Source organism: Mya arenaria, chromosome 7, assembly GCF_026914265.1.
Source record: "Mya arenaria isolate MELC-2E11 chromosome 7, ASM2691426v1".
Taxonomy (NCBI): Eukaryota; Metazoa; Mollusca; class Bivalvia; order Myida; family Myidae; genus Mya; species Mya arenaria.
Genome location: NC_069128.1, coordinates 23,194,897 through 23,339,075, shown reverse-complemented (window position 1 = coordinate 23,339,075; position 144,179 = coordinate 23,194,897). Strand labels below are relative to the sequence as shown.

At 35.1% G+C, this 144,179-nt stretch overlaps 1 protein-coding gene and 1 long non-coding RNA gene across 5 annotated transcripts; both read left to right on the top strand.

Moving 5' to 3' along the window:
• Window positions 1-12,465: 12,465 nt before the first annotated feature.
• LOC128241597 (uncharacterized) lies at window positions 12,466-15,174 on the top strand. Of its 3 annotated transcripts, none has more exons than XR_008262412.1 (4): window positions 12,466-12,548; window positions 13,090-13,191; window positions 13,431-13,562; window positions 13,739-15,174. It is a non-coding gene; the product is annotated as an uncharacterized LOC128241597 (long non-coding RNA). The 3 variants fall into 3 exon arrangements; XR_008262410.1 differs by having other exon boundaries at window positions 12,479-12,548; window positions 12,775-13,191; XR_008262411.1 differs by having other exon boundaries at window positions 12,499-12,544.
• Window positions 15,175-53,089: 37,915 nt separating this feature from the next.
• Window positions 53,090-72,019, top strand: LOC128240090 (uncharacterized). 2 transcript variants are annotated; one of them, XM_052956582.1, is made up of 10 exons: window positions 53,090-53,138; window positions 54,321-54,398; window positions 55,756-55,788; window positions 62,134-62,203; window positions 62,420-62,470; window positions 63,085-64,597; window positions 64,819-64,897; window positions 65,160-65,574; window positions 65,960-66,141; window positions 67,228-72,019. In XM_052956582.1, exons 4-10 carry the CDS (start codon window positions 62,143-62,145, stop codon window positions 68,581-68,583), a joined length of 3,657 nt encoding a protein of 1,218 aa, XP_052812542.1. In that variant the 5' UTR covers window positions 53,090-53,138; window positions 54,321-54,398; window positions 55,756-55,788; window positions 62,134-62,142; the 3' UTR covers window positions 68,584-72,019. The 2 variants fall into 2 exon arrangements, with proteins under 2 accessions (XP_052812542.1, XP_052812543.1); XM_052956583.1 differs by lacking the exon at window positions 62,420-62,470.
• The last annotated feature ends 72,160 nt before the right edge of the window (window positions 72,020-144,179 follow it).

Genomic DNA, 144,179 nt, shown 5'->3' with positions numbered 1-144,179 from the left:
TAACGTTGTTGTCTATAATGTAATCACCTTGTACATTCAAGTCGTACGTTGTTGTCTTCAATGTAATCACCGTGTATATTTAAGTCTGACGTTGCCGGCAATAATTTAAACACCTTGTATATTCAAGTATAATGTTGTTGTCTATAATGTAATAACCTTGTACATTCAAGACTTACGTTGTTGTCTATAATGTAATCACCTAGTACATTAAGTCTAACGCTGTTGTTTATAATGTAATCACTGTGTACATTCAAGTCTTGCGTTGCTGTCTATAATGTAATCACCGTGTACATTCAAGTCTTGCGTTGCTGTCTATAATGTAATCACCTTGTATATGCAAGTATTACGTTGCTGTCTATAATGTAAACACCTTGTACATTCAAGACTTACGTTGTTGTCTATAACGTAATCACCTAGTACATTAATTCTAACGCTGTGGTTTATATTGTTATCAGTGTGTACATTCAAGTCTTACGTTGTTTTCTATAAGATAGAAAACAGGAAACAAAACATGACTTGATTTTTACATCCTGGTCACCATAATAAGAACATTAGTGTACAAACCATCAAATTAAGATATGCATTGAAAGTTCTATCCAGGAAGATTTTGTCAATATTTATCATCAGAAAAATCCAAAACGAAAAAGCAAACGATATGCGTATTCTAAACCTTTTGAAAATTAAGACAAACAAGTTTAGACCCTTTTGAAAATGTAATAGCTAGCAAGAAAGAATAGCCTTTTCAATTACTTATTATACATTGAGGAATAATAATACCGACGTTTAAACATGCATATGTAGTGTTAGTTTTCTTCCTTTTAGTGTTATTACTTTTTATTATTTTTTAGTTATACGTAAACAACGCAATGTACTCAACTGAAGAACAATTCAACTCGCATCTTGAAAATGTCCTTAACTTCTCCAAATATAGAACAGAACAGAACAGATCATTTATTTACCAGAAGAGCATAGACCCATTGTCCGAATATCATACAAAAATGGCGACAAGTACAAACATTTGTAAGTATTCATACACATATGTGCACTTTCGTGCACTACAGACAACATATAACATATATATATACGTAAACACATGCAAATACACATATACACGCATATAGATATGTGTAAAAACCCAACGGGATCCCACCAACTTTGAGTTTTAGAAAATGTATAAACCTTTATTACCGTATAGAAATGTATATAATCTGAGACAGATAAATAACATACTCTAAGCTATAGTGAAATAATCAATACATTTATTTGTGTTATACACTCTATAAGAGTATTTTTGTTTAATGCGCAGGTTGTGTGTAACTTCAATGAGATTCCTAGCTATTTTATCAGTATTGGTGTTTATCACGAATCAAGTTGATGTCAGTTGGATCCGAATATCATTCTTTAAACTGTGTTGTAATACTCAGGTTTCTTTATTTTAGGCGTTTTTGAATCTAGCTATTGATTTAAACTAAAACTGTTCACACTACATGTATATCCAACAAAATTGATAAACTAAGATACCTAAGATTAGAAACGTCATTGCGTTTTGATCTTTTCCTATTCATGGTTCCAAAAGTTAAGAATCAACTATATTTAAAAAACACAACAGTCACAATGGAGAAAATATTAAGCTTATTTAAAATAAGGAGCTATCAAAAAGCTATTCTATGTATTGCCTAAATGTGGTATCATGTGTTGATAAGCGAGGTTATAAGAGTTTATGTGCATTTGTATGGGTTTAAGTAGTCCAAACCGTGCATTGTGGTGAATTGAAAATGTTAGTGCATATTTTGGTAGAGTATACCCTCTAATACGAGGACCCAATGGCCTCGTGTAATGTTTGGTGATTTTGTTTCATGATTGCGTCCAAGATGGCCACTGCTAGGTTCAATGAACAGTATGTGTGCACATATGTGCATGAGCCTCAACATTCAATGATATGTCAGATCTTTTATAGTTTACGGATATGTGAAATTGTGTACCAATCTTTCTTCTATAAGTGAATAATATTCAAAATCGAGTCCAGTTATGCTACCAACTGCACGAAAACGTTAAGTATCTTATCAGCTTGTTCATTTCACGGCCACAAAACGCCAGCTCAGCCACTTAACGGTGGAGCGAGGAAAATGTGCTTTCGACACTTCCGTGGTGTGGATGTGCCGTGTGTTTATTTCTACCAACTTGAATGTGATTTATAGTTTATTTGATAATTTTGTCAAACGGACATATTTCGAAAATCGGAGAATGTGGTAACATGTTAGAACCAATTAATTACAGGCTGGCTAAGACATCCTGACATGCCTTTAAAGACGAGTGCACGCTCTTGAAGTATAGTATGGGTAGCTATATAAGGAAACAAGTTTATCTTAATATATTTGGAGGAATACCACAAATGCTCCGGGCATAAATCGGTGCATGACTTTCACTAATATTATACAGCTCCAGTGAACAATATTTTCGAAAATTACGAAATATTATATAAGTTAAAACATTTATGTAAGTTCGGTCGCAAAACGTTCTGGACAATGCCACCAGTTGAGCAACAGCGCAAGCTGTTTTATTATTACGTGCATATAAAAGGAGTCATTTAGGAAACACCAACTCTAATATGTTTCTGGCATATTATTATTGTAAGTTACCATCGATACTAAGTTCATTATGTTACTTATTGTATTTATTAATGTACTGTGCCAATTATTCTTTAGTATCGTTTCCATTATCGTATGTTAATTATCGGGACAACATATTATTTGGTAAATATCTGAGTATGTCTCATTCATGTATTTTCAGACTGTGTTCATTGTTTTTCTAAATAAAGATATACAAAAAGACTACGTTCTTATAGTAGGTATCAACTGGTTTCATAATGCATATTATATTAACATAATTATACCTAAGGGTACAGACACTATGATTCAAATCTTCCAGACTGTGACAGAGTTTACTTGCAATCTTCAGAAGAGATTTCAGAAGTAAAAAACTTAATTAAGTTTAAAAGTATTAAATAATAGTAATCACGCTTTAAAACTATTCCTATTTTTACCGTATTGCTAAAAAACCGGTTTGGATTACGTCAGGAAATGTTTAAGGCGGGATTTTCTCGTGCTCGGTGTTTTAAGCTCCATATTTAAGGAGCTTACGAGGCGTGGACCGCAACTCGAGTTGATTTCTTATTTCTTCGAAGTTGCCAACATGTATTCTAACAATATTTTTCAATTATCTTTTCAGAATCACGTACGTGTATTGTTTAAGATGGTAACAAACTTAAATGCAGAACGTGTTTTATTTGCGCAATTTTTAAATTTGAAAAATAATTATGTTGAATCTGTGGCTTCTTGGTTTGTCGTCTTGATAAGACCTTTTGCAAGTTGAGCCGGCACCTGTTATATCCGGTCCCTTTAGAACCCGATATGGAGATAAATCTGACCTCTTCCGACACCGCTACGGTGTTGTATGGTGTTATTCCGATACTTGATTATCGTATATAATTATTCCTAGTTTTGTGTTGGTTGTGTTTAGGCGTTGGATAGACTTGATAAGTGAATAATTGTTTTACTCGCGAAAACGTAAGGAATAAAACTCACGCAAACAAGAGTAATTTATAACATTTACAGAAGAATCAAGCAATCTGCAAGCGTGCACTATAAGGACATATATATATATAAGCAAGTGATTGAAGTTTTAATAGGGGTTAATATTGTTAGACCAGAACTTTTTCTTTTTCTATTTCCTCACTTGTCAAGAACAGATATTTAACATGATGACGGTAAACGAGTTACTTACGAGATGCTTACAGATACCTCTGTTCGGTTGAAAGGAACGGACATAGTTTCTGAATGATAATGTGATATAGCATTGCCCATTAAACTAGATGTATTCATGCAACCATCACTTCAGCATTTAATACAATCTCATCTGCAGAGGGTTGTTTTCTCTGCCTTTAAGCACATTGATTCTCATCCATTCATTCGCATAGACATTTATGTCTTACATAATCTGATAGAAATGTTAACCAACATGAACATTGAATTTAACCAAAAAAAAAATCTAATTCTAAGAATGTTTCTTTGTAAAAATAAGGATCTGTAAATTGTTATGTTATTTTTTAAAGCTGTTGGGAAAACGATGACGCAAGTTGACCGAACACTGTAGTTCATGGCCAATGCGTGAACAATTACGTCTTGAACTGTATATTAGATATATATATACTTACATGAATGTTGATCATAAATTCGTAAGCATGTTACGATTCATACCATTTCATTTTATTTTTTTAAATAATTAAGAATTAATCAATATCATCAATATTACCAACCGATCAAAGCTGTAGGTATAAGCAAAATGAATTACAAGTAACTTGAAACAGCGTGTAAGTATCTTGCTTGGCTGCATGGTTGTAAGGTTTAGAACACCACACTACATGAAGATGTAAAACCAAAGTCAAAGGAAAGGATAAATTGGACAGGTTTATCAATGACAATGTTTTCCTGAATCTCATATAAATGGCAATGACGATATGACTTGAACATCCAATATCACTAACAGGCAGTTACCATTTTCTAAAACTGATGATTCTTAATTACCAGCTGCAGTGTACAAAAGTGTCAGTGAAATACAAGCTGCAGAGGTAATAGAGTTAAGAAATGAAAATGCTGCACTCGAAAAAGTAGTTGTGATTGATATGGATGTACTCATTGAAGAGCTAGATATTAAATTAGGAAAGGAAGTTATAAAAAGAAATATTAATAGAGAAAGTATACTGTATATAGTATAGAACGTATATCAAGAAAACAATGAAACTAGATGGACATACTTTTAATGAGCAAATAAATTATATGCAAACTGAAATAAATGAATTAAACCAAAGGTTAAAACAGAAAGAGAATGATGTAAAGCATTTACAATAAGCAGTTAATAATCTGATATGAAACAAAATTTGTTAGAGCATGAATTGTCATGGGCGGAGAAGATAATGTCCATAATTAAAACTGGCTGGAACTCCGGTAAGTGATTGTTGGATGATGGTCTAGTGCCAGTAACCTTCTGTGCCTCTAAACTATGTGGTGTAGGTACATTTTCTCTCTCGTCTGTAATTTGGGCAGCCTGAAAAGCAACATGTGCATGCACTTTACATAAAACTTGCATTTTCTGTGTATGTCAGCTGCATCCAAATGACCCAAGACTGTGTTTACTAAACCTTACGCATTTATATGATTTATAATTAAAAAAAAATCAACGAATTTTGTAAATCTCTTCGTTTGTCACAATATTATAAATTAAACAAATGTGTGTTGGATTTTCTTTTTCTTTTGTAAAAGAGTAAGAGTGTAACGCACGAATTTATAATACATGTCTGTTGATTTTAAGTCCGAGCATAAGACGTAAGAGGGCCCTCAGTGTGCGGAAGATGGTGCTTATTTCCCTTCGGTTCCTCGCAACAGGGGCGCTTTTTAATGTTGCATGAGGCAGCCTGGGTTACCACTAATCAACAGTCTCTCGTGTGTAACCCACGTGACAGATGTGATTTGTAAGAGAATGAGACGGTCCATTGAACGCCTTCCGGCGATAAGAAGAATAGAGTGAAGATCGGATCCTTCACATCGGCAGGCTTTCCTCATGTAGTGGGCTGCGTTGACTGAACGCATATACGTATTCAGGCCCCTTCTGTTGACGAGCCGGCTTATGTCAATCGGAAAGGTTATCACAATATAAACATGCTTGCAGTTTGCGACCATGAAAGTAAAAATTATCGATATGTTATGGGCATGCTCGTTTTTTTCAGAATGAGAAATTAATTATGCATTGTTTTACAACTTGTCCACCTCAGTGTTTTGCATTTAACCTAACAAAGCTCTCCAATAGAACCTTACCATAATCAGGATCCCGGAGTTGATGTTAGAGGGGTTTTAGTTTGGGACATACAGATCGTAGTGGTCCCCCTCTCTCCCGACACCGACACAAAAAACTGTACCGTCCCGATGATAAAAAATTGCTAATGGTGTTTATAATCATGTCATAAAATTGTAAAACTGAACGTGCTGGTAAGCTAATTGATAAATATGTAAGTAAATATTTCCCCAGGATTTTTCACAAGTGTCAACGCAAGTTGGCCGGGCTCGTGCCATGATGCACACGTATTCAGGACATCGGGGCTCTGTAACGGGCTACAAGGGATGAATCGGTGTGCTGCTTTGAGAAAGTGGATAAGTAGCATATCTTATTTTATATAAAGCATGATGTCATCAGATGAAATCAGTTGCGATCTGGAACTTTGCATTACAGGATTGTATCCTTGGGACGTTAGTTTTGTCAATTCTTTTATTGATATTGTTTTTATAGAGACCGGGTATGCATTGAAAGGGCCCTTGGAAGGCTCATGCGGCGCTTCCACGTGCAGCACAGTGAGGTAATTATTTTGTAAATGTTATTCGAACAATGCGACTAAGTTTATTCGGTCAATATTTTTTAAGTGTATAAAGTGACTGCTCTCCCATTTAATGTTATTTTTATCCTTTCTTTATGTCATACTATGAAAACTTGGCTATGATTACTATTCTTATAAAAACAATCAGATCAGACTTAGTCCTGACAAGGCCTGTCGCATAGATACAGCCTGTGCTATTCAGCATAATATAGCAGTCACGTTTAACATGCCAGAGGTAGAGGATGGAAATGTGATGCAGAATGATGTTGGTACTTGAACAGCGAAACGGTATTTCATTGTGAACAATTACTTTTCATCATCATTATCATCATGCTGTGGTAAAGAATATATTTTACTGTTTGTTCTGTTTGTTATCACTTTGACATATCTATTTACAATACAATTTCGAAGAGAACACTAAGAATTGGCTTTCGATGAAGGAGTCAACTTTCCCGTTGTCCAGCCGCCTTTCGTTTTCCTCGAGAGGAGTACACGTTGTTGTGTCTCGACCAGCTTTTGGTTAAAAAGATTATTAATTTTATCATTTATAATAATAATAATACTGCTAATACTACTACAACTACTACTACTTCAACCATCACAACCACCACCACTTAATAATAATAGTATTACATTTCATTCCATTTTTCTATTCCAGAATCTGCCGTAAACTTAGTTCATATGCATTTCATGTCACAACTAAGTTTACACTTTGACAGTCAAACATTTGTTAATATATGATTTTGTGTGGAGTACAAATAAACGTATTAATAATAAAAGTTAAGCTTACACAGAGCTCTTCATGCAAATATTGCCCGAATTCTGGAGGTGCCGGGATCCTGATTCTCTTGAGTTGTACATGCTTTCTCGAGCGTAGAGGGCCCCTCTCCCTCCTTGATGGAATGTTAGCAATATAACTCAAACCATCTGCAACTTAATACGTTGACGTTTATTATATAAACTAAATACCATTCGTTGACGTTTATTACATAAACTAAATACCATACGTTGACGTTTATTACATAAACTTAATACCATACGTTGACGTTTACTACATAAACTAAGACGTTTATTACATATACTAAATACCATACGTTGACGTTTATTACATAAATACCATTCGTTGACGTTTATTACATAAACTTAATACCATACGTTGACGTTTATTACATAAACTAAATACCATACGTTGACGTTTATTGCAGGATAAATGTACAACATTACAACAGAGTATATTAATGAAATCGTAAAAAACTCTAATAACTGTCAAACAAAAGTGAGCTCAAGGGCGATTTCTCTCAGTATCCGTCCGATGGTTCCAGGGGGCCCCTAAACACCTTTACGTTTTAAACATTAAACTTCCCGGGTGTCAGTTTGGTTGTGTGAAGACCGTATAGAAATTCCTCTTCTACTTCTGTCGGTAACTTGTTCTAAGACAGAGTTTGAACTGCCATATACTTAGCATAAGTTGTACAATTCGAGACATACAGTGAAGTCCCAATAGCTTCGCTGAAACTTTCTTATTCAGCTGGATATGAATCATCATTCAAACGTCTGAGTGTAGACAAGACCGACGTCTTGATGTGGATATATATAGTTGTTTAGACACCAGCTTTCAAAGTTAATGAGCATGCCGCTATCAAACACTTTGTCGATCAACTTGAAGGCTGTCAATGCCCAGTCGAAATCCTTTCCAGTCATGATGTTGGCTGCCCTAGCAGGGGCAAGTGTTCCAGCATGGTTGGCAGAAGCTTTATGCCTGCTTCGTCGTACAAGAAACCTATTCCAGCGAAGAAAGGCATGCGAAGGTGCATCCAACCTTCGACGGGAATTCACCTTTCAGAGACTCGTCTTGGCTTCAAACAACTTCACAAGCTTTTGGTGGTAATTAGGGAATTCAAACTTCAACACAACTTTTTTTTATTAATGAAACAACTAATTTCTAAAAACATTCTTTTGATTTCTATATTTTAGCTTGGCTTTCCTTTATCATTATATTTTCATGCAATGTTTTTTACTTTTTCAAGAAACAGCACAAATATACACAGCCATGAGTTAACCTCGTTTCCGCAAAACACCATATGTTCGGGTTGGGATGAACTTATCTTTCACTCTCGGCCATGGAAAATACTTATTATCCTATCCCAAAACATGTTTACCACATAACTGGACCTTAAACATATATTTGTGAAAGTTGTTAAAGAAGATTAACATTAAGAGCCCAAAATCGGTTTATGTGTTAGGGCACGAACTTACATGGTTGGTCCATCGACTGGAATCACAGCCTTGTATTGGCACAATCACGGCACTTTCGTTAATTTTGCCTTATACACCAGCAATCCACTCTTCTTCGGTCCAACACATCAGCTTACTACACCCATGGTTACACATCCATACCATGACAAGACTACCAACTTGCCCAAACATCTGCAACTCCAGCTTATAAAAAAAACAGCTATTGTTTGAGGCGAACATCATAGTATAATTTCAACTGGTTTAGTCATTTTTTTAAGCCCACCTCCACTACTTCAGCTCCATCAACAATGCTTAACTGCTCGGGGCAGCACTTGCTAGTAATAGCCGTTACACGCTCTGTCTGCATACCTTCTCTCTTCTGTCCAGCTGTTTTAGTTCGCTTACACCATGCCCAAATATTCTGATTATAGTTTTTGTAACAGCATTTGCTTAAATTACTTTATCCTCTTTTTAAAACCCCTACCCCAGGCTCCGCACACCAGCCTACTGTCGTATCTCCTGCTGTAAGACAACCGCCTTCTTTTTGAAGCCCTCATTTGCATTTGAACTCCCAAGGTCCAGACACATCTTCCTTTTCACCATCAGGTATCAGACTCCCATGTTCGATCCGTATCCTGTTTTAAGTGCCTCTTGTGTAACCCACAAACCACCGGCTTAAATATCGGGCAAACGGTAAAATGTAACCTTTTAAAGTTCATGCGAAATTATTTCTCCTTTTGTGTTCCCGTGTCATTGATGACGAATAATTCTAGAGTTAATTGACGAATAATACTGTGGTAAATTATATTTATCTTGTTTATTTTGTTAGTTATTTTTTGTGATATTTGGTCTGTATCAGTCATGCTTAGCAAAGAACAAAGTTTCTGAAAATGGCAGTAGGAGGACACAACATTATTTCACAGGACAGGGCGGTATTGGAAAATTGTACATTCTGAAGAAGGCTGTTACTGCTTTGAGCACACAGGGACAGCATGTTGCGATCACAGCATGTACAGGTATTGCCGCATCTCAATATTGGAATGGGCAAACATTGTGCAGCTGGTGTGGTCTTGGTGATAGGTGGATTCAAGTTGATGAATTATTTCATCAGATTTGCACTGATGAGCGTTACAAAAAAGCTTAAGAACGAGTCCTTAAAACTGAGGTCATATGTTTTGTGTGGCGATCACGGAAAATATTGTTTCAAGTCCGTACACTTTAATGCCGCAATTCCTCCCCACATTCATTTAACAACAGTCTTTCGTAAAAAACGATACTTATTTCACTTCATGCGTTAATGAAATGGAAAAACGTTCACCGTCAAATAGAAGTGAATGACAAAACTTACTTCTTTTTGCTTCAAATTACAAAATACAATTGTTTAATCACGATCAACTTGAACAGTTCTATAGCGAAATTATCATATCAAAGGCCGAGGATGAAGGTGACAAACATATTCAAACTTTCAAAGCTCCTAATATACTAGGTGTAAAATTGGACTGCTCGGTGATGTTGATTGTTAATTTGTCTGATAAATATGTCAATGGTACTATTGGAAATATTACAAACAAAACAAATGGTATAATCACTGTCTATTTCCAAACCCTTGATCAATCATTTAAATTATAGCGCCACAAGTTTATAAAGACTGATCATGTAACTAAGAAAACACAATGAAAAAAGATATCAATTTCCCTTGAATGACCCTTGTTCTGTTGTTGTCGATTGAAAAGTTAAGATTGGCGTTGAAATTGGCTGTGCAAAAACTCCTGAAAATCTGCAATAATCAATTTTAAACCTTCATTATTAACGCATCACTCCGGGCATGTCTCAATGTTCTACCAATCAAACAAAATTCAGAGGACGACACTGCTTGATTTAAATTGCTGTTCTTGTGAATATGTATCAAACGAGTTACAGTCTGAGCTATTTGCACCGATCGACACAGATATACGAACGTTTGATGACAATGATTTGGACTGGTCAGACGCAGAGCTGCATGAAAGTCTACATGTAAATTTAAAGCAATGCTTTACCAAAACCCAAAATCACTTCCTGGTGATCTAACCGCTAAAATCATGAACGTTTCCGATGAACCAGTAGCTGTCGACATGGATTTAACCACAAATGAAGTAACAAAAATCAACTTTCAATCGGTTTTTGTTTAAGTAAACAATAACTAACTCTGAGGCAAATTGCAGATAACAATATGTAGTTGAACCTAAGTGTACCACTAATTTTGTTCAGATATATAAAACACTTACATGAAATCAAGTCAATATTTTGATTTTTGCAACACTTTATTTCCGGGTATTCTTTTCCATCATTACGTTTTGCGCAATTTGTTGTTCTGTTTGCTTTCAGCTTCAAACTTTATCTTATAAAAGAGAAATCTCAGCTTATTCAAACCCAAACTATTCTATGTACCATCTGAAAACTTCGAAAAGAGCAAAGGTGGACTGCGTTATATTAGTGGTTATTGAAGTAGTAAAATAAAATACAAATATCACAAACAAGTACAGACCTCGATATACAAGCCAAACAAAAAGAGAAACAGTTGTTTGATTCTAGAAAAAAGGTTGCGTACATAACCCAATTAATAACGACGTCCTCTGATCTAAAACTTAACACTCAAAATAAGGCAAAACATTCGTGATGGACTTGCCAATAATGAATATAACTGAGACTGCATTTAATTTCTTTGAACAGGTTCAACATAAAATGAGACACATTGGAACATTATAGGCGTTTTCGTCGAGAGATTTATTAGTGAAATAAAAATGATACTTCACCTTTTCAAAGAGTAAACTATCAGCTTGGTATTTTCAAATTGAAATCAAACATTACCGCGCCGAAGATTAGGATACATAATAAAATGACATCAAACTGGCATTCCTTTCGAATATAATTGTGCGCACTTTTCTGATCAAATAGACGAAGATGCCATTTTAAAGCCTAAAAGAATATCGTAGAAAGAAAAAAAGTGTAGTAAAAGTAATGTTTTTTTATTAAGTGTATCATACTATTGACTCGGTTGTTTGTGTCGTTATGTGCTGTGGTTATATGTTTCTGGGTTCTTATTGACTGACTGTGTGTGTTCTAAGTCTTTAGCGTTGAACCTGAGTCAATTTATGGGGTTTACACTTACGATTACTGAGCTTGCTGCTGTAGTTTTTCGTACAAACATGGCTACGAATTCCGGAGATATTTCTTCATGCGTAGCATCCATGGATGCTTAAAAGTTTTGACACTGCTTAGTATTCTCCCCTCCGTTATTTCATCAGTAACTTTATGAAATCCCATGTTGTGAACTTTTTCATAAACACAATTAATTTGTAAATCCGCTGCTTCAACATAGGTGTTAAAGACTCAAATGTTCAAAACAATCACCTTGAAATATAAAAAAATTAATATAAAGTCGGAAATTTAATAAAACAAATTGTTTTCAGGAAAAGGTTCCTGAAGCAGTATTAACTCGACCCTGATATGCTGGTGGCTATTCATTACAGTAAATAAATTACCCACTGTGTTTAAAATATGTCCTGGACAAGTACTCATATGTGACGCGTCATGAGACTTTTGGCCCGAAACCGATAGCCTCGATTTCGAGAAAAACGTGCGCAAAGTTGAGGCGTAAACAATAATAAAGAAACGAAATATTTATTGTAAAAAGAATCATTAAACATTTTGTCACCCTAGATTGTTCAGTCAAATATATTCTTTAAAATGTAATGTTCATAGAAATAGTGTTTTTTAACCACTTTCTTTCGTATTTTTTATTACTTTCGGTGTTATCTCCCGTAGTTGTCATGCGATATTTTTTAACCTAAATTAGAGGATGTAGGTCGAGCTGAACCAAAGACATTTACATCGAATTAGGAATTTGTAGGTAAGTAGAATTGTTTTCATTGTTTAAGCATATAATTTTACGAATGTGTACATCTTTTATTTAATACAATGTATTCTAAATTCGGTCAAATGGAAGGAAATTAATCGAAGGAAAAGCTTATGCTCTGCAGCGCCCTTGTTAAAATATTTTATATCACCTTAATTCAAAATTCTTACTTGAACATAAAATAATAGCTTTTCTATTTCAAAGTGTTTTTTTTTTTCAGGTTCTCAGATATTTATCTTGGTGATAAGGGTTTAGCTATTATTTGGCCAATGGTGTGGTACCTCATTTTCAACATCATCCATATGGAGAAGAATGTGCATACCTGCACGTTGACAACTTATGCACTGCATATTGACACATGAGAATATTAGAATAACAAGACAATGTAACTTTTATTATTTTTTCAATACAAGTAATCAGAATTCTCATTAGTCTTATAGAAATAGTTCTGGCTTAAATCTGTTCACTTACTTCTCTAAATGTCATGGATTAAAGGCAATCAGTTCAATAAATTGTATGTAATTCTATGTTTAAGGGTCTGATGTATTCTGAAGGGGCTACATAGAGAAATAGCATTTACTTAAATGGAAGCAGGTGAAATAAAGTTCAGTCCTGTCTGAGATTTGGTCTGTGGAAGGTAAGTTGTAAGAATGTTGTTTTGTTATTTTTTTTTTTTTTAATTTTGGTGCTTTAAATGTTGATTTAAACATTTAAAGCCATATTAAAGGATTTTGTATATATAAAAATATTGAAGTTTGGTACTTTATTTAAACACTTAAGTTGGTTATAATACCTTATTATGTAAAACTAAAAGAAAGCTTGTGTTAAAACAATAGGTATTATATCATAATATAAACAACATGTTTATTTATTTAGACCAAATGGAGGCAGCACACATCCTTTGTCGATTGATGACCTTGGCAAACTGGTTATATTCTTTGACTGGTTGGAGTACACCAAGTGACCCCTGAAGTCCATTCCAAACTTGAGGAAATATCATCACTTCAGGTATAACAAAAGTATTACAGACAGTATCACTGCCTGTTATGTAATTCTATGAACAGAAGTCAAAAATAATTTTAGTCATTATTTCCACATATTCAGATGTGAGTTTTGATGTTCAAGTTAATTTGCATAATTTATTCCAAACACTAAGTATTGTACATATGAACATTATTTTGCAGAACTTCAGCTGACAACCCAGTGAGTGAATTCATGAGAGAGCATGTCAAGGACAGTGAGATTGAAGTTAAAATTGACAAGCCTACAACAATGGCTTTTCCATGGAGAGTATCCTGAACGCATTCAACTAAAAGGACTTGATGCAAAAAGGCTCTGATCCCTTAAATAACTGAAAAAAAACTTTTCAGTATACTGATATGTGATCTTTATAAACTAAATTTAAAATTTGAGAATGATCCGTTACTGAGCTGATGAAAACGTGTATCAATTTTTATTGACAATTATTTATTCAATAGAAACATGTTTATGTGAAATAAGGCTACCAGTGATTTCGAGTGATAAACTGTGGTTTTAGCCAATGAGTGATGGAAGGGTGCTGCACCCAGTCTTTTGTTTGTAGAACTCTTATGCCATAATGGAGACCACTATATGATTATTAATTATTAATACAAACTTAAAAAAAGCTGGCAGTTGAAGCCTATAAATGCTTGAGTTAAAGACATTTATAATATTGTTTGTCAAAATTAGTTACTTCACAGCCTGTACCTTAGCAACCTTTCAGTTTTTCTGCAATATCTTCATTTTTAAAACCTTCCTGAACCCTATAAACATTTTTAACTTTTACCCTATGAATAAGCATCAAGAATACCATTTGTCATGTACTATGTGACCAATTGCACTTCTTGAAACTACATAATGATGTGTACATGTTAAGTAGTTAGTATGTTAAATTAATTGTTTTCATTTTGTAAATGTGACCATTTATTAACTGATCTTTTTATACATTAGTGTAAATTATGCAGTATTGTTATGTTTATTAAATTAAGAGTATATTAACCACCATTTCATGTTTTATGAGCAATGAATAACTATACAATGATCACATTTGAGGTAAATTGGTAAAGTTGGTGTGATTATAATCATGTTTGTGCCTGTTGCCATGGTAACCAGGATAAAAACAAACCCTTAAAGATCATTCAATTAAGATAAAGTATAGTAAATTACAGTGGTTACATCCTTTAACCTCCAGATATACATTGGTTTGTATAAGGGCAAGTTACAATCTAATGTAAATATATTGTGAAAAATTTCCAATAAACTACGGTACTTGGCGAACAGTTTTTATTAATTCTGACATTTGTCAAATACATACACCAGGTACAATAAGGTTTGAGGATATCAATTAACAAATCAATTATTACTGAATGCTTCAGATGACATTTATTGTATATTTACATGCAAATTTAACCCCAAAACGCCTTTTTTCAATAATGGTTGCCATGGTAACCAATTAATTTTAATTTATTTTCTCAATAATAATTGAGAATGGTTTTGAAAATATGTTGTTGTCGTTATAATGTGGGAATTGTGTATTTAGTAGTAATGCATATTTATTGCATCTGTGAATACAAATGTTTCAATAAATTCTTGAACTTCACCGAATTTCCAGCTGTTTCTTAAAAAAGTGCCATTCTAGTTTTTGTCATTATTTCGTTAAAAATAGGAATGTCAGAAATTACTCGTATCTCATTTTCGCCCAAAAAGTGGTTTCGGGCAAAAAATCCCGTGACTGGTCACATATTTGAAAATGTATGCATAAAAAAGGGGTGATAACTGTTATCTTATCCGTTCAACGTCATTGTCAGTTTCAGAATAGCTATTTTATAACAAATTGACCCATGCTCTTCAAAAGAGCTACCTTGTTGGTGCACACAATAAACAAAGCTACTTCGCAAACATTATTGAATAGAGCGGCTACTTAGCGGATGCATCAGTTTAAAAAGTTATTGAAATTATTTCTCTGCCATACAACCAGGTTACAACAACTTTAGTTTCTTTGTTTGATTTTCTAGCAATTACGTATATCAGTTCTTATCAAATGTTGTGTTTATTTAAATATGGTAACGCTAAATGCCCATAATCGAATGGGCAGTTATCGAACGTCACACGCAGTTTGCGTTAGCTTAAAATGTTCAGTGCTCTTATTTTTATAATAAAAACCATCATTGTACTAACACTGGGATCAAACAAAAAACGTTACAAAAAGTAAAAACACGGCATAGACTGGTTTTAAAATAAATGACTCAGTCAACTTTTGAAAGAAATTAGCAGGCCAAAAACGGTTCTAAAGATAACTCAAATCTAATTTTCACAGCACTGGAAGTTCTGTTGTATGTTACGTTGCGGATAAACTGGTACTGCAATTATGATAAATATGATAATCGCATGCTTCTATATATATTTTGTATTTACATGCCTGCCTGTAACGATCTCGATTTGTACAAAGATACATTAAATGATGTGAACGCCCTGTACGCATTCTATTCTAGAATAGGTACCGTCATTCTAGCAGGCGATTGAAACGGGCAAATAGCTCAAGGTGTTATGTCACCTAAATCTGTATTGCTAAAACGGTTTATGCATCTGAATAACCTGCAATCTGCTCAGAGTGTGAAAGAATTCAACGCTGATTTTACGTTTATTCTTAATCGTACGGTACTCGATCATGTATTTATTCAAAAGTCAACGATCAATGACGTGTGCTCATACAGAACTCTGTCACCTGATCAAATCTTAACGTCAGACCACCTGCCCATAATAACTTCTTTTAAAATGCAAGCGTCAATAACTAAATCCGATAAGGTCATTAAAGGACAGTGTCTATCATGGACGAAGTGCACGCACGCTCATTAAGTAAATTACAAAATGTATAGCCCATACCCTTATCAACATACTCTGTAATAGTACAGTAACGTGCGATGCGGACGAGTTAAACGAGAGACTCGTCAGTGCGCTTCATTCAGCCTCGGTACACCTTCCTATAAACACCTTTAACGAGCACGTAAAACCATACTGGTCTGCGGAGGTAAAGCATTCCTATGCGCATGCCCGGCGTGCAAAGAAAGAATGGTATGATCAATAAATGAGTGAAACAGAGGCGATTGATTTGTTGTACTTTAAAAATAAACAATATTTATAATTCAGTGTTTAGTTTGAAATAAAGAGATCTTTTTTACATTTTACTATTCTATTCCAGAAGGGCGTAAGACAATCCAGTACTCCCTGATGGTAGCCGGCCACACCAATTGTTTATGCGACTGGCATTTTTGTGTTTCGAAAAAAACAGATGGAGACACATGGATGCAGAGACAGTTGAGGTATTCAGAAAGTTATATATTAACTAATCAATATTAAAATTTTTTTTTAGACATAAATTATGTATTCTTATAGCATTATGTATTCATGCTATAAGATTGATCGTTTTCCTCTTTTAAATGCAGTTATAACTTATATGTATATATTGTTTCATAATATCAGGCGATATGTATTGATGTAATGTTGACCATGTTACAATTTAAATGTATTTTTTGTTGAAAGTCATTTTAATTTGCAGGGAAAACATCTACGGTGAAAAAAGAGCTTTGGGTAAATAAAAAGGATGACTTTAATGTCCAGTCGCAATACACACGGTCAAAAGCAGACCTAACAAAGAAGTGGGATAAACAACTGTATTAATGTTAATATATATGTAAACAATTGTATTAAATGTGTTAAATCTCATTTGGGAATAACAGTGCATCTTTAAACTAAGAACTGCTTAAAGAATTACGTCACTTTCGTTTTTTTATTATATAATAGACATTTAAAGATGCCCTCCTACTCGTTAATAAGATTAACCACAATTAATTCAATTGTTTAATATACCAAAGAGGATGAATACATGTCGAAAACAATTATTCTTATGAAGGATACAAAGTTTAATTTGAAAGAAATATGCATAAAACACAGTATTTCTAACGCACGGAACGATAGTAGATCATAGTACATAGTTTAGCATTCAGCAATTATTTAATATATTTGCTTTTTCAGCTTTTAAATACACGGTTACTATCTTGTTATCAGTAATTGATATTTTCCATAAAGGCATTTCCATATTTAGTAAGTAGTTAAAGGTTTATCACTCAAAATTTATATGCGTTATACATCGTAACATATTTCCTCAAACTGTATCAATTTTAAAGATACAATTGCATTTTATACAATATATTGCAAAGCCTTTTATACAATGCAAAAAGTAACGCAAATTCAAACAATTGGTGTTCAAATGTACGCACTATATTACAAAATGCAGGATTCAATGAAGTATGGTCATATCCGGAGTCGTTTAATATTGATTATGTTATTCTTAGGTCAGATAAGTATGTTCTCGCGAGAGACGGCGTTAGTTCTCGAGACATCAGACTGCAACACGTTGTTCTGAGCTAAAATCTTAATAAAATTATTAATACCATCCTTCAAACTACTTATTTAAACAGTGAGACGAGTGTGGAAGACGTGTGTTTGACTTATACCATGGGGTTGCGAGTTTATACATTCATAACTGATAAAGAAAAGACAACCTTTCATCTGTATTTGTAATAATAAATACGTGTAGAACTCGAATGCTGGTTTTCCTGATTTTGGACCCGGTTACAGTTCCCTAAAAAAGGATGTCAAGAGCCTGTGTTTTGTTGTTTACGATAATTATTCTAAAATTCTTCAGATATTTATTAACCTGAACATGATGATGATATTCTATTAACCACAAAATCCTCAAAGTGAGCTATTTTGATCTGCAATGTAAACACTTTCTTAAAACAACCTTCTATATTGCTAGGTCAATGTCAACCATACTTCACAGGAATGTTTGTTGGCATTTGTGGTGCCTTTAAAATGGCTTAAAGATATAGATATATTTTATGCAGAACTCTGGTTATCATGGCAATGATAAGAAAAAAAATGAAGAAAACCTTTGACTCTTGGGGCCAACAATCTACACTTCCCATAAAGTAGAACTAGTCATGACAAAGTCAGTGATCTGTGTAATCACTGTGATCAGTGGTTATTTAATCTAAAGTCTCTCAGTGACAAATCCAGTAACTTGTTGCTGTTACCAGCCAAATGAGCTCAAATCATTATTAAAAAATGATGATAATATCAATTTTAGCAAACAAAAGAAATATTTGTGGTCTTTCTACAAAATGCCTAGAAAAGGCATTTTTGTTGATGGAAGTTTAAACTTTAAACACCCCTTCACAACATCACACCTAGTTAAACAAGCAAGTATGAAAATCCTATCCTGTAAATCTTGCAGATAATGGCCCGACTTTGGTAAGTTAAGCTTTTTATGTTAATTAGTATCAACTCAATTATGTAAAATTTCAATTTTAGATGAACCTGGACCTTCGGACATGAATATCAAAAACAGTTATAGTAAATCCTGCTGTCCAAGTGTTTTGGATGTAGTCAAATCAATTTAGATCTGAAATGGCCTCTACTTCAAACAAATTGCAACATAAATAAATCGAGCACCAATTTGAAGACTAAGCTTTTCCGAGTATAAAATTCTTAAAATCACTTGTACATATACAGTACTACTTTTAAGAAATTCAAATATCCTGTAAACAGTGACCGAAATTGAATAAACGCCAGTTGGGATGCCCTTTTCTGGTATATTATTGAACCAACAACAACCAATAAAAGGTATGCGTGTGTTTTAAAGTTAACAAATCGAAAAGATCATATAATGTAACGTAAACTTTTCATATGAAATTTTACCAATTCTGATGTTTGTTTTCCCCACCCAGTTTATCCCATTATTACCCATGTAAATTATTTGAAGAAAATGACGTCACATGCCAAAACACGGTTTTAAAGATAACATGAATTAATCAACCAGTGCTCATACTATGTACCCACGCAATGTAGTTGTTGAAAGTGCATGTGGCGTGTTTTAAGTCACGTTTTGCGTAAATCTATACTATATGTTAGATTTGAAGCACAATTATTGACACATGTTTGACATGTTAATTCCTGAACCTATGGAAGGGAATATCCGCCCGGACATGCATGCTGCTAAATGACAATTGCATATTGCCTTGTGTTATTCGTCACAAACTAACTGTAACTTCCGTGCGTCTTTATGCTCCTTTCCATCAAGTTAGTGGCACATAGCTTGCATCTTTCGTTACTTGATATATGTGAATCACATATTCTTGCGTGTAAATGACAAATGCATCAATTTTGTGTCTTCTTAAAATGTTTATGCGAACAAGTTCGTATTGCTTTTTAAGGAATTGATTAAACATTTCCTCTATTATTTAATACTGACACATGCATTAAGTTGTTGCCCATTGTTTTTTTTTAATTTAGGTCCCTGTTATAGGTTTCATTCATAAATCTGACAAATGGAGTCTTACTATTGCTATCTTCACTTGCGTAGCTGTGATATGCTGGATGTTGATATTATATAGCGTACATTTTTATTAAACATACAGTAATGCTAGTTAAGGCATTAAATGATTAAAAGCTTTGAAAGGCAAAAACAATACTAAGTAGATCTAAGCACTAAGCAACACGAAGCTAATTAAATGAGCCATTACCATTTGTAATATGTAATTCAGATTGCTTAGAACCAGAATTTTCGGCAGTTTCCGTAAAATCGATAAACCATGCACGGTGTTTTAGCAAAAAAGTACCAGACGAATTTGTCTGATCCGCCATCTCAACCAAACCGAAAATTTGGCCAACTTCTGGTGGATAAACAACAGCGAAACACCAAACAAGATACAGTATTTAGGTAAGCTCATTGCGCAAAAAGCATGCAATTTAATTGTGACAATAATGTTAAAACCTAGTCAGGTAGAGAAATATTATCATTACCAATAACACTATCGTAAAACACAATGAACATTTTGGAATAGGACCCCAATTTGGACAATTGAGTTTAACGCTTCAATAGCGTGAACATGTAAATAAAAGCTGTGTAAATATCTCTATAATTTTGATCTTTGAATGTTTTAACGTTACAGATTTTGACTGACACAAAACAATATCAAAAATGTAATGATGAATTATTTTAACTAGATCTTGTCCAAGTCAATCTAAAATGCCGCCCGTTTTTTTAAGAATGGTGATAGAAATTTTGAAAATAAAATCCCTTATATATTAAACAACTCTTCCCTGTCATATAACAGGAAAATAACATAAGAAATTAAATCAGCATGCGAAAATACATAAACCTTCCAAGTTTCATGAAAATATCTCCTGTTAAAAAGTTACAAAAACATACAATTGTTAAAAATGAGTTGTTCGGTGCCATGAATTTGTCGCCACTCGCTGCGTAAAGGTGCCTGAATTTGACACAAATATTAATTCTATAAATGCTTTTACTTTGGTTCTAGTTGTGATATTTAGTACATGTTCTAGTCTATATTATTTTTGCAGGTATGAGCCAAAGCGGCTGCTCTGTTACGGCAGGCCGCTGACCTGTTAAATGTTAGAAACAAGCTCATCAGTCTCCGTTACAACAACGATCAGCACTAGTTCTGCCAGAGGAAGGTTTGCGCCTGCACCAACAACTACAAACACTGCTAGTGCCGCGAGGGCGTTTTTGCGCTATATAGAAGGGCAAATACAAGACTTGGTGGACGTGCTCAGGCAGAGACTGCAGTGTCTTACTTGACACACAAGTTTTCAATAATACCAAGGTGTAATGTTGAGCGACATTTGCAAATTGCGAGTGACTTTTATTCAAGCTCGCAAAATTCTGCGAGTGGCTTTTTCTAGACCACAAAATGTTAAAGGGAAAGTAGAATAAACATGAACTTAACTCCGCTGCATAGTAGAGTGTAACCAGCCCATAGGTGGCATGTTTACACTTCCAGTATAAAAAGACAGTACGGAGTAAGGCTCTAGTAAGTTTTCAAAAATAAAACATACGGAAAAGGCCGTGTTTAATCTGAAATCTTTTCAGGATGCTCCAAGGCATGCATAAAACAAAGTGAATACAAATATTGTAATTACCTAGCTCAACCATTGGCTTAATTTAGCGCATTCGCACACTATATATAAACCCCGTTGAGATTCAACCAACTTTAACCAACCTGTACTTAGATGGATCCATATGGACAAATTGCCTGCTATAAAATGGCGTTTTGACAAAAATACTCTTCTAAACAGAACCCCACAAGGGTCACAGTCCCTAACACATTTTCTAATTCCTGAACTCGATGTCCCATTGTCTGCAAAAGGCTTTGAATTGTTCTGTATCCTACATTAGGGTGCTCATGACATAGTTTTGACACTTCATGCACCAGTTCTTCATCAGATATTTGGTTATAAGGCGCCCCGCCATCGCTTAATTATCGGAGTTATCGGGATAATGTGCCTAGTTTCATCAAACACTACGACAAACATGTAAACAATACTGTTTTGAAAGTGCTCTATAGCGCAGCAATTTGTGAATCCTTAAACCATTTTTTTTAAACATTGAGAACGAGTGAATGTGGCGCAGAAGGTTTCAGAGGTGACGAAGAAACATCAGAGATGATATTCTTGGTGTGGTCGTTCGAGTGTATTACAATGGAACACAGCAATGTGTTGTAAGCAGTTTTTAACTGTAGGAATCTGTAATGTAGAGCAATTTTACCAACCATACCTCTCATCAGATACTGTTTTTTAATTGAAAATTATCCTGTGGAGAAAAATTATCTTTTTAAGATGATGCTTCTACTGTCTAAATCTGCCAATCTTTTAAGGGAATACACAAATCATTGCACAATCGCACTCAATCGAAGACATTTTATTAATACTTAAGAACTAACAAACTAATATTTGGCAAAGTTTTGCGACGAATGTTTCATCATCTAGAGTGAAAAACACGAAATTATACTACAAAATAACAATAAATGGAAATTCAACCAAACCTTTAATACCATGTATACATTGTCCGACGATCCGACGTTATAATTACGGCGGTTAACGGCAAAATGATGTTACATTTTATTTCTTCTAAAAGTATCTGCTCTGATGTGCAGTACACTTAAAGAGGTATTGTAATTTATTCTTTTTCTTGGCCAATCAGATGCCGTGGCTTCCCAGCCAGCCCATCGGGACCCTGCTCGCAGCGTCCCAACATCCCTGAGTGTGTGATACCCACGTGATCACTCCCACTCCCATTTTGTTAATTAACTTCCCTCCGAGCCCGAATGACACTATTGCGAACCCCATTAAACCCCTTAATACATATGGCCAACCAAAATCAATACCGACAAGGGTTTTTAAAGCTGTCCTTCAAATCAAAAGAAAAAAATCTTATTCAGCCTCGCGAAAACTGCCTGGACTTCCCGATAAACGCAAGGCAAAACAAAGTTAAACAAACCAATAACTTCATTGTCCTGGCCTAAACAAGGAAACAGTGGAGTAAAACATTACTCTAAAATAGTAGGCCAAAGTATAACAAGAGATGATGAAAAAGTAGTCCAAAATAATCAAGAATTTCAAATTCCTTGCGTGTTTAAAGACCCACCTACTGCCAATCATCCGATACACAAACCCTGATTCAGATTTTGTGTTGACAATATATCAGCCTATGAGGTTGTATTCTAAGTCAGTTACGCTTACTCCGCCCATTCTTAATCATAGATTTCGCTTCATGTCATCTGACAATTACTTAAAATGTTTCAAGCCGTTTGTTATGCAGAAAGATTCAAGAAATTACTTGGCTTTTAGTAAAACTGTGAATTTAATGGCAATGCTTTGAAAATACTTGTCTGATTTTTGATGAGGAATACCTCGTGGAAATATCCTTTAACTTTAAGACCTTTGAAATACCTCGTGAAAATAACCCTAAACTTTAAAGGGAATGTACAAAAGATTGGCACCAAAAAAACTGTAACGAATCTAAGGACAACTATTAAATAGAATATGTTACGCCTTGATATCATAATTGTAAAAAAGTACCCAAATGTATAAGAAAATTGTGTCTGAGACCGGGTTCGAAAATTGCCAAAATTGCAGTCCAGCGTCGTATCCACTGAATTATGACGGCTTACTCTAAAATGGTGACATAATTAAGCTATACACCTAACTCTGTAATATCACGTGATAACATCGACTAGCCAATCACGCATAAGGAAAGAGTTCTGCTAGGTAGGCATTCCCAGTAATCTTTTTTTTGGAAAAATACGAAATAACTGCTATCCCTAAATAAATTGTAAACTATGTGGTTATTAGTTAGTTAATTTCAATGCATTGTATTAATACCAGTTTAGTTTATGACAGTTTTAACATATTTCTTTTTTTCTTGCTAATTAAGCATCTGGTACAAGTTGCTTAATGACATTTGATTTAATTGATAATTTACTGATTCATGTTATCTTTAAAACCGTTTATGCTCGCAAGGAATGTTTCAGCAACACCGCTATTTTGTTCAAAATTTTACTTCAGGTAATAATTTGGAAAAAGATTTAAACAAATAAATGTTGTTTTAACTTCTTGATTCCTGTGCTTGTTGATTGAGAATTTCATAAAAAATATTGTCAAATATTTCCTTCATATACTGACATCAGTCCTGTCATATCTTGTTCGCTTCAATATAATAGCCCGGTGTGTATGAACAATCGCTTTATTAGAACGAATCGTTATAATAATAATCGTTCAAATTACCCAGTTACCGTTAATTTCCAGTCGTTGGAATGAATTTAGCGATTTTGGCTACATAAAGAAATTGATGAGATGTAGCAAAGTCGCTACCTTAGGTATTAAGAAAATAATGCGTTGATACCTAAAAGTAATTATTTTTTGTGTTATCGTGTGAAGTTTCAGCTTGAACCGGCTCAAAACGTGCCAAAAGAAGATATAAAAAGATCCAGTGTGGTAGTCTGTCCAAATCCTCTTTTGTTCGCAATAAACACCAGCCTGCCGGCAATTTAATTAAATGGAAATTGGGCCGGTTCAAAATAATAAATATATTAAATATAGAATAAGTAGGAGTTGGGTGGTAACTGTATCTTTTGAGACAGTCCAACCAAAACCTTTGTTGAAGATAAATAATGTAAATAGTCAATTTACATTTGTTCCTATTTGGATTAGAAAAAAAAATCCAAGTATGCAACCTGATTATTTAAAAGAAACAACTGGTGATGTAGACTTTGTGGTGTTGTCTGCGCCTATGTGAAAGAACTTAAATCTTGGCAAAAAAATATACAGATACTTTGATGGAACTTAAAGCATGTTGCAGAGACATTCCTCATGTATATTAGAAGGCCTAATGTGTCGTATTATTTCACTGAAAAATAAGAAGGAATTTAGAAAAAAATGCATATAAGGTGAAAAATCTTATTTTGCTTAAATTGAGGTTTGTATTTATGTAAAAAAACTACAGAAACAAGCTCAGTGTCAAATATCGGCAACAGGAAAGAACGTATATCATTTGCAGCAAATTGAAACATAAGCTTGTGAAAGTACTGATTAATAAGGGTTCAGAGTCTGCATTCTTTAAATATTTATATTTATAAGTGTCCGAGATAAAAATCTGTTTTTGACACACTGCCGTCTTTGCCTTAAAAATCATTTTCAACAATTTATCAAGCAAAAAAGATGTTTATCAATCTGTCATGGTACAATGGTGGTTAAATGTTTGCAGTTTTTTTACATCATACAAGTTTGTGATCAAGTGCTATGAACTTTTTTCAACAATTATATGTACGGTGTTTGTTTAACAGGCATTACACTAAACTTGTTATACCTGCAAAGCGTGCTTGTACAATACCTAGTTGTAGTGTAGGCTGTAGATAGATCCATCATTTGACATTTCCTGCTATTTATACCTAAACAAAGTTAAAATCACTCGAAACGTAACGTAAACAGGGCAAAACGCATGAAGTTTTCAAAAACGTCTTCGAGAATAGTCGATACATCCAAAAACGACTTTGGGCCAATTTGTTTTGACAGAAGGTTTTTAAGTAATTCCAGGCAGATGTCGACATAGGTTGTCGGTAATATGATGTATCATATAGTTGATACATTTTCGCATACAACTTTTAAACATGCATGCCAAGTAGCGCAGGAATGCATGAACTGCACAAAAAATCAAGATGTCTGACCAGCAAAAAAACAGAATTCTGCAATATGACGTCATTGATAGCTCGTTCCACGAATTGTATTATTTTTTATTCAACAATTCATCTTTATTAAAAAATAAATAAAGTAAAAACACTCTTAGAAAATAATCTTAATTCTGAATAATGATTCTTTTTATTAATATGATAATAAGGTAAAATAATGTTTGTGTTCATTTGCATAAAATCGAAATCGAAAGTAAAACTTTTTCTGAAATTGAAACCTTTTTCTGAAATTCAAAATGTTTGAAACCGCGAAAAATGATTTAAATCTCGTGTAGATGCATACACTCGGCATATTGAATCACGAAAACATTATAGAAACCATAACGACCAATTTGGTACCTTTAAACACAGAAAATATAAAAAAAACTCGCACAAGATTAGTATTGTGTATTAGTATAAAATAAAATGAATGGGTCGCCAACATTTTTCCTTGCATTATTACCAGAGCTGATCTGCTGAACGATCAATTTATAACGAAAATCGTAATTTTTTTTAGTGATTGTTATACTTTAGTTCATGTTCTATTTTGCCCAAGTATCGTCTTTTGTAGCATTTTACGACAAATTCTGTATATGTTTGTGGTTTTATGCATTGCGATTAGCACAAACATGTAGGAATATATGACCATAACTCGTATTATAACTTTGCACAAGCAGTTGTTCTTCAAGAACTGCTTGTACTAGGTAAAATAAGGATACGAACAGTGCATACATTTTTACGTCATATCAATTTACTGACCGTTCCAATCCTTTATAAACATACCTAGTTTTAATAAACACAAACACGAAATCACTAGACAAAGAATATTTAATATCCATGTTTATTTTACAATAATTGGCATTTATTCTCGCTGTCCTTGATCTTATGAATACTAGGTTCGATATGTTCGGTTTCATTGTATTTAAATGAATCGCTGCCGGAGCAATAACTATCGCATTCAGCTCTAAGGTCTTCTTCTACACAAACTTCAAGCCTTGTTCTACGCTTCGTCTTTTAATAAAACATGGACTGCAGTTAGATCAGGCATCTTGTTGTACACGCCTGGTCTTATTGTACCTTTAACGGTTCCTCCCTGTTTAAAAACGTCCTCTTAGCGCATTACCAATATACACAATGTATGTTTTAGGACACACATAGACCGTCTTACATCGATTTCATATCCACGAAAGTTACCAGTGAAAATGTTTTAGGAAAACAAAGAACAATACAACCCCTTTTATCCGAGTTATGTTGCTGTCTTTCTCGTTTGCTCGAATTGTTGATTGAGAAAGAAGATTGGGATTGTTTTGGCCATTCGGATAATTCCTCTTGCGCCGCTTTAGCAGCAGCGTCAATGTTATTTCTTCATATCTTTTTCCAATGCACACATCGTTTTTCCTTTCCATAGCCGAAAAGAAACATCCTCATATCATTGTCCATAAGCATACATCATCTTAACCCGATTTCCACCAATACAGTTTGGTCACTGGAGTTGGAACTTATTACCACAAACGCGATGCAATTTGAATTGGGAGAGAGAATGCAGAGAATTTTTTTTTTTTAGTATTGTCTAGTGAGTCTGCTTTTCATGTAAACTTGATACTTAAAGTAACAAGTTTACATGAAAAGCAGACTCAATAGACAAATAAGATGTTGGTACAATAATTTGTTAAAAATCCAATACAATTTCAACGGTACCCAAATATTGTTCAGTATGGAAAAATATAAATGTTTTCAATAAAATCCAAATAATAAGCTCAGTCTGGAAATACAAGTTAACATAAAAAATATCATAGTTGATGACTGGCTAAATCCAGTACTTACAATTATTTTGTGTGTCATGGCTTTTTTTTATCGAATTGCTTATTTAACAAATTGCAATCTTAGGAAACATTTCATACCAAGTTTGGTTAGAAGAAGTCAACTCTAACTAAAGATAAAACTAATCACGGACAAACGTTATTTAAATATTAACTAAGAGCCGACAAGTTCTGCAACAGTGTGTGTGGCTGCCAATTAGCATTTGTTTTTTGTAAATTAATATAAACATCTTTAATCTGCCAAAGGTGAATAATTCACAGTCAATGAAAATGTCTTTTTCATCTCCAAGCATCAACATGTTCAGAATAGCATGCACATGTGACAGTTTAATTTAATAGTGCAGTTCATACACTGTTTCAAAATACAGCTTGAATAAAAGGCCATGTATGAATACATAAATACAACAACTTATCAAGTTAAAACTAAGCTGTGTTTGATGCTACATGAACTTTTAAGTAGGCCTTGATCCATGGTCATGCTCTGTTGTAATGTCGAAACAAAGGAGAGAACAAAATTAATAAGTGCTGTTACTACCTGGTAGATGATATAGGATATATTGAATAAAATAGGTATATACCTAATGATATCGATCTATTTGTCCTGTAGACGTCCTATGGTGCCCGAGTTGATTGCGTGTTATACTTTTAAAACCTTTGCAATTTCCAGAGTAGTTTGGGGAAAGTAATAATATTCTCTGTGGCCCATAAATTAAGACATTTTGATCATTTGACCTAGATTCAACATTTTTGACACTGTTGCCAGTTGTTTTCTTAATGAGGTAGATGGAATTGAAGATGGATTGTTTAAGCCTGCTTCTTGGGCTTCGTTTCTTAGTGCAGCTGTTTCGCGCATTGGAAATCTTGTGTTTGGTGACTGGAAAACAAACTCTAGGTTTTCGTTTTTCAGTGACAACATGTAGTCATTTTTTCCTTTTATTTCATTGGTAAGAAGAACAATGACCTTCTGAACTTTTTCACAAGTGTTTCTATCCTGTGGTTTTCAAAAAGACTTTGCTCAAATTTGGTAAGACAACCTTTCACATTGTCATATACTGGAGTATCAGCTGAGGTTGAATTTGTGTATGAAATACAAATTAGTCTTGTGCCTCTCCAGATCTTTTACGATTGAACATTATGATATCTGCAAGGCAAAGTTTTGATAATTTGGTAAGTTTTATGTCATCTGGTTCTGCTGCCTCAATAGTCTGCTAGATTTATTTCTTTATGAATCTTAATCATTGACGTTTTTGAACGTCTGGAACAAATGATAAACGTTGGACTTTGTTGAATTTGCCTGTGATGCAAAATTCAGGCTGCCTATTTGTAAGTCTACTCATCTTCGTATATATCAAGAAAGTAATTGTTATCCCCCGCCTTGAGAAGTAATGGTAGGCACGATTCCGTGCGTCTGTGCGTGCGTGCGTGCGTCAGGCCGTCCCAAATTTATTTCTTTGCATCCCTATTACATTTCTTATGCGATTTCTACCAAACTTTCACATATTGATGATCATATAGTGAAGCAGCGCAAATTGTCGGGCTTTCCCGATTCGACCATTTTGAAAGAGTTATTGCCCTTTGCTTATTTTACATTTTTAAATTTTAAAATTGGTTTCTTCGCAACTCCTCTCACGTTTTTCATGCGATTTCTACCAAACTTTTACAGATTGATGATCATAAAGTGGAGCAGAGCTTATTTTCTGGCTTTTGCGATTCGACCATTTTTGAAAGAGTTATAGCCCTTTGTTTATTTTACATTTAAAATTGGTTTCTTCGCAACTTCTCTTACGTTTTTCATGCAATTTCTACCAAACTTTCACCGATTGATGACTATATAGTGACGCAGCGCATATTGTCGGGCTTTCGCGATTCGGCCATTTTTGAGAGAGTTATTGCCCTTTTTTACATTTAATATTGGTTTATTCGCAACTCCTCTTACGTTTTTCATGCAATTTCTACCAAACTTTCACAGATTGTTGACTATATAGTGACGCAGCGCATATTGTCGGGCTTTCGCGATTCGACCATATTAGGAAGAGTTATTGCTCTTCTCAATTTTACGCATTTCTTATGTTTCTGAGAAACTACCCTTACCATTGTTTGGCTTTCGTTACAAAAATGCCCCCATGAGGCGGGGGATATAGCTGTCTGTGACCGCTCTTGTTACTTCAGCAGCTGCAGGAAATTTATTTTCATGATCTTTGCGCATTTTAACAAATAATGAAGTTTTTTTTAGCAAGGGATGGTTTACTGAATGTTTTTGACAACTTGTCATAATTGGGAACATGCTTTATTTCATCATCAGCAGTTCCCATTTTTGTCCTGATTGTCTTTGTAAGACTGAGTAAGTAAATAACACGTCGTGTCAGGTTCGATCCTTTTACTCAACAATCATATATACTAATCAACGGAAGTGACGTCGACGTTTAGTCCATACGCCGCGACGTCACGTTACGTAAGTTCGCGCGTAATGTTATACAAATACAATTCATGACACTCCGGGGCGGCGAATGATATTAGTCTCTTGCACTGACTGTGTCACCCATCACTTCTAGAGGATACAGTTTTACGATAGGGCGGGTAGTGTGATGTCCATTTTGTGTCCAAATCCGCGCTGCACGAACCAACCCATCGTTTCCGGTAATGGTCTCCTCTACAACTGCTAGTTTCCATGAGGACCTCGGTGTCTCGTTGTGGACCTGGACAACGTCGCCAACCTTGATCATCTGCTGGTAACGGGGGCCCGAAAGTTCAATGTCTTCGGAATGAGGCAACTTTGTTAGTCGTCTTCCATACAGCAAGTGCGATGGCGTCAATGGCTCCGCCTCGACCTCTACGGAAGTGACGAAAGTTAGTGGACGGTCATTGATAACGGCCTCCACTTCTGTGATGATAGGGATAACGTCTCGAAGTCCACATACGATCGACCGAGTACCTTCTTGACGGCAGTTTTTGTCAACCCAATCAGGCGCTCCCACCATCCTCCGTACCACGGAGCACGTTTTACGATAAAGCGCCATTCTGTTCCTTTGTTGTTGAGCTTTTCCTGTACTGCATTTAATTGCATGAGTTCACGTGATTCGCTGCTCCTATATATGTAGTAGCATTGTCTGATATCATCAGACGTGGAGGGGACTTCCGGCTGCGAAACGCATAAATGTTTCTGTTGTGAGATCCGGCACGAGTTCAAGGTGTACAGCTCGAGTCGATGCACATGTAAACAAACATATGTACGCTTTCTTTTCATGTCTGTCTTTATCGCGTACATACAACGCACCAGTTAAGTCTACACCAGTTACTCTAAATGGTTCGCGTCCTCTACTCGTATTTTCGGTAACGGTGGTGGATCAGGCGCATGGTAGGAGTTGCCGTTAACTCGTCTGCATATAACGCAGGCCCGCAACACGGACTGCACGCAACGTCGGATAACCGGTATCCAGTATTTCTGTCTGAGGTATGTAATGGTTGAACTTGACCCAGAATGAAGTAACCTCTCGTGGGCATCGATTACAACCAAACGTGTGAATGGGTGTTTCTGAGGAAGTAGGTATGGAAAATTGGTGTTTTCTGATAGAGGCGGATTGTGAATACGCCCACCAAAACGAACGAAGCCGGTGGCATCAAGGAACAGTCTCAACCAATGGAAGGCGATTTTCATTTGACTTCAGATGCTTGATTTCCTCACCATACGTAATTTGTTGACAACTTCTGAGCCATAATTCTTCTGTCTCTTTAAGCTCACTCGCTGTCAGGTGTTCTAGTCTTCTGGCTGAAACTTCAAGTCTGCAGTTTTGTGCAAACCGTAATACGTAGGCGGTGACGCGTAGCAGCTTCCCGAGAGTGCTGTATCTGGTCACATCGATGATAATATGGATTCCTGCAATGGTGTTTCTCGAAGATTCTGACGATGACTGTGGCTCAGGCTCTTCACAGTGGTCTGTCCCTGTAATGCACACGGTAGTTGACTGGTAATCCCATGTCGGCCACTTGTCTGTTTCGTCTATCCATTGGGGTCCTTTAAACCACAGTGTGTTGTCACTAAACTGTACAGCCGATATACCATGTGTCAATAAGTCCGCTGGGTTTTCTTTTGTAGGACAATACCTCCACTTCCGGTTGTCCGTCAGTTGATGGATTTCTTCCACACGATTTCTCACAAAACGTGGTAATGACTTCATTGATTGTTATTTGGCTGTCTGACCACAGTTCCATCTTGTAAATGTTGAGTTGTTGTTGCACGTGTCTACCGAGTCGCGCACCGATCACTGCGGCCATTAACTTTAACCGGGGTAGGGTAAGTTTCTTCAAAGGTGCAACGCGGGACTTTGCCATTACCAGCGCTGATTAGTTGACTCTGCAGATGTACACAGCTGCGCCATATGACGTCATACTAGCGTCTGAAAACACGTGCGATATTGTTTCGTCTGCTGCGTTGACGGTGTCGTCTGCTTCAAAGTTGAATAGGCTTCTGTTGAATGAAGCGGATGAAGCACTGTTCATGTCTCGCGCTATTTCCTGCCATTTCTGTTGTAGCTCGTGTGGAAGTGGTGAGTCCCATGCATGTTTCTTCTCCCACAATTCTTGTAATATGATCTTAGCTCGAATGGTGACTGGGATGAGGAGTCCAAGCGGATCATACATTCTGGATGTGTGCTGCAAAATGGTACGCTTTGTTACAATACCAGCCACAGGAATCAGCCTCCCTGGAAACGATATAGTGTCCTTGACTGCGTCCCATCGCATACCAAGAACTTTCGAAGCTCCATCGTTGTCAAGTACATGGTCAACTTTGGCCATTTCACGCACGATACTGCTGTTGGAATTCCAGGAGCGTAGGTTGAAATTGGCGGCAGACATCAATGCACGTGTATCTCTGAAGAAGTCAACGACGTCTCGTTCCTGCGAAAAGCTAGATATTATGTTATCAACATAGATATCTCTCAGTAAGTGGTTACCCACCCAGTTGCCACTGTTGTTTTCTAGATGCTTGATGATGGTTGCGCACAGGATGAATGGAGAACACGTAGCCCCAAACAGCACGGCCTTGAACCTGTATGTGGTCAGCGGGGAGTCGGGGTCACTTGGGTCACTCAGTCATAGAAATCTCGTGACGTCCCGGTCATTCTCGTCCAGCGAAACGTGAAGAAATGCCTTCTCGATGTCTGTTGTAATCGTATATCTATTCAACCGGAAACGCATAAGTATACGTCCGGCTAAGTCGTTCAGTTCCGGCGGTGTTGATTGTAAGGCTAGGCTTATCAGCAGATTGACGACAACTGCAATCGTATACAATACGTACTGGGGTGGTGACTGAGTCCTTTTTAACTCCATGGTGGGGAATGTAGTGAATGGGATGATCGTTTTTAACGTTTGTATCCACCTCTTCAATAAATCCCCGATCAAAGTCTTTGTTCACGAATAATTTCACCGTAATATTGCAACAGGAATGGTTCTTTTTGCAACCGCTTGATCAAGTTTTCTGTACGTCTCACGCTAACGTCATAATTGGTCGGCAACGGCAGATGGTCTTCTTTCCATGGAAGCTTGGCGATGTAGCGACCCTCGTCATATGATATGTTAGATTCCATGTAAGTCTTCAGGTTACGGGAACCGGAAGTATCGTCTCCTTCCGGTGTGATTCCGATGGACTCAAGCTTCCAAAAGCGCTCCAAGTCCAGGGTCATCGGCGGAGTTGTGATGACATTCAACATGTACTGAGCGGATGGTTGTTGTGTTTTGCCTGGTAACGGACCGGAAAGCAGATATCCAATTTTCGACTTCACGGCAGTAGGTCCGTTGCCCCTGACGACATGATTTTACACTATTTTCCAGTATGAATCCGCACCAATCAGTAATGAAATGTCAAAACTTTCAGCATCAGTCACTGGGTGTGCCAACTTAAGTCCCCGGAGATAACTCATTGACTTCACTTCCTTTTGAATGTTTGATAACGGCACTGCAATAGTTGGGACTATCAAAACATCGATTTCGATTTTATCATGTCTATCATTAAGAAGATTCACTGTCGCCCTCGCCATTTGTCGCACGTTCTGTGTGCTGTCGCCGAAGGAAACTAAGTGGATTGTCTCAATTCCCGTCTGTCTTAGTTTGAGTTTGGTTGCCAATTTTTCAGTAATAAATGACCTCTGTGCCCCTTCGTCAAACAAAATGTTGGCATCTGTTGTATATTGTTCGGAACTCACGCTAGCAATGGCAGGTTTGAGAAGAACATTTGGACGGTGTTGTGTCGGTGAGTGCAGTATGGCAATGTCCGGTTGCCTGTCTGTCTTTGACTGAAACAGAGCTGCTTCGGGATTCAGTTTGCCTATTGTCCTCTGCTGTTCGCATATAGCGGTGTGATACCTTCGCTGACAATTGCGACATCTGAAATTTGACTTGCAGACGGATACTTGATGGTCGTCTGATAAGCAATTGAAACACAATCGTTTACGTTTCACGCATTCAATTCCCTCATCAACATTGCCTAGTCTTTCACAATCAGACGATTTGTGATCTCCATTGCAAAAAGCACATGTCACTCGACTAAGATAATTTGTAACTTGTTTCGATACCTTTCGTTTGTGCGTCTGCTTCCTGTTTGTTCTACCATTTCCGGCAAGGAAGGATGCTGTTGGCATGTGATGTTCCTGGAACACTGGGATTTCTCCTCCCCGTAACACGTTGATTTCCGTTCCAATGGCTCGTCTCACTTCCTGGCGGTCCACGGTCGGTCGCCATGGTCACGGGCCATATTACGTCTCAGCTCTTTCGGAAGTTTGTCTCTGATGATGGGAACCAACAAGTCGCCATATGATTCTTGAGACTGGCCTAAGGACTCGAGGCCTCTGATGTATGTTTCGATTTTATCACGAAAAGTCTGTATGCTGTGCGGAGTATTCTCCGGCCGTGGCAGTTCAAGCAAGGACTGCATATACGTGCTGATGATCTTATGCGTCTGGCCAAAACGTTCTTTTAGTAGCTCAACGGCTTTTGCGTAATTTGCATTCGTTAATGGGAAACCAGCTATACTTGAGGCAGCGCTCCCATGTAACAATGTAACAATGACCGCAGATAGCTGAATTTTTGAACATCAGACAGGGTGTGGTTCGAATGCACTGATGACTCGTAGCAATCCCAGAAAGTTTGCCATTCGGTTATGTCACCATTAAAATTCGGCAGCGAAAGGTGTGGCAATTTGTGATAAAGCTGTGGCATCACTTCTGATGGCGCTGACGGTTCGTTTATCCGTATCGCCTCTGCATTGCGATTCTTGTTTTTGTCACTCTTGGATAAGTCTGTGTTCTCGGATGCATGTTGTGTTTGTCTACGGTGTCTCAGCAGTTTCAATTCAAGGTCGATAGAGTATTCCTCACTCTCAACAAGCTCCGTCTCCAAGTCAGCAATGTCTACATGACTTACGATTTTCTCACATAAGGCTTTGATGGTTTCCGCCTTCTCTGCTAGAATTTCCAGCAACTTGATGCGCTTGAAATTAGATGACTCCTCCTCAAACTTCAAAAGTACAACTTTCCTATGTCCATCTCACATTGAAGTTAGCTTTGTTAGCTGCATGTTGGCTTTGTCACGGCACCAAAATGTCTTTGTAAGACTGAGTAAGTAAATAACACGTCGTGTCAGGTTCGATCCTTTTACTCAACAATCATATATTCTAATCAACGGAAGTGACGTCGACGTTAAGTCCATACGCCGCGACGTCACGTTACGTAAGTTCGCGCGTAATGTTATACAAATACAATTCATGACACTGATAAACAATGTGATAATTTTGTAATATGACACACATATGAAGACCAAGTCTGGCAAGGTTGGGATTCCCACAGTGGCATCTTCCGTATCTGAGAATGATGAGGTTCCAACATGCCCTCCCGATTTTGAAGAATCTGACTATTTTTATTTATCTAAATGTGACTGCACAAGAGCTTCAATTTTCAACATTCATAAACAGAGTTCTGGGGAAGGACATTTTCTTAAATATTGCGAGATGTTAATCAGCCAGGAATGTATTGCGTAAAACCAAAAAGGCATCGAAAGCACGAGCTGTTCTAAAAAAATAAATAATGACATGGCATATGATAATTTTCATGCATGATTTTACTGTGGAATTGTGCGTCTTTATATCGAAGTAAATCTTAAAACACATAAGGGGATTCCTGCTGTTAAAACAGTTGTTTAACAAAGAAAACCTGACACAACAGAAGAAACAAAAAAGTGACCACCAGCATTACCGGAAATCTATAAAGGAAGGCTTAGGGGATTTGATTCTCTCAAGAAGATTTGACACAGGGGTTCTTGAACATACACAATATGGTCCATGTGTTGTTTGCAAAGATTGGTTGCCAGCAAAAAAACATGTAACGACATGTAGTGAATTGAAGTCCAGCCGTCGTGAAGTTGAGCAAACAACAGCGTACCATTCAGTCGCAAGTTGAAGCTGGGATCATAAGTAAGGAACCATCTTACCTGTTGCTGAAGGAAGTATTTCCCTGTATGAGAACAAATGAGATTGGCCAACTAGCTATTTCAGACCGATGCATTATAGCTCTTCGAGAAAGTTGGCTCAGACGAAGCATTGACAATAGAGAAAATAGAAAGTACTTTACTAGCCAGCATATGAGACCTTATGGCGAAACTTTTGATTGAGATACGAAATATCGATAACGCACAAACACAAGAAATCAAATAAATACTTGAAGAATACCTCAGGCCAAGGTACTTCGACCTTATTATTGCAGCAGCACTGCCGTGTTGTCTACCCTTCATGGATGATCTGGAAGAACTACAATCACCCAGTAATGGAATTAAGATCAAGTACGACCTCTTAAGAATGTTCTTGGCCCGATTGGCCATGGTTGTGAAATGAGACCCACTCTGTGATTTGGCAAAAGAACTTCAGACTTGCCAGGAACTCATTAAAGTGGAGTGGGCTGAAAAAATTGTCAAATTAGCTCGCACTGTGCTTGTAAGAAGATCAATGACTTTAAGAAAAGAACTCCCCTCACCAGAAGATGTTGCAAAGTACACAACAGGAGAACTGAAGACAGTTTCGATGACTGCAGAGAACTACAGCAGGGCTTCATAAATGTTGACAACTATGTTCAAAGCAGTGGAAAAATCGGCTCACACCACAAGGGGTCACCGTTGAATGGGCTAGTTTAAACTTTAGACCTAAACTGCATGCAAGCTGCATAGGAAATTTAAAAAGTCTCGTTAAGTGTGTGTGAAGGGGGGGGGGGGGGGGTAAATTGTTTTAACAGATAAAGTCATAGTTCTTTTGAATTTCTCAAAGTCGTAAAATTAGACTAATACAAATAAATTTACGCGACTGGCGTATGTTAACCAAAGTACACATGAAGTTTGTTACATAAAATATATAAGAAAACATAGATCCTCGAAAGTCGACAGTAACAGTTAAGTTTCTTCACTAAAACCTTGGGAGAAAAACATTTGTAAGCTTATGTTTTTAATTATAATGAAAAAAACTGGGCATTGGTCCAGGAAAAGATTCAACCAAATCTTCATAATTCAAACAAGCTTTGTTTAGGGCCTCTTAATGATATTATACATCATTATATCAAAGGTCTGTTATTTGTAGTTTAAGAGGATATTTTCAATGATGTAATTATATCTTATTTAGAAAACCTGTCACCTCTTGGACAAGGCAGCTTTAAACCGCAGGGCCATACTTTGAAAAATCTTGGTAAAAGAATACTATATTGTACATGTATGCAGACGGCATACACAATGCTAAAAGGAGGTAGTTTTCATTGAAAAGTGAAAAAAAATTCTCCCTCTTAATTTGTGCTTGGTTTCCCATTCATATAAAATGTTACAATGTTACCTAAGTGTTGCTTAAGAATATTAGGCTCTGCCTTCTATCTCATGCTATTCTTATTACTGCTAGAGACTTTTGTACATAGCAAAGCAAGTTTTGTCGACTAAGATGAGATGTATATCGTTATTAAAGTATGAATCATTGAAATGTCTTTACATTCACTGACCATCAAATTTCATGTTGTCAGAAGTACATCACACTGCTAGTGAGAATGGAATACCAAACATAATTATATTCTTTATTATATACCCATTATAAATCCACACGAAATACATATCATAATGTACTTTAACCCGTATTCCGCTCCAGTGCAATATGGCCGTATTCTACTCTTGTGACGTCACGTCATAACAAGTATCGTTGCGCAATGTTAAAAAGAAGTCATTAAACCAAAGAGTGCATCCTTAAGATGGCATTTATTATGCAAATATGTGCCTTTTAAGTGATATAACCAGTAATGTATATAATAAAAGGGTTACTAGTTCTGCGTTTTGATCCTGAATGTCATATTAGACTCTTGTGGATTTTTGTAGATTTTGATTTTACTCGGCTTGCGCCTTGTGTAATACAAATCTGCAAAAATCTTCTCGAGTCGAATAAAAGCTCCTGGATCCAAACGCAGTACTTATAACCCTATTATATACAAAACCTTTTGCCCTTTGGACAGAGCGTCTTTAAACCACAGGGCAATACTTTGAACAATATTTGTAAAAGAGTATTCCATGTATGGCAGACTCAATACACAATGCTATGGAAGTAGTTTTTAAGAATTATTTTCTCCGTCTTAATTTGTTTTATTCTCTTTTTTAAATGTCTGCCTAAATAGCGCATGTTGCATTTTTTTCAATATACACTACCCGGTTTCTAAAAGGCAACACGTGTATTGTTTTTAAAGGCTATGGCAATAAAGTAATTATGTTTACTAAGAAACCTATTCGGTGAAATGAATCAGTTATGAAATTGAGTATTCTTCTCCACGTGTGCAGAAAAATATCAGGCCAAAAATAAGGCAGACCAGATTTTGTCTGCCTATGCTTCGTGTCTGCCTAATGCTTATCTACTTGTATAAATTTCTGGTCTGCCTATTGAGCCAATTAGATATATATATAATGAGCGTCTCAACTGTTAATGTATCAATTATTAGGTTAAGGTTAGGTAAACTGCCAGCCAACCCGTTATATCTGCCACAGTTGAGTGCTTGTCTAGTTCAACATGCCTCTGATGTTTTATATTTGTCCGGTCTAGTCAAATGTGGAGTGATGGTGATGAGAGGAGAGGAGAGGAGAGGAGACCATTGTCAAAAGAGAACATATCAGAGAGTAATTCATGCTTGGAAGGAAAAAAAAAAGCGAAAATACAAAAGGGCTATTTCTACAAAACATGCTTAATTTAACAGATTGACTCCACCAACAAGAAATCATACTAATTTAAATGAAAGCAGTAGCCACCCATTTTTTGATGGTAAACCTGTGTAGTTTGTGGAGTTTTGTTATATTGTTCCACGTTTCTTGTTTGTGATATTTTTGTTTTGTGTTGTATGTCTTGGCGTTTACCCAGCGTCATTGAATGGGGTTTATGTTTAGAGTTTTGGCTACCGAGCGTGTTCCTGTAGTTTTTTTCTTTAAAGATTGGAAGTAAACCAGTATCAAACAGTGAGCTTGAAAGTGATAGTGAAAATGAAACCAATGCTGATAGCGAACTACATAGTGATGATATTGAAAAAGAAAACAATGATGATAGTAAACTCCATCGTGATGATAGTGAAAATAAAACAATTACTGATAGTGATATTGATATTATACTAAGTAAACATGATACTGAAGAACCTTATAAAAGTGAATCGGATGCAAGTGAAAGAGTCTTGCTCTGACAATTTCTTTTGATTTCTTATCATTTGCCAGATTCAGCAATGACAACATTTCCAAAGTCAGTCACATGGTAAAAGATTCTCTGAAAATGACCATGGAATTCCGAGAGTCAGTCAAACACTTCTATTGTGAAATATGCCAGCAAAACAACACTTCTGAAAAAGTGTGCAACAAACACAAATGTAGGAGTAGAAATGCAAAGTGTTAAAGGTTCTGTGACAATTAAAACGTTTGTTTAAAGGTCGGCGAAACATTTTGATACCGATTCTTTGTTAGTGTCTTTATATTGTATCGCATGGAAATTTATCGCACTGTTGGTGTAAAGAGAATTGAAAATGTATTTTCACTGAAGAAAGGAATATGAAATATATCTTTGTTTGCATGATTTACCATGAAGATGGCCATCAATGCTTAAGTTCGTTAGTGAAAAGTTTGACAATTGATCAGTGATTCGTCTATGGACTTTACTTGATCCATTTTCATTTTGGATCAGACGCCTGATGTGACTGATTTTTTGACAGTGCATTCTTCTTGTAAATAGCTTTCATCATTGTCTTAATTTTGTTGCAGATGATATGTTTGTGAACTTCATTAAACGGGATGAGTGGAGCTGACTTAATGAAAGGGCAGCTTTACAAAGGACACAAAAGAACAACTTCAGCATGGTGCAGACATGAATTTGACTTTCACGATGGAAACAGGTAAATATATATTGAATGTAGTGATATGTTTAAAGGTGATTGTATATTTTTCAACTATAAATCAAACAAAAGAACTAAAACATCCCTGATTGGTTTGTCCTCAAATGAAGAATCAATTATTAAAAATAATGGTTATTTGAATGGGAGTCTTGAACTTCTAACTACTCATTGTGTGGTCTGCTACCTTAGCAAAGAAATTGTTCCAACCTTGAAATAAATAAGATACTGCAGATTTGTCCCCCCCCATATCATAATACATCTCATTCACTTTCAGATGGAGTTTCATTGTTTTCATCATCATCAACAAAAGGTTCGTGATAGCCACTGTATCCTGCCGTCAATAAGATGCCAATAAGGCTGAAGTAACTAAATTCTCTATGATGTTATGGGAACAAGCAGAGATGCGTATTCCTATTCATCAATGCCACAGTAGGTCCCATAATGTTATATAAAGGCGTTGACATTTGATGCCATAAATGTTCATGACTGTCTTTTGATTGCTCAAAGTGACGCATTTTGTTCCAAAAATGTATATTTTTAGATTTTCTCGAAAATACTCTGTTGTAAATTGCCTTGTCAAGTTGTGAAACGAAACATGTTGACCTTTTTGACTCTATTGTTGTCTACTCTTGAGACGTTACATTCAACAGGTATATTACTTCTTATAAATCTAAATTAAAGAGAAAACTTAAACAAGACAAGCCATTTTAGCATGGACAAAATGTGTTATCTCTGTCAATGGTATCACTCTGTCTTTCTGTCAGTCAGTATGGTCAATTGTTTTGGATCAATAACAAGAGAACGTTTGGACCTTGGTAGAACGGTTCGTCCTAGCCAGTAGATGACCAATTATTTCTGAAAGTATCAATGTAAACTGGAACACTTGTATTGATTCAGGATCATGAATAAGAGTACACATACTATTAGTGGTTATTTTTTGAAAACTTAACTTATTCAATAAAAAATGCTGATGCTTAAGTAAATATATTTCATAATTGAAGGATTCATCGTTGAATGAAAAACTGCGCGTCAAAGGGCACTTGATTGCAGCATCTCTAGATGTCGCACATATGCTACAGTTTCACGGCAAGCATGCCTGTACTGAACGTTAAGGTAAGTGAGAAGTACAGTTTTCAATGCTTACATAGCATTATGCAACATGCTTCTATTAAGGATTGATCGCATGTATTCTTGCGTTAATGTTGTGTAAAAGCAGTACGGCACGCGAGCGCCTCTTGGTCATCTGCACACTTGCCTTACTGCGTTCACATAGCATTACTGCAAGAAAAAAAGCAATCATAACTTATATTTACATTTCAAAAGAAATATCCATGCTGATTTAACATAAGAAGTATCTTCTGCAATTGAGCATTTGTGAGCAGAAGTGTTACCGACAAGATACGTGTGTATACAAATAATAGGTGATTTTGTTATGTCGTATATCATTTGTTCTTTGGTTAATTTGTTATTCAGTTGGAGTACAATATTGAAATAAACAATGACGTCATAATACTTTGCGTGTTATACAATGTAAACGTCGATTTTTATCTACACAAAGGACTAGAGGAATGTTATAAAATATGTAATATTGTAAACATATGTATGACAGTTCAATGATGCAATCAACTATTAGAATTATATGGTTGGCTAGACAATTTTAATCTAAACTGAATGGTGAATGATGCTCAAGAAGCCTTAAGAACCAGAAAAGTGGCTCAAGGTTACCTATGATGACCTAGGACCATATTCATAATAAAACTACGATTTAACTTAAATTTAAGACTTTGATTGGACCGTAGAAATAGTTGACCGATAGACTGAATGTAATATATAAAGCAGGTCAGAGGATAGGAATTGTCTTGGGCCCATATATCATCATTCTCTTTCTCATCCACAACATTGCTTCTCATTAATATGAACCGTATGGTAATTATTCTATGTAGGTCTTTGACCAAGTAAAATAAATTGCTGTTATGTTCGAATGGATGAATTTGATGTGGTGGGTCCTTACTTATCTCGGACTAAAAAATTGTTGACCTCCACCGCCCTCTTGGTCAATAGTTACAATGTGATTAACACTGTTTGAAGAGAGATCAATGGTAGAGATTTTTTGTTGCTATTGACTTGAATTTTATAAGAATTTGTCAATTTGCACTCTTAAAACAGAAAAAAATCATCAAAATAGTCTCTAAATACACTTTTATTTGTTTTAGGTGAATGGAATTAAAGGTGAAACACCGATGATGGCTTTCGGCTATGTGGATCTTCCTTAATTGTTTGTAATTGATTGGAAGCATATTGGAATTCTTTTTTTAAACAATACTGAATATTATTCAGATATATCTCATAAACAAAATTGGCATCATATAAAAACATTGTCTTTTGTTTAATTGTTGTGTTGAACATGAAGGTACGCAATCAGAGTACTTTTTTCTTTATGTTAACGCTAAAATGACAAAATGATTAAATTGTTTTTTTCAGATCAACTTATTTGACCAGAGATTGTTACACATACAAATTCCAGATTTTGAATCTAGAAGACAGCGATCCCTCCATGATAATTTCCACTGGAAAAGTAGCTAGTTATGTAATGATGCTTAAAAACGTAATACCAATTGTCCAGAAGTCGGGTATTGATAAATGAGAGCCTGTAAACAAAGTCCCCATGATGAGATATTGTGACCAGTGTTTGTTGTATCTTTGGCTTTCATAATGTAGGTGAAGAAATTGGATGAGCTTCATTGAAAACTGTTCCTTTTCTGTATTACGTTTAAAAATATTGATATTAATGTAAGCTTTTGTAATGACTGATTTGCACTTGTAACCCACACTAACGAGGCAAATATTTAATTTCAGCTTCAGAGTTCCGAGAATGGCTTATTCATTTCTCAGTGCCAGTTTTTCTTGAAGTTCTTAGTCCTACTGTATGGTTGCATAACATGTTGCTAACCACAACGATGCGTCTGCTCACCAAGGATGACTTGGCCGTAGATGACATCAACTTACAGAAAACCTGTTAAAAGTGTTTTTTAAAGTTTATCCAAGGATGTATGGAACCGTATATGTTTGGTCACAAACTTGTTAAAGCTTTGATTGACAAAAATATCTCAAATGGGCACATCTTTGAAGAAATCAATATTCAATATAAATAAGTACCAAATTCATCAAGGTACATAACTCTCAACTAAGGATGTATTCATATTTTTGGTACCATTTTTACACAGTTGTTTAAGGGAATGCCGAAATAAAACAACATTTTGAAACATTAATTGTATTTCCTTACACATAGTGTCTGTACCTGGTTCATAGGATTCATTCTGCAATATAGATGGATGTATTAATCAGATCACCCTTTAAATATTGCAGGTCAACACACACAGACTATGAGTGTCCATTTGTTGCGCAACTTAGCACAGTTTACCCGTTTGCATGCTCCTCTGTCCCAAAACCATGCTTTGGATATGAGTCAATGAACTTCTCTACCTGAAGAGAATGGTACATGACACTCGTTATGTAAACAGCCAGATTATTTATTTCTTTCATTAAGAAGAACAGCCTTGTGTATAAAACTAGGATTGTGCTTTTGGTTCCACAAAACTTGCAATATTAATACTAATGACGTCACATATTGCATAGAATCATGTTGATTTTGTATAAAAGAAATGGTCAAAATATCAGTAAAAAAGTAATGCAATTATAAAAACATGTTTCAAAAGATCTGCATCCGTTAGCTGAATAGGTACTGATCTTTCAAATTAAGTTCCATTCAAATTCCATTAATGCTAGGAGAAGTAGTCAACTAAATTTTAATGATCTGAACCCCAAACAAACAAGCAAAGTAGAATGTGTGAGTATTCCGTCTTAACAAACAGAAAAAAATCACGTCCAACAGAACCCGGTCGTTCATTGAAATGTCCGAATCTTGGATACATAAAGGGCATGACTCTTCTACGGCTTCATACAAATCAGCTTCGCAACTTACTTCCTCTTATCCACTTTCCTGTGGTTTCGTAGCCCGAATTAAAAAGGCTTGGAAAACGTTTCCGATGTTGTGAGTGGCGTTGTGGTTACAGTAACATTGGTCATCTTTTACTCGTATGAAAAACTCTGTGTTCGAAGCTTCTATTATGATCATTCTTTTTGCATTATATTGTGTTGCAAAATGTTGAATAATAATTTCTTTAGTACAATAAAAATAAAACATTTATATTTTAAAATAGACCTATCATATTTAGTATAGAAATGATTGTTTATTTAATTGACTCAGATAACTTATAATATCATCACTTGATATTATAAACATTATATATTATATTTTGTATTTTTGTCATCATATTTGCAACTTGCATAACTTCAGTAATTTCTTAAGCCAACACTAAATTCTTACTTTTGACTGTTGTCACTACATTTTAGCACCTTTTTTGTTCTATGGTTTTGCTAATCATAAGAATTAGGCTTAAACACCTATGCAAGCCAGACAAGTTGTGATAAGCATATATTAGATCAATGAAACAAAGATTATCTAAAGGAAACTCTTAATTCTAAGCTGAGTAAAACTCTTTAAGATGACAATGTCAGTTGTTGGCATCTCAGCCTCAAATTTAGTATTTAAACCCATGACTTCCCAGTCCAGGTTGTCATTTAACCTTGGACAATAAATATCGGAAGTCTGATTTGGGTACTTGTCATCTTATTCACAGGTATGTGGTTTTACTCTGTTATTAGATTGGTATTATATTTTTGACTTAAAAGCTTGGAATTCAATTAAAAGTTCTTTAAATAGGCTAAAATAAGTTATGTATATTGTTGTTACAATTATGTTGCAAATACACACTGTTGACTTTATAATTCACTTGTACTTTATATTAGTCATACAAGTTGTTTCTCTATTTTAATACATTCATATTTATTGGTACCTTTCACATTGCTAAGCGTTGTTATTATCAATATTCTCCAAATATTGTTAATATTCTTAATTGTCACATATTCATGCATTTACATAATTATGCTTATTTACTTTAATATTTAGTTTATTATAATTGGTCATTTAACCTTGGACAATAAACATCGGAAGTCTGATTTGGGTACTTGTCATCTTATTCACAGGGACGACCCCCCTCTAGGAATCTTCGCTGTGCCGTCTTCGGGTAGTAGTTCGACGACAACCGAAAATAGCGTCATAATACTTCCATTAGTCAATTACTAATCTAATCGGAATTAAAACAAAACATTGCCAAACAAAAATGTAAACAGATCATGGAAAAGCTTATCAAATGTTTGTCAGACGGTATCCTCCTTTCATGCCAAGATTTTTCGAAGATTACCGCTGCGATGCAGACTACATCAAAACCTCCCCGCTGCAAACCGAATCCATGAGCAATGAAATGTTGGACAAGGAAATGTTCAATGCAATGACAGAACTGTAAATTTTTCAAACAAAATGAATACAGCTGCGATTTCTGTGCCGAGAACTGTCGCTGCAACGATTGTAAATTAATCAAACTGAAGATGGATTCGAACGATTCCAATTCCAAAGAAATGTGGAAAACTGTTGATTGATAGCTTTGTGAAAAAGAAAAAGAAAAAGGACTACTACAACAATACCTCACCCAACAAACCGAATCGGTGAGAGTTGATATATTGGACAAGGACAATGAACCTATGGATCTTCTTTGAAGCAAAAGGTTTTCGTTTTGAAAAAAAAAATTAACATCAAACTAATATGAATATTTATAGTTTTTCACTGATTTCAGTTGAGGCGAACTTCTGTGTAGCATGATAAAAACAAACAAGACACGCAGCTTTGTCAAGAGGTTGCATACTATTGGGATTTAAACCGAGAAACTTCGTCCTTAATTATTGAATATACGTAGTCAGCAGTTGTTCATGTTACGCTTTTTGCTTATGTTCTCCACTTAATCGTGTAATTTTATCTCGAAGTGATATGTCCGTTTTCTCGTCAGAAGTCATTCCAAATAGCTGCTGTTGAAAGACACGACATTTCTTACGGTACTGAGTTTGTTTTGTTGATATGAGTTTTCAATCTTATCGAGAAGAAACCATTCGAGGTGTTTGAGAGCAATTTCTTGACTGTATGTACCAAAACTCAGTCTGCTACAATGCCTGTAATTTGTATTGTCACACCACTTAGTGTGGGCATAGCTGATCAAAAAATGAGCACTGTATGAGCAAGGATATACATATAGTTTAAATAAATACGATGGATAATATCGATGTTTTTTTCGCTATTGTAAGGTCTGCTAATTTCGGTACTGGTTACAAACAATCTAAAACATAACTCATCTCCTCAGCAATACACAACTGAAGACGAAAACCTAAAACCAACGGGAGAAGACTATTTGCGAGATGCTGCATAACATTAAGTCTCAGATATGCAATCTAAAACGTCTAAAAACGAACAACTAAAAACAACGGCAAACAAACATTTGCAAGATGCTGCAGAACAGGACAGAACATAAAAGTTGGTCAAATGTAACATTGTCTGAAAACGAAGAACAGCTAGTAATGACTAAAGACGAATAGTGCTAATCGTCGTAATCAAAAACGGGACATAATACAAAGACGTACTTATTTTGTTATTTTTTTTAATTACTGGGACATTGTTTTGTAAAATGGTGACATTGAAGGCATTTGGGAGTTACTTAAAGGCGAAAAGGGCGTTGACAAACTGTCTAAACAAGACAATTTTAAGGTATTATGTAGCATTGTAAGCAACAACTTGGACAAAACCCATTCCAAATGCGAAACCTGTCGATTCAGCCATTACCCCCCCCCCCCCCCATTCAAATTGCATCGCGTTTGTGGTAATAAGTTCCAGCTCCAGTGACCAAACTGTATTGGTGGAAATCGGGTTAAGATGATGTATGCTTATGGCCACTGATATGAGGATGTTTCTTTTCGGCTATGGAAAGGAAAAACGATGTGTGCATTGGAAAAAGATATGAAGAAATAACATTGACGCTGCTGCTAAAGCGGCGCAAGAGGAATTATCCGAATGGCCAAAACAATCCCAATCTTCTTTCTCAATTAACAATTCGAGCAAACGAGAAAGACAGCAACATAACTCGGATAAAAGGGGTTGTATTGTTCTTTTTGTTTTCCTAAAACATTTTCAATGGTAACTTTCGTGGATATGAAATCGATGTAAGACGGTCTATGTGTGTCCTAAAACATACATTGTGTATATTGGTAATGCGCTAAGAGGATGTTTTTAAACAGGGAGGAACCGTTAAAGGTACAATAAGACCAGGCGTGTACAACAAGATGCCTGATCTAACTGCAGTCCATGTTTTATTAAAAGACGAAGCGTAGAACAAGGCTTGAAGTTTGTGTAGAAGAAGACCTTAGAGCTGAATGCGATAGTTATTGCTCCGGCAGCGATTCATTTAAATACAGTGAAACCGAACATATCGAACCTAGTATTCATAAGATCAAGGACAGCGAGAATAAATGCCAATTATTGTAAAATAAACATGGATATTAAATATTCTTTGTCTAGTGATTTCGTGTTTGTGTTTATTAAAACTAGGTATGTTTATAAAGGATTGGAACGGTCAGTAAATTGATATGACGTAAAAATGTATGCACTGTTCGTATCCTTATTTTACCAAGTACAAGCAGTTCTTGAAGAACAACTGCTTGTGCAAAGTTATAATACGAGTTATGGTCATATATTCCTACATGTTTGTGCTAATCGCAATGCATAAAACCACAAACATATACAGAATTTGTCGTAAAATGCTACAAAAGACGATACTTGGGCAAAATAAAACATGAACTAAAGTATAACAATCACTAAAGAATTTTACGATTTTCGTTACAAATTGATCGTTCAGCAGATCAGCTCTGGTAATAATGCAAGGAAAAATGTTGGCGACCCATTCATTTTATTTTATACTAATACACAATACTAATCTTGTGCGAGTTTTTTTATATTTTCTGTGTTTAAAGGTACCAAATTGGTCGTTATGGTTTCTATAATGTTTTCGTTATTCAATATGCCGAGTGTATGCATCTACACGAGATTTAAATCATTTTTCGCGGTTTCAAACATTTTGAATTTCAGAAAAAGGTTTCAATTTCAGAAAAAGTTTTACTTTCGATTTCGATTTTATGCAAATGAACACAAACATTATTTTACCTTATTATCATATTAATAAAAAGAATCATTATTCAGAATTAAGATTATTTTCTAAGAGTGTTTTTACTTTATTTATTTTTTAATAAAGATGAATTGTTGAATAAAAAATAATACAATTCGTGGAACGAGCTATCAATGACGTCATATTGCAGAATTCTGCTTTTTTGCTGGTCAGACATCTTGATTTTTTGTGCAGTTCATGCATTCCTGCGCTACTTGGCATGCATGTTAAAAAGTTGTATGCGAAAATGTATCAACTATATGATACATCATATTACCGACAACCTATGTCGACATCTGCCTGGAATTACTTTAAAACCTTCTGTCAAAACAAATTGGCCCAAAGTCGTTTTTGGATGTATCGACTATTCTCGAAGACGTTTTTGAAAACTTCATGCGTTTTGCCCTGTTTACGTTACGTTTCGAGTGATTTTAACTTTGTTTAGGTATAAATAGCAGGAAATGTCAAATGATGGATCTATCTACAGCCTACACTACAACTAGGTATTGTACAAGCACGCTTTGCAGGTATAACAAGTTTAGTGTAATGCCTGTTAAACAAACACCGTACATATAATTGTTGAAAAAAGTTCATAGCACTTGATCACAAACTTGTATGATGTAAAAAACTGCAAACATTTAACCACCATTGTACCATGACAGATTGATAAACATCTTTTTTGCTTGATAAATTGTTGAAAATGATTTTTAAGGCAAAGACGGCAGTGTGTCAAAAACAGTACGGAAAAGTTCTCTTTCTAGAAACGTCACTTTATGCAAATAAATTCTGAATATAAATCATACTCTTTTTAGAAAATCAGCACATAAGCCTGTCGCAAACTGTTCGTTATTCAAGCGCCTATGGTTTTATAACGCATTGGCATAGTGCCCGTATTTTCTGAAATTGAATAACCCATACAAGGCAATACAACCTAATCTATCGAATGAATTATTTTTGAGTGAGCTGGGTTCGATAAAATCTTCCTCTTGACATTATGTGTTATTATGTCACGCTTTTCTGTACATTTTATAGAGATAAGTGATAAAATTAAAACGCGTGTAAGGCTGAGCGGTCATGAACCGGAAAAAAAACCCTTATGTGTCTTAGTATATATTAGAGTTCATTTTTGCACTACCACCATTTTCAGTAGAGTACCAAAATGAGCTCTAAATTAGTTGATGATTGGACTTATTTGACTCAATAAGAGGCGCTCTCTACTCAAATGTTGGCTTGAAAGATAAATCGATCGGGCGTTGATACAGCCTCATTAAATCCGTAAATGAGTTTCGTGCGATGGTAAACTGTCGCGGCTTTTTTATTATTTCATTTAAGCCAAAACAATCATTTGATGATTTGTACAAAAAAGGAAGAGCACCAAGTGACGATCTGTAGGTGTTTTTACCCCGTTAAAAATCAACAAATTGATAATATTGATTATTATAAATACATCTGTTCGTTTGCTGTACTTGGATGACATCGTTAATATTGACATTCATGACATTATGCTCTTTTCAAATATTCTTTTCTGATTTTTCCCATAAGAATCAATGTAAATCCCTTTGCATTTTGGAACTGAAATGTGCTTTCTTTGGGTAAAATAAGAATGACAATAATAAAAGAAGTAGAATAGATCACAAATAAAAGTAGTATTTTCTGAAAATAGGGTTGGCAATATTTCAATTATAGTTTGTTCCTAGTTTGCCTATTGAATTTCTTTTCTCATTCTTGGCTGGGTTTAAAACTATCACAGGTGTTGATTTGTGAAACGCATGCAATGGTAATGTAAAACTTGTATCTTTTTCAAATTCAATAAGTTAAACAATAAGAATTAAACTTTAGAAATCATGCACTGCAACTTCGGCCAGCATTTATCCCCATATCATATACGGTAAAGCATTCTCTTGCGGCATATTTGTTTTTGAAAGAAGAACTGGGTATCTTACTTAAATAAGTATCTTATTTGTGATAAATAAGAAAAAAATTGGTTTTATGGCTATAGGGTTATTTTAATACACGTGTTTGTTGTTTTGCTTATTTCTTAACGATGAATATATTTACTTATCACAACTTTAGCCTCATTGTACAAATGTCGCTAGTTTTGTACTGTTCGAGCGCCTGTGAATATATCACGCAATAAAAACGTGCCCGTATTTTCTGAAAATATGCTCCGTATAAACAGGTTTATATAGTAGGCCTGCATTTATCGCGCGATGCATTGTGGCGAAAGCAAGGAGGGTTTTAAACCTGCTCTTTATGGTAGATTCGTTTTCCCTCTGATTGATTCAGATCATTGCAATAAATTATCTTTAATTGCATTGATATGCTAGGCATTGTAATGATTTACAATTACTGTGACGATTTGCTTTTTATAGTTCTACAGCAAGCGTGAGGTTTGGTCGGGTATGAATAGTTAGAGAAAATGGGCCGTTTCCGCGGAGTGCTTTTGTTTAGTAAAGGGCCTTCAAATACATACTAATTTAACGGTGTGGTTGGTCCAGTAGTAATTTTTAGCAACACAGCAATTGTAACAGAAATAAACCCCCTAAATTAGTCAAGGCTTATCGAAGCCTACTTTAGTAGGACGTATATTAGATGCTACTCCTTGTGATTAATATTTATGCGAAAAGCTACAGTAACAAGCTGAGTAGCAAAAAGTTTAAACATAAACCCGGTTTAATGGCACTGGGTAAACGCCAAAGACATAGAACAGAAAATCACAAACAAGAAACATGGAAGAACAGCACCAAAACTACACAAGCAGCTCAGTACATACATACTATGTATTAAAAATATGTATGTTTATCAAGGTTCTTTAGGTATCGCCTGGAACGGTCAGTAAAATGTAAATTTACTGGGGGTTTAAAACAGTGTAAGTACACAAACCTCACTCTTACCCTAACAATCCTAAATAAAGATAAAACGCAAAAGGTAAATCTTAACAAAGTATGCATTAACTTGAGGACACTTAACAATAAAGCAAATAATAATAAACTTTAAGTTTTAGAAAAGAATATTCTTAATAAGAACAATAACAAATAACAATCGTTCGTACATGTTTTGTTTTTAGTTTCTAAAATGAATTTTGGCGTCTCTGCAATTCTGAGTAAAATGGAACGCAGTTAGAAAAGCCCAACAAAGAGCATAGTACATTAAACAATCTGTGCTGTTACAGTAAACAACAAGACTAATGTTGATGCACAGCATCAAAGACGTCGCGAATGTTCTTGAAACATGACTAAAAGGAAGCAGATGCAGTTTACTAGCATACCATCACTTTGCAGGGATACCGGGATATTACCAGATGACAAATCTCGGTATCAAATAACCCTCTATTTATTGCTTATCGAAGGTATGAATATCGGATAAAGATCTCTATTTGCTGTATTTGTATCACAATAAGATTATCTAAGTGTCTGTGACCTTGACCTTTAATCCGATGACAACTAAAATGAATAGAGTTCATCTACTGATCAGGCCAAGCCTCCATGTAAAGTTTGATGACCATAGGTCCAGGCATTGTTGAGTTATCACTCGGATAACCTTTGTCAGCCTTTTTGCGTTAATGATGACTGTGACCTTTAAACTTGACCCGGTAACCCCTTACATCAAAACGGGTCATATACTGGTTAGGTCTAACCTTCGTTTCAAGTTTGATGACCATAATTCCATGTGCAGGCATTGTCGAATTTTCACTCGGTCAACTTTTTAGCATTCAAGCTCACTGGGAGCTTGACTTTTGACCCCATGACCCCTTAATCAATCAGGGGTCATTTACTGGTCAGGAACAGCCTCCATCATAGGTTTAGGCATTGTTGAGGTATTACTCGGACAAGCTTTGACAACCTTTTCCCGTTAAAGGTCACTGTTACCTTTACCTTTGACACAATTACTCCTAAAATAAACAGGTGTCATTTACCGGTCAGTCCCAACCTTCATGTCAGCTTGATGACCATAGGTCCAGGAGCTATCAATCGAGCTATCACTCGAACAAGATTTGGTGAACCGACGGAGGGACGGACTGACCGACGGACGGACCGAACGACCGACTGACCGACATGTTCAAAGCAATATATCCCCTTCTCTTCGAAGTGGGGTATACTTATTTGATGATCATACTAACTTCACTCACTAGCTACACCCTCTAGTCAAATGTTGGCTCAAAAAATAAATCCTCCAGGCGTTAAAGCCTTATTAAATATGTAAGTGAGTGTCGTGCGATGGTAAATTGTCGCGGCGTTGTGAATATTTCATAAAAGACAATACAATCGTTTGATGAGTGTACAATATGGGAAAAACACCGAAAGATGATCTGCAAGTATTTTTATTGTAATATTTTGTCTATTATAATTACCTCGTCTCGTTTGCTGAACATGACATCGTTAATATTGTTATTCATAATAGCGTTATGTTCTTTTCAATTTTTATGATCTTTTTTCGAATGAGAATGAATATAAAACTCCCTTGCATTTTGGTAGTGATTTGTGCTTGCTTTGTGTAAATTAGAACGAAAAAAATAAAAGAAATAGAATAGATGTTTTACTAAAAGTAGTATTTTCTGAAAAAAGGGTTTGATATATTTCTTTTACAAAAGTTCAATTTTAGCTTCTTCATGGTTTGCTTATTGAATTTCTTTTTTATATTGCTTGGTTTAAAACTATCACAGGTGTTGATTTGTAAAACCCATGCAATGATATAGTGAGATTTGTATCTTTTAAAATCAAATAGGTTAAACAATTACAATAAGGTTTTTAAAATCATGCACTACAACTTCGGCCAGCATTTTACCCGATATTAAATGAATGTCTTAATTGTGATGAATAAGAGAACAATATGTGTTTGTTGTATTGCTTATTCTTAAAGGATGAAGATAGTTGCTGATCATAACATTAGCCTCCTTGTACTATTTCGCTAGTTTTGTACTGTTCAAGCACCTGTGCATATATCACGCAATGAAACCGTGGCCGTATTTTCTGAAAATATGCTTCCGTATAAACAGGCATATATAGTAGGCCTGCAATTGTCGCACACTGCATTGTGGAGTAAGAAAGGAAGGATTTAAAAACTGCTCTTCACGGTAGAATCGTTTTTTTTCTTACTTTTTTAAATCTTAAATAGCATTGATATGCTAGGTATTGTAATGATTTACAATTACTGTGATAGGTCGCGTTTTCGTAGTTTTACAGCAAGCGTGAGGTTTAGTCGGGTATGACTAGTTAGAGAAAATGATCCGTTTCTGTTCTTTTGACAACATTAAGGGTCTTCAAATACATAGGTATTAGACGTTGAGATTGGTCTCGTGGTATAGGTGTTCACCTCGCACAAAAGAGGTTGTGCTTTGCCTCAACCTATGGACCTCAAACTTGACAGTTCAAAATTGAATTGTTTTGTATGTCCTTGCTGGGTTTCAATAACTTAAATTATTCACTTGGTTTCTGTTAATATCAGTGTATTAATTTGTAAAGTACATACATCAGTTATCATGCACTGAGGTAATATCAGTAAAAATATTTTTTAAATTGTATACTTTTAAATGTAATCAGTTCAACGATCAGATTAAAGCCTTCAAAATCACACAATGGATACAGCAAGCATTTTATCGCAAACTACGAGTATAAAAAGACATTCTCATACGGCAGAGTTGTTTTTGAATTAAGCCCTTGGTCTCTTAATCAATATTGATTGTGAGCAATACAAACAAAACATAGTTGCAATGGGGTTATTTAACCACATGTTATTGGCGCATAGCTTATTTTAGTGAGGAGCCTTACATAAGCCTCATTGTACTCATTCGCTAGTTTTGTATTGTTAAGCGCCTGTGGGTTTACAACTCAGTGAAGACCGGATAATAAACCTTTAAACAGAAATAAATTGTTTAAGTAGGCCTGCATTGATCATACAAATGCATTTAATGAATACACCTATTAAATTCGTTTATCTTTTTACATCATTTAAATAAACTTCTTGTAACAACATTGAGAATAAAAACGATTTTATTATGTGTTTTAATTATTTTTATTTTGGTATATGTAATATGCAATGGTATAATCTGATAATGCACTGGTGTCTGTATCATTTGTTATTTGTGATAAATAACTATTTATTACTGTGACGAGCTGCTTTCTCGCAGATTTATAGCCTATATGAGGTTTCTTGCCATCAGCCATGTTTCTTGTTTGTGATTTTTTGTCTGTGTGTTCTATGTCTTTGGCGTATACCCAGGGCCATTAAACCGGATTTATGTTTAAACTTTTTGCAGGCATATAAAGTAGGCCTGCAATTGTCGCACACTGCATTGTGGAGTAAGAAAGGAAGGATTTAAAAACTGCTCTTCACGGTAGAATCGTTTTTCTTCTTACTTTTTTTAATCTTAAATATCATTGATATGCTAGGTATTTTAATGATTTACAATTACTGTGATTGGTCGCGTTTTCGTAGTTTTGCAGCAAGCGTAGGTTTGGTCGGGTATGACTAGTTAGAGAAAATGGGCCGTTTCTGCTGAGTTCTTTTGACAACATTAAGGGTCTTCAAATACATAGTTATTAGACGTTGAGATTGGTCTTGTGGTATAGGTGTTCACCTCGCACAAAAGAGGTTGTGCTTTGCCTCAACCTATGGACCTCAAACTTGACTTGAAGGCCAGGCGTGACCAGTACATGATCCCTGATTGATTTCATTCGGTTAAGGTCACAGTAACCTTGAACTCGAGAAGTTTGTTCGAGTGATAAGTCGCCAAAGCCTAGAATTTTAGTCCTCAAGCCTGATATGGAAACTGGGTCTAAAAAGCAGATGATCTTTATTGATTTTGATGTCATTAAGATAAAGGACAAGGTCACAGTGACCAAAAACGCGAAAAGCTTGTTCGAGTGATAACTTGACAATACCTGCACCCATGTCCACCAATCTTGACGTGAAGGTTGGGCGTGACCAGTAAACGACTTATCGCTTCAAGCCATCAGGTCCAAGGTCGAGGTTACAGTGTCCTTTATCACAATAAGCGTGTCCGAATGATCAATGGACAATGCATTTACCTATGGTCCTTAAACTTGACATAGATGTTTGATGTGATCAGTAGATGACCCCTATTGATTGGGATCATGAGTGTAAAGGTCAATGTCATAATGACCTTGAACGTAAAAATGTACGAAGGGTAACTTGCCGATGTCTGCTCCGACCGCCCCAAACTTGACGAGAAAGTTGGGAGGCACAAGTAGATGAACCGTATTTTGAGGTCATCGGATCAAATCTGATTGCTTTTTTGTTCATGCACAATTTATTCAATCGACCAAATATTCCTGACAACACGACGAAAAAGGGGTGGAGGGGGGGGGGGGCATAATATTTGACCTGCATTTCTCGTTAATTTGGTTTGTGTTAGTCGTATGAAATATTTAGTCGGCATATTTATGACTTTTATTGGAAAGGAGCCTTTTGTTGAACCACATTTTAGAGTTCTCTTTCTATTAATGCTATCATATCCAAATGAAATTTATATGTACATTTTAATTCAAAACTCTATGCAGAAAATCAGTATATAAGCCTAATATTATTTTTTTTGCTTTTTTTGTTAGTTATTCGCCATTCAAGCGCCTATGTATTTATCACGTATTGGCATAGTTCCTATATTTTCTGAAATAATAATATCTGTTTATCTTGGTCTAGACCTACCACTATCGGAAAATTTCATTTTGCAGATGGCGAGGTAGAACTTAGCCCGCTTCTTCTCGGTATGTTTTATTATTTCACATTTGATAGCATTAACGTTTCGTTAAAATTGACTTAACCAATTTCAGTAATTTGTGTCATGAATTAAGGTAAATTATTTTTCAAGAAATTGCATAGAACATTGTCAGTGTTTTACATTATGATCTCTTTATTTTAACGTTATACATGTGAGGTCATTGGCACGTTTAGTGCATAGAGTAATAAATATATATTGTGCAAAGCAAAATAGTGTGGTTTACCATAAACTCGCAAGAAATAAACATAAAATGAATCGTAAACTCGTAGCGTTTAAATATTTGAAACATTCGCATATATGCAAATAAGATTTATATATAAAGGACATAAACATTTAACTTTTTTAGCGACAGAGCAATTGTTACATTTACAAATCGCCTAATTTAACCATTATCAAGGCTAATCGAAACCTACATTAGTTGTGTGTATACTAGATGCAACTCCTTGTGATTAAGTCATATTTTAGAGATGAACATTCTTAAAAAGAACAATAACAAATTACAGTCGGTAGTACATGTTTACAGTTTCTTAAATGCATTTGAGCCTGTCTGCAATTCTGAGTCAAAATGTAACGCAGTAAGCTCCTCTATAAAAGCTTACAAAACAAGCGCCTAACAAAGACCGTTTTTCATTAAACAGTGTTTGTCTCAACCAATCTGGGCAAATAGAGTCGTCCGCTAATGCATTTTTAAATAGGGAAGGAAATGTATCACTTACTAAAATGAGTATTTAACTGAAGCTCTAACTGACAATAGTGTAGGCTATATTTCGAAATAAGTTAATACATAGCTTGCCTATTAAATTGATTTGTGTCTTCCTGGTTGGGTTTAAATTACTTAAATAATTCATTTGTTTTTTGTTAATTAATATCAGGGTATTAAATTGTGGAGCACAAAAACCAGAGATCATGTATTGAGGCATTATCAGTAATAATCTTCTTTAATTTGAATACCTATAAATGTTTAAAGTTAAACGATCAGATTAAAGCCATCAATATCACACAATGGATACAGCAAGCATTATATCGCAAACTACTTGACAGTGTATGAAAAGACATTGTCATACGGCAGATTTGTTTTCAAATGAAGCCCTTGGTCTCTTAGTCAATATCTTGATTGCAGGTAATACGAACAAAACATAGTTGTAATGGCAATGGGTATATGTAACTACATGTGTTCGGCGCATAGCTTATTTGACATAAGCCTCATGCACTCTTTTGATAGTTTTTGCTTGGTATGCACCAGTCAATTGTAACCCACAGGTCCAAGGGTGTACCGGGGAAATGGGCCGTGTTTTTACCTTCCAGGTGGCACATCAGTGCCAGGTGAATGCGGTGGTTGTCTTCGTGCCAAAAATAGCGGAGAATGGTCCTTACCTATTGTCCCTGGGGTGCGGGGGCATTTGGCGGGAATTTAACCAGCAGTTCGTGCCCGCAGGGCGGGGATTTTACCCGGGCTTGGTTGGACCGAAAGTCAAAGTCCCCGCTATTCCCCGGACCTGGGGGAGTTGTGGTTACAATTGACTGGTGCATTATGCGCCTGTGGGTATATAACGCAATGAAAACCGGATAATAAACCTTTAAACAGAAACAAATTATTTTAGTAGGCCTGCAGTGATCGCACAAATGCATTTAATGAATACACCTTCTCAATTCGTTTCTCTTTTTACATCATTTAAATAAACATTTTGTAACTGCATTGAGAATAAAAACGATTGTATTGTGCTTTTTTAATTATTCTTATATTATTAGTATTGTATTGGTATATATCTGATACTGCATTGGTGTCTGTAACATTTGCTAATTTTATCAATAACTATTAATTACTATGATGAGCTGCTTTCTCCCAGCCAGTTTTACAGCAAGCGTGAGGTTTGGTCGGGTATGACTAGTTAGAGAAAATGATCCGTTTCTGCGGAATGCTTTAGTTAAGTAAAGTGCTTCAATTACATACTAATTAAACGGTAATGCGTTGAGTAAGGAAATATAAAAATGTGAGCAAAATAGTATGGTAAACTCAATAGCAAAAACTAAACATTTAATGAATCGTAAACTCGTAGCGTTTAAATATATGAAACATTCACATATACGCAAACATAAGTAATATATAAAGGGCATCAGCAATTAACTTTTTTAGCGAGACAGCAATTGTTACAGTAACAAACCCCCGAATTTATCCATAGCCAAGCCTTATCGAAGCCTACCTTAGTTGTGGGTATATAAGATGCAACTCCTTGTGATTAAGTCATATATAGGAGAAGAACATTCTTAATAAGAAAAATAACAAATTACAGTCGGTAGTACATATTTTCCGTTTCTTAAATGACGTTGAGCGTCTCTGCCTGTCTGAGTCAAAATGGAACGCAGTTCTGCTTCAGCTCCTAAAAAATAAGAGCCTCAAAAAGACAGTGTGTGTATACCAGATGATAAAATATGTCATATTTGCTACGTCGAAAGGCAACATTTTGCTTAAAATGAAGACTTAAATCAAAGATAACTTTTCTTTTACTTCACCATTTTAAATTAAACAAAGGGCAGTCTATGCCGCTTAAAGAGCCCCGCCTTCGTCTTATTACCGGAGTTTCATAAGGTTATTAGTTTCATCAAAAACCTGTTTTCAAAATAATGTTTCGACAGTGCTCCGTCAGACGGCCGTATTGTGAAAAAGGTTTGTCGAAGTGTTTTAAGAAACTTAGCCCTCAATCAATTTAATAAACGCAATTTATCACGTGGTATACACACACTGATAAGAGCATATTTCATTAAACAGTTTTTGTCTCAACCAATCTGTGCCGTTACAGTAAACAATAAGGTGTCGGGCTATATCAGAGAAATGGGCTTTAAATATGTTAGACTTGTATGGTTTGAGGTAGCTTAGGATTTAAACAGTCACAGAGCAAATTGCGTGTATAATCTCCTTACTTCTATTAGCAACTTTGATCGACCTTGTGCCTTAAACATGATATTACTTCTTAAGTAAGTAATGTGCTATAAATTTACTATCATATGCTGTAACCGCATTTTTGAATATTTATATGAAAAACAGAAACAATATTTGTGCGAAAAGCTACAGAAACAAGCTCAGTAGCAAAAAAGTTTAAACATAAACCCGGTTTAATGGCACTGGGTAAACGCCAAAGACATAGAACATAAAATCACAAACAAGAAACATGAAAGAACAGCACAAAACTCCACAAACAGCACAGTGCATACATACTATATATATAAAAAAAACTAGGTATGTTTATCAAGAATTGTTAGGTACCGCCTTGAAACGGTCAGTCAAATGTAAATTTACTTGGGGGTTAAACCAGTTTATTAAACCAAGCTCATTAGCCAAAATTGTAGGCATAAACCCCATTTAATGGCACAGGGTAAACGCCAAAGACACAGAACAAAAAACACTTAAAACAATCACAAACAAAAAACATGGAACAACATAAAACTCCACAAACAACACCTTGAAACCGTATTAGACGTGGATACATTGTCAGCCGTATTGTATGTTCCAAGGAAGGAAATGTATACCTTAAACAATATTTAACTAAAACTTTAACTGAAAATAGTGTTGTCTATGTTTCAAATTTAGTTCAAAAAGGCTTGCCTAGTGAATTGCTTTGTATATCCTTGCTGGGTTTTAAATTACTTAAATTATTCATCTGGTTTCTGTTAATATCAGGGTATTGATTTGTAAAGTAAATACATCAGTTATCATGCACTGAGGTATTCATTAAATCACACAATCGATATAGTCAGCATTTTACCGCAAACAACTAGTATAGCAAGGCATTCTCATACGGCAGATTTGTTTTTGGAGTGAAGCCCCAGGTCTCGCAATCAATATATTGATTGTAAGTAATACGAACAATGACAATAGGGTTATCAACTACATGTGTGTTGGTACATATTTTATTTCTTAGTGTGGAGCCATACATTAGCTCCATTGTACTCTTTCGCTAGTTTTGTATTGTTAAGCGCCTGTGGGTATATAACGCAATGAAAACCGGCTGATGAACCTTTAAAAGGAAATAACTTATGAAAGAAGGCATGCACTGATCGCACAAATTCATTAAATGAATAAACGTACTAAATACGATTTTTCTTTTTACATAATTTTAATATTAACTTACTTTTAATTTCATTGATAATAAAAAAGATTGGATTGTTTTCATTTTAATTATTCTGATGCTAGGTATTTGCACTGGTATATATCTGATAATACATTGGGGTCTGTAACATTTGTTTTTTTTTTATAAATAACTATAAACTACTGTGATGAGCTGCTTTCTCGCAGTTTTACAGCAAACGTGTTGTTTGATCGGGTATGACTAGTTAGAGAAAATTGGCTGTTCCTGAGGAGTGCTTTTATCATCGTAAAGGGCCTTCAACTACATACTTATTAGACGGTGAGGCTGGTCAAATGGCCAAGGTATCCACCTCGCCGAAAAAGGTTTTGTTTTGATCCCGGCTAGGGGAATATTCACATGATCTTCCTTAATTGAAAGATGTTTTATTTTATGCCCCCAAAACGGACTCCAGCGAAAGGAAAATAGACAGAAGCTTAAACATATTTTCATAAAACTTTGCATAATTTGTGTTTAGTGTTGTTTTTGATCCAGAAATACACAATGCGTGAAAGTTTTGTACATTTTTATTATTATTTGATTGATTTAATACAGGTTCAGTAGATTTTGACAATATTTTAAACATTATAGGGCCATCAAAGTACACATTTAAAATAGTAATTAATTTGTATGCACATTATATAACGTCAGTTTCACTTTCCACAACAGAAGTGTTGTGCATTTTGATTATTGTTGAGTATTTTAGTGAGTTATGTCTTGAAAGCGCATTCTGATTACGGTAAGAGCATTCTACATACGGAAAGGGTCGTCAAAGTACACATAATATTACAAGTTGTTTTGCTTTCAAAATTGTTATACTTATCAAGTAATAATATTACGAAACCTACGAGAAACATCTTCCATTTTACATTAATCATTAACTGCGTTATACAGAGAATACGACGCATATAATTCATACCGGTAATGACGTGCAGTACTTTCTGGCGGCATCAATTACATGCATCGACTTTTCTTGTATCACAGTTGACAGCATTGTTAGCTAAACATTTATACATTCAAAACATGTCAATGACACATGTTAATTATTCCAGCGAATATCAATGACAAATATAGTACATAGTAAATGCAAGGGATAGTATTAGTATCTCTTTGTATTTGCGATTGGTTTACAAAATAAGAAAATATTATTAAACCCATGTAAAGAAACCCATCAACATGAATTTCTTTCAGCCACTATGTGAACATAAGTTAACTGTATAACGCTAAACGATTTCTTACTGACACTTAAACGTGTTGCATTCAAAACAGCATGGCAAAATATCTTCGTATTTATTCCTCATAGAAATTTCGAATAAAGCTTAAGATGAACACGTCCTATATATTTGCCCGAGCTATGTTAGCCAAAAAATCAAAATTAAAGCCGATGCATATAATGAATATGTAAATATACGTAGAACGCATTTATTGACATTATTTTGCTCAACCAACGGCGTCATACACAAGAACATTATTTATTTGCCTCCCATATGATACACAGACGACTCAATAAAATATATACCAATTGATATGTATGAACATCATGAAGGCAAACAAAACAGTTTTATATTTTCCAGTAAAATAAGGATAACCCTACACTCGGTCTTAAAGCGCTTAAATCCTTATAAGGCAGGTGATAATATTATTATTATCACGAAAGACTAGCACATTTCGATTTAGACACTCCCCATATATTATATTTACAAACTCTGACCTCTGATGCTTTGCAACATTTGCCAAACAATAGTCGACTTACACGTTTTTCTCCTTCTTATCAAATTCTAAGCCATAGTTCGTAATCAGTTCATGTCTAAAGTAAATTCAGGCCTCAATGTGCAAATCAGCGATTACCTCCTTGTCATGCACTGTTAAATTCTTAAATATTAATTCTTTAAAACATACATAATATTCAGCTAATATACCGAATATATTTATTTTGAACGAATTTCTGTAGTTGCTGGACTTTTTTTAAATGACTTGTACCCTACCGATGGGGTCGAAAATATAGCATTTAGCGTTATAGTACCTGAACGTCTAATAGACTGTTGATTAAATTCTCCTAATTTATTATCTTACTTGCTTTACTAACTCCATTTGTACAACTTTATTGAATGTAAATGTTGCCCTTAAATTATTTTGAGCAGTATGATTTGCAATCAACAGTTAAAAAACTATTTGCATCTGAAGAATGCATACTTGATGTACACTTACAGGCAATCACCATGGCAACGCAAGGAGAGGATGAAGACAAAGACATAACCACAATTGAAGACGATATTTCAGGTATGTATAATGCAATAAAACGGTGTCAGATATTATATACACTTTTTGATTTAAAAACACTACGTTTTGGGGTAAAATATTAATTACAGACATGAAATTGTAAAGTGTCAACAGTAGATAAAATAGTTCCAAAGATCCTGTATTTTTTAATGTATTAATTGGTAAATGTTGGGACAGGTACCTGTAGTTTAAACCCACAGTTGACTCTTTGTCCAGTGACCTCAAGTTTCACTTACCGTTCTAAGGCGGTTATCCCATCATTTATCGGTAAAGCTATTATGATGCGTGTTTGGTCTGTTTGTGGTGATTGACCGTGTGTATGTGGTGTTTGTACGTTTTTAGTTGTCGTTTGGACCAGTGCCGTGTGCCTGTGAATAATTATGCACAAGGCACTGGTCCAAACGACATGTGTCTGTTTTTGTCCCTGTTGTTTTCATGGCATAATTGTATCTTAATGTTAAACACTATGGCAGAACATAGTTACTAACCAAGTTGAAAGGTGAAAGTTGTTCAAGTTTGAATTAAACACGACACCCGCAAACGTACTCATTTGATCATATATTTGTACTTATATTTAATCTGTTTGTTTGTTGGTGTAACCGTATTGTAGTTTTAAGTTATGCTCATGCCATCTTAAAATACTCTTCAGTACTGGTTTCTATTCAGGAAATGTACTAGAAAGTGATTTCTTAAAGGTAGTTCAGATTTTGTTACAATCGAACGAACATAAAGTAATATGAAACAAATAAAGTAATAAAATTACTCAATTTGATAGGGTTAAGATGTATATTTTTTGTAATTGAGAGTACATTTTCAAAGAACTGCATTTAGAGGAAAATGTAACAAATGCAACATCAATTACAACATTTATGCTTATATAGAAACTACAGAACAACACAGTGATCACTCGACTCAGAAAAATGACGATCAAATCCAAACAGGAGGCAAGGTCAGTCCGGTTATAGATGCAGCAACATCAGATATGTCAGTTATAAACTCTTTGAACGAGGATGCATCGGACAGTGTTAAAACTGAACGATTAGAAACTGAATCTCAGACCGAAATCAACGAAATAATTCAAACAGGTCCTACAGCGTTCAATACTTCAGACATACGATGTGAGCCATGCTTTGCTGCAAAGAATGCGCAAAAGTCGCCCACAGGCTATTGTAAAGAATGCGAAGAGTTCCTTTGCGATTCATGCCAGAAAAAACACCCGATGTTCCGAATGTTTAAGGATCATAAAATTATACCAGCTCAGGAAGCCGTTGCCATACAACTTGAGCCCTCTAAAATGTGCGAACAATGTGCTGTACTAGATATTTCAAAGGAAGCGAAACATGTTTGTCCCAATTGCGAAGATTTATTATTATGCGAAACATGTGCCCAGTGTCATCGTGCTTTGAAAAGTACAAAAACGCACGTTTTAAAAGATGTATCAACTTTCTTCACAGATAAAGAAAAGAAGGACATTTATTGTGACCCTTGTAAAATGGAAGACGTTGCTTCTGTTGCTTGCATGTTTTGTCCAGATTGTGAGAATGAAGCTATGTGCGAACAATGCAGTAAAATGCATTGCGCACTAAAGAAGACGAGAATGCATAAGCTTTTTGATATCAGCGAACTTATTTCGAACAAAACAGAATCCGAAGGAAAACACAGTGAACCAACAGCAAATCTCTTTTGCGAGATGTGCGAGGTTCAGGGGGAAAAGGTTGGCGCTGTCGCAATATGTGATGATTGTGGAGAATATCCAATCTGCTCGGACTGCCGCGAAGTACACTATCATCGAAAGGCGACACGATATCACAAATTGAGAGATATCAAGCCCCTAGATAGTATCGAGAATACATTGCCGATGAATCGCAAATATTGCGAGCCTTGTTTAGATCAACAAAAATGCAATTCAATGAAAGGATTCTGTCTTTATTGCGAGCAATTTCTTTGTAAAGAATGTATTCATCGACATGGACTACAGTCAATAACTCAAGATCACACTATAAAAATGAAAAACAAATCAATACAAGCGACAACTCCTCAATATTGCGATTTCTGTCAAATTGAAGGGTTGCAAAAAAAAGCGGATGCAAAATGTCAAGATTGTGATGAATTGTTATGTAGTGATTGCCTACGCTACCATAAAATTCAAAAGATTACAAAAGATCATAATGTTGTGACGATACAAGATGCTTCAAAAGATAAAGATACGCCTGAAACGATGTATTGTGATAATTGTAAATTTGAAGACAAAGATGAAGTTGCGGTTGCGGTCTGCATACATTGCGATGAGTCGGCACTTTGTGAGAAATGCGTTTCCTATCACAAAAAACAGAAGGTTACCCGTGGACACATACTTAATATTATAAAATCTCCAAGAACACTGCAAGAAACGAGGTAAGTGAACAGATTACGTATGTTATCATATTTAAGATTTGAATTTAATTTCACTAATATTAGTTTGATATGCACGCTCTAACGTATTTAGTACATTTGAGTAACAATTGAGCAAAGGTGAAAGAACAAACGCTACACCATTACAAACAGTAAGAATAAGTTAGAATTAGCCTGTTTTGCTAAGAAATCCATAAAGGGATGGATGTCGTTTTAACGTTCAGTTCCTTTGATGACAAAATGGAAGAAAAAAAGACCTCGGAAAAGCTTGAAACGACTTGCCAGAAATCTAGGGATATTTATGTAAGTAAAACCTCATTTTTTTATGAAAATTATACATCAATATACGATCCAAGTTGTTTTTACATGTGGTGTAACACAGTTACAAATGAATTTCATTTGCCATTTTCCAGCTGAGAGAGACAAAACAAAGTCTTATTTTATAATGTCGGATCATATCGAAATGAAGCATCTCCTAGAAACACATGATGTATATCACTCGACACTTACAATTGTGTTAAAGTTGATTGATTTTTTATTTGCATATCTTTTGTACCGTTTATAGGAACAGCCAGGACAGCCCTTTGTTACCAAGATAGGATCGGATGCTCTTACGCTCTCGTGGACAAAGCCAAAACGATTCGGATCGAACGATTGTTTCCAAGTGTCTTTAATGGATGTGCGCCAGAATAAATGGCATGTCCACATTGAATATATCACAGGAGATAACGTCGATGTTTCTGGTCTTCAGTCAGGATCAAAATACAAATTCAAAGTACGTACAGTCTACGCCGATGGCGATGGGCCCTATAGCGTTGACAGCGAAGTGATAGAAACAAAGAGATCTCCAGCTTCCTCGATTATAAACTTCGCCTGCCGTCTCGGAGATGAGCTAGATATACCACAGTCCTATGTTTTGCCATTAACTGAACTGAGGCGTGCGAGAAACACAGAAGTCAAGACACGGAGGTTTGAAGTCGGTAAGTAACTGTTATTATATCACCTGTACAATTTGATGTCAATTTAACTTAAAATTTAATGATAGCCAGCGTACTAACAAAAGTAAACTACATTTATGAATTGCATATTATTACGGATAAAATGTAGCAAATTCCTACACTCCACCGACTTATCGTGCACCGACTTATCGCGCATCATTTTTAAGTATATGTTGTATAGGTGCAAACTTTTTAAAGTACGAGTGTTATATGGTTTTTCTCGTCGGGATATGAGAACTTTAATTTGGAACATAAATGGCACCAAAATAAAGACCGAAGTTCACATAAGTTTTCATAACAAATAAAATATCTGAAATACAGAATCACAAAATCGATTAAAACATAAAACATGTTGGGTACTTTTAAGGCCATCGACCAAAACTGCACATGAAGGACAAAACAATAATATTACTAGGCGAGACTGGTACAGGAAAGAGCACTCTTGTTGATGGAATGGCCAATTACGTTCTTGGTGTACACTGGGAAGATCCGTATCGTCTCAAACTCATTAATTTGGAAGACGAAGAAAGGACCAAAATGGGAAACCAGGTTTGTGCGGTTTTTGTTTTGATAATAAGATACATCTGATTGATTAGAATAAACTTGTGGTAAGACAAATTACTATTTATTTGTATTCGTTGCGCCATAGGTAACGCCCGCAGATCCTGCTTGGCCTCCATTTTACCGGACTAATCCCTCTTTCTTTTCAGTTTTATAAAGTATTTTTGTTCAACTGTCTTCCTCTATGGTATACAGGGGAAGCGTTGTATGTAAATGTTCGTCTGTCCGGCCATTCGTCTGTCTGTCACGGTCTGTCCTCTCGGTATCTCCTTTTGAAGGATTTTCATGAAACTCGGATCAAATGTTCACAATATCAAGACAACGGGTGGAGCTCAAATTAAAGGCGCGCCTGCCCAAGGTCATGGTCACACTTTAAAAACAAAGGTTTTATCCATATATTTCGTGTCCGCTCCATGTCTCTTAAACCCCTGGAAGGATTTACATTAATCTAAGGTTAAATGTTCACTACTCTTAGACGACGTATAAAACACAAATTGTATGTGTGCCTGCTTGCGTCACAGCTCCAGGTCAAAGGTTTGAACCGTAGATTTCATGTCGGTTCCGATTCTCCTAAGCCCTTGGATGGATTTCCAGCAAATTTGTGTCAAATGTTCACTTATCGACACAACACCCTTATTCCGCTTGTTCAAACATCAAATGTTGTGAACCAGAATGAGACAAGCATAGGGGGTCAGTTCTGGTTTATAATTAAAAAATGTCGTTAAGACGATCGTTGTTAAAATCCATCCATAAAGTGTATACTAGAATTTCTAGAACAAAATGAAATCTTCGTAAATTGTTTTTGACAATCTTAAATTTGATGTGCATTCTCTTCCCAGAGGTATTAGGTTCAAGGTCGACAATTTTTTCCGGTCTTGAAAGTGTACAAATACTCGTTTCTTCCCCAAAAAAGCACTCACGCTTATGGCTCCTTTTCCAATCAACCTGTACCATAATGATATAGACTAAAGAATACATTGAGATGATCGTATAGTGTTCTTTGACAAACACGATTTCGTTAAGAACTTTGCCAGTAGTTGCACCATTTTTATACTAAAAGTATAACATTTTCAGGCTATGTCTCAAACGGAGTGGATTACATGCTACACAATTCACCCAATGGAAGGCAGTAGATTCCCACATACACTAAACATCATAGATACCCCCGGATTCGGAGACACGAGGGGTCTAGAGAGAGACGAAGAAGTCGTTCAGCAGATGAGAACCCTCTTTTCATCTAAAGAACCTGCAGGTGTTGCGACATTAGATGCTGTGTGTTTCTTAATCAAAGCTCCAGACGCAAGACTGACGCCTATGCAAAGCTATATTTTCCAGGCCGTAATGTCCTTATTTGGAAAGGATATAGCAGAAAACATTTGCTCATTGATTACATTTGCAGACGGAATGGATCCACCCGTTTTGTCTGCCCTGAAAGAATCGGGTCTGCCGTTTGGAACACACTTCAATTTCAACAATTCTGGTCTATTTGCGAACAATACCAACAATGATTGCGGAAGTCTTGCACCAATGTTTTGGAAAATGGGAATGGCAAGTTTTGATCGATTTTTCGCATATCTCGATACCCTGCCAACAAAAAGTCTGCAACTTACTAGTGATGTATTACAAGAAAGGAATCGGGTGGAAATCACCGTGAAGAATTTACAGCAAAAGCTTGAAATTGGTCTGATGAAAATTGACGAACTCAAAACAGAAATGAAAATATTTGACGAAAACAAAAATTCAATCAAAGACAACAAGAATTTTAAGTACACGGTCACGGTTATGCAACAGAGAAAAAAAGATTTACCTTCAGGCCTACATGTTACGAACTGTTTAAACTGTAACTTTACCTGTCATAATAATTGCCGTATAGCGGACGATGAGAAAAAGTACAAATGTTCGGCAATGCAGCGCGACGTTGGTACGTGCAAATATTGTCCAGAAAACTGTCACTGGAAATATCACAAAAACAGTTCATACGTGTTTGATTACGTTCCAGTTAAAGAAGAAAAAACGTACGCAGAAATGCAAAAAAAATATGAAGACGCATCAGGAAAACTTCCTACACAGAAACTTGTTTTAGAAAAGATGCAAATAGAATTGAATGGAATGGTGGACACTGTCGAAGAAATGATGGACATTGTGAGGCACAGCAATATGCGCTTGGCCGAAATCGCACTGCGTCCGAATCCTCTTACTATGGTTGAACATATTGATTTAATAATTGAAAACGAGAAAATGCAACACAATCCAGGGTGGATGAAAAGAATTCATACCTTGAGGGAATTTCGTAAAAGGGCACAAGTTACATCTGATGCTGAATCATTCAGCCAAGTAGCCAGTTCGTTAGGTGTAACAGGAAACAGAAAGAAAATTGTGAAAAGTAAGCAAAACATCTTCAAGCGCATAAAAAACACTTTCGGCTTTTAAATAGAGGAATCCAAGTGAAGTCCATTTATGTTGCTCTGATATTAAACAACAAAAAAGACTTAAAAATATGTTCTCTTGCATGAAATTATTTTGTGTTTCGATGTTATGCAATCTAACTAAAGTGCGTGACCTTACCTGCTGGTGACAAGATCTGACACCGACCTATTAAAGTCTATAATAGAAATGATCAGGAATTACAGAATTGCTAAAACAATTACCTAATATGAAAAAAACTGCCAATAATAAACCAAAATTCGTTTAGTTGCAAGTAAGTTATATAGGTTAAATGTATTTCCTTTGACGCAAATATTTTCGCATTAAAATAATGCTTTCATTGGTCAAATTTGAAAAAAAAAATCTTTGCTAAAGAACAACGATTGAATGGATTATCTCAAAGTATATTTGTTTCATTGTAAACACAGCCAGAGATTTATGTTGAAGGTATATGTCTGGTATTTTGGTAAAATATTTAATATCGTAACATTATTACGTTTTTGACTTAATATGAAAAATATTGTACGTGTATACAATTTTGAAACTAATTGTATAATACTAGCTACGAAGTTTGAATATCACTGTCTCTCATGTTTAATTATATGCTGTTACATATGCTTTCCGCTTGTGTATATTCAGTTAATTACTAGAAAGCCATTGAATATGATCTGATATTCACTTGTAGAAAGCCAATATTTTATTTCTGCAAATGCTAACCAAATCTTTTTATGGCTCCTTAGACTACAGATGTTTTATAGTATGAGAAAGAAAGTTATGTTTCCAAATGTATATGAACAATCCAGAACAAAAATGATAAACAATAATTATTTACGACATAAAAAATATTATATGCACGCAAATAACTGTCTTCTTTGAATGACGCTATTTCCTGATACTAGTAAGCCGGAAATGACGTCACTAGATTTGCGTCGATTTGTGCGTCTTTGTAATTGTCAAAACTGGTATTCGATAGGCGCCAAATTAAAACTCATAAAATATGATACAGGTTGCGCTTCTGATCGTGCTCTGGACCAGTGACGAACGGTTTATTTACAAGTAATATAAAGCAGGCGTTTATTATATGTTCGGTTTATTTTCTTTCCTTTTTATTGAGTGAATAGCTGTCACTTGTCATACCAAAAACCTAGGATCTAGCAGGAGTCTTCATATAATACTTTGATTCATCGGGAAAATATGTTAAGAAGCTGGCATGTTTTCGGGATGAGTTGTTTAAAATTTCGTATTGTACTTTGAAGAGTGTCAGATTCTTTGTATATTTTAGATTAATAAATCTAAAAATAATCTACTTTTTAAACCTGCGCTGATAGTGAGCAGAATATCACATAACAATTCTAATTCCCACGCTAAATGCATTGCAGAAATGTAGTAATCGGACTATTACAAAAGAGAATATATATCCAATCGCATATAAGAAGAAGGCATAATAAGATATTATTCGGTAAATTCAGAACACATACACCAGTTTTTTTTACGAAATTTGATTTCTTTAAAATTTTGCTATCATATCCGGTTAAAATGACTATATCAGTTGTTACATGTTCCTCATTTCCTGTTAATCAAAATATTTGTCCACATGAGCCACGGCCTTCTTAATATTTTGTTTTTAAACCTTGAATAATTTCTTTAACGTTTTTAACGAAGTCTTTAAAATGCTCTTTTACAAACTCAAAAAGAAATGTCACGTTTTCCTCTTAAAATTTAGATGAAAAAGTAACTACTTTATTCAAATAAATATTAGGATTTATAAAAACAATTTTAGAAATAAACGTACTGACAATTCAGCTTTTTTTCAGTTATATTGTTTACAAACATGTAGACCGTTTAAATTAAAAACAATCTAATATAACATATGTCTGATGCAGAACAAATACGTGATGGTTAAATCAAACCGGAAACAAGGTATGACATGTCATAAAGAGTGAAATGACAAAGGTGACGTCATTCCCGTCTTGAATAGTAATGAGAATTTTTTTCGTAAGTGAACGTTTACTTGTTGCTGTATATAGTCGATGAGGCTAATATCTTTATTCTGTAAGCATTGTTAAATATTGGTACACTATTGGTTGTGTCCACATAAACTGGTTATAAACCCTCAGTGAACTTGTGTTCCAGTGAGCTCTTGTTTCACTGACCGTTGCAACGATGGTTTATCCTTTATCTTTTATGGATACATGACTGTGTGGTCTGGTTTTATTGCTTTTAACGTTTCATGTCCCTCGTTCAGTGTCTAGTTTGACCCTAGCCAAAGTATTATTATTCATTATTAAGTATTCCTTAAGCTTTTATTTTCTGTGTTTGAAACATTTGTTACTAGTTTTCCTGTTGTTATGTAAGGTTCCATTTTCTAAAATTTGACTGTTGTATTTTTTAGTTTGATGCCAGATTTCCAAATATTATTTAGCTATATTATGTGTGCTGCTTACGATTATTAAAATGTCCCCTAATTTTATCTTGTAAATATTGTTTGATGTCTATGTTATAAGTGTGCTCTACTATGTTGTAATCATTGCCTAAACTGGTGGTCCTGTTATATGGGTCGTATAGTTACACACTTTTTGAACAGTAAGATTGCTTTTAAAAATGTAGGCCTTTTCGTGGATATCGTCCGTTCCTGCCATTTACACTGCATAATTTTGTTTGGAAAGTTCAGCGTCTAATTCAAACCTTTAAGATCGCATTCAGAGCTTTTCGAAAAGCGATATTCTTTGTTGCTATTTCGTTGCAAACTATAGCTAAGACGATATCCGTGAAAACGTCTACAGCCATACTAGGCATCTTACAACGAGGTGCATTTAATAAATTGTCTCTGGTATTTGTATATTTAAAATGTTCACTTCGTCAACAATCTATTCACGTTATTCCTTAACATTATTACTTATGTACAGGAACACATTTTTGCTATCCACCTAAAGGATGCCAATCTGTTGTACCTTTGGTACACTGCTTGCATACTAATGAACCAAACCAAGGGCATTCCTAGTAGCAAAACGTTTACATAAATAAAATTATTGCCGGTGAATTAATAAACATCCACAATCAACTTCTTTTTGCATAAATATTCTAAGGAAGACCATTTTTTGACATGAATGGTTGAATGCCCTTTGTTTGACCTTGTTTGAACTTAACTATGTTTGAAATAAGTTGATAATCAGAGATCATATTATTCAATAAAACAGTTGAATAAACACTTGCTTATCCTGTTAACGACAAACTGAATACAGTTATTTACCTATAGAGTTTAAAGGACTCTGTTAACGGTTATCAGTTGAATAGTTAATCAACTTTAAATATAATATAGAATTATGAAAAAACAACAACAAAGAATAACATTATGTACATTTACGTCATGTGTGTGCCATTTTGAATATGATTTTATTCACATCACTGAATGCGTTTTATTTGGTTGTTTTGTTGATTTATATTATTTTTCTTTAGTTATGCTTATATCATGCATAGTGAAATAAAAGTTTGTTTTCGAAATGAGTCCTATAATTTTTACCCCAACAATGCAATGAAATGGGATTTTTCGAACAGCCACGCCGAAAACATAGGTATCTACCGCATTGTTAGCAGTGCTTCAAATGCAAAATGTATTTCAATTTAATTTTCCATTCAAGCAATGTTTGAAAACTTATATTAAAATGCAGTAACATTTAAACTACATTAAAAACACCACAAAAAACAACAAGAGGAGACATTTCCCGTTAAATGCAGGATTTGCACATCATCTTCTTATAAATATTTCAAGTTTCAGTTTTTACTAACCTTTTACTAAAACAACTCTCCGGGGAAATATGTTAATGAAACCATAATGTACAAATAGAGCTGCATTGTGCAATGAAAAGTCCCTGAACTATAATCTGTGCACGAATTAAAAAGAAATTGGTTGATGAAAATTGAAGAACAAGGGAGAAAATTTTACATTGATTATTCATGATTCACGAGTTTTCCTTTTGTGCATAATTTCACATTTCCAGATACAAATGCCCCATGTTTAAATAAGATGTTTATTACAAAATTCCCTTTAAGGATGGCAGATAACCTCATATCAAACCTCTTTTGATTTACTGAAGGTATTCGACAGTATCGCGAAGTTTGCATTGCTGGCTACCTATACCCATGGTAGTATTGAAAAAAAAATGTGTAAAAAGTATACCGATAAAAGTATTTCAAACACGGTCTTAACTCTGAAACATTGAAATATCGGTCATTTCACTTTCAGTTGAAATGGAAATACAAAAAACTGCTAAAACGTTATATAATTATCATTTTTGGTTATGTATTTTATATATTTGTTCTAAATCAGTTTCCAATACCCTTTTAAATGATCTCAACACCACAGGCATCTAAATCATTGTTTGTCACTAAAATATTGTTTAAAACCATTGTGGGTACATACAATGAGATAAACAACACATCTGAAGATATTTAGTGTTTTTAATATACAAAAAAAAACAAGGTATGTAACTCAAACTTACCTGATTTCTCGGTAGAGTCCAGTTTTATACAAATTTCTCAACCTACATATAAACAATCCATTTTTAAATAAGTGACCTGGAAAGAAGAGTCAATTACCTTTAAAATGGTGTGCGATATGTTGGTATAACTATATTGTCTTTAGACAAACAAGCACAATTCGATGTCAAATTCATGTGTTTTTCTTTAGTCGGAAAGAGTACAGCAAATTCCAAACTTCAATTTTCCCCGAGTGAACAGCACTATACACAGAAATAGCAAAGATGTTTTATGCTTCTGTGTATAGATGATACAATTCCATTACGAAATATCACATACAGACAAACGTATTAATTGAGAACCAACCGTATCCGTCTTCGTAATTAAATCCAATTTCACTTTTCGTATGAGGCGGCCATTTTTCTGACAAGCGCTCTGATGAACCAAGATGATGACCTTAATTCTGATTGGCTGTTAGCGCCGGTCCCAGCATCGCTGAGGTTGCGCACGTTCGAGCCGGGACAAAGAGGGCAATGTTTACATTAATTTGTACATGTTAGTACCGCTAAAATTTAAAAACTCAATTAGTTTGTCAATTGATTGTTTTGATCTATGCTTAGTACAAACATTGATTACTCATTAACTGTGTAAGACAAAATGCATGTCACTTGGTAAGTATGTAAAAATATGTATAAATCATTATATTTGAAGAAATTTGGTGGAAAAGCAAATTTGATTTAATTTAAATGTTTTTCAGAAAAAAATCAGTCCTTTATGAGATCAATTAAATCAACATGAAATTTATAAAAATCTGTGTTTAAGTGGAATTCAACACTACCAAGCTAACCCCCCCCCAAAAAAAAAAAAAAAAAAAAATAAAAAAAAAAAAAAAAAAAAAAATAAATAAATTAAAAAAAATCCCTACCCCACTCAGCCAACCCATCTATGCTGGAGTAATTTGTTTTCTTGTATGTAAGAATTCATATACTGGGATTGCTGACTTTTTTCTGGCCTTACATATGCTGTCATTTGCTAGCCTTACATCCAGGCTGTTTTAAGATTCCACCTGACCCTTGGCAGAATAGTTTAACCATTTCATTACATTATATCATTATAGCAAACCAACAATGAGTTTGATATTTTCAAATTTTATTTTGTCACTTAAAAAGCCCACTTGATGACAACAAAATAAAAGAGTTAATCAATTCATTCTGAATGATGAGCAAATAAATAAAGCATGGTACTCTTTTACAACATTAGTCTCCGAAAATCTGTTTGTGCACAAAGTTAGAAGATGGTTCAAATACATAACTTAATGATTGTAAACATTTTCATTTTAAAATATCACATAATTGTAGACAATTACAGCATGTAGAACATCTATTGAAACACCTTTTGATATACTCAAACATCACTTTAAATGCATGTGATTATTAAAGGGCCAACCTTAAAGAAATGTTTGTTTGTTGATACCTGACAGACTAAGAAAATCATCTTAACTCATGCATCTATTTAGCTGTTTATAAAGTTGACAATCTTGTCTATATATGCTGCAGGTATCATTTTTAAGGAATTAAACCATTTAAAATAACAAAACCTACAAAACCCCACCAAAAATAGTTTCAGCAAACAGACACAGAAACAGATTATCAATGATTATATTTTTAGTTTTTTCATTTGTAGTTATTCTAATTAGTTTCTTTAATCAATAACAAACACCAATTCACAAATATACTAAATGTTCTAACACTTAATTAAGTCAGACCCAATAAATGAATGCAAGAGTCCCTTTAAATGCAATTCACAAATATTTCACCTTCAACAATTGAAAAGTCATTGTTATACACTGTGCTCCTATTTATCTGTTAACTGTTCTGATATCAAAAAAATAGCATACAGTCCAAATTATTTTTTCCTTCCTTTTTTTTTGGTTGAGGCAGTGTCATCTTCACAATACATGCAAAACCAGTTGTCTTCATCTGGTTCACTGGTGATTCCAACACATCTCCTAAAATATGTTTGATAACCTTTATTAACTCTTATTTTAATCTATTCATTTGTGAAGTGAAAGAGTTAAATCACAATTTAATAAACTTCAATAAATTTTGCTACAAAAAACAACAACAAATTGGCATATTTAACTTGAAACTTGTTTATTTGCTTAAACGCCTATTTCTACATATATGAATACATATTCAATGACGTTGTACAATAATGAATTATAAGATAATAAAAGCAATACAGCAATACAGACACAAGAATTAAATAACCAGTAATCAATGGAAAAAAAATCACGAATATTAGCACACTGTTAACAACATACATAGTTCAATGAATATTATATAAATTATTTACAACATGATGGGTGTTCACCATCGTATAAACAGACAACAGCTCGGCAATATATTGGTAAATAGTTCATGGGTATACATTTTAAAACAATGCATAATAATCTCTGAAAAGATGGGTTTTTAAATGTTTCTTGAATATGTTTACTGAATCACTTTGTCTAAGGCTCAGAGGCAGTTCATTCCAAAGCTTAGGGCCAATAGTTCTAAAACTTCTGTCACTGAAGGTCTTTTTCTTATTTAAAGGCACAACATAGCATCCTATTGATGATTCCGAGGATCTTAGTGTGCGTTTTGAATTTTTTCCAGACAAAAGTTCAATAAGGTATTGAGGAGCATTTCCAACGGAACAGTTATACATATAAGTGAGGATCTTAAAATTAATTCTTGCCTTTATGGGTAACCAGTGCAGGTCATATAATGCCTGTTTTGAACTATCACACCTAAAGCGGTTGAGAACAAGTTTGGCACACATATTCTGGATGCGTTGTTATTTATGTAGTTCACACTGAGCGACACCATGCAGAATGACGTTACAATAATCCAAGTGTGAAATTACTAATGACAGAACTAAGACCTCAGTTGCTTCTTTGGTTAGAAACTTACGGATAGTTTTTATCTTAAAATAGTTCAACATAGCAGTTTTACACTTTCTTTTAATATGCTCTTTGAAATTAAGTGTGGCATCCAGAAAAGCACCCAAATGTCTGATATAATTCTGCAATTTGATGTTATCACCGCATATTTCAATTTCTTTGGTGTTACATTTATCCAACTGCGGGCGACTACCAAAAATGATAAATTCTGTTTTGGATGCATTCATTTTTAGTTTGTTATTGTTCATCCAGTCGTTTATGACAATAGCACAGCCTTGAAGTTCCTGAATTGCAGCCTCCTCTGCGATTGTTGTTGGTTTGAAACGAACGATCGCTGTATGGTCGTCCGCAAACCCGAACACGGAAATGGACGGGGGCACAATGCCAAATAGAGTCCCAGCATAGGTCAAATAGAGCCAAGGACCCAAACAACTTCCTTGCGGGACACTACATGTAAGATGGCGCTGAGATGAAGAAATTTGATTCACCTTCACGCAGCAGCCACGTGGTCGCAGGTACAAATCCACCCATTCCAGCGCTGATCCACATACTCCATACTGGTTGGACAATACATGGATGAGAATGTCGTGGTCGACCGTGTCGAACGCCGCACTAAGGTCTATAGCTATTAGTGCCGTAACCTCCTGATGTTCCATCCCATCAAGCAAATCATTCACAAGCCGAAGTAAAGCGGACTCGCACGAGTGAAACTGTCTATAAGCAGATTGGTTCTTTGGGAGGAGATTATGCTCATTCACATGCTGATTAAGTCTATAAAGTGCCGCTTTTTCAATTAATTTTGACAAAAATGACAAATTGCTGACAGGGCGATAATTCGAGAATTTCAGCTCAAGGCCCGACTTTTTTAAAAGTGGTCTGACAATCGCCTGTTTCCATTTTGCTGGAAACACTCCTTGTGTCAAGGAAAGGTTCACAAGCCTAGTGATTGAAGGCAACAGCTCGTTTAGAAATGACTTTAACACTTCTTCAAAATATTCAAAAGTTGGCACATTTTTCACTGCTGGGATAAAATTGTCAAAGTCCTTCAAAGATTCTCGTATGTTTTCAATTTTGTCCATGAAATGGTCAGCAAACTTATCAGCTAGATTGCTTCCGTCTTCCACAGTTGGCATAGGGTTCTCATGCTTGCTTCCGGTTAAGTCCTTTACAAACTGATATTCATTCAAAATGAAAAAAAAAACTGTCCAAAACTGTACACAGTCTAAAAAAGGTTTTTTCACCCACATATGTCCGTGATGTTAGGCAAAAGCCATTAAATGAAGTTAAATTTGCATACCAGTGGAACCAGTCGTCACAAATGTCACAGGCAATCATTTGATCCATATCGGTCTCTTCTTCCCCACACATTGGGCAGAAGCACACTGTTTCACCATCATCAGCTTAAAACAAATTCTTTGAAAATGTATACCAAAATAAAATCACTCTTAAAGTACCTCACTCATGGTTTGTGAAATGCACTATTTTTATCACCAAAACAGTGTGGCAAATCATAAAATAAATTAAGGCTATGGTGTGGCAGTGAGATTAGCTGATTGTTTCCTACATTTCCCTTGACTGCGTGGGTTCAAACCCCACTTAAACCAAAATATTTTTTTGCTATAACTGTATGATTTTCTGCAATTTCAATATCATAGAGTTACATATTGATAAAATAAGGGGTTTTAGATAAATTACCGGAATAACTAATTTTTGTTCCAAAAACATGAGTGAGACACTTTTGAGACTGTTAACAAAACTTGCATTTAAAGCTGCACTCCCACAGAATTACCATTTTTTCAACTTTTTTCAACTTTTTAGTCTTGGAAAGAGCATTTGTTGTGTGAATATCTGCAAACGAATGATATAAGATTGCAACTTAAATTGGATGTGATCTGCTGTTTTGGTAGTCCTTGGTTACCAGTCATCTAAAATTGGCATGTTTATGATTTGGAAATATTAAGGTTGAATTGTCAAATACTGCTCTTTATAAATCTTGTGTCAGTATTTGAAAATGTAGTCAATTCACTCTTATTTTCTACATCAGACAATGGGATACAAGTTTTAAGAAAAATACTATTAAAGCTGCACTCTCACATCTTTTGTCTTTGAATTTGTGAAAATGTCTCGAAACCAGTGATTTAAGACTGCTGATGTAAGGTCAGATCATAGTATAGTCTGTACCCTAACCCTTAACTTAAATCAGGTGATTCTGATATAAAAGTCTAAAACTGCAAGTCTGAGTGCAATTTTAAAGATCTAAGGGAAATGACTTGAGCAACTTTTTATTTCAAGGTATAATTGATTCTTCATTTTCAATAAGAAAAGAAAAATTGTTTAGAAACACTTTTACCATGAATGATCCTTTGTAAGGTTTGGCCCTTTCTTTTCCTTTCCCTCTTACAGACTTCTTTTGCTACAATATTTGGGAATTCTTTTTGTTAACCTTTGTCGTGATCTTGCAGATTGATCATCCGTTGTTGATTGTTCTGTACTTGTTGAAGGTTCCTTACATGTTGGCTGTGCCTTACTTGTTGATGGATTGATATATGTTGACTGTGAGGTACTTTTTAACTGTGCGGTACTTGTTGACGGTCCCATACTGATAAATGACTTTGTGGATGAGTTCAGCCCTCTTATCATTAATTTCCCGGCTTTTTTAATCTGTTTCTCCTTTTTGGTTTGAATTTATTTTCTGTGTGCAAGGGTTTTTTCCACATGATAAGCTGATTTCAGGTCCTTTTTGAATTGTTTGAAAAACACCATCAAAAACTTGTTTAAAATTTCTTCATATATGTTTGACAAAAACCTATTCATTCTTCGTTGGTCTTCAACAAATACATTAGAAAAAATAATACTGTCAAACATTTCTCTCAATTTTTTATCTGAAGAAATTATTGTCAAACAAAACTGATATATATTTTCACCGTGTTTAATCACATTAGTTCCATTGAGAAGAGTTAAACACTGATAACAAATGTTTGTAAAAAAGGCAAATGCCCCATCACTTACATGTGTCAGAGATCTGGCAAGATTTTGATTTCTTTCAATTTCTTTAAGAGATGCTTGATCAGAACTTTGAACCTTAAGATACTGTTCTTCTTCACTTAGATAATTAAAGACATATACGGCTACAGATGCTTTTTCATAAGAAAACTGTGATTCACTAGAAGTTGAAAACCTATGAAGGTCTTTCTGTTTTGAGTAATTATGTCTCAACTTGGCAACACAATAACCTCCAACATATCTCAGCTTTGCTTTAGAATGACCATCAACAAAGCGTTGAACTGTATTCAGCTTTTCAATTTTATAAACCAATGCTTTTTGTTTCAAAAGATAACTTCTGATAGCTTCATGTATTTTATAACATATGTTCATGTTCTCATCTGAGAAGTCATTACTGAACATTTCTACACACTGCACTTTATAGTCAAGGCTGGTCAAATAGATATGGACGTTTTCATAGAATTTCACAAGTTCTTTAGGTTGCACATTCCTTGGCTCTTTTATATTGAGTTCTCCAATGAATTTTGAAATAACAACAAACTGGCTGATAGAAAATATTTTCAGGTGCTCCATAGATATTGTTGATAATATATCATTTATTTTAGACTGAAATGGAGTTATAACAGTCTTTATTTTCAAGCTTTCAAACAAATCACTGATAAGAAAGTCCTCCGGAAGATCAAAATCCATAATCCTATTTTTTTTCTTATCTAAATCCTGAATCACTTGATTAAAATCATCATCGAATGCATCATCATCATTTTCATTCAAATCAGTCTCAAATAAAACCACATCCTCTCCAACCACAGTCGATGTTGTATCAAAATCTGGCCTGAAAAATAAGGCAACATGCTTATATAAAAATTGCAGTCAACACAAGTGAAACAATCATTTTGACTCCTTTAAGCCGCACTCTTACAGATTGCCTGTCTTTGAATATATGTGCCATTTTTTGCATAAATATCTAAAAAAATAAGTGATGTAAGACTGCTGACTAAAGATCAGATCACAGTTTTTCATGTCATCATTTTAAGATTGCTAGTTTATGGCTAAAAGTGTTACTGAAAGATTTATTGGCTTTGTTTAAAACAACATCAATCTTTTGCTAGTAATATTAGACTGCTGACAAAAAATAGGATCACAGATTTTTATATTTAAGTTTAAAACATGATATTTCATTCATTTTTCTTAAACTGTTAGTAACGGTTTAAGACATTAAACATTAATTTTCGAACGGAAATATGAAAATCTACGATCTGAATTTTTGTCAGCAATCTTATATCATTGGTTTGCAGATATTTACGCAAAAAATTACCCTTTCCAAGACAAAAAATAAAAAAAGTTGTAAAAATGGTACATCTGTGTGGCAGCTTTAAGATCTGATCTCAGTTATTCATATTTATGTTTGATCATTTTTTGTCTAGAAGAATAACTTTCTCTTAGGGCAGTTTTCAAATTTATTTAGATTTTTTTTAGATCAGTGTTCACTTCGAGTTATATTATATACCAGTAACTAAATCGAAACTGATTCTGAGACATAATTTTAAAATTTTAAAATCTGTAAAACTGGATAAGTGCAACTTTAAACCTCTCACTCTAAGCATTTGTTTTGAATTTTTCCCTGATAAGGTTCGAGTTATGAAATATTTAAATGGAACTCAATTATAAGAACTAGTATTACATGTAGTGAGATTAATTCACCTGATTTGAACTTGAATGAAATGTTGCATTAGATTTTGTTATTTTTTTCTGAATAAACCTTATAATGTCAATAGACAAACATTTTTAAAACATAATGTAAAATTTGCTATACCATTTTAACTACTATAAAATACCTAAAACTTTGAATTTTTCACTTTCAGGATGATATCCCGTTTAGAGGAAACACACTCAAGCACTTCTTGTGTTGATCCAGATGAACTGTTTAGAATATACAAGTTTGAGTGTGCTGAGCATGGACTTTCATCAGCAGCAAGCAAAAAGCAATTTTCAGACACACTGCAATATTTGTTTAAGTTAAATCTTGTGCGTCAACTTATTAATGGCAAACATAAGTACATGTACAGTTGAATTCTTCTAAAAGATGCACCATCATTTCAAGGAATTGGCACAGGGGACTTTTCGGAATTAGGCGCCATACTTACCTCACTGGACCTTCAAGAGAAAACTGCTTCAGCATCAAGCCTGACGGTTGATGTAGATAGTGGCTGCCAGATCAATGGACAAACATTGTATAAAACACTCACTTTCCATGAAGATGGAACTTTTGAATGCCACATAGCAAATGTGCAAGTAGAATTGCAAAACTTTGGAGTACTTACTAGTTACAGTGCAACAAATGAAAGCATAGCGAATATTATCAAGATCATTCAAAAGTTGCCTCGTTGTGGTGCTGTTCCAGTTAATCCATCAGTGGTGGTATCACGATTTCATATTCTTGAAAGAGTAACAAAAAGAGAAGATGAACAAAGAGGCATTAGGTCAGTTATTTGTAAGAGAGCAACTCCGTACAACTCAAGATCAATGAAATGTAAAATCTGCCAAAAAATGACTTTCACTAAAATAACCAAACAAAGTGCACAAAAACAGAAAAAACACAAATATATACATCTGAGAATGAGAACTCTCCAAGTTTAAGAGAAAAACTTCAGCAATTATTTTCAGGCGCTTCTTAAACCAGACTTGATATGCTCATAAACCAGTCAGTGAATGACAGCAGGGAAAAAAATGGAAGAAGATGGGGAAAAGAAATTTTAATGACATGTCTTCAGATCTACAGCAGGAGTCCAGCCGCTTATGCGACTTTGAGAGAATCCGACCTCATTTTACTGCCCTCACCTTCAATCCTTGTGCTCTACAAGAATAGCATCAAACAGGATGTGGGTTGCAATGAAGAGGTTTTCCAATGGATGTATGAAGAGGGTGAAAGGAAATTGTTGAATGACTTAGGGAAGTCAGGAGGGTTAATTTTTGATGAAATGAGTGTACAGAGTGACCTCCAAATTTCGAAGTCAGGGGATGGTATTGAATTAAAGGGTTTTACCAGCATTGGTGAAGAGGGTGACGTTTGTAAAACATTACGTTTAGGGGTTGAGAAAAAACAATTGGGCACACATGTTCTCCAATTACTATTTCTGGGATTGACTGGCTTCAGATTTCCCATAGCTCATTTCTTAACAAGTCAAGTTCAAGGCTTTGAGCTATATTCCCTGTTTTGGAGGGCTGTTCGGAAAATGGAAGAATATGGCTTCAAAATATTGTACACATGTATGGATGGTGCTAAGTGCAATGGGACTTTTATGAATATTCATTTGAAAAACACCATCTCAAATTGTTTTACAACTCAAAGACTATGTTCACTTCGAAAAATGATCTTTATCATGGACTTTTCTCACTGCGTCAAAACGATTAGAACCTGTTAAAAAGTGGAATAAAGAAGACCTCAACACGTATTCTTACTCTTCCAGAACAGGGGTCAACAATCCAATGGCAAATGTTTTCAGATGCGTATGATTGGGATAAGCAGCATTGTCTAAACATTCACCGAAAACTTTCTGACCTACATATAAATCCTAACAATCAAGAAAAAAATGCGAAATCTCCTTGCGGAGGAGGTCCTAAATAATGACATGCTTAATTTATTTATTCAGTATCAGACGGCACTTGGTGAAAAGGGCACTGTCCTTAATGGAGTAATCGAACTTTTAAAACTAACATCAAAATTCATTGACATATTTCGTGACAAAATACCTATTGTAAATAAAGATGACCAAAGACTAAAAGATATTATTGAAATTGCCCACTGGTTTCAACAATGGAAGACATCCGCAGACATGTCATCTGAAAAAGACCGTTATAAGAAAATCATTTCGCTTCAGTGCCATGAAGACATTCAAGCTTGCTGTACTGACTTCATGAGCTCTGCTTGTACGTGACGTCAAACATTGAAGGTGGCCAAGTTATACCTGCCCTTGTTAATTCAGATGCGATCGAAAATCATTTTAACCAGCCAAGATCAACCTACCATGGAGCAAACAGCAACCCCAACATTCTTCAATACAGTAAAGCTCAAAACAGTATTATTATTGGTGAAAGTTTGATATCAAAAAAAGCAAATGCATTTAGATCTAAGGAAAAAAAAAACCTTTTGTGCTACAACTAAAGAAATCTTCTAGAAAGCGAACTCTGCAAAAGATATCTACAGAAATACCATCAAAAATCAAATGTATTCGCTACTAATGTGTCACTTCATCATCCAGTGTACAAAATAACATTGTAATATTTGTACATTATGATATTTTCTTCATACATATAAATATAACTTTATGACTTTATTTTAAACCTTGTCAATTAAAGTGTTGTTTTTTTTGTAATACTTCGATGAGCCTTCTTAATTATTAAAAATTTACTTCATGTCATCTAAAACACTTAGAAAACAACCTGATTGGCTGATACATAGTCAACGCAAACTCTGACGCAGGAAGTGAGTATCAAATGATTGGCAATAGGCGGACCTTTAAACATGCTCGAAAGTTGAAATTCTTAATAATTAAGTCCACTACTTAATGGTTGCCTTTCTGCAATTTCATTGGGATACCATGATAAGTCGTATTCTAAATTCACTTACCATAACCCAACAGTATTCTGGGGACTCAGTCTCAGCCGTAGAAAACATAATGACTTATCATATATTCAGTATCTTGGAAGGGACAGGAACATAATATCTTATCTAAGTGGGCATGTAAATTGAAGCAACCTAGATCATACCTGAATAGCAATCTGCAACAGCTGCAGTCTGCTACAGTGTCCTTGAAGACATCTCTGGACAAGAAATCTGTTATCTTCTGTGGTTGTGGCACACACACTTTTGGAGAGAATTGTGTTATTCTCAACCTTTAAATGTCCTTGACCCTTGACATTGCAACCCCTAGTTGGCCTGGCTGGAAAATTCCCCGGCAGTCAATTTCAACCCTTTGGAGAAAAGGTTGTGATTTAAATATATAACAAATAACAGTTGTATATGTAAAGAGGAGCATTGAACCTCTCTTTTTACCAAATATGACTTATTTGATGATTATGAACTGCAAGGTTGTTGAACTACTTTATATTTTTATGCAATTTGTTCTGCTATCTCATTAAAATCAATGTTGAAGCTGCACTCTCACAGATTGAACATTTTGACTTTTTTTTGTCTTGGAACGAGCCAATTTTTGTGAAAATTCAGAGATATAAGACTACTGATAAAAAATTAGATCGCACAATAAAAAAACATGTTTTAAACGGTAAATCTGTGAGAGTGCAGCTTTAATATCTGAAAGTAAATCGGTGTATTTAAACTTAAAATTATACATTATTAATGCCATATTGCCATACATGTAAATAGCTGTACGCCTCATTTGAGCCTTTTATGTTAATGCTCAATTGAAAGATTTCATAGAAGAATTTCATTGTGCCTTTCTTAACACAAATTAGATATATCCTACCTGTCCAAAGTCATCCCCTGTGCCTTGTGTACGGTCAGGGCAAAAGCAGGTCTGACAGGATACTGCCTTCTTACAGCTATATTCTTGTTCAGCTTCGGATTGTACACTGAAAATAATTAATCTTTGTATGCATTCCTTGATTTAATATCTTAAAAGTATTTGTAGTACTAGATTGATTTTAAGACAAAGTGTAATAAGATTGAACAATTTTGAATTACTACATTAATATTGTTATGAATTAGACTTTAAATATGTAATGTAACGTATACATACATGTACAATAGCACTTGCACGAAATCTTGTCAATTCGCTTACTCATGGTTACTGTATGTATTGGAAATTGTAATGATAATTAATAAACATCTATAATATTTCCATTTGTCTTCATATCTGCATATTTAAGCTGCACTCTCAAACATTTTGTTTTCTTTTTTTGCAAGAGCCAAATTTTGCATAAATGTCTGGAAACAAGTAATATATGACTGCTGACAAAAATCGGACTATTTCTTCTCATTTACATTTGAAAATTTATGTTTTATTTTATTTGACTGGAATGACACCAGCTGATTCTGTGACAAAAAATATAAAAAAGTCAAATTGTCAATCTGTGAGAGTGCACCTTTAAACGTTTAAAGCAATACCTTCAAAACTGCATTTTGATAACTTGGTTGTTATTGAAACAGATGGGAATTCAATAACAGGGCCATCCATATCAAGTTGTCGTACAATACCCCGCAAACCGTTTACTAACTGTGAGGACAGGTTTCGAAGTAAAGTCACTGGAATTCCAACCTTTAACCACAGTGTTTTAGAAACTGTTAGCCTTGCCAACCTTTTTGTATCGCCAGAGTCCTCTGCAACATATTGTACAAGGTCACCTTCATATTCAAGGATTTTATAGTGATTATAATCGTCAACTTTGTCATTTGTAGCATAAAGCATTGTTGCTTCAGCATTATTATCAAGGAGGTTCCGTGACAGAGACTTACACAAGTTTAAAGTTTTCATTGACAAATCTTGGCCTAAAGATACCTCATGGATTGCCTTAATAAAGTCACAATCAGTTTGGCGATTAACTTGCTTTTACTGAATTCTGTGTGGTAGTAATTGATCAAACAGTTCATTTTCGAAACAAAAACTGCCATCATCATTATAAAGAATGTCTTTTACAGGTGGCAACTGTAAAAAATCACCACACAAAATGAGCTGTACACCTCCAAACAAGTAGTCATTGTTTTTCAGAGACATTATTTCACACAGCGATGAGAATGTCCTTGAACTTATCATGGAACATTTATCAATGATCAAAGTTTCTGTGCATTTGACCCTTTTCAAAACATCCTGGTGCTTAACACTGTTTAGCAAATAGTTCTTAAGACAGGCTGGATCATGCCGACCATCTTCGATGCCTGCAAACCTATGAACTGTCATTGCCTGTAAAAAGAAATTACATTTTTTCAGAGAAATTAGTGATTTTTTTGTGTTTGTTTTTACTGCCTTTACCTTGCAAATTGGGAAAAATCAGGCCAAAATAGCTAACATAAGGGAAAATATACATCTTCTAACTTTTTTATGCATACATTATGCTATGAAAGAGTAAGTATTGTCAATTTTTGTTTACATTTCAAGAAATTCATTGCTTTTTTTTATTCATTTATGAAAGCTACATTAATAAATTGGGGAAAAGTATAAAAATATTTTTTGGGGGGAAATGGACATATTTTCAAAAGGCAGTAAATTGCACCAAACATAAACACTAGAAATAACGACATGGTTCTCTGCCAACTCATACACACACATATATGAACAGAACTTGTTATTCAAAATGTATTTTAAAATAAGTCCACGTTATTGGTACCACATAGCCCTTACATTCAATTACCAATCACTCCGTCCCCAACACTAGAACATTTTCGATAATTCTTTATTAGGTGTACATTTAACTTTAGAGTCCCATCTTTCTCAATCAACAGTTCTACAAAATATACCCACTATTATTTGAAGTATACAGAGTATAAAGATAAAACAATACCCTACCTCAAGGCCAGAATCGTATACATGGCATGCAATGCCGGTTGAACATGTAAGCTGCACAGCTTTACCCAGACTTTTCAAACTTCTTACTATAGCTGATATGACAGTACTTTTTCCAATGCCTGCAGGACCGTTTATCAATGCTCTATTTTGTTCGTCGTTCAGCATGGTTGAAACGCTAGAGCATCACTTTTACCGCGGTGTGTCAAGTTTAATATGTAAACATTACCCTCTTTGTCCCGGCTCGAACGTGCGCAACCTCAGAAATGCTGGGTCCGGCGCTAACAGCCAATCAGAATTAAGGTCATCATCTTGGTTCATCAGAGCGCTTGTCAGAAAAATGGCCGCCTCATACGAAAAGTGAAATTGGATTTAATTACGAAGACGGATACGGTTGGTTCTCAATTAATACGTTTGTCTGTATGTGATATTTCGTAATGGAATTGTATCATCTATACACAGAAGCATAAAACAACTTTGCTATTTCTGTGTATAGTGCTGTTCACTCGGGGAAAATTGAAGTTTGGAATTTGCTGTACTCTTTCAGACTAAAGAAAAACACATGAATTTGACATCGAATTGTGCTTGTTTGTCTAAAGACAATATAGTTATACCAACATATCGCACACCATTTTAAAGGTAATTGACTCTTCTTTCCAGGTCACTTATTTAAAAATGGATTGTTTATATGTTGGTTGAGAAATTTGTATAAAACTGGACTCTACCGTGAAATCGGGTAAGTTTGAGTTACATACCTTGTTTCTTTTTTGTATATCAAAGACACTAAATATCTTCAGATGTGTTGTTTATCTCATTGTATGTACCCACAATGGTTTTAAACAATATTTTAGTGACAAACAATGATTCAGATGCCTGTGCCCAACACTACCTGGCATCATGATTTAGAAGTATGGCCTATGGCAAAAAAATATGTATATTTGAACATCACAATTATTAACATATTTAGTAAGGCATGTTAAAAATGGAGTGGTAAAACATGGTTTCAGATATCTCCTCCTTTATAAATAAATACACTATGTGATGTTTCAATGTATTTTCATGAAATAAATCATGTTCAAACTAATGCAAATACTTTGCGAAAATTGTTTAAGAGCTGGTAGCGAACATTGGAAACAAATCAATCAAGCGATGGACAGGTATTGAGGCTCTTGTTTAATTTTCGTATTGATTTATCTAAATGGATATGTGAAATCATTCTTAACCAAATAAAGTGTGCACGATTTGTATTTAAAGTGCTTAATTTGACACAGACATTTTGTTCTGATATTGACATGCGCAGATGTGTTTAAGTACTTCGGAAAAAATCGACATTGTATACATTTTCCTCTGCTTTGTTTCCTTTATTTGCTTAAAGCTGCACTCTCACAGATTAAAAGTTTTGACATTTTATTTAGTTTTTGTCTTAGAACCAGCTGGTCTTGGTATCTATGCCTTCAATTCAGTCATAAAAGATAACTCACAGTAGAACAGATCTCATTTGTTCGGGAAACTGCCTAAAATTTAATTATTTTTAAAGCTTCAATAACGCTTTTAGCCATAAAACATCAATTTCAAACATTATTATTTTCAACTGCGGTCTAATTTTTTGTCAGCAGTCATGTTTAACTGGTTTCTAGACATTAGAGTTTCATGCCTTTGGCTCATTCGAAGACAAACAAAAAATAAAACAAAGTTGTCAAAACGGTCAGTCTGTGAGAGTGCAGCTTAAAAAACTACTGTCAAGTTCTTCATGTTACTTAGGTATTGTTACGTTTACCTTACATTTAGAACAGACGAAAGACCCAAGCTTAATCCAAAATAAACAGAAGTCCATCTCTTTCATTATTTGTAAATAGTATTTTGCCATGCAGTTGTCAAAAGGACTGTGACAGATTTTATGTCTGTCAATAATTTTTACTCAATCAAATCGTTTCATTCAATAATGTTAAGAACAACAAATAAAAAAACTAAATCATCATCTGATCAAAAGTTTGTAAAACTTATGTTAAAAATGATTTTCGCCAAATTTTGAAAAATAGATTCACAAAACATTAATAATTCAGCAAGCATGATGCCATTCTACACATAATTTAGAAATTGCTAAATATCATTGTCCGACAGTTTAAGTTGAAAAGCAAATTTATGAAGCCTTTTATTGTATATATCGCGCAAGAATATTTAATCCGACCGCAAGCAAAAAAATAATTATGCCATGCAAGGTATTGCTTTTTGGGGTGCAGACTTTACATACAAAATTAAATAATAAAATAATGGTAAAAGTTCTTTGATGTTAATAAAAAAAAAATTCTGTATGAAGATACCACAGTAGAATCGTATTTTATTGTATATCACACGTGATGTATATCAGAGAGAGAGAGAGAGAGAGAGAGAGAGAGAGAGAGAGAGAGAGAAGTAACAAGGTAACCGATGTAGAATTATGTGTAATTTGATAGCTGACCAAATATTGTGGTATTATTTTGCTAAGGTCTTAACAGATTGAAAAATCGGTAATTTCTCATTGTTGAAATAAAGAACTAAAAAACCAAATTACTTTACCTGTTATGAATGTTCGGCATTTATTTTACATATTAGTTATTACTAATTAGTTCTACCCTTCAAATGTATATCAAAGGTACCAGGAATTAACAATTAACATTACGGCCAATGCTAAATCGAAAATCTTATTTGTACATCGCATACATTAACACATATTTGCAATGCAAATACGTATTTGAAAAATGTTAAAGAGCTGGGTAAACAAACAATAAATGTAAAACAATCAATCCAACCAGGGACTGATATTGTGGCTATTTGTCAATCATGGCATTGATTTAACTAGTTTGGTATATGAGATCGTAATTCTAAACCAAATAGTTAATGTATATTTTTTATTTACATTGTCTTCGATGGCTCAATGGTGTTTTGTTCGGACCGGATATTGACATGCACTGATGTTTGTAAGTAATTCGGAAGCAGTTAACATTTTAGTCACTCCTCTGCTTAATTCTTTATTATTTTCAAGTTCTAAATGTTACTTTGGTATTGCTACGTTAACTATTTATTTAGAACAAAAGTACAAATTTAACTTAAACCCAAAATAAACATAAGTCCATCTATTTCATTATTTGTAAACAATCGCTGCATTATGGGGACATTTTATATACATCTTAATATATTTCCAATTTAGAGTGACATATTGTCCGTATCTCAGTAGTTCATGAATTAAGTGTTGTATTTAGATCAACATTGTTGTCACTCCTTTATTTGTGTAAATATTACGGTCATGGAATTTTGGTATTGTAACGTTTACATTATATTCAGAACAAACCTATGGAATTGGCTTATGAATGAAACCAAGTAAACAATAAGAACATGCTAAAGAAGATGGATAGTTTAGTATTGGCTCAAATCTGGTTAAGATTGTATAAAAAATGAGACATCAACTTTTGCAATGCAATCTATGTCGTACACCATTGACATCAAAGGGTAATTTCATTTCCAGAAATAGGCTAGAATAATAATGATAAAAGAATAATGGCTGAGATACGAAATATTGCTATGAATGTCTTATTGTTAATCATTGATCCTCAAGTCAGACAATGCACGCTCAGGTTGGAGAACGGCTGTATGTTCGACAGACCATCCTTCCAACGTGCTCTACAATTCTGTGAAATGTGATTGAACTTTCATTACAATTTCTAGGTTATAAGTGAGTCGAGACAGTAAAGTACGGACTATCGGTCGGATGGACGGTGCGAAAAATGGCAACATGCGAATATCATTCTTTAGGGGGTTAGAAAGACACGAGTACGACCAATTTTAATGAAATGAGGACAAAAAACTATACAAATTTGGAACAATAAAATAATTGATAATTGGTCACTTTCCATTGTACATAATTGCTTTAAACGACTTCTCCTCCCCAACCGCTTGCCAAACAGTCATAAATAGTCACTATGTAACATACATAACATAACATAACATAACATAACATTTATTCAGCATTAAATGACATATCATCTATAGCCAAAATGCAAAACATATGAAAGAAATCATATGAAACAAATCATCGTGAAGAGCAAAGAGAAGTATACTATATTATCAAATTCTCAACATAATTAGGTTCTCGATCGTAACAAAGATGCATTATATAAATATTTACTAACACTGTGCATAGTTTTTCCGCTGTCTGAGGAATAAGAGTAATACATTTTAGTTTTGTTGGTATGGTTGAAAGAATTGTTTTCGTAGATTATGATATTTTGGACATACTAAAAGAAAATGATATTCATTTTCGATGGCTATCATATTACAAAAGGTACATATTCTATCTGTTCTTGGGATGTTATGATGTCTTTCCGTTTCGATAAATAGGTCATGTGAGGAAACTCGAAATTTTGTAAGGGCAATTCTATATTTATTTATGTGTATAATATCTAGATATTTTTCTTGTTTGAGTTCATTTTTGAACAGGGTTGTTTTCTCGACACTCACAACATAAAAAAATCCTATTAATAGTAACAAATGTCGCCTGCCGATTTACCACCAAAAATATAGTTTGAGAAAGTGCAGACTATATCAATTGCAAGCTAGGTTTCCAATAACCGAGGTAGATTTGACAAAGCAAGAAGCAATCATAACGCAATATCTATTTAAATAATTTAATCTGTTGAACTTAGATAAAGATAACATTAAAGTAGTATCCCTGCGCCAAAAAATGAAAGAACATCGAAACGTAAACAAATAATACTATCCACTCAAAGCGCATCATTCAATCAAGTGACACAATGATGATGCAAAGTGAATTTCCAGTCGAAGAGAGATAATCCTGTAATGAGATAATGCAGTAAGGTTATCAGATTTGTCTCCCTTGCCTTTGTAAAGAAGAAGCGGGAAATCTCAAGCTTGATTGAGTGTCGTGCACAGTTGAAGTCTACAGAGATGTTTGTTTTACTTTGTTTTAGAAAACTTGATTGTTTTACTTGGAATCTGATGTTCTGATGGTTAGTATTAATTTGCATTTGTAGTCTTTTGTGTTTATCTTGGGTTAGCAATGGATTGGAATGATCATTATTTCATTCAGCTGCATTTATTTAGTTTTGTCATGTATTTTCACGACATCAGCAGATTTTGTATTTAAAACGAGAATGGCAGTACCGTGATATTCTTTTAGCCTCTTTCCATATACTAATATAATTGGGTTTGGTTACAGATGATAACATGCATGGATAACAGAAGTCATCATGGGAGTACGAGGGAGTAGGAGTGTTTGATTCCATAAATCAGTTCCATGTCAACGTTTTGTTTTATGATGTACTGTGTTGTTGTTGTTAACTTATAAACATGTTATTATTCATTATCTTATGATTGTTTATATTTATATGTTCAGGACGCTCCGATATTATATCTACATTTTATACTGTTGAATATAGAGATATTGAAGAACACTGTGTTTGTTCTTTGAACTATCAAACTGCTACATATGGTAACCTTGACATGTAGACCCAACCTCGCTTAGGAATTGCAAATGTATTATCATCTGAAAACCTGGAATGACCTAGATAGCAACAATGGTCTCATTGATCTCATTGATCTCAATGATCGCACAGTTTCCCTTCTAAAAACATCACGCGATAGCCCACGTGGGAATAACAAACGCACGCATGACAGGCAGGTACTAAAGTGCTGACGAATTACCTGACGATATAGAAATAGAAGAGAGTTGCTGACCATATAGACAATGAAGGAAAAAAGTTTTGAAATTAAAGATTTTATGCTAACATTATTTTATATATATATATATATATATATATATATATATATATATATATATATATATATATATATATATATACAATTTTTATAGTGTACGTATAGACGGATGTTTGTGCATTTATTTTTGAAAATGGAATCTTATTAAAATTTATCGATATCTATTTTTGCTGGTTTGTTGTAAATATGAGAAAATATCGAGGATTTAATAACTTTTTGGTGTTTCATCTACAATTGTTTGAAATCAATTATTTAATTTTTCATCATTTTAATTGAGAAACTATTTCTCTTTAATCTGTTGTATTTTCGAAGTTGTTTTGTGAATAACTAGGCAAACATGTGCAAACTCTTTCTAATGAGTAAAACTTGATTAGTATATATATATATATATACTCATATGTAACACCATATGATGGAGTTCTGCTTGGATTGGTTACATTCTCCATCCTTGTTTGCCTTCTTACACAGCGACATAAACTTTATTGTCATTAAAATATTATTTTTTCATTTACCATCATGCTTCAATAAACCTGGGGCGGCCCATGTGGTTGTTTTACACGGGGACTCACTGTGAAACATATCAGCACCTTATTAATACACACATGATCGTGAATCATAATGGTGAAAACCCGTATAAAACCCTGTTCATCAGCGCTTTGATTATACCAGCGATATGTTTCTAATCTGTTTGATTCATTAATATATGTACACAACGACTGTTTATAAATGTCAATCATTCATTGTCGTATTATTTCGATCGAAATCGGTTGTATATCTTGATTTAACCATATTTCTGACATTCCTATTTCATCTAATATTTTCATTATTTGATATGCCCAATTCATGCCACTGTTTGTATTATTGTTGTCAACGTCACTTTTTAACATTTCATATGTATTTTTGATAAATGATGTATTATTTATGTGTTATTATAATAAAGTTCTTCTAATTTAAAAAAAAAAAAAAACACGAAAGGGATTGGAAGTTATTTGACATGGGTATACACTGTATGACCCTCTACTGAAGCTGATCCATACTACCGCCATGCCCAGTAGCCAAACATGAAACATTTACTATCGATTAATCGGACAGATTCACCGTCTTACTAATCGGGTCAATCGATAATTTACATAATATTTTAAAAAAGTGTCATTTCACATATAGTCAATAAGTACTGGTAAATTAAAACACATGCATTAATAATCAAATAAAATATAAAATTTTGTTGTAATTTGTAACTTTGTATATTTTTCAGACAAACTGGCAAGCACATATTTGTCAAATTGGCAACAAAACAATCAAACTGGAAAAGAAAGAAAAACTGTGTGTGAACTTAAAGGGACTAGACACCGCATGACCCAATAGCAGATTTGTTTTTGTAAAAAACGTACATTAAAGTGATATAGTTGTGTTAAACGCATTGTATCTAAATGATGTATCACACATTTATCTTTCGCAGTATTTGCGTATAATTCCCACTTTATATCAACTGGGTATATCTACTCAATAAGTTTAAAAATAGCGGCAGTATATATATATATATCGAAACTCATCATATGACTTTTAAATGCCGAAGATACACATCTCATGGTTTTCAAAAACGACGGATAATGTAAGGAAGCGGAAAACTGCTGCGAAGCAACGGAAACACAGAGTTTGACAAAGTAACGGTGATGAAATTGATCGATGTCAACTTGAATGAGATGCTAAAACGATAGCGAGTTTGTTTGAACACTTTATGACAAATAAGTGTGTGAAACGATCACATGATTTGCAAGGGATTTGGAAAAACCCATTTCGTGCTATTTAATACGATATAATATAAAATGATGTAATATTGACCACATACTAACTTGAATTGAAAATTTTAGGCTTGTTTTGCGGAAACACTGAATTAGCTGATTTTGGGACCATTTGGTGTCTAGTTCCTTAAGTGTAATAGTCATTGCATCATGATGACTAACTGTCCCTGAATTGAATTAAATGAATACAAACTATTAAACTATTAAGAGCATTTACACTGTTAGCGATAATGACTAGTAGTTCTAAGGCCTAGAAGTTAAACAACACAATTTCAAGGAAATCTCAAGTAAATAAAATGATCACTGGCACATACCATACTAGGAATACATATAACAACTACAACTATCATTTTCCTCACTTTTCCCGGGGAATCGTATGTAACTGGTCATTATCCGCGCTAAGTAAGAATGATAAGTGTTTTAATAGTTATACATCATATATATTTAAAACCATTTGCATGTTCATCATTATTATATCCAAATTATGAAGCATCCTGGTTAAATCGTATTAATGGGCTATTATATACAACATTCATTCCAAAAGCGTTAACTTTTTATATTACTTCAAGCACAAAACATACGCGATAGCGCCACCACTAGGGCTACAGCGCCACCACTTTTATAAATATGAGCATTTTTCCTTTTTAGGAAGTGCTTATCAGGTTTGTTGTGTTCTGGTATTGGTACTATGCATAACAGTTGTGTTTGCATGCGTGAGAATGTTCCTTGCTATGCAATCACATCTCAAAATATGCACAAGTCCGATTCGGGAGAAAAGCTCCTGGCACAATAGTTTGCACACTATTGAAACAAAATAGTAACCAGCCTACAGTAGAAGTATTCTTACACGGAACCACATTCTCCGATTTTCGAAATATGTCCGTTAAATGAAATTATCAAATAGAATATAAACCATACTCACGTTTGTCCATGTAAACATAGGGCACAGCTCCACCACGGAAGTGTCGACAGCTCTTTTTCTTTGCACCACCGTAAAGTGGTGGAGCTGGCGTTTAGATGCCGTGCAGATTGTACATTGAGAACTATGTCATGAAATGATGACAGTTTGTAAAATGCGATAGAAAAAGGCGAAGAAATGATGCACTAATAAACCTTTTATTTATTTTTTTTAATTTATTGTCCAAACCGGACGCGCCATTTTAAACTTTGAAGCAGTCTGAAGCGGGCGGTCATAGCAAATGTGTCAACATGTGTAAGTTGCCGCTTAGACAATGAAAAAAGCGATTTGATAGTTATTTGTGAAATGTTAATGCTGAAATATTTCTTTGTTATCCACAAAAACATGTTAATGCTTTATGAAGCATTTACCTGTCATGTCTACGATGATGTCAGAAAATTGTAGATTCGGCGAGATCGCCATTTTGTCAGAACGATTTTGAGAGTTTTTCTCAATGTTCCAATTTGAAATAGTGATTTTGTTCAGCCTGGGTAGTCAGTGATATGAAATGTCATTTGGTTCTAATTTATCAGCATATCAAACATAAGTTAATGATAGTCAGTTAAGTAACAGCCAGACAGAATGTAAGATTCGTATCCTATCCCGACCGTACCCTATCTTAAGATTCGCCCCCATCATACTTGTTTTGGTGTATTTATGCCTTAATGACTATTTCAAATGTTTAACTGTCTTTTTTTTTTTCTTCAATTCAGATGCTTTGTAGGAGAAAAATGTGACATTGCACAAAAGGAGACCCCAGACAATTACATTTATACTACCGCATTTTAATTTTTATATTAAGACACCCTTCTACAACAACAACATTTTTTTAAACTAGGAAATGAGGGGAAATGCATTGAATTGGGTATGAAAACCAAAAATGTCTATGAGGAGACACCCCCTCCCCATTTGGGAGGGGGTAGTCCCCCTCATACGCTACCCCCTCCCACACCCACCCCTATTCGCCACTATGCGGCTCATGCAGCTTGCCCTTTTCAAAACTCCACCCCGTCGTTTTCAAATCAAGACTGGAAAATAATAATATACATTTTAACCAATTATACCTCAAACATATGATAACCATATTTATGTAACGAAGAAGCAATCTCACATGTACTGTATATTTTACTAATTTATATCATTTTAAAGTGACAAATTTGCATTTCGCAAAGTACGCGACAACACCTTCTTCAAGACTAGTTGTAACCAGGTCGAGAAAGCCGGAACATTAATTTAACTTGATTCATTTGATGATAATCATTATCATATGACTCATTTAATATCATTGGTTGCCAATCATCGGGCACACTAGCCCTAATTAAAATTATTAATAACTCAAACTATTGGAATGTTATAGAGTGAGCATAGCGATAGGCGTTACGATATTAAAGGGACTCGCTTACGGTTATGAACTGCCCCGATAGCTCAATGGTAGAGAGTTCGCTTCGGGTGCGGAAGGTCGGAGGTTCAAACCAGCGTCAAAACGAAAGACGTTAAAAATACTGTAACAGTCGCTCCCTTGCCTAGCGGTCGGCATTTTAGTATTGAGGAAATGGTGTCTTCAGTTTTGGTTCCCTTATTAATCCAGAATAGTTGTACCCCGTGTATCGGCCTAACACAGAGCACGTTACAAGAACCAAGAGGTCTCTTAGCAAAGAGCTAGGGTATTGCACCCGGATCTCTTGTATCTCGCTGTTTCTTCAAGTCTTCCGATGTCTGGATTTTACTGCGAATGCTCTCACTTCTATCTCATTCCATAAATAACGTTTAAACGCAATTAAAGTCGTGATGGCTTTACAGCGGGGTCAAGTCATAATGCAGCCAAAGGGCATGGCATACCTTGATAAACTCATATAAACAAAATAAAACAGTGTTTTGACCAAATATAAGTTTTCCCGGCAAAGCATCTCAACAAACTTATTTTCTTTTTTATTCTATGATATCAAAATTGCAGAAACAAATACAATTGAATTGGGTTTAAGTAGGGTTCGAACCGACGCCGGTCAATTAAAGAGAACACCAATGCCTTATCCATTATACAATTAGGACAAACAAAAGTGATAATGCCAATCAACCAATCACGCAACAATGAAATCGCTCAATGCGATTAAATAACGCGATTGAAAACTGTGGCTTTGAAAGACGATATTTTAGGAAATAACAACTTTTGCTGAAGTTTTCCATCCGTCTGTATCTTAGTTTTAACACCCCTAATGACTTGACACACTTTATCATGTAACAAGAAACATTTTACAAACCTTCCTGTTTAGGAAATTTATTTGGTAGTCTCAAACTTCAATTCTTCTTCAAGTCAATAAGAGTTATTTTCTTTGTTAAACTACGCAAAAGATATTTGAGCGGAAAGAGAAAATTATTAATCTGAACCAGTTTTTCGATTAATGCCTTACGATTAATCGAATATACCAATAATCGGCCTATCACTTCTCAGCAGTATTTCTTCGGCATGGGACATAATTCTGTTGAAATTATGTATTTTGTTCATGTTGCAATTGGCATACATGAGTTGGGAATGAGAAAAAACTTTTGAACGAAAGATGCTTGCTATGTTTTAACATTGGGATTTCTCTATGTTTTCAAACAATACTGCAATGGCAACTACAGGGACAAGCGAAGGAACAGTAATGTACAGTGATAATGTTGTGTGTCACAGTTATCAAAGTTCACATATCAAGAGGCCAGAGACACACTAGACAACAGATTCATTACAATCACTGTTGCAGCCCAGGTAAGCCTTCATTCGTTTCAAAGTATGGTGAACGAAAGGAACCAAAGTCCAAGTTGTACGTTGTGCCCATAGCTTATGGGCGCACCCATATATTAAAGTGCATATTTATTTACTATCAAATTGATGAATTCATTGGTAAATAATGAGGTTACCGATACAAAATTAGTTAACAATGAACTATTTATGGATGCACTGATTTATGATGAGTTCAACCATAAAATAGTGTTATATAATGGACCCTTTCGTACCCCATATCAGAGCTTTGGTTATAGTCCAAATACTGAGATATGCCCGAAACGCTCCGTTTTTGCGTGGCAGACATCAGGTCGGCGCCGCCACGTTATAAGTTAACAATCAAGTGAACGGCATAAGATGAATCAAGTGACCGGCCGTTTTGTTGGTCGGCACAGTTGTCTGTCCTTAATTATAATCGGACCTGCTTTGAGGCCATCAACATTATTAATGTCGTTCATATTGTCATGATCATTGTTTTTATTATTTATTTTACTTTTTATGTTATAAAAGGAGTGACGATAGAACTATATTATAGGTATATTTAATACTTGCATTTGATTTTTTTAGGAGTCTATAATAAACTGTTTTAATGCAACGTTCATAAATACGTTGAAGCTGTCTATCACTGATTATTTAGTATGTCGAATAGGCTATTGAGCAACATAATATAGGCTTGAAAGTATCACGATTATTGTCTTTCAAGCTGTATAATACGTTAAATCGTTAATTGTGTGAATGTACGTTTATGTGTCATGATTAAATCACACACCATTCCATCCTTTGATGTACCAGTATGCAAATATATTTGAAAGTATTCTGCTGATACAAGTCAAGGGGATTTATCTAAAATCGCCTTTTGATGTAATTATATTTCAAATACAGATATTTATTATATCTTAGGACTAATAGAAAAATAGACAATCCCTTAACTGCCCCACATATGCTTAACAGTCTTGCGCCTTTGGGCTGTCTAACATTTCTAATGTATGCCTTTTTTCCTTCTCAATGTGGCTTTCATATAATACACATAACCAAAGTAACACCTCACAATAAAACACTTTCTCCCTCATGTTTGCCCACACACACGTTATATCATTATTTAATTTATATTAAAATATATATTGATAGTATTGGTCTATTGGATCAATTTTATTGTGAAGAAAAGCATCAGCAATCAAGGTAATTAGTCGGAAATTGTTAATCAGAGATAATTTATGCAACTCTAATTAAGTTTGTATTTATGAACACAATAGTATAGGCATTTGTAAGTTTGTATACACTTACTTTTTCCATGATAGCCACCATTGCCTCCTTCACAGGCACATTTTTCAAGTAGGACTCTGCCAATCTGTAATTAGAAGTGGCAACTTAATATATGCATAAATAATATGAAGTGAGTATAGAGGAAGTAAATTTATATTTTCCTTTACCTGGCCCCCTGGCACCATTGAGAAGTTTCCAAGTGATTAGCGCAATATTTATAATATACAGAACATATATGACATCGCATAGAATACAAAATTTATAATTATCGTATACATGTAAAGTAACATCAATACATGACAATATACAACAGCGAGAGATTAGTGTGAAATACTGTTTATATAGGCTATCACTTGTCATAATAATAATGATACTTGATTCTTAAACTAATTGCATAATTGACATACATGGCTAATGTTATATACTATATGTTATATTTACCCAATATCGGCCTTAAACATCTTCGGAGGGTCTTGTTTACCATCAATAGGACCACTTGATGAATGCTGATGGCATGCTTTCTGCTCAAAAAAGATATTGGTTTAAAATAGGTATAAGAGTAATTTACTACAAGTTGTTTTACTATTTTGAAAACTATTTAAGTTATGGTCAAATGTGGATTTTAGACCATATTCCTAGGGTATGTTTTTCAAACATATAATCTTGAAACTTGTATCATCTAAGGTTTTTGAATAAGGAGGTCGATATGTTTGCAGGATTTTTTTTAAATAAAGATGGAAATAACTTACCTCTTTTTTAAGAAATATTGATCCTAGATTGTACCGGATCAGGTCTTCTGCCTGGAATTACATTTGATTGATTAATTGACACGTATTATCTTAACTTGAATGATAAGTGTGTATTGACTCATTTCAGAACTTTATAAAACATGTCGACAATCAATCGATCTATCAATTACTGTGGCTCAAATATTTAACCAGATAATATACTTAAACTAAAATAATTGATATAAATACCATTGATGCTGTATCAACTGCATTTAAGAATGTCGTACTGTTTTGTTCCTTAAAAGGAATTGTAAATAAAATGTTATGATTTTGTGTTTTGTAATTCAAATGATATTAGTAAGTGAGTAAGTTAAGAGTAAATATATACCATACATAAGATAAGAAAACTGATATGAGTATTGTTTTCCTTGTTAACTCAAAAACATGTATGCCTCTTTATAACAAAATAATTGATTGATGCACTGCTAAAATGATTTTATAATAATATCTCCAAATAGTATGAAAATGGTGAAGATAAACAAAATGTGAAATGATAAGGACCTCCTCCAAAGTCACAGCTTGTTCCATAAATGTCTGCCTGTGGTGTATCCTTGGACAAGCGCATTCTAAAATCGTTATAATAGAAAGGGTTATTGAAAAGCAGATAAAACCCATTCAGTCAAAATTGTAATGCGGGGACTAACTCTTGTATAACACAAAGACCCATGCATTTGTATTGATGGCATGCCTAACGTATTCAACATGAACGTCTAAAACATATGTAGTTATGGCCAAGGTAAGAATTCGAAATGGATCGAATTAATAGTCTATCAGGTAGTGTCTTTTCTAGGAAATTAAGTGAAGGTTGATTTCAAACCCAATTTATCTTAATAACAGGAAAACTATTTCGAAATATGATACACTTACCAGGCAATTGTCACATTTATACTGAGTGTTGACACCTTGTGCACTTTGTAAAAGTAAGCAGGTTTACTTTTGTTAGTCGATAATAAAATTTAATTCATTTAAAATTTAACATACCGGCCATCGTCAAGCATTTGACAGACACGATAAATTTTGCTCCTCTGTCTTATGACCGAATAAACGTATGAACTTTGTTTCCTCTGAAAAAAATAGGAACAACCATCAATCATGGTCATGTACTGCAATCTATGTTTAAATACTGTAATGACCCTGCCATTACAGGACATGTTGAATGTATATTACGAGTTTACCTGTTAATACCTGGGACACTTTTTGAGCCATGGGACTTTCACTTAATAACCTTACATATTTAATTATAAAATGAAATATATACATGATTCAAGTAATATTTCTTACCTCATTATCCATTAGTTGATACACGATGAGATGTTGATTTAAATATGCAAAGTAGGCAAAATCCACACCCTACCATATTTGTATTCAATATCATAATGGTAATTCCTAATATTATGTTTATTCCTTTGTTAGAACTATAACTAATATCTAATTCAAAATCATCTCATTTGTCTTCAGTCGTTCTAAAAGAGCCACTTCATAAATTTATTGTTTGTTTACTTGTTTGTTTACATTTCAGTCGTTACCCAAACTGTCATGGCTGCCTGCCAAGAACGCATTCTTGGACCTCCAGAGCGGTCAGCCTCTGATTGGCTTGCACTCAGGCGTTCAGCCAATGATTGATGGACGTACTATATAAGAAGCGCGTCCGCTGCCTGAACTTTTAGCTTTGAAACTTTAAAAGACTTTTAAGACTTGAAACTTAACTTCGAAATTTAAGCTCAGTCCATTTAACACAGTAAGTGGTGTGTTTTAAATCTCTGTGATTCTTATTTTACTTGACTGTGTGTCAGTAATATAACACGATCTGTTGTAAAGTGACAATCATTAAATCCAAGTCCAGACGTACCTCGTCCAACGATATAATCAACATACCAGTATAAATTCTAAGCGGGAATATAAAAGTATATTCTAACTGTCAGTGTCTTTCGTTTCGTCCGTCATCCTAATGATCCTCAACTCACGCTTAGTATTTACAATACTAAAATTGAAATCAAAACGAGGCCTGAGTATTTGAATTAACATTTATTTTACTAGTATTCCAAAGTAAAATTGCCATACATTTAAGTATTCGAGGCATTGCCCTAATTTCTCGAAACTTCTTAAGCTTAACAGGCTTAATTAGCTAATTTCAATAAGCCAAAATACATAGTTAAATTGAATTTTGATTATTGAAAAATGGTTTATTGTGATAATTATAAAGATAATTCCTATCTTAAGTGTACATTCTTAAAGAAGTAAATATAACGCAAATTATTTAAAAAAAAATAATAGTGAGCTTAGCTTAATCCTGTTAGAAGGGACTTCAGACGTTTAGAGAAATTGGGGCATGTTTGTATTTGAATTACATTTTGTTATATATTTTAAAACCACTGTATTTTCCCAAAGCAATGCTACCAGCTTTCCTATGGTATTTCTTCATTTGAAAAGGTGCCAAAGCTAAATAAATAGTCACCTTCATGGCCATTCGTTTTGGCCTTTTCATGGCATGACCTTCTGTCATCACAGCCTTTACAGTGTTTTGTGTCTGAAATAAATTTTATATATTTTTCAAAGTTTTGTTTTGATTGCAACAATAAGACACAGTATTATTCATTACTGATTATTTGAAGGTTCTATTCATTCCCATTATCATAATCTGGGACTGTACTTTGATTAAGGCAGAGTGATTTTCTTATTCAGAATGAACATGGCACTTACCATATCATTACTACTAATTCCATATTCCATATATTATCGTACCACCGTTTTTCAAAGTGGAGTAAATATAAAAAACACTTGGAAACAAACCAAAAAGAGCAAACAATATTATGCATCTTAAAGCTGAATGTAAAAATAGCTTTTGGGTTTAACATATCAAATTTAAACAGCTATAAGCGTTATAGTAACTGCTAGTGTTTGGCAACTGCTCAATACTATTTTCACTGTGCCTATCAAACAATGTTAATTACTGGAGCAGAATGGTGAGTAGCACTATTGTGCATTTGTCAAAACAGTTATTGCGCTACACCAATCAAAGTCAAACATCTATAAGCCGTTTGGTAAAAGTGGGCATCGTGTATATTAGCATGTTGATAATATTTTAAAATGTGAGAACATCAAAAGTTAAGCTCACCAAAGCTGTGATGTATCTCTTACAGTATACAGCCGAGTCAAAAACTAATTTCAGTTATGGATATGGTTAGTTTTCGGTTATATTTTTGTACGTTAAATGCAGCAAACGAAGTTATTTTTAGACTAATTATCTACTCATTTAAAGCTACACTCTGTCAGAATTACAACTTTTTTATTCTTTGTCTTGGAAAGAGGAAATGTTTGCGTAAATATCTGCAAACCAATGATCAAAGATTGCAGATCACAGCGCTGATTTGCATATTTCAGTTTGAAAATTAATGTTTAATGGCTTGAAATATTACTAACGGTTTAAGAAAAATGCATAAAACATGGATTTTTAAACTTAGATATGAAATTCTGCGATCTAATTTTTTGTTAGCAGTCTAATATCACTGTTTTTCATGGATTTTCGCCAAAATTTGCTCGTTGCAAGACAAAAAATAAAAAAGTTGTCAAAACGTTCAATCTGTGAGAGTGCAGCTTTTAACCGTTTTTTTTTTCTCAAAATAGAAAAAAGATGATTTTCATTATACGTTTCCAGTGCCACTTGAATAAATTAACTAGATAATGTTTTATCTAAAGATGCAGAGAGACGTTTAAAACATCAGAATTGCTTTCTGGAAAACAAATAAGCTCAAATCATCACATTGTCTTCACAGACTGGCCTGTCCATGGGCTTGTCCTCTGCAACTGTATTGCTGAACCCTTCATCTGCGGGTGTATCGATCGTGACATCCCTACCAACCGCATCGTCAAGGTCTACAGTCCCTGACATATCCATCTGCTCGTCGGTTGTAACATCATCATCAACATCTGGTGTCTGAAAATATTTATTTGACACTATTATCTGCTTTAATTGAAACAAGTCAAATTGGTATTTCCTTTCCTTTAAAACATCTGTTCAGTTTTGTTTTTATTTCTGCTCTTCATCGAACTTCAGACAGATTTTCATCGCAACTCCAAATGGCAAAGTTCACTTGAAAATTTTAAGATGAACTTGTTTAAAAATAGAAGTAGGTAATTTGATATGCATGTATGTGAACATTGTGTTTAATGCAATTGCATTGATTGCTGTACACTTCTGACGTAGCTGGATAAAATACTGTTAATATATTTACCGGAAACTGTTTCAATTGGATTTTATTCACTTACCACAAAAGCTACTGGCTGTCCAGCATTTAGCAAAGCTGTATCGATTCTACGTCGCTCTTCTTGAACACAAAACCATCCAAGCTGCAACGGCATTCCATTCACCATATAAAAAAAAATCATGAATAATTAATAAGATGAAATCTAGCCGCTTGATTGGTTGCATGAGACACACCTAATGCGGTGCAGAAATGGCCGAGAACATACGGATGTAATCACGGTTTAAAAAAAATCCAATGAAATAACGGCTCACAGATCGTTTTAAGCAGGATATTGTTAAATATGCCAGTAGCTCTTAACAAAGGAGTTTTTTTTCCTTTTTTTATCGGCTATTTCATTAGTCGGAACATGGTTATGATTATTCAAGATTTTTGAAGTTTCCCTAGCCAATTTTCCCATGGTATTATATAGGTTATGAAGTGCTGGGTGCCGACATACGGCATTCGTTGCTTATTGTACATCTCACATGAGAATCATAATTAAAGGTTTATATCACTATTAAATCTACACATTTATAGTCACTTTTGATAAAAGTTGCCATTACAACGACAAAGGGCCTTAAACTGATGGCTAGCTTTACTGCATTTGCACAAACTCCTGCAAGCCTAGCGACAACTCCAGTGTATCAGTACATTACACATGTCTTATGCCTGACCAATGGTGGTCCATATCTGTGTCCACGAGCCATCACTTTGGTGACATGCCAAATTTACAGCACTTGTTATATGGGTAATGTTTGTAGTGACCCAGACATGCCCTGCTTGTTAGGCTGTTCGTAATTTATGCTGTTTCCGGGCTGCCTGTGTTGGTGGAATATTTTCCTATGCTCTATGTGTAAAGAGATGCTGCATTGCTTCGATTACCTCAGTCTGTTGACTTGTTTTATTGAACAAGAGAACATCATATTTCTATTGAACTTCAATTGTGCTGACAAGTAAATTTGGAGGGGCAGCAGAGACTAACGAGAATGCATCATCCGGAAATTCATCCCACGTTTCCATGCTGTCTTCTTGCCGATGCCTAAAATGACGGACATTACGGAACTTCCCGTGAACGCATGCATAAGGTTAATGTTGGTTCTCGAGATGGGCCTAAAGTAGTTATAATAGTATGTGCTGCTATTTTCCTATGGTTTCACCCTATACCAAACAATATAAAGACTTCACGTGCCATTGGGATGATTTCTTGTTTTGGACAGAATGTTCATGACTACATCACAGTCGCATGTCCTAATCGTGACCAGTTATGAAACAATCTGTTGCGCCTTTGTGTGCATTGTCTTAATCTGCAACTCTGCCATATACCTTAACTCCTTGGTGCTGTAAGTAGGTTGTCCCCATATGTGCTGAAGACTTGTTTTTTATGTGGAAGGTCTCTGCCTGAAGCCTCTTCTGCCAACAACAGGTGAAACTTTTCTGTCATTCTCTCATTAACAAGAAGAAAACTTTACTTGGCACATTTGATGAAAGCTTCGCTCTCCTTCTTACCCCATTGGGTATAAACATCCGGCATGATATCAATCCTATCGGCATGTTCCAGCTGTTGTTCAATGTATGCCATGAATACTGTTTAAGAATAGTTTCCAAGTGTTTGTGAGTTTCTTGTAGGCATAATTTTAACTATTACCCAGTATTCGTACAATAACTTGTGGGTTTGCGTCTACTGGTCATGCCAAAGCTGCAAGTTCTACAAGTAAGTCTGATAGTGCTCCACCTTTCAAGAGTGGTGGAGACTATGGCTGTTTTTTGTGTTTGCAAAACTCTTCAAAACATCCCTTGATAAGCACGCAATGTCCAATCTGGGAAACAGGAAAACAGTCTTCCTTAATTGTTGGAACCTTGAACTTTTTTTTCATTATTTTTATTATTGGGTCATTGATTGAATTTGTATGAACAGCAAACCTTTCTTTGACAAAAAGGCATATAGTGCTCGTGGCTCACTTTGTACGCATTTTCTACAATTGTATCTACCTCAGAGTCCATAATGAGCTTTGGGTCCACTGTTCTCTGAAACAGAATTTCCAGTTTATTCAAAGACCTCAACAAGTGCCTTCACTTCCCAGGCAAATGAGGTTTGAATAGTTGTAGTTGAACCATGAATGGTGCCATCTTCAAACTCTGCCGCCATTTTTAATATTTAGGGGCCTACAAACATCCAGCGTTGTAGTGTATAAGGATTGTCAGTCAATCCGACAGTTCAGCCATCACCTCATCACATTGGCATTTGCCTGTGCTTGATTAAGTGTCATGGCAGATAATGGACAGTTTGTATTGTGTGCAATTAACTTTCCTGCGACAAGCTCTTCGTAGATGGCAGTGTTCATTTTCTGACAGAGAGTATATGTCTCAGATATGCATCGAGAGCCATCTAGCATCATTGAGAAAAAACGGACCAATATTTAAAATGTGGTTGCTCTGCTGTCATCTTGCCACACAAGTCTGTGAAAATTCAATAAGTTCTCACCCGCTAGGATAGTACTTTTGAATTTGTCGTCAGCATCACACTGCAGGATTCAAATGTCAGCAGCTGTTACCTGTTAGGCATGCCTTGTTCTGGTTAATTGTTTGTCTTTTAATAGGGAGTCATCGACTCCACTTGCTGCTATCCTGGCATTTAAGATGGCAGTTACCTATCCACTTCCATCAAGTCAGTCGCCAATGACATTGAATGCTGTCATCTCAATGTGTAGTGAGTCCACCAAACATGATATGATAGCCATCTTCTTCTTGCGTTGCACTGAATTGATTGTGCTATTGCAAACAGTGGTTAATCCATAACTAGCACTGGGTTTTGTCGAGTGTTGAGATATTCTGTTGCAGCCTTAACTACACTCAGGCATGTTTTACCAAGGTATCGTCTTGTCGTAAGGAAGCATGGTATGCAGACCATGAGACAAAATCTTCCTTGGTCAGCTCCTGTTTACTGAGCAGTCCCCATAGTTTCTTCAACCTGACATTGGCCTTTAATGGTGCAACTGCTGCAATAAGAGAATCTGGCTTGACTGGTCTTTTTTATTGAGTAACAACAGCATCTGGTCATGTCAGAGACAGCCACTTTTGGTTGGCCAAAGAAAGGTAAGGGTAAAACAACATGGCGAAATACAATGGTGGCGTTACTATACGACATGGGTTTTTTAGAACAGAAACATGGAATGGTTCAAACACTACACTGAGGGTATGCCGTTGCAGCCTTTTGTCCCCCTTTGGAAGGCAACCGTTAAGTAAGAAAGATTACTGGTAATGCCATACATTATACAGTTCTGGGTCCAGTAACCTTTTATCGATATCCTAGATACAAGGATCATGATCGTTTAATAATTGTTGGTGGTGTTGCCAAAATGGCCATTTTAATTGATATAAAAATTATTTCTGGAACAAAAACACCTTATATATCCATTTTTGTGTGACCAATGGCTTCCTTGACCTAAACTTTGTATAGTTAGACACCAAGAACATTGTTCTATGACATATAGTTACAAAGATAAAAACATTCGAGGAAATGGTCAGCTATATTGACGGCCATTTTGAAAAATGGTTGCCACGTTCACCAGGGGGCGCTTCTGACTTGGGTCTATATCTAAAAATAATCAGTAGGGGATGTTTTATATGTGTGCCAAGTTTCAAGCTTTTAACCCAAAGTGCATGATTTTATGCTTAGCCACCCCACTGCCAAACATTTATGTTTATAATCCTCAACAATAAAATCATGGAAATACATTTCAAAAATTATGGATACAAAAAAACTAAGGATTGAACCCAGCTCTAGAGATAAATCATTGGTGTTCTTTTACATTTGCTTTTATAATTTTTAACTTATGCAATTCATGATGTGTGATTTGCTATACACAAATATTTTAAGGCTGCTTGGATACAAACAATACACTGACTTCCAAAATGCAATACGATTTGCTTACTACTATGTAGATTAAACCGATCACTTTTAAATAAACTCACCACAAGTGTCCAGTGACACCTGCCCTCATTTAGGGTAGCAAGGCACATGTCGTAGGTGTAAATTTGTTCCTGAAACCAAATTAAATAAATGATGTGGAAATATTTAAAAAAACATGTGTTCATAAAATTTGTTACTGTTGCATCGATTTTTAAGTATCATGAGTGTTTAAAATATCTACCTTGCATTCTATAAATTGGTTTGAACCAATTTATTTAGAATGAACATTGAGTTTAAAGACGTTGCTCTGACAGTTGATATATGAGCAAATTCTGGACTATTTAGCATTTTCTATTTTTATGATGACTGTTTGTTATAACAATACATATAATCGCGTTAAATGAATAACACTTTTATAAATAAGTGAGGGAAATAAGAGTTATAGATATGGCCTATTTGATAAGACTCTCTTACCTGCTGTAAGAAGCCACAGATTTCTGGCTTTCCATTGAATATGGAATATGTGTTGACGCAATCAATGTGAAGGACATTGTGCCCACCAACAACAAGGGTCATATAAGCATCCATTACCTGAAAATATTAACATCCATATTAATGATTGGCATTAAATAGAATTTCCAGAAACGTAAATTGGCTGGTGTTCATAAATAAGTACATGAGACATGAAGTCCATTGAATGCACATTTATTTGAGGAGAGAGTAATTATGTGGCTTTCAAATAAGCACTATTTGCATTGTTCTGTCATTGCACATCCTTAAAATTATTGGAAGCACTTGTTAGCTATGAGAATGCATTTCATACCTCATCAGTGAGTGTTGTCTGCAGATATCGGAATGAATTTCGCCCCAATGTATATCCCCCAATCTTACAAATCGGTGTATCGTCGCTAGAACTTGACGTCCACAGTTCTTAAATAAATATAGATTATCATAACAATATTTTTTTTCTGATGGATGTCAATTCATTCTTCTGTCCATTGTGCATATAATCTTTTAAAAAAAAACATGTTACTAGCATTAGCAGGTACATTTGCAATATCTCTATGCCAATAAATGTATTGCATGTTAGTGTTAGACTTGACCCAATTGCTTCAGATACCGCAGTTGGGATTGGGCAAGTTTCATTGATTGTAACTAAAAAAACATTAAATGTATATGTAAATGTATATGACAACTTACATTGCAGATAGACAATTATAAAGAAAAATGTTTAATCATTGCGAACATTAGCGAGTAGTTTGTGTATACTATCTATTGCGGTCAATGCAGTCTGTGAAAGCGTAAGCACTTATTTCCAATAGGGTATGTTTTTGCTTAAGAAAGAGCATGCAGAAAAGACAGTGGAAGAAGAACGGTTTAGAAACCATTTCTATTTGCGAAGAGATCATTTCATTCTCGTACATGTTCAGTTTAAAGCATTGATACACAGGGTAACACTTTCCAAGTGTTAGGACCTGATCTTCTACTCCGTATGCGGACATCTAAACAACTAGGCCACCGAGGTTTTATAGTCCAACTTCTGTCACTCAGCCGATACACAGATTTGGCATTGACAATGTGTCAGACAAAAATTGGGTAGTATTCTTAGTTAGTTTACCTCAAGTAAAATCATAAAGATTACGAAGGACTTTTTCACTTCATTCAATCAGGTTATTCTTAATCATCATGATTTAACTTCATGCCATCAAACTCCGACCCATCAAACTCTAGTGAATGAGTGTCTCAGAGATTGATTTTTCATAGTATTATAGTTGAGTACGAGGAAACATTAAACACCGCTTAATAGTAATTCTTTATATTAACAAAGTTGTTCAATTTCTCCGGTACCGCCAGTATATCATTTTGGTTTTTACCCGTCTATTTCATCAATAGTAAAAACAAGAAAGAAAAAAAGTTGTCAAGTTTACCATATCGCTTTGTCTTCTTTTTACGAAGTTTTAATTTCAGTTGTTTTGGGCAAGGTGTTATCTTCATCGATCTCGGGATTTGTCCTATGATGTTTTTTAGACCGTCAGACTGAATGTTCAGCGATCTTTCATCGGGAATGTCGTCCATTTCTTTAAATGGTCAAGATCTTCCCTCAAACTGCTTTGTAGTCGGTTTACACTCTTATCGCCTGCAAATATAATATTCAATAATTGATATACACCTCCAAATATGTCAGTTTTTAAAGGTGTATTCTCACAGATTGACCAAAAGATCAGATTGCAGGTATTCATATTTGTTGTTTTTCACCTAAAAATCTTTCTCGTGAGTAATGCATTAACCCCTAAAAAACATTGTCCATGCAAACATAAAAACTGTGATCTGATCTTTTGTCGACGTTCTTTTATGAATGGTTTCCAGAGATTTACCGAAAGATTTGCTCATTCCAAGATCAAATAATTAAAGTTGTCAAAAGGGTCTATCTGTGAGAGTGCAGCCTAAACTTTCACCACAGAAAGGTATGACTGTTTGATCCTTCAAAAGCCTCTGATTCATATAACCATTTTGATAATCGACATGTTTATGATGCCCTAAGGTTTTCTTTAGAGAAAAATAAGGTTCACTTTGCGTTAACCAATCGGAGCAGTATCGTTCTTTTTGGTTTATAAGATTGCAATCTGCAAAATTCCTGTAGCGGACAAAGGAATTCATTACAGTGATTAATCGTGGAATTAACATTTTGCAAATTTCTAACATGAATGTGTGAAAGAAACATACTTTATTGATATGTTTAATAGCCTACCACATGCAACTTCCACTGGTTCCATCGCTACTGCCGGGTCATAAGGCCTGTGAAATGTGACAAATTGTATAAGAAATTTCGTAAAACTTACTAAATGTAGTACATCATTAATCCATACCATGTCGGAGATTTGGACCCAACAACAATATGCACAAGTTACTTGAAGTAGGTGATGGCATATATAAATGTTGCCCGGACAAGAATATTTTTATAAGTAGGAACTTAAAAGAGCCATAACTATGGAAAAAATCATCCAAACATTAAAGTTAAAACAATATGCACTAGACTTCATGTTGAACATTTCTGTGAAGTTTCATAAAATTAATCAAGCAGTTTTGAAGAAGTTGTCTGGACAGACGGACGGATGGCTAAGCCAAAAACAATGTCTCGTTTAAATCTGGGGAGAAAAAATGAGCTGATGAAAGATGACATAAGCTACATACTGATAGACAAATAACATGACAATCGACAAACTTAAGGTAAAATTGTGAAAATCATTATTATCTATACAAACTTTCTATCAGCCACTTACGCTCAACTTTTTTGAGGAAGTTGCTGAAGTTGTAGATAATCATTTCCTCATTTTCTTTTTCCTCTTTGTCTGCCGAGTAGGATGGGCTGAATAGATCAACGACAGTATCAGCTGATGTCTGACTGCTGCTTATCCCCAAGATGGCTTCAGCATCAGAACTGCTGGCCTTTAAAGCCTCAAGTATTCCATGAAGTTTGAGGCCTGTCAATAAAAGACAAGCAATAGTAGATTATTGTTTGAATTCAGTTTTACATACTTGACAAAACAACAAGTTAGTCTTTCCATAACCAGTGTATTTTATCAGTGTATTCATGCATTCAACTTTCTGGAAAAGAGGTTGACAACTCACTGAAGTCTAATGTCAGCAAGACATGGGAATTAAAATTTATCAGACAGGTAAAATAATGTGTTAGACCAGCCAGAACTGTAGATCATAAACAAAAGTTTTTACTTTTACATTTTCTTTTTTATTTATATGGAAGTACTTCCAAGATATGAGATTTGCGAACTGAAACATCTAAATTTTAGTACTTCGTGAAAGCCCTGTAATAAAGGGGTAAGAGTAAGTTTTATGAAGGACAGTATCATCCATACCTTCCATAAACTGCATAATTGGTCCTAGGAATTTGTAAAAGCCATTGTGCAGTTTAAGTGCAGATATGACCATAGCTTTGTTTTCGTCCGTCAGTACTTTCCTGAAACCAGCTTCTTCAAGTAATGCCACATTGTTGCCGAATGCAGTTACAAGAGAACATTCAGAAATTTGAAAGTAAAAACATAAAGAGAGTTTCAACTGTTCTATATTGTTACTTTCAAATCTTCTAACTAAAGTCAAATAATATAAATCAAATTAAACTATTAATAGTTACAAATAATATTTACTACCAATTCCATGCACTTAACTCTGTTACAATGACAGAAGTGAATCAACTGTATTTATTTTATCTATGTACTAAAATGGGCTGCATCCAGACAAAAAAAGAATTCTGATGTCAATACCAAAAAATGACATCAATATTTAATATGTAAAATTAAACGACTAAAAGTGGATTATTTGGTTATTATGTGTTACAAAGAGTACTAAACCACATCTTTTTATGATTCTCAGTCCAAGAGAAATCAATAGGGACAAATCGCTCGAGTCCTGAGATAGCTCGACTGGCCAAACATGCAGTCCAAATACCACGTAACTGTGCCTCATACGACCCAAGTTGTTTTGAAATGAGCCTGCAAAATCGCTTGGGTCGAAAAAGCCTATGCCTCTGATTTACTGACCCTTTAAATATAAAAATCCAACATCGAATATTGAATGGCCATGGAGAAAAAAACACCAGAAAGTTTTGTTACTCACGAATACTCGGGAATGAAAATGCGAGAGAGAAATAAGAAATCGTGGCTTATTCGCTACAAAGGGAAGCTACTCTAAGCGCCTGTACTAAAACAGTCGTATATTTTCGACATTTTCCGTATCCTTTCGTAAAAAAAAGTGAAGATGCGCCATATGTCTGTCTATAACGTCATAACATATTGTGACAAATTTAGAATACAGCCAGGCAAGAAAGAAGGATACATATATACACACAAGACAAGAAAGAACGAATGTTGCAATGGTGAAAAACATTGGAATGCAGCCAGGCCAGAAAGAAGGATACATATATACAATGTACACACAAGACATGGATGAAAGAATGTTGCAATGGTGAAAAACATAATTCAGATGTACTATTGACGAACCACAGTATGCATGATGCAGCCATGCAATAAATAGCACCCAAATTGTAAACACAGGCATGCATTGTTAAACAAAGGAAGGATAGTAAGGAAGCTTAATACACATACCATCAGGCAACAAGCAATACGCAGAATGGAACGTACAATGTTAATAGGCGGAATAGAGTGGTCATAAGACAAAATACAAATGTCATCAAGCACAATGCAATTTTTACCTAAATACCATTCCATAGGTTTCGATCGTCAATACGTTTGAGCTTAAGTAAGTTTATGTTTCTATATTTCATATAATTTACCATGTAATTCAACCGAACTGCATGGCTTTGGCTTGTTTTGTGATGTGTTACCGAGACACAATTGTCCTTGCGTGTCCATTAAATTACACACCCGGGTTCTGGTTCTTGTCTGGTGTCTTGTACTGTACCTACCAGTACATTGCCCAACACAGTTAGTCAACACCGTCCATTCTGAACACATCCGCCAATGAATTTCTTAAATAACAAAAAAATAAGTTCACTCTTATTAATTTTGCAAAGTGCTAAGCAATAGCAAAGAAAGCTTACCACGCTATTTTAATAACTTTGTGACATTGCACAGAAATGAGCTGTGTTTTGCGTACAAAATACATATTAACTATTTAGTTTTGTAGCTGTACAAAGGCAAGAGCATAACTTTAATCACATTAATTATGTTTAAAACGGTTCAATTATTATTATTATCGTTCTTACCACAAATATCAGCTGCACAATCTTCAAGGCGTGAAACTCTGTTTTTCAATGAAGTGAGTTCCGAAGAAGAGCCAGGATATCTACCTTTAGTTTTGTCATTTCGTTGCTCTGCGTAACGATTCATATTGTAATAAAATAAGTGGCTAGGCTGTTTCCAAAGATGGCATTCTTTATGATAGTTTGTACAGCTCTTTCAAAATATGGATTTTTTGAATGTCCTGTACGGCTAATATTAAGTGATTACAATACAGTATTTATCGGTTTAAAGAGATGAATTGAATCCTGCTGTAAAGAGATACCACAGCTCTGAGTTTAGCTAATGCTAATTATGAGCGATAAATAAAGATAATTAAAAACATATACTTTATATTACACACACACAATAAAATACTGTAAATATAACTTACTAATAACTGTACGGTCGGCTCATCGCCTAAGAATTGGTTTGATTTCGTTATAAGAAATATATATGATAAAATCAAAATAATATAAACTTTAACATCCATGTCTATTAGTTTGTACGTATCTCAACCCATTCTCCATCAATATACACCGTTAAAGGAATACACTATTAACTGCCAATCAGTGATTATAGTCAATTCAGAGCTTGAGCCCTACCATGAAGATTTTATTCCACAAAGTTGTTGAAACATGCCCATTAACACACTTGATATATTTTCTTCTGAAGCTAAATTTTAGATATTCAGAAGTGTCCTTGTTTGATATGTCAATGGTATTTGACTGATAATTTTCAACAATGACTTCTTTAGTATCGTTTGTTTTGCACTTCGCAATGGGAGGACCATTCAAGTACATGATAAGCTAAACCAACGTTCAATCAGATGTGTATAAAGTGCACAAATATCGACGTTGAAACCGACACTCTACCTTTGAAATCTTGTTTATTATCAGAAATCAAAAACAAAGTTCAGCAATCACACATGTCATGTATCAATGACAATTGGTTCTTGTAACACGATTATGTAACACTATAACTATGGTCTCTAATGATTTCATATTATTAAATTTAAGCCGGTCAGCAGTGTAGTAAAACTGGGACAAATCTTACATAAATTTACACAAAGGAATTATCTAAAGTTTATCCTGTCTGGCCGGGATAGCCGTCTAGATCCCGGACGAGCTGTCTCCACATCCAAAACGGCAATAGTATATAAGAAGCGCCCACTTAAGATCGGCCCGCTTCATGATTTAGCAATACCAAATTCGCCACGGTTTGATTTGAAAACTGTAAAAAAACATTTTAGATAAAGACAGTGTAAGTATTGTGTTAAAAGTTTTAACACTAAGTTTATTTTGAATTATTTTACAAAAATACCACTATACGATTATTGAGCTAGATTAATGGTTATGTGTGCATGAATATTTATGCGCATATAAATATATAAACAAAACGCTTTAGGTGTTTTTTATTCACGCCAGTTGAAAGAATAAATCGAACAATATCAAGGTGCCACATTCTTTATCTAATAGCTATACAGTCAAACTCCGTCGGCTCGAAATCGCTTGGCTCGATATCCTCGTTGACTCGAACTGAATTTAAAGGTCCGATTTCTTAATACTGAAGGTAAGCAATCCTGCTTTGCTTGAATTCACAGAGGCTCGAGGTATTTTTGCCGGTCCCTAGGAGTTCGAGCCAACGGTGTTCGGCTGTATATGACACGTTTTACAAAAATGTATTGAAAAGTCTAACATGTTCAGAAACCTGTTCAGAAAGGCACATATAAAATCATTCTACGAGACCAATGGGATCGGTGGACACCAGAAAAAGCCATAATTGGTTTTAAAACGGTTAGGTTAAAATATTGCAAAATATATTGGGCTATCCGGTTTGCGCAGTGGTTAGCGCAGTCACTTCACCAGGGCGACCCAGGTTAGATTCCCGGCCTGGGCGCATGTGAATTTGGTTAGTGGTCACCAAGCCGGACTAGTGGGTTTTCTCCTGGTTGTCCTGTTTCTCCGACAACACTAGACCACACTCTCATGCAACATCGTGCCAATGAACGTGACTTAGTATAATTTATCGTACCTTTCTTCACATTCGTTGTTAAATATATAATTTTAAACTAAAATATTGCAATAACAGAATCGATAAGCATAACAAACATGTTGCTGCAGCAAAATGCATCAGGATCGCCATGGGATGTTGTGATTAAGTATACATATTTAGGAATTGTCTTTAGCTCAAGGGGTTCACTTATACATGCTACTAAAAACGTCATCAAGTCAAGCACATAAAGCAATTTTCAAAAAAAGAAAATATTTGAACAAATTTGATAATATAACACCCATTATAAGGCATAAATTGGACATTTAGACAAACTTATTAGACCTATCCTATTATATGGTTCAAAAGTTTTGGGATTTTCAAAACGATTGCTAATTGAAAGGATACACACCCAATTCATAAAATATGTTCTTTCGGTTAAAACAACAACACAAAATGACTTTGTATATGCAGAGACGGGCAGATTAGATCTACTGTCGCAAAGCATTGTAAATATTTTTAAATACTGGCTTAAAGTTTTAAGAATGCCGAATGATATATGTGTAAGAATCATCTATAATGTAATGATTAATGAAGTTGTCAAATTCCCAAATAAAACAAACAGGGCAGTACATGTTAAACAGTATTGATTAATATGGGGTTTCATCAAGTCTGGCTTGCAAAAGAAGTTGGTGATATTTCATTGTTTTTGTCATCTTTGAAGCAAAGAATACGAGACGTTTATGTTCAAAATTTAAACAGCAGAAGGTCAGACTCCTCAAGAGCTTAAAAAGAAACATTTCTGATTTTGAATTAAAACCCTATCTGAAATGTGTTAATGTACAGAAATTCAGAATTGCTTTAAGTGCATCGGCTAAATATAGAAGTTGGTAGATGGAATAATACAATTTTGGAACACAGACTTTTCCCGCTTTGTTATGTGTTAGAAGACGAACTTCATTTCTTGTTTGAATAGAGCCTGTATGCAATATTAGATCTAAATATATTCCTAGATATTATCGTACTAATCCAAATATGTTCACAACTATAGAATTGCTAAATACAGATCATACTGAATTTTTAAAAAAATCCTTCTATTTTCGTGTTTAAAGCATTTGCTCAGAGAAAGACTTTCATTACTTTACATGATACATTATCAATTATGCTTTAGTACCAGCCGTTAAACATGTGTCATAAGGATTTGTTCGTAATAATTCTTTTGATTTACATTTGCTATTTTTGTTACTGTAAATATCTCAACTAGTTATAAAACATATATAAACCGCCAATCAAGTGTTAAATAATGGAAATGATCATGAACTATCATAGTTTACTTCATTGATGTATATACGTGTGATGTTATGGTTGGAGATAAACTTGTGTTCTGTTCTGTTCTGTTTCTGCACACTTTACATCACCGTAGCCATATTCACCTGATTGGTGAAGGACCGTATCAATATCATAGAGAAAAGAGTGGATTATCAAATAAAAGTTTTGCACGAGGACAAGCATTTTTAGATTGTTGCTTTGTTGGAAACCAACCTACCATGGAACTTACCAAAACGTGGCACTTCATTTATAATTGAAGTTTGTTTAATTAATATTGTATGTCACGAAGTAGGACAAGAGTTCAAATTAAAACACACACTATCTCTCACTTTTAAAGTATTCACGATTCTTATCCCGAAGCGCACATGTGCAAGCAGAATTATATTCATGTGGACTCCGCATGTTGTCCCTTCGCTACGCTCACTCCGCTCATTCTTAATCGTTAAAAATTATCTTCATAACATCTAACTATTACTTATAGTTGTCCCTAATTTTAAAATACATAAAACATCTCACGTTTATTATCTAAAGTTAAACTACCCCTGCGTGTCAACGTCACAGGGAGAGAACTGAAGGGTATTTGCCTTCCCCTATTTTCACCGTGGCTATATTGTTGGATACATAGTTAACTTCTTGTTGTTGATTTCCCGATACAGGATCTCATAGTAATTTGTGAAACATATTGAAGTGAGTAAATCAAATAATACAAAGACAATCATTTCAGCATGTAAACAATAATTATAAGAATTAATCCTACAATGAAAATGCAGAAATGCATTTATTACGTACTAGGCCTAATCATTAAGAGTTTCAACTTTTAGGCGGTCAACATGAGTCGGCGGTGCGTGTTTAACCAAAGACAAAAACACGTGGTCATGTTAATCTGACTAGCCATCGTTTCTTCCAAAACATTTAATCTAAAACATGATGTCGTATCAAAGAGAAAAGCTCTGACATTGGTTAGATACCTCCCCAACAGAAGTTATTCAGCAATGCCTAGTTTGACAAGAAAAGAAACAAACGAACACTAAGAACAACCACGGACACCATTACATGATTTCCCGTTAAGTCGACGATCTACGAATAAGGTGCCGGAATATCCCGAGAAGACTCGCGTGAAGCATTATACATCGTTATAAAATTTACACTCAAATAGCTTAGAACTGTACGGACGCTTAAGTAATGTATATTATGTGTATTTTAGTGAACACCAGGACACCAAGAAAATGTAACTTAATTTTTAAAAATACATATGAATAACTACCATTGTCTCATGTGCGTACACAATTGGTTGAATGTTCGTAATATTTAAAATACTGAGATATAAAGTGATGAAAACTTTAGTTTCTTATATAAATGGGTTTTCGCATCTAATTAAAACTATTATCAATGCACTTAAGTTTCTTTTAAATGTGACGAAAAACGTGTTGGTGGTTTGTGTGACAGAAGAGTTGATGTATGTGTGGTCGGCCATTTAACATAGTTTTTGTTATATTGTTTGGCTACCTCACCTATTAATCCTGTACTGTAGTAGCATGGACCACATTATTGCTAAAAAAACATATAGACTGTATCTGTCTTGTTTGCAAAATTGTTATCCACATATTTTGCCAAAATACAATGAAAATTCACATATTTGATCATGACAAGAGGTGAAACATAAAAATATGGCCGCGTTGCAAACGCTAACGCTTGTTTTTAGGCTTTAGGCCACAGGCTTACAAACTTTGTACCGTTAATCGAAATCATTTATCGTCAGATCTTGTTTTGACATAACAAGAATTAATGTGCCGGGCTAACAAAATCGGACGTATAATGTTATGCAGTTTAATATAATGCGAATTTAAAAAAAGACAAAAAAACAAACAACTTAACTACATATTGCCGAGGAATCGAGAGGAATAGGTTAAAATGGATAATTACGCAGAAAATAAAAATGTGTTGACTTATAAACAAACACTGCCTCACTTTACTTAATTCAAACAGTCTATACGTTCTCAGCAAATGTCGGGTTTCATTTATTAACAATTAACTTTACACAAGTAATAAACTTGCGAGATGAAAGCATGTTAAGGCGTATTTTTAAATTCACTTGAAACGCTACGAGTGCATGAGAATCTTACGGAAACGTGACTCTCAGCACCAACGGGTCATAGGCGGTCGCAACCTGCAACTGTCCAGAGAGGTACACTGTCAAGGGCGTATCCACCTGACCTGTTGGGAATGCCGAGGAATTGTGGTAAACATTTTCAGAGCAATGAGCAACATTTAAGTGTCGTCAAATATGCTTGGGCCTTATGTCCCAATTATGTCAGTAAATAAAGGTCACTGTCGTGGTGAACTTGGGCATAAAGGCTTGTTTGATTGATAACTAAAGTTTGCTTAGTTCTACGGTCCTCAAAATATGTAGGAAGGTTCTTCATGACCAGCGGTTACCCCTCTTTTGTTCATGTATTCTAGTACAAAAAGGCTTATCAGTAACTGTAAGTTAAGATAGTAGCTTTCTGTATTATAATTAATTAGGGCCACTCAAAAGTTTGAATTCGATGGTTATTGCCTTTCAATAATGTGTATATGTGCTTACAGCCTTTTAACACTTTCAGCGCTTTCATTTTCTTTGTAATTAATAAGGGACAAAACTCGACACTTATTTTCATCGATTTGGGACCGGCGTTTTTACACATGTGTCTATTAGAATAGGTATTATAGGTACAAATATGAATACGGTAAATGATTATTTAGTTACATACAAATGGAAAAAATTTCATGAGGTTTTAAAACTTAAAGGACATTGATTAATAGTAACCGTGGATTCCATGACGGGTACGATTTCAGGAGGACCATGCCATTGACCCCTCCTTTCCATTGCGATAAAGTAAAGCATTGGGACAATAAAACCTATCTAAAACTGGCTGTCAAAAGGCTTTCATTCTCAATTGTTTTCGCAATCATTACTGCTAGAAATGATAAAATCCACCATGAATTATCGTAATATATATAAAATTTAAGCAAGCGGTATTCCGGTTCCAGTCCAAACATAAACAATATTCCGGAATCCAAGGGGGTAGAGGATGACACCATCAATCACTTAGTATCCATGTCGTTTCAATAGTCTTCTTTGACGGTCAGTTATAGTTCATCGCCAAGTTAGTCGTGCACTTTATTTCGACTATAAGTCTTCGTGATCAAATCGGTGTGTTTAGGAATTGGAAACATCGATACATGATAACTTAATAATTTTATGGTTTGAATCACAACAGTTGATTGGTTTCACAATGTTTGCAAAATAACTACCTTTTTGATATTTGGTGAACTTACAGTTAAAAATGATCTTAATGACCTTGTTTGTTGAAACTAGTTGAGTGCCCATTTTGATTGTTAAACATTCTTACACAAACATTACCTTTTTCCCTTTTGGATTCATGGATACTATTTGTCAACTTCAAATCTCTGACAGTTCTCACAGCAAAGACAAATGCACTGTACCTGCCAAGGAAGCTTATCTTTTCTGTGTTTAATTTGGTCATCAATTACGTTTGAAATAAGTTTGATATTGATGATTTTTAGTACAAGTTTTAAACCTCGTATGTAAAATAAAATGACCTTGAAATCTTTTCAAATACAAATTCAATATAAGTGGCTTTTTAACTTCGCAGGGTATAAACTTTTTGTGATATGAATTAACATCATTTATACAATCATAACTTATTTACCTATATTTCTAAATCACATGCAAAGAAGGTTCAGAGGCTTGATTTGAGAAGAACTGAATCCCGTCGATGAAAAATCTATGTTTCTGTACAATGTCAAATACACGTATTAACACGCTACAAACAATGTCATATAAAGTTTTTAAATTGTGCATATAATTGTTTGTTTTGTAGATTAACTTAACACAAAAAGAAACGATATATTGTAAACAGACCGATCACACACGAGGGATTGCTTGTTCGTCGGCAGTCGTATTTGCTTTTAGATGTACCTTTATCTATACATTTTCGCATATATTTAAGTTTTCAATGATTTGTTGATCATTTTAATAGTCTGTATATATGTACATGAATCTACGGGCGACACCATCTCTTAACCGTGAAACTGTTTTAAGTATAGCCGTTTTTGAAATGTAGTGCTCGTATTAAATAAGTTTTACTTCGCTTTTTGCAAATAAATGGCACACAAAACTTGCCTGTCTTCTTTCGTGACACGCCTTGAATATATTCATTGAATAATTTGGTCATGGTAATGAAAAACGGCCCATGCATTGCAATCTGTGACATTCAAATATTAAATTTGAATAGGGCAATTGAAATGCATTCAAAATTACTGCAATATGATATATATGCAGGTTTTCGGCGCGCTTGTGATATCATTTCAACTGGGTTAGTATTTAATAAATATAACACAGCACTAAGGGTCATATGACATTATAAAGACCGGCCAGTCAGCCCCGCCGAGGTCCATTCACCTTCGGGGGCTGACTGACCGGTCCTTATCATACCATATGGCCCGAAGTGGTGTGTTATATTTCTTATATTATACCGAACACTTTTCATTACAATTCAATATTTTTAAAGCGATTTAAATGTGTTTTATTGAACAAAGCTAATAATGTTTACTTGCGACAAGTTTTCGCCGTTGTGAAAATAGCAAGCCGCACTTACTTGTTGTATGACGTCATCAGTCCATATTACATTTTTGGCTAGGTCCGGACCGGCCAAATATATGATATGGACCGCTGACGTCATAAAAATAGATTTTCATCAAAATACGGGAATATACGGACCGATCGAGTTTATATATACAAAGAAGGGACAAATTTATGTGAGGTATAATATATACCTATAATGTCTAGACTTACAATCACATTCTTACAAGCGAGTCGCTTGTTGTCTGTATAACACATTAAAAGGTGTGTGCGCTAAATCTCAAGTATGTGTAATGTATGCATTTACATAAACACTACATCTTATAGAGTACCTTAATTCCACTAAGATTCAGTTTCAATTAATCTGTGAGTATGTTTATAAATCATTATCCGATACTGTCGAACGGTTGATTCGAGGTAAAAACAATCTTTTAATATTTATAACGTTTTCCATCATCATACAAATATCCATTGAATATAAACAAACATGCCAATGGTTCAGGTCAAAAACTATATCATATACAGGGAAGTTCAATTTACTTCATTAATTGGTCTGCAAATGTATGATGCTTTCTTTATGATTTCCATTGGTAAAATTTTCTGATTTTCTGTCTTGGGCATTTTATGGATTACCTTTGCTTTAACACATTTGATGCCCCCCTCCCCCCGCGTAGGTACCCAGGGTTTAAATTTGTAGCATGGTATTAAACATCAACTCGATTTTGTATCATATGGCCGTTGAATGATGAAAAATAATTACAAGCATCCTTAACCTTTCACACTTTGCATGAAACCAATTGGCCCTTGCCTTAGTGATTGTGCATAATCTCATTTTGTATTGCATGATCAGATCACTGGCAGGGTATGCGGTATTTAATTACTGATGGTTTGATTTCAATAGATTTAATAAGCCATCGTCATGAAATGCTTATTAATACTCATTAGTCCGGCAGATAAAATCCAAATTTTAACTTTACCGTGCAATCGCGCCTATACAAAATGTTTTTTGCATCTGTGTGTAGGTTAGCCCTTTTAGTAAACGAATCCGCGAATTCGCTAAAACAAGATTGCTGCCAACATGGCTGCCGAAAAAAATAAAAATCACATACAATAACTTTATTTCTTTATTAAGATGCATTTTAATAAAAGAAATGATTACATCGCAGCAATAACAATTTTCTGTGTACATGCACTGGTTTAAGACGGCATTTGCTTATGAAAAAACATCAAATTGTCACTGTGTGATAACAATTAGTTACCACAGTAACATTACGATTGTACTATTAGAAAGGAGAACGAAGTACAATGTATCGTTTTATTTAGGTTTGTGATTAGTAAATTAACTACGTGCTAGAAAAACTATAATTATAATAAATTTTGCATTTTTGAGCAGTTGACTATGTCATGTACGTAATGTACGTTACAATGTCTACTCAATTCATTTACATTTTCTTATTCATAATCATCGTGTTTAAAATCTAAAACTGTATCCGAGCGACATAACTTTGCTGCATAATTGCATGATTATAAATAAGCAACCCATGCTAGGTTACAATGAAATAAAACATACGTTACCACGTCCACTTAATTTTAGTTCTTTTTTACGCATCGTTATGAAAATACAAAAAAACAACAACAAAAAAAAACATGGCAAAAAAATGAATAAAATATCGTTTTGATTATACATTAGCAAATTTAAACAAAATACTTGATTATGTAATGAAACTTACGTTACCACGTCTACTTAATTAATTCTAATTCTTTTTATGATAAATATTTAATAAGCATTGTGGTAAACATATTAACCAATATTAAAGAGATAAAAGCTTAAATTATGCTGTACTTAATATACTCAATACTAATAACACCTCAAAAATACACTAAAAATTATATATGAAAAACTATGTAAAAGATTTGTTTCATTTGACACGTTTTGATTTCAGTGTTTCATCAGTCTAGTTAAATAACATATAAGCAAGCTTATACATTGATTGCCTACTTGATCTGTTCGTTACAGCACATGTCTTCTCAACGACAAGCACAGAACACATCGCATGACAGTCGAGAGCTATTACAAGGGCATCGCATACTAAAGCACGGCATATGGCTTTCACATGAACACCTTATCAGTTTCACTTTTCACGTATGCTCTCGTTTTGCATTCTCAGTAAATGATTCAGTTGATGCGGGAAGTGACTGAAGCTTTGGTGCTGATGCACCTTCGGTTTCATCACCGCCAATCAAGTGTTAAATAATGGAAATGATCATGGACTATCATAGTCTACTTCATTGATGTATATATGTGTGATGTTATGTGTGGAAATAAACTTGTGTTCTGTGTTCTGTTCATGACGAGGCGGATAATATCCTTGTTCAACAAATGGTTCTGGTTGCCAATGAAACCGAAGGTGGTGTATGTTAATTATCTGACGACACTGATGTGTTGGTGCTGGCCCTTTATAATTTTAGTTCACCAAGTGTCTTTGAAAGTATAAATGTAATCACCAATACAAGGCCGTGCAGTTATTGACATCAACGCGACTGTTGGGGCTAACAGGGATATAATACTGGATTTACCAGCAGCTCATGCATTATCCGGTTGTGACACAGTGGCGTGTTGTCATAGAATCGGAAAGGGTACAGCTATAAAGGTCCTAAAATTTTATAAATATTTTCTTGAGTCTATTGAAATAAAACATCAACTCTAGACGTCATCGTCAGGGAATCGACGTCCTTTGTTGCTGCTTGTTACGGGCTCGACGGAATAAATGCAATGTAGATGCGAGAATTGCTGCATGAGCCGAAAAGGTTGGAAAGTCTCCAGCATCAGCACCGAAGCTTCAGTCACTTCCCGCATCAACTGAATCATTCACTGAGAATGCAAAACGAGAGCATACGTGAAAAGTGAAACTGATAAGGTGTTCATGTGAAAGCCATATGCCGTGCTTTAGTATGCGATGCCGTTGTAATAGCTCTCGACTGTCATGCGATGTGTTCTGTGCTTGTCGTGCTGTAACGAACAGATCAAGTAGGCAATCAATGTATAAGCTTGCTTATATGTTATTTAACTAGACTGATAAAACACTGAAATCAAAACGTGTCAAATGAAACAAATCTTGTACATAGAGTTTTTCATATATAATTTTTAGTATATTTCTGAGGTGTTATTAGTATTGAGTATATTAAGTACAGCATACTTTAAGCTTTTATCTCTTTAATATTGGTTAATATGTTTACCACAATGCTTATTAAATATTTATCATAAAAAGAATTAGAATTAATTAAGTAGACGTGGTAACGTAAGTTTCATTACATAATCAAGTATTTTGTTTAAATTTGCTAATGTATAATCAAAACGATATTTTATTCATTTTTTTGCCATGTTTTTATTTTTTATTTTTTTTATTTTTTTATTTTGTATTTTCATAAAGATGCGTAAAAAAGAACTAAAATTAAGTGGACGTGGTAACGTATGTTTTATTTCATTGTAACCTAGCATGGGTTGGTTATTTATTATCATGCAATTATGCAGCAAAGTTATGTCGCTCGGATACAGTTTTAGATTTTAAACACGATGATTATGAATAAGAAAATGTAAATGAATTGAGTAGACATTGTAACGTACATTACGTACATGACATAGTCAACTGCTCAAAAATGCAAAATTTATTATAATTATAGTTTTTCTAGCACGTAGTTAATTTACTAATCACAAACCTAAATAAAACGATACATTGTACTTCGTTCTCCTTTCTAATAGTACAATCGTAATGTTACTGTGGTAACTAATTGTTATCACACAGTGACAATTTGATGTTTTTTCATAAGCAAATGCCGTCTTAAACCAGTGCATGTACACAGAAAATTGTTATTGCTGCGATGTAATCATTTCTTTTATTAAAATGCATCTTAATAAAGAAATAAAGTTATTGTATGTGATTTTTATCTTTTTCGGCAGCCATGTTGGCAGCAATCTTGTTTTAGCGAATTCGCGGATTCGTTTACTAAAAGGGCTAACCTACACACAGATGCAAAAAGCATTTTGTATAGGCGCGATTGCACGGTTAAGTTAAAATTTGGATTTTATCTGCCGGACTAATGAGTATTAATAAGCATTACATGACGATGGCTTATTCAATCTATTGAAGTCAAACCATCTGTAATTAAATACCGCATACCCTGCCAGTGATCTGATCATGCAATACAAAATGAGATTATGCACAATCAGTAAGGCAAGGGCCAATTGGTTTCATGCAAAGTGTTAAAGGTTAAGGATGCTTGTAATTATTTTTCATCATTCAACGGCCATATGATACAAAATCGAGTTGATGTTTAATACCATGCTACAAATTTAAACCCTGGGTACCTACGCGGGGGAGGGGGGGGGGGGGGGGCATTAAATGTGTTAAAGCAAAGGCAATCCATAAAATGCCCAAGACAGAAAATCAGTAATTTTTACCAATGGAAATCATAAAGAAAGCATCATACATTTGCAGACCAATGCATGAAGAAAATTGAACTTCCCTGTATATATGATATAGCTTTTGACCTGAACCATTGGTATGTTTGTTTATATTATATGGATATTTGTATGATGATGGAAAAGGTTATAAATATTAAAAGATCGTTTTTCCCTCGGATCAACCGTTCGACAGTATCGGATAATGATTTATAAACATACTCACAGATTAATTGAAACTGAATCTTACTGGAATTAAGGTACGCAATAAGATGTAGTGTTTATGTAAATGCATACATTACACATACTTGAGATTTAGCGCACACACCTTTTAATGTGTTATACAGACAACAAGCGACTCGCTTGTAAGAACTCGATCGGTCCGTATATTCCCGTATTTTGATGAAAATCTATTTTTATGACGTCAGCGGTCCATATCATATATTTGGCCGGTCCGGACCTAGCCAAAAATGTAATATGGACCGATGACGTCATACAACAAGTAAGTGCGGCTTGCTATTTTCACAATGGCGAAAACTTGTCGCAAGTAAACATTATCAGCTTTGTTCAATAAAACACATTTAAATCGCTTTAAAAATATTGAATTGTAATGGAAAGTGTTCGGTATAATATAAGAAATATAACACACCACTTCGGGCCATATGGCATTATAAGGACCGGTCAGTCAGCCCCCGAAGGTGAATGGACCTCGGCGGGGCTGACTGGCCGGTCTTTATAATGTTATATGACCCTTAGTGCTGTGTTATATTTATTAAATACTAACCCAGTTGAAATGATATCACAAGCGCGCCGAAAACCTGCATATATATCATATTGCAGTAATTTTGAATGCATTTCAATTGCCCTATTCAAATGTAATATATTGAATGTCACAGATTGCAATGCATTGGCCGTTTTTCATTACCATGACCAAATTATTCAATGAATATATTCAAAGCGTGTCACGAAAGAAGACAGGCAAGTTTTGTATGCCATTTATTTGCAAAAAGCGAAGTAAAACTTATTTATTACGACCACTACATTTCACAAACGGCTATACTTAAAACAGTTTCACGGTTAAGAGATGGTGTCGCCCGTAGATTCATGTACATATATACAGACTATTTAAATGATCAACAAATCATTGAGAACTTAAATATATGCGAATATATATAGATAAAGGTACATCTATAAGCAAATACGAGTGCCGACGAACAAGCAATCCCTCGTGTGTGATCGGTGTGTTTACAATATATCGTTTCTTTTCTTTGTTAAGTTAATCTACAAAAAAAAACACACAATTAAATGCACAATTTAAAAACTTTATATGACATTGTTTGTAGCGTGTTAATACGTGTATTTGACATTGTACAGAAACATAGTTTTTCATCGACGGGATAATCAAGCCTCTGAACCTTCTTTGCATGTGATTTAGAAATTTAGGTAAATAAGTTATGATTGTATAAATGATGTTAATTCATATCACAAAGTTTATACGTGCGGCAAATCCGACGAAAAATTGATTAATTTGTTGTGGCCTTATTGTCATGATTTTTTTTATTACTGTCTATCACAAATTTTAAGAAATATATTTTAGGCCACAACAAATTAATCATTTGTTCGTCGGATTTGCCGCACCTTAAATTCGAAAAACGAAAAAAAACAATAAAAAAAACCTTTTTTTGCGCCCGCACATACTTTTTGGCCGCGCATATTTTTTGTTTTGTTTACTTCTTAATTTTCTTTATTTTCTGAAGTTCTTTTACATAGAATTCAAACCTGCAACGTCGACTTCGCCCTTTTTGAAGGTATTTCCATGCTTTACATTCTTTGCGTGAAAAATTCCTCGTGTCAGGACAAAATCAGGTCCTGGTAACCGCATAACAGCCGATATTTGTTGACAGTCTTTTTTGTCGGGAATATTTTGCAGGACGCACCGTTGTTATTTATTTCCGGTTTTAATTTTCAGGTTACTTTCAGTTCTCGTAATGTAAAATACACGTTTTAAATGAAAATCAGTGTCATAGTCAATGGATTATAGTCTTCAGTAAACAACAACAGTTTCACAGCGTCGAAGGCAATAATTATGTATGTGTGTTTAAGTAATTCATTGTTTTGTACTCAAAATTTAGTGTTAAATAATAACTAAATCGGATTTTGAGTGCAAAACTTTTATTAAAATACACGAACACACGACTTACAACAATCGAACATGTTTTCGTGAGTTATTTCTTTAATTCTAAAATGCATTTCTCAGTTTTCATATACTCATAATTGTTATAAACAGATAAAAAAGTAGGACTTTTAAATCAGATAAAAAACAGTAGGAGTTGTAAATGTTTTAGAAATATTCACACCTCCCCCACCATCCCCACCCAGGGTCCAGGGATAGCCGGGGAAATGGGCCGTGTTTTTACCTTTCAGGTGGCCCCGCAGTGCTGGGTGAATGCGGTGGATTTACCCGGGGTTGGCTTGACTTCGAAAGTCCAGTAAAGTGGCCTGTGATTAAAGTGGCTTGTTTCTTACAGGCATTGAAGCTATCGAGGCCGTCATGACATTCTTTTTCAAGGCCTGGACCTATGAACCATAGGCTGGTGGTAAAGGCCAGGTCTTGAAAGGGAAACATCTTTATCAGACGGTGTGTGTCAACGGAGAGCTTTCTGCGCCAGTGAACGTACAGTACAGTGTGCCCCAAGGGTCAGTACTCGGACCGAAAGCATACACCATGTATACGAAACCTATCGGTGCTATCTGTAGGAATCATGAACTGAAGAGTCACTTTTATGCAGACGACTCCCAGTTATATATTTCTTTTAAACCGACTGAAGAGAATTCCGTTGTCGTAGCAGTGCAACGAGTTGAGCTATGTCTGCGAGATATTCTTAATTGGATGAACTTAAACATGTTAAAGCTTAACTCTGATAAGACTGAATTAGTCGTTTTCTCATCCGATAGAAATTTGAAACAGGTTTCAGATGTTACATTGACAGTTGATTGCTCTGAGATCAAACAATCGGATTGCGTCCGAAATCTTGGAGCGTACTTTGATTCAACACTTAAATTGGAAGATCATGTAAATAATTTGTGTAGAAATGCCTTCTCACAATTACGTAAAATCGGACACATCAGGAAATATATTACTACAAGTGCAACTAAAACTCTGGTCAACTCGTTGGTGACGTCGCGATTGGATTATTGTAATTCTCTTCTATACGGGGCTCCTAAGCATTTGATTAATAAACTCACAATTGTGCAAAATACAGCAGCGAGGATCATAACGAGAACATCGAAGTACGATCATATAACCCCAGTACTGCGCGAACTGCATTGGCTACCGGTTGAATCAAGGATTCAGTACAAACTGTTGACAATAACATTCAAGGCTCTAAACGGCCAAGGTCCTGGCTACTTAACGGACATGTTACAAACGTACATACCATCCAGGAATCTACGATCTAAAAATCAATCACTAACATTGGTCGTCCCATCAAGTCGAACAGTGAAATATGGCGAGAGGAGCTTCCAAGTTGCGGCCGCGAAACTGTGGAATGCCCTACCATCTGGAATAAGGGATTGTGACACTTTGTACTCTTTTAAACGGGCATTAAAAACACACTTATTCATTCAGTTCTATGAAACTTAACGTGTTAACCGCATTGTATCGGTACTTGACTTGACTGTGACATTGATCCGACGTACTCTCATCGAGTATGTGTATTATCAGTAATTTCAACATTTTATTTCATTTTATCCTGTTTCCTTTTATATTGTGTGTACATGTACTAGGAAATATTGAATGATTTATCTTTATATTTTTATTTGTTTTTAAGTACAGGACAATTAATACAGGTTTTAGCGGGTCTGTTCATTTTATAATTTATTTCTATATGTCAATTTCCTGTTGTCTTACAGTCACCTGTGGATGGACATTTTATCTCATTTAATTCGTTTTTTATTTATAACGTATTAACTGTCTCTATATTTATCTGTAACTTATTTTAAATTGTTTGTCATATACATGTATGTGATATATTTATTTCTTTGTAAAGCACTTTTGAACGTTCATGACGAATGAAAAGAGTGCTATATAAATACGGTATAATAATAATAATAATAATAATAATAATAATAATTTATTCCATCACCTGCTCTTATATAATGACCGGTTCCACATTTGCAGATTTGTTTGATGCTGCTTTAATTATCTTGTCCCCCAATTTAATTCACAGTGTCTTTTATAGAAATGTTCTCTGTGTTATTTACATGTTCGATCTTCTGCTATGTCAAAATCACTACAATTTTTTCATGTGCTTCAAGAGGATGAAATATAGACCTGACCCAATATTTGGAAGTGCTCAAATGATGAATTATTCTTACTAGTCTAAAATGTTTTTTTTTGTGATAGTAAATTACGGAATGAATACTATAGTTTTCTTTTTGGTCTTCGAATAATTGCAAGTTACTATGAGGAATGTTGTCTTTACAAAATAACCACTTTGAATTTAAGTTAATAGTAAAGCACTGGATCTTATTGTCATTTGTTAAATATTGAGACAGAGTTTCATGTTGTGCACTCAAAACCTTTTCATTTATAACTGAGAACCTATGTTTGCAATCAAAAAGCATTTCTTGACATAACTGTATGATACATTTGGTAAAAAATACACTTTTTTTTAATTTTTCGCTTTGCGCTCGCCTCTGAATTGCCTAAAAAAAGTATTTATTTATTTTTCGCTCGCTCGCTTCTACTTTTTTTTGGCAAAATCCGTAGAACAAATGATCACTTACGATAGACAATAAGAAAAAACCTGTATAAGCAGCTAAACTTCAAAATTCAAGAAATATATTTTAAGATAGACAATAAGAAAAAATATATACTACGTTGATCATGATAGATAATATGTCAAATAAGACCACTATTTTATACTTCACTACAAAATTTTCATAATCTTTTTTCAAGATAGACACAAAAAATGTTTTTCTCTTTCGTCGACTCTCGTCTATAAACTCGTTTTAAGCTATATTAAAACAATTACCAAGATTTCCAAATCCTTAAGGCGAAGACCATGACACAATACGAGTTGTCGTTTCAATGTGTTCGAATCGCATCCAGATCCTCCAATAACCTTTTTTGCATGGTGGCCGCCATGTTGGATCACATTGAACGACCAATTTATGGCAGTTGAGCTAGTTTACGATTGTATTGATAGTTGTGATACCCAATAGAGGTCGTGTCATAATCTGAGATAGACAATAGCTTCGACGCGTTTTGTTATACATGGAACTACTTGCAACGATCAGAGTTCTTTAGGATGGGAGTGACAATGATTGGTATGCAAAATGACCTCATCTTGTCGATGAACATGTCATGAGAATACCATATTGAGTAGCAATAGTCCACTTTCTTTCATGTTATATACATCGACACCAGCCGTGAAGGACTGTGACATAAACAATTGCTTGAAAACCGGACACAAAATGGCGGCAAGGATCTAATAGTCTAACTTTGTCATTCGGATTCTTGACCCAACGGTTCTTTGTCGCATTGGTTCTAAAGTCTAGCTCTTACGTCATTGTTCATACGCTCTATAACAAACAGTTGTGCAAATGGAAATTTTTTTATTATTTTGTATGAGCGCAAGGTAAATTGTTTGAAACTTGGTGATAAAACATACCCAATTTAAAGGTAAACTTACAATGACACCGATGCATTGTCCAACGTTTCAATCAAATCAATGATAATTCAATTATTGTTATAACTTGTTCCTGACAAGTACCGTAGTCGATTGTCATTTATAATGCCCATAGTGTCATAATGCAAACAAAGTCATTCATTGGCACTTGACGCCACTTCAAGACGCCACTTCAAATGTAGAATTTCAAAATGTACCTTGAACCCAAAATAAACAAAAGTCTTCTCTTTCATTGTTTTCAAATAGTTACTGCTGTTTGGGGGACATTTGCAAACATGTAATATTTCTATTTGAGGGTGAACTATCGTCCGTAACACAGTAGTTGAAGTAAGTCACGAGCTCAGAAGTGTGTCTGGATAACGCATCCTTAATAGCATCCTTGAAACTCTTGAAATAGCATGGAAAACGAACATGGACTCTTGTTATTTATATTTTTATTATTTATAGTGAACTCAAGCGAGGTTGGTAGGTATCTCATCTGAATTTAGTTAAGTTAAGTAACAATATATTAAATTGTTAAAGCTAGCATCTCTATTGGTGGCGATTGGTTGTCAGCTTTGACTACCTTACTGAAACATATATTATTCACGAATGATATTATAAACGTTCGCACAACAATACCATTATATTTAAACATATTTTGCTGTTAATAAGTATTTGAATAACATCAGAATTTTATTTTATGATAACATTCTTTTCCTGAAATTGGTTTTTAAATGTTTGCATAAACACATTTTTTTTATTTTAAAACTTTGTGTCGGACTTAAAGCTGCACTCTCACAGATATACCATTTTTACAACTTTTTTTACTTTTTGTCTTGAAAAGAGCAAATTTTTGCCTACATATCTGCAAACCAATGATATAAGACTGCTGACAAAAGATCAGATCATATATTATCATATTTCCGTTCAAAAATGTTTTGTGGCTTAAACCGTTACTAACGGGTTAAGAAAAATGCCTAAAGCATTATTTTCTAACTTAAATATAAACATCTGCGATCTAATATTTTGTCAGCAGTCTTATATAACTAGTTTCCGCGGATTTTCGCAAAAAATGGCTCGTACCAAGACAAACAATAAATTTATCAAAACGTTCAATCTGTGAGAGTGCAGCTTTAAGACTTAAGATCGTTTTCGACTGAAGAATTCAATTCAAACGTTATTTTCTGTTTGTTTGTTTTTACAAATATTTGCTATAAAGATATCAAAAACTTGGCGAACGGAAAGAGCGCGAGTCAGACGGATACGGCTCCAGGTGGCGATGCGGGCCTAGCCGTGGACGGAAACACGGGCATTAGCGCCGGATGCTCACAGACTGTTTCAGATACAGCTTCATGGGAACTGGATCTGGGAGATTACTACGTCATCGATAGAGTGAAAATCTTCAACTATCCGTGTATGTAAACATTCATGTTGTGCCATTAATAAGAAAAAAAATGTTTAAATGTTCATACCTATAGGTCGACAATGAGCCGATTCTTTTCATTTTTTTTTTAAAGTTGGTAACGTTTTTAAGATCAACATTTAAGAGACGATCTGATTCAAAATCAATACATACACATGTATAACTAACTTAACATTTGAGTGATAAACCTTTAACAACTTCATAACTAATGCATTGATGAAACATAGTAATTACTGATAACAAGATTACGCCAAAATATTAAATAATTGGTCAATGCTAAAAATTCTGGTAAATCTTCTTTGGGAGTATCTTTTATAAATCTCATATCTTTTCTACTCTGGAAGAATGATGGACATACTAATGATCTGCAATACAAGATTCGAGACAATTGCATTGCTGAGATTGTTTTTATTTTGACATACGAGCAAACCATACGCCAACTTTAAGATTTTTGAGTTTTTTTCATTAATCGATCCAATTATGATGTTTTTACAATGGTGGTGCCATGTTTGCTTACCGGTAAATATGAACGAACACTCGTCAATATATCGTAACATCAATAATTATAGGTGAAGGTTCACCGAGCATTATTAATTAACATTTCCTATACTTAATGAAAAAAAACCTTCGAAAGGTATGTACCAGTCAATTGTAACCACGCACCCCCTCCCCGGTCCGGGCAATAGCCGGGACTTTGACTTTCGGTCCAGCCAACCCTGGGTAAAATCCCTGCCCTGCGGGGACGAAATGATGGATAAACCCCGGCCAAATGCCCCCGGACTCCAGAGACTCTATATAAGGCCCAATCTCCGCTAAATTTGGCGCTATGACAAAACCATCGCGGTCACCCGGCCCTGCGGGGCCATCTGGAAAGTAAAAACACGGCCCTTTTCCCCGGTATACCCCCGAACCTGGGAGGGCTGTGGATACAATTGACTGGTGCATTATTTTCGATTAGTTTCAAAACATATATTCTTCCTATTCACAAATGTATATTAAAATAATCAATTGAATGATAGGCTTTTTGATAAAATCATGTGCCAAATAAATACAAAAACAGGGGGGAGATTTTTATGAAAATACCCAAATAATTAACATAATAATTAATCCATCTTTTGTTTTATGTAAGTTCATTTAAGTTCTAAAGCACTTTAAAGTTTATTTAATTACTACAGCGTGATATTATTTGAAATACATGTACATGTGTACACTTTCGTAGACTTTCTTTAAGTTCAAAACGGATGTTCATACTGCAAGAACCGCACAGTGCTTTGACGTCATTTTTATATTTTACAGCTTCCAAATTAACTTTTCAAGTTTGACGTAATTTTCTCAATGGTAAAAACTGTTTCAAATACCGTCATATAAACGTAGTTCGCGTACATTCAAAACATGTAGAACCGGCAACGAACTATTTATACAGACTGAAATTTATCTCAGTCTTGTTTTCCTAAGTCGAACTGGCAAATTTCCAAATACTGTAGTTTGATAATAATAAATGCACATTTTTTAACAATGAGACGTAATACCACAATATTTGAACCGACATGGTAAAATCAAGCATGCAAAGGGATTGGGCCACGAGTTTATTGACAACAGCAGTTACGGACCCCATTAGAATGTCGGGTCCGGGAAATAAATTTCCTATATATGCGTTTGTGAATTGACACAATTGCATGTGAATTTACACTACTTTTAAGTGCTTCACGACCCTCAACACCGTATTACGAGGTGGGGGGGGGAATTTCCAAATGTGTTTTAAATATAAGACAACGTTAAAACAAGTTAGAAAAAAAGTTAAAAGAAAATAATATGTATTCGATAAAGTGACCAAATCCGGTTTAAAAGTGCAAACAATGCGATGGTAAATGTTAACATAAATGTAGATCAAGTAGTTCTACATGTTTAATCTGTTGTTGGAATCACAAACAATTCAGCGTCAACACCTATAAAATTTGAAAGTATAGAATGATCTTAAATTAAAACAAATACAGCATGTATCAATCAAAAGGCACATCTGAATCGGTGTCATTTTGCCTGTAAAGATAACCCTTTTTGTGGCTTTCAAATAAACAACAACGTTATACTTGCATTTGTTATTCCAAACCGATTCAAGCAAAGTTTGATTTGATGTTCTATTGCAAAACCCGAATATTATGAAACTCTTTTAACAATTCAAATGTTTTACAGATTTGCTCCCGAAATAACTTTAACATGTCTGAATCAGCCATTTTATGATAAAAGAAAAAAATGTCATTACACATTAAACATAATTTCATGCAAAAAGTACAGTTGTCCATGATGACCCTCAAGCCATTTCGTAGATTTTACCGGACATTTCAAAGTCCACAAATTTTAATATCTATAATATGCAAACGGTTTAAAGCGTTGAAATTCTACTATGGAGATGCTGAAATGGTAAAAGAACATACATTTTGGTAGGTTTGGGTTAACTCTTGTTGATGTTTAAAGGTCGACTACGAAATATTTTTTCTCTATATTTTATGGACATATGACCAATCACGAAATAACACTGTTTTCTAGTGCTACACGACACCAAACACCAATAAAACCACGAAAGTTCCACATGTGTACTAAACATTTAACAACGTCAGAAAAAAATAGATAAAAAAGATCCACCAGTTCAGCCTGTTTTTTAAATCACAAACCTTTCAGCTTCAAAACCATTAAAGATGAAAGTAGCCAATGGTCTGAGCGGGTTTAACTATGTCTTGATTCCCTGTCGTGTGTCAATGACAAGAACCTCGACATGTAACAACGAGTAGGCATTTCCCAATGGATGTAGTGTGCCCTAAGAATGCTTCGATTATGTTAATCGTATGATCTTCCTTTTTATACTTTTATTTTACTTTTTTGAAGCGTTTCTGGATAATGCCGATCACTTTGGAACATTTGGTTCAAGTTTTAAAACCGCATTTTAATTCACCTACTTTAAATAACTAGATTAACCATTAAAATCTTTCTGTAGATGTTCCAAATCCGGAGGTGAACCAATGGGTACAGTCAGTGACAGCCTTTTCCTCTCAGTGGTCCACCGGCGAGTAGGTTCAAGCTTTTGTACTTTTTTAAAGAATCTTAAAGGAGTTATTTTGCATCGGTTTTGTTTTAAACTAATGCTGATATTGAGCACATATTGAATTTACTTACTTTTATGAACAAACACCAAAGCTTATGAGTAGCCTTTGTATATCCAAAAATAAAGAAATTTAGTTTATATTTGTTTTACTAACGCTTTTCGGCAATATAGAGAACTTAGGTCACATTCTTAAAAGTCCTTAACAACAGAGATCTAGTTTGCTCTTTTGACGATGATTTATCAGTAAAAAAGTATCGTTTTCACATTTCACACAAATTAATTATCTTCGATGCCTGACCCTAAAATTGAACTGTGAACGTGTCCCTTTATAATGTTAAAAGTAGGATTATATCATTTACGTATTGAATGATGTTATGTGGTTTTTAACAATTCTAAAAGATTGATCGTTTCCAAAATTTATAGTTGGAACACAAATTCTGTAACATCCTGACGTATATATTTTTTTCAATCCTTTGTAAGATTTATGTTTTGTAATGCATTATTTGCTATAAAGTGTTTCACATTTGGAATAACTTCTTTGAATTTTCAGTTGGAGCGCCAATTCAGTAATAGGGGTCCCTAACGTGTATCCAAGTTATGGCGATTTGGTCGGTTCTTGGGCTCAACATGTGCTCGACTCTCACGAATTCATTCAGGTTTGGTATATTGTGGCTTTGTAACGTGAAATATTGGTGTTATTAAAGTTGAGCTAGAATACTTGGCTATAACACTTGATTTGGTTTTTGTAATATTTACTCAGATAAATCTATAATTTCGGTCTAGCTTTCAATACACATCAGCATTTATATCCTATTCCGTAAATTCCGTAAATCAGGTTAAGACAAAATATGTGGCTTTATAATCGTAACCTTATAAGTAATGCAAGATCAGGTCCAGCATTTATAAAACACCTTTAGTAATTTCATACTTTAGTCGTTATTATAAGTTAAGCATCTTAGGGTTCATATGGTATAATCACTTAATAATATCTCAAATTCTTAATTTGTATCGCTTGCATTGACAATACGTTAAAACTTGGAACACTTATACTCTTTGTTTAATATTTGTCTATGCATATGTTTTGAAATCGACTTAAAGGGACTGTACTCCGTATGATGAAATTGCGAAAAAAAGAGAAGAAAATTGTTGAAAGCTGACATAAACTTGGTATCGATGTGTACAGTGCATTGACACTTAAGTACCACTTAGTTTATGATTAATTTTATTTCGCAGTTTTTTCGTATTTTTCCATTAAAAAAATGACTAGGTATGTCTACCTAGAAGAGTTTATTCCTTATGCGTGATTGACTAGTCGGTGTTATTACGTGAACTTACCAAGTTAGGTTTACAGTTTAAGTATTCCAACTGTTTATAGTAAGCCTTCGTAATACAGTGGATACAACACTGGACTTTTGGCGACCCCGGTTCGAATCCGGTCTCCGACTAAATTTCTTTTTTACATTTTGGCGATTTTTACATATAATATTAAAGAGTAAGACATATTCTGATATTCGTTACAAAAAATTCTTTTTTTGGTGCCAATCTGTTGCACAGTCCTTTTAAGCTTGAAGATAACTTAAGATGTTTTTTTTATAAATGCGGTGCCATAAACTATTTAAGTTGAGTGCATTTCATTAATATGCATGTTGTTGCTCATCCTTAATACTTCTGAATGTGTCTTACTTGTTATCAATGGTTATAACGGAAGTCCATCATTTATTCTGACAAATAGTTCGTTGTGCTCTCCCTGTAATAGATAAAAGAGAAATTATATGTCTATTTAGCTACCAGCCGGGATAAAGATTGCATATTTACAAACACTTGTTTGATAAATGGGTATAAATGGGGTTAAGTGTTCTTTAATTTTCCACATGTTCATTCCGTGTTACTGAGTGTAACAATTCAGGTATTCCATGTTTGTATTAAAACAAACTGTCAAATTGTTGATGATACCACAGTGATGTATTGTTTTAAAGCCAACACATACAACCATGAACCTAGCTTTTATTTTGTTAACAGGTTCGTTTCGCCGAGGCATTATATGTCACCGCAATCGACATCTATGAAACCTGGCACGGAGGAGGTGTCAAGTCGATATTGGCACTGGAAGGCGGCCAATGGACGTCACTGTATTCGACCACAACCAATTTAAACATACAGACCGCAAGAATATTTTCCCCAGCTTTGGCTGTAAGTAAGATTGATTTCTTTATTTTTGTTACGCGAGGGTGTGGTTTTGTGATATTTAGGAAACAAGAGTACCCGGAGGAACATGTACTAGTCCGGTATGGTAACATATACGGAAATCACATGGTTCCCCTGCCGGCAAAAGAAACCGGAATGCCTTTAAAGTTGGCTATTGCGCTTAAAAATGCGTAAACCACACTGTTGAACACTATCACAGCATAACCCACTACGGTAGCCACTGTGCGTACCATTGTCACAGCGCTAATCAATTCGCTTACTTTTGCCACAGCGATGACTTCCGCCTTAATCACTGCGCGAACCACTGCCATAGCGCTCACCAGTGCGCCAACCACTACACTCGTTAAGCCCACTTGGCCAACAACTGCGTTGACCAATGCGCCAACCAATGCGCCAACCGAAGTGCTAACCACTGTGCTAACCACTGCGCCAACCGAAGCGCTAACCACTGCTCCAACCGAAGCGATAACCATTGCGCCAACCGAAGCGCTAACCACTGCGCCAACCGAAGCGCTAACCACTGCGCCAACCACTGCGCCTACCGAAGCGCCACCACTGCGCCAACCGAAGTGATAACCACTGCGCTAACCACTGCACCAACCACTGCGCCAACCGAAGCGCTAACAACTATGCATATCACTGCGTTAACCCCATTATGCCAACTATTGCGTTGACCCCACTGCGCCAACCGAAACGCTAACCACTGTGCATACCACTGCGTTAACTCCACTGCGCCAACCGAATTGCCAACCACTGTGCATACCACTGCGTTAACCCAACTGTGCCAACTATTGCGTTAAGCCAACTGCGCCAACCATTGCGTTAACCACTGTGTTAACCCCACTGCGTTAACCCCACTGCGTTAACCCCACTGTGTTAACCCCACTGCGCTAACCACTGCGTTAACCATTACGTCAACCCCACTGCGTTAACCCCACCGCGTTAACCCTACTGCGTTAACCACTGCGTTAACCCCACTGCATTTACCCCACTGCGTTTACCCCCATGCGCTAACCACTGCGTTAATCCCACTGCGCTATACACTGCGTTAACTATTGCGCTAACCACTGCGCTAACCACTGCGCCAATCGATGCGCTTACCACTGCGCTAACCACGGCGCCAACAACTGCCTTAACCATTGCGCTAACCACTGCCCTAACCACTGCGTTAACCACTGCGTTGACCAATGCGCTAAACACTGCGCCAACCACTGCGCTAACCACTGCGCCAACCACTGCGCTAACCACCGCGCCAACCACTGCGCTAACCACTGCGCTAACAACCGCGCCAACCACTGCGCCAACCACTGTGTTGACCACTGCGCTAACCACTACCCCAACATCTTCGCCAGCCACTGTGCGTACAACTGTGCTAATCACTGCACTGACCTCTTCGCTTACCACTGTGTTGACCTCTGCGCTAACCACTGCGTTGAGCACTGCGCCTATCACTGCGCTAACTGCAGCGCCAACCAATGCGTTAACTTCCGCGCGAACCACTGCGTTAACAACATCGTTAACCAATGCGCAAACATTTTTAATCGCACAAAAATACACAGTGAAAACCGCTACGTCAACCACTGTGCTTACCAACTTCGCTAACCACTTCCCTAACCACTGCGCTAACAGCATCGTTAACCACTTCGCCAACCACTGCTTTCAATAATGCGCAAACCACTGCAATTACCAATGCGCCAACCAATGCGCTAACAACATCGTTTACCACTGCGCCAACTACTGCGTTCACTAATGCGCTAACAAATAAGCTTACTCCTGCTGACAACAGCGCCAATCATTGCGCTAACGACATTGCCAACCACTGCGCTATCCAATGCGTTACAAATTGCGATTACCACTGCAACATCGCTAATCAATAGGCTAATCACTAGCACAGCGTTAAACACTGCCCTAACCACTGTCCTATCCACTTCCAAACACTTAACTGCGTTCAGCGGCGTAAACTAATGCGCTTACCACTGCCACAGATACTAAATGTTTACTTTAACACATATCGGTAACATTTTCAATCGCACAAAAAATACACAGTGAAAACCGATGTGAACTGTATATATTTTATCTTTTTGCAGAAAACTGGAGTGTTCACAAATGAGTTAAGAATCAATGTGAACAACATGGTGTCAGGCGGAATGTGGGTAGAGATTGATGCCATAAATATGCGCGGAAAACGCAATCCAGAACCACGTTAGTTTTACAATTTTTATTTTTATTTTTAGATTAAATCATTCTATGTTTAATAATATGCGTTGAAGCCAGACCTATATCAGTCTCACTCTTGAAATGTCATGACATTAATTATGAAATGTCAAATAACGGTTGAAAAGTAGTAGCTCACAATTGCACAAAAACGGCACGATATATACTTGTAAGTTCACGTTCTTTGTACAAAAAATAACAAATAACGATCCGGGCTCTGTACCATATTACGCACGAGAACGCACTTTTGGGTGTTGTAATTTTCACTGTATAAATCAAATACTCTCGTTTCAGCTGGCATCTTACAGAATGTCCAACTCTACATCGGCTTATCAGAACAGACATACAAACTGGAGGGCTTTCAATCTGGCCTAGCTGGGGACACGTTAACATTTACCATGACCGACACGGTCGTGGGCCGAAAGGTGAATATCAAGAGAGCCCCTGGGGACGGCGCTCTCGTGTTGTGTGAAGTGAAGGTGTTCGGGTATTTGCCATCTGAAGTTCTACCTTTGCAGAGTAAGTGGAGCTTGCCGGTTATGTTTTATTTGTATTAACAGGTTGTTGCGATTCAATGTATTGAAGCCTAATCAAATAACTGTTGCCTGCAGATGGAACGCTCCACAGCAAGGCTTTTTCTTGTCACTCATTTGCGTACACGTATCAGGGACCAGTATCCAGTATCGCACTAAAAAGTACAAAACATCAATGAAAATCTGTTTTAGCACTACAGACAAGGTTATTTGATGCAAAACTGCGAATTCAATTAATGCCCAGTGATCTTAAACGTTTTCCATTTTAAATGGTGATAAAGTTAGCTGTTAGAGGAGAATGCTTAACTAAAGCAAGGGATTCAGACACGTTGTTGTTAAGAAGTGTTGAATATGACTGATGAAAACGGTCATGCTTAAAATTCAGACCCTTTAAGCGTATTTTAATTATCTTCATTCAATATTGTTTCATGTGGTTACGACGCACATGGGCACACGTACTCAGACCACATATATAACGCACATAGATGTATAACACAACGATGCGTTATACCCATGGGTTCAAAACAGCATAATACAACGAACTACATGTCCTTCTAAGGCGTCCATATGTTATTAAACAACGGAGCTGTTTACATTTCTATTGAAAACGAACCTTACGTCACTATGCTATGCACATCTTTACGACATTGCGCAATGTACATCTTTACGACATTGCGCCATATACATCTTTCCGACATTGTGCCTCGTACATATTTACGACGTTGCGCTTTGTACATTTTTACGACATTGCGCCATGTACATCTTTACGACATTGCGCCATGTACATCTTTACGACATTGCGCCATGTACATCTTTACGACATTTCGCCATGTACATCTTTACGACATTGCGCCATGTAAATCTTTGCGACATTGCGCCATGTCACTCTTTGCGACATTGCGCCATGTACATCTTTACGATATTGCGCCATATACATCTTTACGACATTGCGCCATGTACATCTTTACGACATTGCTCCCTGTAATTCTTTACGACATTGTGCCATGTACATCTTTACGACATTGCGCCATGTACATCTTTACGACGCTGCGCCATGTACATCTCAACGACATTCCGCTATGTTGATCTCAACGACATTGCGCTATGTACATCTTTACGACGTTGCGCCATGTACATCTTTGCGACATTGCGCCATGTACATCTTGACGATATTGCGCCATGTACATCTTAACGACATTGCGCTATGTTCATCTCAACGACATTGCGCTATGTACATCTAAACGACATTGCGCTATGTTCATCTCAACGACATTGCGCCATGTACATCTCTTCGAAATTGCGCTATGTACATCTTTGCGACATTGCCATATGAACATCATTGCGACATTGCGCCATGTACATCTTTACGATATTGTGTCATGTACATCTTTACGACATTGCGCCATGTACATCTTTGCGACATTGCGCTATGTACATCTTCGCGACATTGCGACATGTACATCTTTACGACATAGCGCAATGTTCGTCTCAACGACATTGCGCCATGTACATTTTTGCGACAATGCGCTATGTACATCTTGCTCTATGTGTATCTTCCGCTATGAACATCTTTACGACATTGCGCCATGTACATCTTTACGACAGTGCGCCATGTACATCTTTACGACATTGCGCCATGTACATCTTTACGACTTTGCGCCATGTACATCTTTATGACATTGTGCCCTGTACATCTTTACGACGTTGCGCTGTGTACATCTTTACGACGTTGCGCCATGTACATCTTTACGACGTTGCGCCATGTACATCTTAACAACGTTGCGCCATGCACATCTTTACGACATTGCGCCATATACATCTTTACGACATTGCGCCAAGTACAAATTCACGACATTGCGCCATGTACATCTTTACGACATTGCGCCATGTACATTTTACGACGTTGCGTCATGTACATCTTTACGACATTGTACATCTTTATTGCGCTATGTACATCTTTACGACATTGCGCTTTGTACATCTTTTCGACATTGCGCTATGTACATCTTTATTGTGGTATGAACATCTTTATTGCGCTATTTACATCTTTAATGTGGTATGAAGATCTTTATTGCGCTATATACATCTTTACGACATTGCGCTATGTGCATCTTTACGACATTGCGCTATGTACATTCCTTTACACATCATGCTGTTATAACAATAGTACACTCCATATACTTCCCGCTTACGTGAAATATTCTGCAACACATATTACTGCTTGTCGCGTTGGATATTGCAAATGTGCTCCGAAATCTAATATAGTTTATACTATTTGACTATTTATTGTGCGTCTTTTTCCAACCAGAATCTGGCAATGTTCAAGCAGAATATAACTGTTACATCGTTTTTGACCCCACTCTTTCAGTGGACTTCCAAGTGTTTCCAACCCACAAAAACATAGGCGCAATGATTACCTCTAAAGACAACGTACCTTCTACCCGACAATGTGCAGGATTGTGCGCCAAACAGTTGACGCCCGCCTGCAGGAATGCGCAGTACTTCAAATCCTCAAAAGTGTGTCAACTGTACAGGACATTCTCAAACGGATTGAACACAAACGCGAACAGTGTTATGATAATTTACAGGTACGCCACACCACTCCTTGTTTAAACGATATAGAAGACGAGTTTCATTTTGTTTTTGTTTCCCCAATGTATAATGACATCCGGCAGGCATATTTTCCTAGATGTTTTAGAAATCCCAGTATGATTAAATTTATATCATTACTAAAATCTGATAAAAAAATCTCCGTTAATAAAATTAGCTATTTTCTGTATTAAGGCTTTTCAGATAAGAGACATAAATATATGATATATTAAAAGACATTCTCACATTA

Bases quoted from the DNA above. Each gene is read 5' to 3' on its own strand.
- LOC128240090 (XM_052956582.1), top strand. From the start codon at position 62,143: ATGGCAACGCAAGGAGAGGATGAAGACAAAGACATAACCACAATTGAA. The intron at 64,898-65,159 runs GTAAGTAAAACC...TACCGTTTATAG, and splicing joins AGAAATCTAGGGATATTTAT to GAACAGCCAGGACAGCCCTT. The intron at 66,142-67,227 runs GTTTGTGCGGTT...TAACATTTTCAG, and splicing joins GGACCAAAATGGGAAACCAG to GCTATGTCTCAAACGGAGTG.